Source organism: Primulina eburnea, chromosome 11 (genome assembly GCF_022965805.1).
Source record: "Primulina eburnea isolate SZY01 chromosome 11, ASM2296580v1, whole genome shotgun sequence".
Lineage (NCBI taxonomy): Eukaryota > Viridiplantae > Streptophyta > Magnoliopsida > Lamiales > Gesneriaceae > Primulina > Primulina eburnea.
In genome coordinates, this window is record NC_133111.1 from 7,364,397 (window position 1) to 7,508,575 (window position 144,179).

A 144,179-nucleotide genomic window follows, 5' to 3' on the forward strand; every position below is an offset into this window, starting at 1 on the left:
AATTCGAGTTCATTATATATATATATATATATATATATATATATATATATATATATATATATATATATATATATATATATATAAATTCAAATCCGACTCATATATAAATTAAAATGTGCGATAAATATCAACAACAAAATATAATAAAATATGATACTACGGTGCCTCGGTCTCGTTGTGGTCGTCATCATCGCCATCCTTATGTTCATCGCCATAGTCATCGTCGTCGTTGTGCCCAGTTATGTGATTACATGATATCATCAACAAAAAATATAATAATATTTTAAAGTAATATAATTTCGCATGCACCTTATATTAACAATAAAATATATATAAGTGACATGTAAGTTTTATAATACATATACACATCTAACATACTTATAAAAGTTTTATACTACAGATATGTCTAACGCACACATCTATCTATATATTTCCAAAACATATGCATATCTATATAAATATATATCGGCAAAAACTTGTGTGAGACGGTCTCACGAGTCGTATTTGTGAGACGGGTCTCTTATTTGGGTCACCCATAAAAAAATATTACCTTTTATGCTAAGGCACTGTTTGGTACATGGGATAAGGGTGGGATTGATAAATAATCTGCCTTATCCCACGTTTGGTATGTTTTTAAAAAGCCCATGATAATATCATGAGCCCTTGATAAATACATTTTTAGAAAGATAAAACATCCTTAGTAAAAGGTGTGATAGTTTTAATCTAATGATAAAATATACTACAAATTACTTAATTACCCCCATTTATAAAAATCCAAAACCCTATCTTCTCTCATTTCATTTGGTATCTCTTTGTTTAAATAATTTAAATGCATTTAAGTTAATGTTAAATGTTTTTTAAATACGTACATATATACAAATATATAGATACATATATGTACACACACAAATAGTTACTAGGCCCCTTCGATATGAAAAAGATTATAAAAAATAAAAAAAAAAGACAAAAATCAAATTTGACCGATGATCACCTTTGAAAAAGAAAAGAAATTGTTTAAATAATTTCAAAAATAAGACGAAAGAAACGAAAATTATTCTTTAGGACCATATATATATATATATATATATATATATATATATATATATATATATATATATATATATGTCGTAATTTAATAATTGAGATATGCAATTACAAGATTTTGATAACAATGAAATATAAGTTTTTGTGATAGGGTTAATTTTGTCATTACATGTCAATATATAAATTTAATCACTCTTGTTAAAATCATACCAAACATTCCACATATTATCTTATCATTATATTTATCCTTGATTTATCCTTATACTGTTTATCCCTTACTTATCATATCCTATGTACCAAACTGTACCTAAGAGTATTACTTTTTATTGTGAATATGGGTAGGATTGATTCGTCTCATAGATTATAATCCGTGAGATGGTCTCACATGAGACTCACTCATATATATTTATGAAAATATTATGAAAAAAACCTGTTTGAACGGTGGACTTAGAAAGTTGAAATCGAGAACCAGATCTGTAAAATTAAACAAATACACGAGTTATAGTAATCAAAAAGCATGAAATTTTGGGTAAAAAGGCAAGAACACATCTACACAAGAGAGAAATGACGAAAACCACTGAAACAAATGAAGGGTAAGGGACGTATATATAAGCGATTAGAGTCGGTTTTTGGATAGAATTAGCGACGATTTTTTCCGACGGAATTATTTGAAAAACCGTCGTTACGTAATTAATTAGCACTGGAATTCTCTGAACCGGTGGTTTTTCTGTATGAAATAATTAGCGATGAAATTATTTGAAAAATCGTCGTTATGTAATTAATACGACAGATTTAATATTCCATCACTAATATTGTGACAGCATATCACAAACGTGGCTAATTTGCCCATTATTTTTTTAAAACCATAGAAAAATTCAATTTAGTCACGATATTTCGAATTAAATCACTAATTTAGCTATGTTTTTTTTTAAAACCGTCTAATTTGCCCACGATTTTTTTATTAAAAGCTATTGTAAGTTTCCCTACGGTTTTAAGAAACCGTCAGCAAATTCAATTTAGCGACAAGTTTTTGAAAATTGTAGCTAACTTAGCATTTTTTTGTAGTGTCAATTTTGTGAGACTGATTTACGATCCGATCAATTAAAAAACATTAATTTTTATGATGAGAATGTTACTTTTCACTTTAAAATGGATCGGTTTAACTCGTCTCAGAAATGGATACGTGAGATCATCTCACAAAAAACCGCATTCTAAATAAAAATATACAACTCCTACTAAATCAAATTCAAATGTAATTTAAACCTACTTTTTTTAAAATATTTTCCACATGCAATTTAAAGAGATGTTTTTTTGAATTGATGTTAAAGAGTTTTAGTGTGTGTACAGTGGTGGGGATCCAGCACATGATGTTGTGTGGCATTTCTTTTAAAAAAAATTAATTTTTTTCTCACTTTTTTCCCTCTCTTCTTCTCTTTTATTTTCCCTCTATTTGTTTTCCCTCTTCCACAAACATTAGACAATTTTATATGAAATAATATAAATATTGTAATTTTTTATGTTAAATTAATAATTTTACAATTAAAATTACTATATTAAATTTTTACATGTGAAAAACATATCTTTTTTCGAATTTGATGATTATAATTAATTTTATTTTTCAATGAACAACATTTTTAAAAATATAAAACTATATTAATGCTTAAATTAAAATTTAGAAACACTACAAGAAAAACGACATACAACAACACACATAGGACAACGGTTTTTGTGAAAAATCGTTGTCGTAGAGTTTTTAACAACGGTTTAGCAAAAACCGTTGTCTTTTGGGGGTCAAAGACAACGGTTTTAAGAAACCGTTGTCGATTAGCGTTGTTTTTGGACAAACAACAAGGGCTTTGGAAAACGTTGCCAAATTTAGCGACGGATTATCGTAAAACCGTTGCTACATTTAGCGACGTTCACATTCGCGACGGTTTTGTCTAAACAGTCGTTAATTATAGCGACGGTTTTAAGTCAAACCGTCGCCTGCTAAAAATTAGCGACAGTTTAATGACATCCGTCATTATATTTAGCGACAGTTTTGAATAAACTATCGCTATATTTAGCGACGGTTTAAATCCAAACCGTCGAAATATTAAAACATGCGACAATATTTAAAAACCCATCGCTAACTTTAGCAGCGGTTTAACCTTATCCGTCGCAAAATACGGCGACGATCTTATCAAATCCGTCGGTACTTTAAAATTCGCGACTGTTTAAACAAACACCGTCGCCAACTCACTATAAATACCCATATTCCGGTCCATTTTCCTTCACAACACTTAAAATTTTTCTCTCTTTCATAATTTCATCCCTTCACACAACACTTAAAATTTTTCTCACTACTTCACAACACTTAAAATTTTTCTCTCATACACAATTTTATCACTTCACACAACACTTAAAATTTTTCTCTCTTACACTTAAAATTTTTCTCTTTTACACGATTTTAGTTTCAATTGTTAGTTTCTTTTAGATTTATTAAATTATTAAAAAAAAAAAAAAATTTCGAAACATATTAGCGACGGAATTCTTGATTAAAAACCATCGCTAAATGTAGGGACGGTTTGTATATGCTTACTGTCGCTAATTGTAGCGACGGGTTTTAATATTCTGACCCTCGCTAATTTTAGCGACGGTTCTTATATGCTGACTGTCGCTAATTTTAGCGACACTTTGAATAAAACCGTCGCTAATGGATTTAGCGACGGTTTTAAAATACCGTCGCAAATGCTACCTATCACAACGGGTAAAAATCGTTGTCGTTGAACGGACTTTCAACAACACCCTCAGTTACAACAGTTTTTAAAAAGCTACGACAACGTTTTTGGATATATCTTCATTGGAATCTATGGCTTCAAGAGAATGCTGAGGATGATCAAATTGTGTTTACATTAAATAAGAATAAATATTATAAAATCAATTTTACCATATAAAAATTAATATTATTTTGGCTTAAGATTTTAACCCACTAAAAAATTTCTAGATATCAAAGCAACACCATCAATAATTCTGTGTTGAATTGACTTCCAGTTGTTTGAAGACATGCATGAGGTACCGGATGTACTGAACAAGATACATGTATTTCATCGTATGCTCCGATGACCTACAATGATTGTAAAAATAATAAATCTAGATAATTTTTATTTCAAAAAAATATTAACAGTAGTTAATTTACCTCGACTCTCAAATTTGTTATTATTCGTTTTGCTTGAAGTTCTACCCAACTTTTCAATCTTCTTGACTTTTTCACACCATTTCTTTTCTTGAATCATTTTGCTTATATCATAAAAAGTCCTATCGATGATGTCCTGACACCACCATTGTTGTCTTGGCTCACTTCAGTCAAACAAATTTACATGACTTGCTTGGTTAGATCAAACGCATTACAAAACTAGTGTCAATCAAAATTCTAAATCAGTCGAGTTGTGTCATGTATAAGAGAACGATTAAATAGCCTAATTGTCTTGTTGGTCTGCATGAAGTGTTTTGTATTGCTCCATATTCACCCTAGATGTAAAATTCGTACAAAAATCATATTCAAATGATATCCTTATTATCGATAAGTATAAGATTCTCACTAAAAAAATTAATTTTAAATTAGATTATAACAGTAATTTTTTATTAATAGCCGAGAAGAAACAAATATTTGTGGAAGAGGGAAAAAAATGGAGGAGAAATAAAAGAGAAAAAAAGTGGGAAAAAAATTAAATTTTTTTAAAAGAAATGCCACACAACGTCATGTGCTGGATCCACACCACTGTAGGGGATCCGGATCCGTGTCTATACATACATATTTTCCTCTACTAGAAGATTTGACAATCTCCACCTTTGCCCATTTTCCGAGGTATCAGGCATTCATGTTATCATAATCGAAATCTTAATTATCCCATTTTCACATAATACTTAGAATTTTGAGTCCTCATATTACATGTCATCCCAATTAATATTTCCCCGATCTAGATTATACATGAATGTGGAAGTAGTCAACGACATTATATTACATTACAATTATTTAAATATTCTCTAGGCAGATTTTTATTCAACTATTTTATATTTTATCTGATTTAGAATCGAATTTTACCAAATGCATCACATATACTGTATTATGGAGAGAATATTAGATTAAATTCTCAATAACAAAACAACCATGCAAACAATTAATTTAAGGTAAAAACTTGTGTGAGACGTTCTCACGTGTCGTATCTTGTGAGACGTATCTCTTATTTGGTTATTCATGAAAAATATTATTTTTTATGCTAAGAGTATTACTTTTTTTATTGTGAATATCGGTAGGATTGACCCGTCTCACAGATAAAGATTCGTGATATCGTCTCAACAGATACCTACATTTAATTAATTGATTTCAATTACTATAGTATTTGAAAATTGTATACTTTATATTAACACGAATTCTATTTATAAATATATAATCATTCAATAACATTGAAACAATCATAAAAAAATTCAAACTCGCAGTGATTAAATTACATGTATAACAGTGTTCAACACCAATATATATAATATAATATCATAAATATAACAAAAAAAAAATTGAAATAAGACAACAATAATATTCGAAAATTCTTCCGATAACAATGGAAACAAAATCTGACTAACAAAAAACAGAAGATAAATGAAATATTCGAAGATTTACGGAATTTTGATATAATAAAAGAATTATCAAGAAAAGAGGAGAGCTCAGATATTGGAGATTTAGTGAACAGAAAAGGTTCAAACAAATATTAAAAGAAGGCGTAAATAGAAAAGTTGAATCTCTCTGCAACCGTTCAGGTTCCCCTTTAATCTCTCTTGCTGCGTTGCATAATCATTATTCCCCATACGCGGTTCCACGCAAAAATTTGAAACCCTTTGCGAGAAAATTTCATATATTTCACGTGTCGATCGGTTTCTGTGTGAAAAATATATCGAAATGCAAAGGAGTGGCGTAATCATATGAACACAGATAAAGGACGGGTATTTTCTTGATTTTTTGTGCAGGTGTCTTAGTGAGTTCTTCGGCGGAGAAGGCGGAGGAGAGGCTATTTAGTTTCCGGCCGAGATGACCACAGAGACCGTGGATGTGGAGGCGCAAATTGATCGGGAAGAATCTCCGGCCATCTTTGAGAAGGCCAACCGTCCAGTCACATTGAAGGTGTATACATACACACACATATATATACATACATATATATATATATATATATATATATATATATATATATATATATATATATATATATATATATATATATGAATAAATACGCATGCATGAACTTGATGAGGATCGGTTTATATTCAGTCTATAAAAGTAGTATTATACATCAAAAAAAATCTCACAAAAAAATCCATAACTGGTTTTACCTCCATTTTCTTTGGTTTTGTCACCAACGATTTTGCATATTAGGGTTTTGGATAATTTGTTCGATCCCAGTTGGATGGATACAAATGGTTTTTTGTTCTACAAATAAAATAATATTTTTATTTCGAGAAAATTTAATTTATTTTCATAATCTTTTCTGTTGATAATAAAAGAAGATACGATTATATTTATTGTGTTCCATATTATACTTTCACCGATTCTTGACTGAGCAATTTCTTCAAATTTGTTGGAAAAAAAGTAAATTAAATTATACCCCAATTGTGATAAATTTAATCCTCTCTAGGATTTTGTTGGGTTCTGTTGGAAAACTGTAGAATTCAATAATAACCTATGGAAAGCTCAAATTATTATTTAAATAGTTTTTCATTTGAGAATATTTTCAAGGTTCGTGAAATTTATTTGCATCTAACCGTGAGCAATTTGGGCGGAAAAACACATTTTTTTGTAAAATTGGACTCTTTTTTTTTTTTGCAAATAAAGACGATAATTTGTGACCTCTTTTGTGGTTGTTTTCTCCTGCTAATCGGAAAAAAGATTTAAAATTTAGTATGTAAATTTATTTTAATTTTTACAAAGACATGCATTTCGCTCTCTGGATAGCGAATTCTCCCTTTCATGATCAAACTTTGATGCAGTTTGAGGATGTGGTCTACAATATCAAAATCAACCAAGGTGGAATCCTCAAGAAAAGTACAAAAGTCGAAGACAAACAAATCTTGAAAGGAGTCTCCGGAGTTGTGCATCCGGGCGAAATGTTAGCCATGCTCGGGCCATCCGGCAGCGGTAAAACTACGTTGTTAACCGCTCTTGGTGGACGACTAGGCGGGCGTTTGTCTGGGAACATTACCTACAATGGCATGCCATTCTCAAACGCTATGAAGCGCAGTACCGGATTTGTTACACAGGACGACGCCCTCTATCCACACCTCACCGTGACCGAGACATTAGTGTACACCGCACTCCTCCGCCTGCCAAGAACATTAACTAAGCAAGAGAAGGTACATTTGTACATATATAGAATATGGATATATTTGTCAACTAATAAGTTTGAAAGGAAAAAACAAAGACCAAAGTTGTATAACTAAGCTGTAGATTATTAGTTGTCGTTACCTTCCAAACTTAGTTGTATAGATTCAAATAAAAGACTTCAACTTCAGTCTTTTATCAATTTGTTATCCAATTACACAACAGGTACAACAGGCTGAAGCTGTAATAACTCAGCTTGGATTATCAAGATGCAAGGATAGTATCATAGGGGGACCCCTGATGAGGGGAGTTTCTGGGGGTGAACGAAAAAGGGTGAGTATTGGACAAGAACTACTGATCAATCCTAGCCTTATTTTTCTTGATGAGCCAACTTCCGGGCTCGATTCGACCACTGCTCAGAGAATCGTTTCCAAGCTTTGGGAGCTAAGTAATGGAGGTCGAACCATTGTGATGACGATTCATCAGCCTTCTAGCAGGCTGTATTATATGTTTCATAAGGTTTTATTGCTGTCTGAAGGTAATCCTTTGTATTTTGGGAAGGGATCCGGAGCGTTAGACTATTTCGCCTCCGTCGGGTTCGCTCCTTCTGTTGCTATGAATCCTGCAGACTTCTTGTTAGATCTTGCCAACGGTATGCTGAATATATATATATAGATAAGATATATCTATGCATGATTTGAAGGAGGTGCTTTCATGCATGTCTTTTTTTTTTTTTTGGCAAATTCAATACTTCACCTTATACAATGACATTGCTTTTGATTTTTGCAGGAATTTCAACTGCTGATTCAAATGAAGACCAAACAGCTATCAAGCAAAAGTTGGTGTCGGCATACAAGACTAATCTATTAGACAACGTGAAGTCGGAACTTAACGTCGACTATCAACGTCAAGAATCCGCGAAGGATGATAAGCAGTTTCTCCGGTGGCCGACCACTTGGTGGGAACAATTTTTGGTTTTACTGAGACGAGGCATAAAAGAAAGGAAGCACGACACTTTCTCAGGCCTCAAGATAGGACAAGTGCTATTCATCTCCATCCTATGTGGGCTATTGTGGTGGCAATCTGATATCAGTCACTTACAGGATCAGGTCATAACAAAACTTGCATCATTAACATACAAAATTTCCCCTTTTCCAATAGGGGCATTTTCCATGTCATTCTTATTTTTGTCAAACGCGTACAGGTGGGACTTCTCTTCTTTTACGCAGGATTTTGGGGTTTCTACCCGCTCTTCCAAGCTATTTTCACCTTCCCTCAAGAACGTATGATGCTAGCTAAAGAACGAGCTTCAGGCATGTACCGCCTCTCCTCATACTTCATGGCTCTAACCTTAGGGGACTTACCAATTGAGCTAGTCCTTCCAACAGGTTTTCGTCATCATAAGTTACTGGATGGCCGGCCTGAGACCAACCCCTCAATGTTTCTTTTCGGGCCTATTCACTCTCCTCTATAGCGTTCTATGTTCTCAAGGTCTCGGGTTAGCCATAGGCGCCATCGTCATGCATCAAAAATCCGCCACCGTCCTTGGTTCAGTCATCATGCTAGCGTTCCAACTGGCAAGCGGATACTACGTTCAAAACGTGCCTAAATTCATCGCGTGGATCAAGTATATCGATTAGTCAGTATACATATAAGCTCTTGTTGGTATCACAATATAAGCCTGGGGAAACATATCCCTGTGGCTCTGGTAAGACTTGTTTAGTTGAAGACTTCCCGTTGGTGAAGCCGATTGGGCTCGACGGACAAGCCGCTGCCTTTCTGGCCCTGGCAGTGATGCTTGTGGGTTACAGGGTTATAGCATACGTTGCACTCATGAGAATTGGTGTGCCAAAGATGTAGACTAATTGAGTGTGTTGTTCTTTAGGGGTTCTCTTTTTCTGGTGGTGCAATTTTTTACTAAGTGGGGAGTTGTTGCACTTCCATTAAAATACATATATACACTATGTTGTATACCCCACCAAATTTGGTGGATATGATTGAACGTTGATTGTTTACTTTAATTTTCATTATCCTTCTTTCATTCACTAGCTAAGGTGAAGAAATTATATGATATTTTTATGGGAATTGGATGAATGATTATGGGATATTTTTATTATTTCTGAATCTATGAGATGATTATATGATGATTGGTGATTAACGGGTAATGTATTTTATTAATATTTTACCGTGATATATTGTCCGTCAGTAGATGATGTATACCAATGAATGATGTAAATGGTCTAAATTATAAGTTCTATAGCTTCTAATGACCCGTGTTTATGACTACTGATTGAAGGAAATTTGTGATATTACCAGTTATTTGGTTTCAAAATTAATTGATCTCGATTTGTTTGAGATTGGATGGTTGGAAATTATCAATAATATTGTTTATAGTTGATTAAATTTTTGTATTTGAACAATTGTGAATGTATTGGATGTTAGCTCACCCTTTTATGGGCTTTGTTTTTTAGGTATAGTTTTAATCTTAGGACAGGGAAACGTGAGCTTGTAAGAAAAGGGAGCACAAAAAATGAAACGATGGAGTAGAGTACTATGTAAATTAGAATGATATGGTAATATATATGGTTGAAATATGCATGTTGATTATTCTAGTTTAAGAAATATAAAGTATTTGCTTTGACGATAGTGTAGCATGCAATTTTATAGGATTTGTTAATATTTTGATTAAGCCAGACCCTTACACCATTGCCATCACTTATAATCCAGTAACGCACTCTCGGACAGGGGCGGAGGTAATTAAAGCCCGGGTAGCCCGATTTTTTTAAAAAAAATTTATATGTAAATTTTGGAATAATATGATATTAGCCCGGGTAGATCAATTTAAAATATTAGAAGATTCTAGAATTTAAAATTATAGCCCGGGCAGAGCCATATTTCTGGCTCCGCCCCTGCTCTCGGAGGGACTCTAGGACTAAATATATCGATATTAGATATCATTTTATCCTAGATCATGTGATACGTACAGAAGGATATTAGGATGTAGTATATTTCAAAGCGATATATAAGATAATGCATTATTAGTGCTTGTTTCTAATCAACAGATAATTTCTTCTCCAGAGAGAGAGCAAGTTCTTTCTTTGAAGAAGATAGGTTCGACATAGGGTATTGTTATTGATTCAGTCATGAATGTAGCTCCTAACATTCATAAGAAAAAATAGAAGATAATGGCAAAGGAGATTTTCAAGAGTAATTCTGGAACTCCAGATAAAACTTCTCCAACAACTTCTGGTAAACAAACTTTTAGTTACCAAAGAGATATGGATGTAAGTTTGAAGCGAGCAAGGTCCTCTTTAATGGTTTGTGCAGACGAAATGCGTCTTCCAACGACGGATGCGGAGCAGCCCTGTCAATCTCAATGAGTTGATGGGTTTGGAATGCACGTGGGCTTGGTAACCAACGTGAAATGTGTGAATTAAGGCGTCTTGTTGCCGAAAGAAATCCATATTTATTTTTTATTTGTGAACCTAAACTTATTGTCGCTCGGAGTTAGTGGTGGTCTAGTAGGTTTAAATTTGATGGTATTTTTGCAGTTGATGGCCAGAGGCGTAGGGTGGTCTTATCTTAATGTGGTGTGATCCGTCAGTTATTATTCAATTTTTTTCCGATGTTCATATAGATTGTATTGTGAAGACTGGTTCGAATCAATGGCAGTTCACAAATTTCTATGGTAATCCTATGGTTGATTTTTGTAATCAATCTTGGAAAATACTTAAATGAATACCAGGTATACACGAGCTTAAAATGTTGCCATGGTTGGTAGTAAGAGAATTTGATGAGATCATGTATGATTCAGAGTAGTTTGGCTGTTTACCAAGGGCGATGTCGCAGATGTCAACATTCGCTGATGTTCTAGACGAGTGTGGCCTTCAAGATTTAATTTCTAAAGGAGATCCATTCACTTGGTGTAATAAACGACATGGCGATGAGATCATTTTGGCACGGTTAGACCGCTTTGTGTAAAATTTTGAGGGGCATTCACGGTTCCCAATGGCGGAGGCTGAGCATTTAGTGTTTTTTGGATCTGATAATCACGTAGTATCGTTGATAATGAAACCAGCTTTGTTCCCCCTGGTGAGAAAATTTCGTAATTGTTTTCTTTTGAATATAAATGGCTTCTAGAGGAGGACTTCGATAATCATATCTTACGAAGATGAGAAACTATAAGGGGAAACACCAGTCTTCCAACTTGTCTGTCTAAGTGTGGTGGTGCTCTCAAAGCCTAGGTTAGAACTCGATTTGACAAACTGGGTCGAAAAATTAATAATCTTGAAATGAGTTTGATCGACTCACGAGTTATCTTGTGATTGAAAACAATTTGTCTCATATTAAAGAGATAGAGAAACCAATTGAAAAGTGGTTAGAGCAAGAGGATATTCATTGGAACCAAAGATCCCGAGTCAACTGGTTACATCACGGGGACCAGAACATCAGATTTTTCCATGCTTCATATCCAAAGTATGGCTGAAATTACCAAAGAATATTTTTGTAGTATGTTTTCTACTTCTAATCAAACTCATATGGATATTGAGGCAGTGCTTGATTTCACAGATAATGTGGTCAGAGATCTGATGAATGATGTGCTCTGCGCACCCTTTAATGAAGAGGATATTCATAAAGAAGTATTTTACATGCATCTTTCCAAGGCACCAGGTCTGTACGGTTTCACTGCCTTTTCTATTAAAATTTATGGAAGGTTATTGATAAGGACATAACGAATGTTTCCTTGTCGATACTTAATGATCAACAAGATTTGTTAGAATGGAATGACAGACACATCACACTTATTCCAAAAGTTAAAAATCCAGTGTCTTTGAAGGATTTTAGGCCATTAATGTGCTCGAGGGTTCTCACATCTTATCACAAAAGTGGTGGAACGAAGTATGTTCAAGGCAGTTAAAGTAGCGAGTCTGTGTCCTGTTAGTTCTCATCTATTCATCGTGGATGATAGCTTAATCTTTTTTTGGGCGATTAAGGAGACAGTTTAGGTGCTCGTTGGTGCATTCAGATATATGAGAAAACATCAGGGGCAGGTGGTTAATGTTGTTCAAATATATGGAAAAACAGGACAGATAAGCAGTAAACCAAATAACCAGTATAGTGAATCAAAACTGTAATATAATGCTTAACTAGTATTTAACCCGTGCGATGCACGGGATGATATTATTAAAATTTAGTGAAAATAAATAGATATTTAAATTGAAAAAAATAATATAATTATAAAAAATAAAAATAAAAACTATTTTTCGTTAATTTTAAAAAACATTCTTAAGTACAACGCATGTAGATTAATTTTTTTGGCTAATAATCGTTGTCATATCTCAAAATTTTAGATTGTGTTAGTCTAAAGCAATGACATGATGCTTATCGTGTTTAGTGTATTGATGTCGACCACCAACCTTAATACATATTTAATTCTTTAATTTTTGAGAAGCTATATATTATTATTTTTTAACATGTGATAAAAAAATTTAAATCACATTTAATAAAATTAATGAGAAATACTTTTTAAAAATTCAGTAATTTCGTCTAAATCCACATTCACAAACAATTTTGTGACATGGCACGTGTTTGACACATTTGAATGATAACAATAATTATTTAATCAATATCTTTATCCAAATAAGTTGTGATTTTATTTACAAAATCTTTTCATAATATACACAACAGCCTATTATTTCGAAAGAAAAATGAAACATGTGGTAATAAGTAAATTATGTATAAATCAAAAAACTATTTAATTAACATTTATTATGTGTATTCTAAAATAATTTTAATAAATTTTATAAGGTGTCTTCTAATAATTAAGATGCTTACTTTCTTTAGAATTGATTTAATCATTTCCATTACAGGAATTTCTATACCATCATGTATATGTGAACTTTGTAATATAGAAGAAAATTATCACATTAATAATACGTAATAATTAAAATTTTGTACAAATAGATGAATAATATTTTTTACTTCTCGATCATTAAAGACATATTTCAAAGTGTCTTGTCATTCTCGTTGTTTTCATGTGTAGGTAGTTCATAACAACGAACAAATCTAAATTTAAACGAACATTACATTTTGGAAGGATTCAACTCATATATGATACTGAAAAGAGGAGTAATTTCAGAATTCAATCTTGGAGTAGATAAATTTAGTAAGATAAATAGAATAAAATTGATTTATAATATAATATGCAATGTTGCATTATTTATAGTTTTAAATTCAAATAAGACATTTCAAGGGATAAAATTTATACATTGAATGCTTTTGACAGAAGTATATCATACATTAACTCTTTCAAATTATGAAAATCTCGAATTGCATGCATTGGGTGTCAAATATTTTTTATTATGAGGATAATATACATGTTTATTGAGAGTAATTTAATGTTCCTTTCAAACTATTTTGAATAGAGTCTCTTTTAATTTTTTGTCTTATTTAAATTTTTAAGAAGACAATTCAAGATATACAATATGCATATGGTTTTGGAAGAAAAATACAACGCATTAATTCTTTCAAATTAAGGTAATTTCGAAATAATATGTAATTGAGATAAAAAAAAATTTATGACTATTAAATGGTAATTAAATTAATATTCATTGGAAAACCTTCTTGTAGTGATAACTTTTCACACATATGACATAACCAATTTTATTTTTAGGAAAATTAATTAAACTAATTAAATATTGTATTTATTTTTTAGTAAGTAATTTGGGTATTAAATTACTTAAAATAGAAAAATTTATTTTTGAATGATTTTACGTCATGAGTGATACTGAACATTTGCAATAATTTGTATTTTAAATTTATTTATACATTTTTAATTAAAATGATTGATGTAATCAATGCAGAATTTTTAATATAGTTTATGTTTTCGATAGAGTTTAGTTTTAACTTGAGTAAAAAAAATAAAAAAAAACATATAATACATAAATTATATTTGAATTAATATAAAATTTAATTAAATTCAAAATTGAATTAAATGAATTGATATAATCAATGCAAACAATAATTGAAGTGATCATTTATTGCAGTAATAAATCTTTCTTTTTTTAGAAATGACATTTTGGCGGGAAATTACTATTTTTGGCAAAAACTCTGCTTTTATATATATATAGATTAAATCAAACCGAGGCCTGTAGCTTGTACAGCTTCCTTAAAACATATTCGCTCCCTCCGGTATGTGCTCCGAGGATTCAGTGGACATCTGTTTCCCATTAGACAACGGGCAAACAAGCAGAGTTGCAGCACAAAGCACTATGCTAGCAAACAAAATCAGTACCTGAACTTTATCAGTGAATTGAGCAGAAGCAGAATAAGCAGAAGCACTGTAGCAGAACGAGCAGCCGACCACTAGCAGAATAGAAGTACTGTAGCAGAAGTGCTACTGTAGCAGAACAGAAGTACTGTAGCAGAAGTATTGTAGCAGAGCAGAACTACTGTAGCAGAACAGAAGAACAGTAGCAGTAGGAGAAAATGGATTTTTTCGGTCTCTCTTTCTAGGCTAGGCACATCTACTATTTATACATGTCAATACCATCCATATGAAGGCCATAGGTTGCCTTAAAAATGCCTTAAAGATGGTAGATGAAGCACCAACAGTTATGCCATGCGAAAGGTCTCAAGGGCATGTGAAAGGTATGAACTGAAAAAAAATAACAAAAGATGGCATAGACTGCTAGGCAATTTTTGCCTTGATCGGTTCGACATTCGACGCCCCCAGGTCGCGCTCGTATGCTTGCACACAAGTCAAGCCTTTTTTTCCACTGCAAATCGGTCACATGATTTGCAGCCCCCCCTCCCCGGTGCCTGTGTGCGCTTGAGAGAGCATCTTGACCAATCATAGTTACACTTTCATAAAGTGTAACACAATATAAACTTATCTATACCACTTCATTTTTCCAAAATAGGACAAACCAACCTTTCCAAATTTCCATTCACTCACATGGAAAGCCCATAAGCCTAAAAGCCCACTTTAAATCCAAATCCCCCACATGAATGGGAATTTAAAGTTATACGAAAAGATTCCACTGATAAAGTTCGACAGTTGAGCCTTGCATAGGATAGGTAGGTGTTACCCTTTGAACCTTCCTTTGTGAAAGCATATTAATTCACTGGTTGATAGTAGACGTGATGTCTTTGAACTTTACATCCGTTTGTGTGAATTGTGATATACTTCACACAAGACTCTCCTTGATACCATTAAGTTCTCATGATTGTGTTCTTTTTGGCCATGAGCACTCATCTGGTTCTGCAAAAAGGTCTAGAATTGAACCCTGCAATTCCTTCGAAGCGGCCCTATTTCTCTCTCACATAGGTGATTCTATATTGCTTCTTATCAGAATCATTAAAAGCCGTAAGCTTATTCTCAACATTCACTGTTTCATAATAGGAATGAACTAGGGATAACCCCCACAGTGCTTCTCCAAATAATTGTGATTAGGTTGTCCCATTGAATCTAGTTCTTGGGATCTCCAGTCAGCGTAGGTTGGGTTTTCCTTCGCACCAATTTATTCTATAGGCTTGAGCCACATTCCCCTTGACGATTTCGCAACTAACACTCTGTTTAACCCTTTGGTTAGTGGATCCGCTATATTATCCTTTGACTTTACATAGTCAACAGAGATAACTCCAGTTGAGAGTAGTTGTCTAATGGTATTCTGTCTACGACGTATATGCCTAGACTTACCATTATACATTTTATTTTGTGCCCTACCAATCGCAGATTGGCTATCACAATATATGCTTATAGCCGGCACTGATTTTTCCCATCCTGGAACATCTTCTAAGAAGTGGCGCAGCCATTCGGCCTCTTCAGCACATTTATCAAGAGCTATAAACTCAGATTCCATTGTGGATCTGGCTATTACAGTTTGTTTAGAAGATTTCCACGCAATTGCTGCACCTCCTAAAGTGAATACAAATCCACTTGTAGATTTTGAGTCTTTCATATCAGATATCTAATTTGCATCGATGTATCCTTCAATAACAGCAGGATATCTGCTATAGTGCAGCCCATGATCACGAGTGTACCTTAAGTATCTTAGCAATCTGATAATTCCTTTCCAGTGTTCAACTCCTGGATTACTCGTGAATCTACTCAATTTGCTCACTGCATAAGCTATGTCTTGTTTTGTACAACTCATTAAGTACATCAGACTTCCAATGACTCGAGAGTATTTAATTGAGACATACTTTCACCTCGATTCTTTGATAGATGTTGACTGGTATCTATCGGGGTTCTAGCCAATGCAGAGTCATCATTATTGAATTTCACAAGTATTTTGTCAACATAATGTGACTGACTTAGGACTATCCCTTCTGATGTTCTATGGATTTTAATTCCAAGGATTACATCGGCTAAGCCCAAATCTTTAATGTCAAATCTTGAGTTCAATAACTTCTTGGTGGATTTGATCATCTTATCATTACTACCAATGATAAGTATGTCATTTACATAAAAACATAAAATGACATATCCATTTTCAGTGTTCTATACACATTTGTCACATTCACTGAATTTAAATCCACTTTCTATCATGGCTTTATCAAATTTTCCGTGACATTGCTTTGGTGCTTGTTTTAAGCCATACAGAGACTTCACCAATTTACAAACCTTATTTTCTTGCCCATTCGCAGAAAATCATCAGGTTGTTCTATGTAAATTTTCTCTTCTAAATCTCTTTTTAGAAAAGATGTCTTTCAATCCATTTGGTATACTTCAAGATTCCGCAAGGCGGAAATAGCAAGTATCACACGAATAGAGGTTATTCTCGATACAGGAGAATATGTATCAAAGTAATCAAGCCATTCATGTTGATGGTAACCTTTAATTACTAATCTGGCTTTATACTTATCTATGGTTCCATCTGATTTTCATTTTGCTTTTGAAAACCCATTTACAGCCTAGTGGTTGCTTCCCGGAGGAAGATTTACTAATTCCCACGTATGGTTTTGTAAAATGGATTCCATTTCGGAATTGATAGCCTCTTTCCATAGATGTCCCTCAGATGAACTCATTGCTTCCTTGAAGCTTTGAGGTTCACTTTCCATCATGAAAGTGATGAAATCCAGACCAAAGGATTTCTCAGTCCTAGCTCTCTTACTACGTCTAGGTTCTATGTCTTGATCAAGCTCTTGTTCTTCATCATTTGTTTCATATAATCTTTTGGATGAACTTGGTTCTTCCTTAGATTTGCATGGAAACATGTGTTCGAAGAACGAAGCATTTCTTGATTCTATTATCGTATTCTTGTGAATATCAGGTATTTGATATTCATGTACAAGAAAACGATACGCACTACTGTTTTGAGCATATCCAATGAAAATGCAATCCACAGTTTTTGGTCATGTATTTTCTTTCTTTTAAGTGAATACTGCTACCTTAACAAGACACTCCCACACTCGCAAGTATAGGTAAGAAGGACTTCTACCTTTCCACAACTCATATGGACTTTTATCTTGCTTCTTTTGGGGCACCTTATTTAAAAGATAATTTGCTGTTAGAACAGCTTCCCCCCACATGTTCAATGGTAAACCAGGACTTAATAACAACGCATTCATCATTTCTTTCAATGTGCGATTCTTTCTCTCTTCAATGCCATTTTGCTGAGGAGAATAAGGTGCAGTTCTTTCGTGTTTAATACCGTGTTGAGCACAAAACTTGGCAAATGGTGATTCATATTCACCTCCACGATCACTTCTTAGCACCTTAATTTCTTGCTAAGTTGGTTTTCAACTTCACTCTTATATTGGACAAATTTGTCAATAGCTTCATCCTTACTTTTGAGGAGATACACATAACAAAATTTTTTGCTATCGTCAACAAAAGTGATGAAATATTTATTTCCACCACGAGTTTGCACACTTTTTAGATCACTTATATCACTGTGAATTAGATCAAGTGGTTCACTATTTATTTCAATAGTTCGAAAAGATGATATCGTTAGTTTTGCCTCAACACAAGTTTCACATTTGTGTTGTTTATCAATACGGAATGCATGAATGCTTTTCATGTTAATTAGTCTACGAATTGTATCGTAATTAACGTGTCCAAGTCTACCATGCCATAAACAAGAAGACTCAAGCAAGTAAGCAAAAGTATGAACTTTATTCATCACAGGCTTAGCAGCCATAACATTGATTTTGAATAACTCATTACAAACATAACATTTGCCAACAAACATTCCACTTTTCGACAAAACCACCTTATCTGACTCGAATACAATGCGGAAACCATGCTTGTTAAGAAGCGACCCTGACACCAAGTTCTTGCGGATGTCAGGCACATACAACACATTATTCAAAGTCAGTTCTTTTCCAGATGTCATCTTTAGGACAACTTTTCCTTGACCCTTGATCTCGGAAGTGGCGGAATTTCCCATGAATTGCTTTTCTCCATTCATAGATTCCTCAAAAGTAGCAAACATCTCCTTATCGGAGCAAACATGGCGAGTGGCACCAGTGTCGATCCACCACTCCCTTGGGTTAGAACCCACCAGATTAATTTCTGATATTACAGCACAGAGATTCATGTTCGAAACTTCTTGAGATATGTTCTCCACCATATTCAACTCTCGGTTTCTCTTTGTCTTCTTACATTCAGATGCCTTGTGACCCATGCCATCACAGTTATAGCATTTTCCAGAGAACTTCTTCTTTGAATCACATCCTTTGGGTCTGAGGTTCAACTTCTTATTGGAGGGAGAGAAGTTTCTCTTTTTTGAGCTTTGGCCATGCTCGACAACATTTGTATTAGCGGCAACAAGAGAAAACAATCGTCTTTCCGAACTCTTGTTGTCTTCCTCGATGCAAAGTCTAACAATGAGCTCTTCAACGTTAATCTCCTTTTGCTTGTGTTTCAAATAGTTTTTGAAATCCTTCCAAGCTGGTGGTAGCTTCTCAACTATAGCAGCCTCTTGGAAAGATTCGCTCAACGTCATCCCCTCGGCGTGAATCTCGTGAAGAATCACTTGGATTTCTTGAACTTGACTGATAACAGGCTTAGAATCCACCATTTTAAAATCCAGAAAGCTGCCTACAAGAAATTTCTTGGCCCCGGATCCTCGGTTTTGTACTTTCTGTCAAAGGATTCTCATAGCTCTTTGGCTGTCTTCTTTTCGTAGTACATATTGTACAGCGAGTCTGCCAATCCATTCAGCACATAATTTCTGCATAGGAAATCAGAATTATTCCAAGCCTCCAGTGCACTGACGGATTCAACATCTCCCTCACCCTCTTTCAAGTTAGGAGCATCCTAGAATAGGAATCTAGCCAGGTTCTGTGTTGTCAAGTAAAACAACATTTTCTGCTGCCACCTCTTGAAGTCCACACCAGTGAACTTCTCAGGCTTTTCATCGTGGCTGGCTGGAACAGTAACCGCAGTAGCACGTGGGACAACTTGAGTAGACACAGTAGGGAAAACATGACCAATTTCCTTTTGCATGCTGATTTCAGTAGCCATATCATAACTTTAACCACGTAATGAGTAAAATCTGTTTAAATTTGTTGTTCAAATATATGGAAAAACAAGACAGATATGCAGTAAACCAAACAATCAGTATAATGAATCAAAACTGTAATATAATGCTTAATTAAATCAAACTGAGGCATGTAGCTTGTACAGTTTCCTTAAAAAAGATTCGCCTCCTCCGGTATGTGCTCCGAGGATTCAGCGGACGTCTGTTCCCAGGATACAACGGGCAAACCGGGAGAGTTGCAGCACAAAGCACTATGCTAGCGAACAAAATCAGTACCTGAACTTTATCAGTGAATTGAGCAGAAGCAGAATAAGCAGAAGCACCGTAGCAAAACTGTAGCAGAACCAGTAGCAGAACAGAAGTACTGTAGCAGAAGTGCTACTGCAGCACAACAGAAGTACTGTAGCAGAAGTACTATAGCAGAGCAGAACTACTGTAGCAGAACAGAAGAACAGTAGCAGTAGGAGAAAGTGGATTTTTCGGTCTCTCTTTCTAGGCTAGGCACATCCCCTATTTATACATGTCAATACCATCCATATGAAAGGCCATAGGTTGCCTTAAAAATTTCTTAAAGAGGGTAGATGAAGCACCAACAGTTGGGGAGATGAAGCACCAACAGCTATGCCATACGAAATGTCTCAAGGGCATGTGAAAGGTCTCAACTGAAAAAAAATCAAAAGATGGCATAGACTGCTAGGCAATTTTTGCCTTGATCGGTCAAACATTCGACGCGCCTAGGTCGCGCTCATACGCTTGCACACAAGTCACGCCTTTTTTCCACTGCAAATCGCGCCCATGATTTGCACCCCCCTGAGCCTGTGTGCGCGCGAGAGAGCCTCTTGATCAATCATAGTTACACTTCCATAAAGTGTAACACAATATAAACTTATCTATACCACTTCATTTTTCTAATATGGGACAAACCCACCTTTCCAAATTTTCATTCACTCACATGCAAAGCCCATAAGGCTAAAAGCCCACCTTTAATCCAACAGTTAATATTGTTAAATCGGTACCCACCTTTAGTCCTAGCACCTCCATTCAAAATACTGAAGATATCGAGGTTATATTCTCAATCTCACTTGGATTTCCTACGTTATCATGCGCAATAAAAGATTACAATTTTGTATCTTCTTATGGCTTGTTTCAAGTTATTTTATCCCTATAGCGGTCAATATCTCGTCTCATCATGTCACGACAGGCGGTACATGCTCTTTGTAAAAGTTTTTTTTATGCCTCTACTAGTCATTGTCTCTTGTTTTGTCCGACTGTTAGGACTGTGTGGAAAAGTACTCCCTTTTGGTCTAGTTTAAAATCGCATCGTGATGCATCTTCTTTTTTTTCTTTTTTTACCGTGTTTTATATATATCGAAGATCTTTAGGCAATATGATTTTAAACTGTTTGTTATAATTTGTTAGGCAATTTAGTATGAGATCTGCAAGATAAAAAAAAAAATGACTCTTCGGGATAGAAGCGTGGAATCTATGTAGATTGGGCTTATACATTGTTGAAAAATGTCCGAAAATATAGATGGGTGTGTATTCCTGTTGGTACTATGTGCGTAAACCATCGGATTGTTCGTGGATATCTCCATTACTACATCAATACAGACTGAATATTGATGCAAGATTTGATATTAACCGGAACAGATTTAGTGTTGGGGGTAGTGGTGAGAGATGATCAGAGGTCGGTCTATGGCGCAAGCTTGTTCTATTAGGCATCCAGGTTCCGTTTCAGGTGCAGAGCTGGTTGCTATCCATTATAGGATAGGCTTCTGTATGCGTCTGGGTAGGTTCAATGTGTGCATTTTCTCTTATTCCATTCACGTTTTTGGGCAGAACTTAATCATGATATATCGTAACTCTAGATTTACAAAATTGAATTTTATGCTATTTTTATTATTAAAAAAAAAATCGATTTTTGACTAAAAATTACGAGCGATATAATAATGGAATAAAGAAGAATGAAACGTATCAATTAAGCTAGAATATAGGTAAAAGTGAATTAAAAAAAAGTTCGAGTCGGATACTAATTGTGTTTACAATCGGTACAAATAGGATATTTTAAAATTTTAAAAATAATATATTTAATTAATAGAAAAACTTGTGTGAGACAGTCTCTCAGGTGGTATTTTGTGAGACGGATCTCTTATTTGAGTCATCCATAAAAAAAATGTTATTTTTATGCTCAGAGTATCACTTTTTATTGTTAATATCTGTAGAATTGACTGATATCACATATAAAAGTTCATAAAACCATATTACACAAAACCTAATCATTAATTAATTGGTTAAACTATGTGATATGAGTGACAGGACGAGTGACGCAGATCTAAAATTTTATACTCGTGGATTTAAAAGTCAAAGAAGCATGAATTACCTGTTACACGTGTTCTTTAAAAGTCAAAGAAGCATGAATCACCTGCTCCACGTGTATTAATTTGACTCATTTCATTTAAAAGTCCCCACGTGCCAAAGAAAATAACATTAATAACACACAAATGACATTATCATTGTCGTTATTAGTTACTATATTAATTAAAAAACAACCTTAAACTACTTTTTTATATTTAGAAGATAAAAAAAAACACAAACAACATTAACCCCTATGATATTCCAAGGGGATATCATGGGCAGCTCATTTCCAACAAAAAAAAATGTTGTTATTGTTAGAGAAAATAGTTTTTGGCTTCGCCAATTTGTTTTATTTTGAGTTTGTGTTTATTAAATTTCCAAGGTTTTGTTTTGGCATACTAATTTTAAGTTATTTTGGCTTAATTATTTACGTGATATTGGAAAAATCTATGTGACAAGAGGCGAGTAATCAAAAAATGCTAGTATGACATTAAAATTTTTTGATTTAGTCGATTATCTAATGTCACGACAACAATTGAACCCAAAATAGACAAAAAATAAAAGTTAGTGTATCAAAACCAAAACTTGAAACAGAACTCAAAATTACACCAGTTAATTAAACCAAAATAATAATAATAATAATTTCCCTTGCTTCTATTATTATTATCTATACAATTAATAAAAGGTAAAAATTTGTGTTAGACGGTCTCACGGATTATATTTGTGCGACGGATCTCTTATTTGGGTCATCCATGAAAAATTATTGTTTTTTATACTAAGAGTATTACTTTTTATTGTGAATATGGGTAGGATTGACCCGTCTCACAGATTATGATTCGTGAAACGGTCTCACATAAGACTCACTCTTAACAAAGGGAGATTGGTGAATACTTTAGATGAAACTTTTTTTATATATTTCGAAATGTCCCTAAAACTAACATAAAAATAAATTTTAAAAATTTTAATACAAAATGCGTGTAGCTTAGTAGATAAAACATTAGTTTCTAAAACAATAGATTGAAAGTTCAAATATCATTTAACACATTTTATTGATTTTTTTCCCCTATTTTTATATAATTCATTGTTTCAAAAACATGGTTTAATCTTTCAATATTTATCACAATTATGATATGATTATCATTTCAACATAAATTAAATTAATTATTTAAAAAATTTTAAAGCACGTAACACATGCAAATGAGCGCTAATTATCATTAAATTAAAAGATATCCTCATTTCAATATAAATTAAATAATTACAAAAAATTTACAAACATGCAACGAGTACAAAAAGACGCTAATTAAAATATTTATTGTTCCACGTAGCAGTCAAAATATCAATGTGGGGTACATTCTATAATATTATATAGATATTTAAAAAAATTGTTTTATTCGCGTAATCGGATTAACCGCACTAATTTGTGCTTTTAATCAAAGTGTGATAGGTTGGGTGATACACACTAGGGTGAAAACGAACCGAACACGTTTACGAATTTTTCGAGTCGGTTCGAATTATATTTGGTTCGAATTCGAAATTATCGAATTTGAGCCGAACTCGAACATGTTCGAATATTTTTCGAATCGAATTCGAGTTAAAATTATATTGTTTGATTGTTCACTTAGCATTATATTTAAAAAAATAAAATATTATTAAGTACATATATATATATATAATATTATTAAGTCGAATCGAATTCGAACTCGAGCTTCAGTTCGAATCGAAAATAATAAAGAATCGAGCTTCGAATATGTTTATTTGGATTCGAGCTCGAGCTCGAATACTGAAAATTTCTTAAAATTCGATTTGATTCGATTCGTTTACAGTCCTAATATACATGCAGTCTCATTATAGTGCATATGCTTATTGCAGTCAAATACCCAAAATTTGGCATATTTTCATCTCTCATGCATAGGGTTGATAAAAAACATTGAATTTTCGATATATTGAGTTTTACGTATCGAAAAATATCAAATTTATTGAAATTTTCGGTACACTATAATATCGATACCGAAATATTCGTTACGGTAACAGTATGAAGTTTAAAATTCTCAGTATATATCGAAATACCGAAATAATATATATAAATTAAATATTTTTAAATAATAAAGTTAATTTTTTTAAAATATATATATAATTTATTTTTTAGTATAAAACGGTACTGAAATATCAGTATACATCAATATTTCGATATAATCGATATGTTAATTATACATAACAAAAAATTTGATGCACCAATACGGTACTCATATAAATATTTTTAATACCGTGATTTTTTTATACGATATGCAATTTTTTTTTATCATGATACAACATCCTTTTCTCATATATTAGTTTCTTGCCATTTGGCATCCTTCCCTCGGCCACTCCCACAAAAAACTACCAGATGATTAAATGCCAAGAATATATGTGTTTTATGCTGGAATTTTGTGAGCATAATTCTAGGATACATTCTAGGTTCCGCGAATTTTATCTTATTTCGTTTATCATACACTACTAAATATATATATGTTACGATTTGAATGAATGGTCGAGTGAATCGACGATCTCGAGTGTATTGATAAATATGTAAATTTTAGATATATTTTTTAAAACAAACTCGATTTAATTCATCGTAGAACCATATTGAGTTCAGCTAAATGATTGTAAAACTCGGTTAGAAATGCTTTTTTTTTTTTGAATTCAAATAAAACGATATTCGGGTACGCAAACCTCCAAAAAATTAGGAACACCCTCGTGATGGCAAGCGGACAAAAACGGCGCCGTCTGACGTGTCTGATGTTCTAAAACCTAACACCAAATGATGAAACGTGGCTTTTGACTTGTCCGACGTGTTTATTTCCGAAGGTATCACTGTACACTGTATTTGACACTTTTTTGGGGGATTTAAATAACATTATTTATTAAAAATACAAACGAATTTATGTTTAAGAGAATCTCTTACCATATTATTATTATTAAAGTGTGAATATTATAACAATGGCAAAAACTTATGTGAGACGATCTTACGGGTCGAATTTGTGAGACGGATCTCTTATTTGGGTTATCTATGAAAAAGTATAATTTTTTATGCTAAGAGTATTACTTTTTATTGTGAATATGGGTAGAGTTGATGTAATGCCCGAGAATTAATTCCTGTAATCAGACGTTGATTAATTGATATGATTGCTGTTATAAGAACTCAAATGACGAGGTCGGGCGTCGTTGCATGGTTAGCCAAGAATTTGGACAGAACCTTCGGCGCTCGAGCGGTAGAAAAAGACCGCCCGAGCGCCAATGCACCATAATTATAGAATTTGGGCAGAATGTATGGCGCCCGAGCGGTAGAATGTTACCGCCCGAGTGCCATTGGATAACAAGCTAAGCATCCGGACAGAAAGTGCCGCGCTCGAGCGGTACTTTCTTACCGCCCGACACGAGACGTGGAATAGATGAGATGAGACACTTGCCTTCATGCATGTAACGTATATATATATATATATATATATATTTATATAAACATGCAAGTCATCCCTGAGAAAGAAAGAATCGAGGGTCTCTGAAGAAAAATGGATTTTGTGCTTCAAGTTACAATCGTTTGAAATTCGTCCGTCTGTTTTTGAATCCGATTATAGTACTGTGTTCCTATCAACGCAGGCTACAACTGGACGTAAGTTTTGTTACGTTTAGACAAGATTTGAATTTATGATATTGTCAGAATTGAATATGATTCAGATATGGTGTTTCTGCTACAGTAGATATTATAGAATTGAAGTCAGATTGAAGAACATATTGTTTCTGTATTTGTTATGATTTTCGAAAGATATTGACAGAGATTCGATATCAGATTTGTGTTATCGTTGAGATTAGGAGTTATGTCAGTATTGATTATGAGTTCTGGTATTATATCTGTGATGTTTAGTGTAGTATCCCGATGCCTAATTTGAGTTAATTATTGGATTAATTGTATTTCGGTGGGATCGGAAGGACCGAACCGGGTTCGGATCGTCCGAAGTTGGTTCGGATCGTCCGAAGTGGGTTCGGATCGTCCGCTCTGTTCGGAGTCAGACGAGTCATGTCATGTCAGAGTTCGGATCGTCCGATCAGGGTTCGGATCGTCCGAAGACAGGTGGCTGGACACGTGGAAGACATGCAATGTTCGGATCGTCCGAAGTGGATCGGATCGTCCGAAGTGTACCGGATCGGAGCGTCCGGAGTGGATCGGATCGTCCGATCGTTGTCTATAAATAGAAGCGCGAGGCTTCACTTTTCACTCGCCAATTCCGAGAGTTCCAGAGCGTTTTAGTCGTTTCTGATGGGTTTCTAGTCTTTTCCCGAGGTTCGGGCACTAGCGGGGAGCTACTGGTTTTGTAGCGGAGCTGTGCTCTAGTTGGGGGCTAGCGGCATCAGTGGGCTGACTACGGACGCAGGTATAGTTCTGGGTTCCCTTTGAGATTTGGGAGTATCTATTAGTCTAGTTAAGGCTTTTAGATGTGGTTTAGTGATATGGTATCACTTGGATTGTAGGCTTGATTCTAGGGCTGATTGCTAGGATCTACTAGTTTGAGGTACGAAAGTACTATCCGAGATAGCAGGATTGAGTATGCTTTACTATGTGTTGCATGTTTATATGTTGCATTATTATCTGTCATATGATGCATGGTTTATTATGCGGCATTTGCATAATCATGTTGAGCCTGATTATCTTTGAGATAGCCTGTTGAGAGGGTGCTCAGCCCTCGTTTGTTGTGGATGGTTGGACCCCGTTGGCCGACGGTGGTCAGGTCACCGGTATATCCACAGGTTTATTTTGGTATGGGAGCCACCTCCTGGTGCGACGGCGCAGAGTGCTACATACCTTGACGTCATTTGTCTGAGCAGTATTTCGATATACCCAGATCCTGGTATCCAGTACATTTTGCATACATGCATGTCATAGTCTTGTATACTCATGCTTTCGGTACTGAGCGTTTTATGCTCACGTCCTCGGTTTTTCTCTGTTTTGGACACCCTATTCGATGGGGCAGGTCTCAGGTTAGACGGTCCAGGAGGGAGTGGACAGGGAGCTGGCAGAGGTTGACCTGTAGTTGTTGGTATTTGTTCTTAGTATTTAGTTCGATCTGGTTGTTTAAGTATTTTGTACTTACAGATTCGATTGGGTTGTATTACTGTTTTTCCGCTGTTTACCTGATTTAGTTTTAAATGTTAATTTTGCATGCTTAAGTTCTGATTAGTAGGTGATTCTGGAACGGGTCACTACATTTATGGTATCAGAGCATGCATTAAGATTTTGGGATTTAGAACTGTTCTTTTGGGTTTAATCTCTGGTAACTTTTGTAGCTAAGAGATGTCTGGTTTTGACGACGATGCTAGTAGTCATGGAAGCGTTGGACGCTGGGGAGACCGCGACGATCGGGAACGTCGTCGAGAGCATCGAGAACGTCGTCAACACCGTCGTGATGAGCCTCGGAGTTTTAGTATGCATCGGTTCTTGCAGATGGGGCCGAAACCTCTTTCGGGCGGTGAGACTCCGGATGTTGCGGAGAACTGGCTTGAGAGGATGGAGAGCTGCTTCAAGACTTTTCAGTGCTCGGCGGAGCAGCAGATTGATACCCTTGATTTCTTGCTGGAGGGTGGTGCGCGCAAGTGGTGGAGGTCTACCTCTGCACCGATAGTTCAGCGACAGGGTCGAGTTCTTTGGGCCGATTTCCGAGCCGCTTTCATGTTGCTTTATTTTCCGCCAGCTCTTCTGCAGACCAAGGCGATTGAGTTGATCAATCTGAAGCAGGGAAGTTTGTCTGTTGATGAGTATCAGCAGAAGTTCTTTGAGTTGCTTCCATATGTTCCGCATGTCAGTGACAATGCTAGTGCCAAGTATAACCATTTTCTTCAGGGCCTCAATCAGGAGATTTATGATCGGGTTGTTGTCTGCGATGATCCGACATCGTATGAGGGCCTTGTAAATCGTTGTCGCCAGGCTGAGGGCAGTTTGTTGAGAGGTCGAGCCATGCAGTCTGCTCGTCCTACTAGTTCTTTGGGTCCCCGCGCCCAAGCATTTAAGAAAGCTGGATCTACTTCTTCTTTTTCTGGATCTGGAGGAGTTCACCATTTTGGGAAGAAGAGGGGCCCGTGTCAGCACTGCGGGAAGGATCACCCGACGGAGCGTTGTCGCAGAATTGCGGGTGCTTGTTACAAGTGCGGTCAGATGGGCCACATGAAGAGAGATTGTCCACAGACGGGCGGAGGATCAGGATCTGGTTCTCAGGCTTCAGTTCATCAGAGGCCACAGCAGGGACAGTCTACTCAGGGTTCTAACCTCCGACCGCGTACTCAAGGGCAGGTCTTTGCTCTTAATCAGGATCAGGCGGCTGAGGAGAACGAGAGAGTTATCGCAGGTGTGTTTTTATTATGTGGATTACCTGCTTACGTTCTCATTGACACTGGTGCATCGCATTCATTCATATCTGCGAGGTTTGCTAAGCGTCATGCATTACCCTTCACTTCTTTGGACGTTGTGGTATCTGTTTCCACACCGATGGGTCATTCGGTGTTAGCTAAACGTCTAGTTTTGGGTTGTCCTCTAGAGTTTGAGGGTAATATTTTAACTGTTAATTTGATGATTCTTGCGATGGAGGATTTTGATTGCATTCTGGGAATAGATGTGCTGACTGTGTTTAGAGCTACTGTGGACTGTTATCAGAAGTTTGTGCAGTTTCGTCCAGTTGAGGGCGACAGTTGGTTTTTCTATGGAGAGGGAGCGCGACCCCCGATGCCTGTGGTTTCTGCTCTGAAAGCCTGTCGTGCTTTAGAGTCGGGCGGGGAAGGCTACCTTATCTATGCTATTGATTCGTCCGCAGTTAGTGTTGGTATCAGTGACATCCCAGTGGTTTGCGATTTTCCGGATGTTTTTCCCGAGGAGATTCCTGGTTTTCCTCCCGTTCGGGAAGTGGATTTCGGCATTGATTTAGTGCCAGGCACGGCACCAATCTCTAGGGCTCCTTATCGTTTAGCTCCATCGGAGATGCAAGAATTGAAACAGCAGTTGCAGGATCTTCTTGACAAGGGGTATATTCGACCCAGTGTGTCCCCGTGGGGAGCACCAGTTCTTTTTGTCAAAAAGAAGGATGGTTCTATGCGGCTCTGCATAGATTATCGGCAGTTGAATCGTGCGACGATAAAGAATAAGTATCCGTTGCCACGGATTGATGATTTATTTGATCAACTGCAAGGTACCTCTGTGTATTCCAAGATTGATTTAAGGTCTGGTTATCATCAGCTTCGAGTTCATCAGGGAGATATATCGAAGACTGCATTCAGGACCCGGTATGGGCATTATGAGTTTCTGGTTATGCCTTTTGGGGTGACGAATGCACCAGCAGTTTTTATGGATCTGATGAATCGGGTTTTTGGGATTTCTTGGATAAGTTTGTTGTGGTGTTTATAGATGATATCTTAATCTATTCGCATGATCAGCAAGAACACGCACAACACTTAAGGATTATTTTACAGACACTTCGCGAGAATCAGCTTTATGCGAAGTTGAGTAAATGTGAGTTTTGGATTGACAGGGTTGTATTCCTTGGTCATGTCATTTCTAGCGAGGGAGTTTCAGTTGACCCGAGCAAGGTGGAAGCGGTATTGAACTGGTCGCGTCCGACGACAGTAGCCGAGATCCGCAGTTTTCTGGGATTGGCTGGGTATTATCGCCGTTTCATTGCCAACTTCTCTCAGATTGCTAAGCCACTCACTCAGCTCACTCGGAAAGATGTTTCATTTGAGTGGACATCAGAGTGCGAAGAGAGTTTCTGGGAACTTCGCAGACGTTTGACATCTGCGCCTGTTTTGGCTTTACCGTCTGGATCTGGTGGTTTCAGTGTTTACACCGATGCCTCTTTGCAGGGACTAGGGTGTGTTCTGATGCAGAATGAGCATGTGATTGCTTATGCGTCGAGACAGTTAAAGCCTCATGAGGAAAACTATCCTGTTCATGATCTGGAATTAGCAGCGATCGTTTTTGCTTTGAAAATCTGGCGCCATTATCTGTATGGTGAGCGATTTGAGATCTTCACTGATCATAAGAGTTTGAAGTATCTGTTCACTCAGGCTGAGTTGAACATGCGTCAGCGTCGTTGGATGGATCTACTCAAAGATTACGATTGTGAGATCAAGTATCATCCAGGATCTGCGAATCTCACGGCCGATGCTCTTAGCCGCAAGGTGAGGTTATCTGCTCTTCAGACTTGTGCGGTATCTGGGATTATTCAGGATTTCTGTTCGATGGGATTCAATTGTAAGCATCGGAAGGGAACAGAGAGTATCCGTATAGCTACTATTTTGTCCGAGCCAGTTTTGTATTCTCGGATTAGAGATGCTCAGATGTCTGATTCTAAGGTTCAGAAATTAGCTCGGTTGGCTGATGGAGATAATACTTCTGGATTCCACTATCAGTCCGAGGGTCTTTTGTGCTTATCTGGTCGTGTTGTTGTACCGGAAGATGACACTTTGAGGGAGGAGATTTTGTCCCAGGCTCATCGTAGCAAGTTGAGTGTTCATCCAGGGAGCAACAAGATGTATAAGGATTTGAGGACTCGATTTTGGTGGAAAGGTATGAAACGTAATGTTTATCAGTATGTCTCCAAGTGCCTAGTCTGTCAGCAGGTGAAGGCTGAGTATCGACGACCTGGAGGTTTGTTGCAGAATCTTCCTATTCCAGAGTGGAAGTGGGAGCATATCACGATGGACTTCGTGACTCACTTGCCTATGTCTGTGGGGAATAGAGATGCTATCTGGGTGGTAGTGGATCGACTTACTAAGTCTGCCCATTTTCTTCCATATAACAGAGATTTCACTTTCGATCGGATGGCACGGTTGTACATTCAGGAGATTGTACGGTTTCATGGTGTGCCCGTGAGTATCGTTAGTGACAGAGATCCTCGATTTACGTCTAGATTTTGGGGCAGCTTTCAGCAAGCTTTGGGCACTACCTTGAGTTTGAGTACTGCATATCACCCAGAGACTGACGGTCAGTCAGAGAGGACTATTCGTACTCTTGAGGATATGTTGAGATCTTGTGTGATGGATTTCGGGCCAGCTTGGCAGGATCATCTGCCACTGATAGAGTTTGCATACAACAACAGTTTTCATAGGAGTATTGGTATGTCTCCGTTTGAAGCATTGTATGGTCGACGTTGTCGTACTCCCCTGTTCTGGGAAGAAGTCGGAGAACGACAGGTCGAGGGTCCAGAATTGATTCAGCAGGCCATGGACAAAGTTCTTGTGATCAAACAGCGGATTAAGACTGCTCAGGATCGACAAGCAAGTTATGCGAACACCAAGCGCAGACCTCTTCATTTTGATGCAGGCGGGAAAGTGTTTCTCAAGGTATCACCTTTTCGGAGGATTCTGAGATTTGGACTCAAGGGTAAGCTATCTCCGAGATTCATTGGTCCTTTTGAGATCTTAGAATGTGTGGGAGATTTGGCCTACAGATTAGCTTTGCCACCGTATCTGTCTAGTGTTCACAATGTGTTTCATGTGTCCTTGCTGAGACGATACGTAGCGGATGAGTCTCATGTTTTACATCCAACAGAAGTTCAGCTGAATCCGGATTTGTCTTTTGTGGAAAGACCGGTTTCGATCTTAGACCGGAAGGATAAGGTACTGCGGAATAAGACTATTCCTCTTGTCTTAGTGCAGTGGCAGCGCCGAGGTACTCCACTGCACGAGGTACTGAAGAAGCTACTTGGGAACTAGAGAGTCGCATGCGGTCAGAGCATCCAGAATTGTTCTAGTTGTAGTATTTTCAGTTATGATTGCAATTTCAGTTGTGCTTTCAGTTGTAATTCATTCTTAAGTTGAATGTATTGTTGTTCAGAATTGTCATTCTTCAGACTCGATTTCGCGGACGAAATCCTTTTTAGAGGGGGAGAATGTAGTATCCCGATGCCTAATTTGAGTTAATTATTGGATTAATTGTATTTCGGTGGGATCGGAAGGACCGAACCGGGTTCGGATCGTCCGAAGTTGGTTCGGATCGTCCGAAGTGGGTTCGGATCGTCCGCTCTGTTCGGAGTCAGACGAGTCATGTCATGTCAGAGTTCGGATCGTCCGATCAGGGTTCGGATCGTCCGAAGACAGGTGGCTGGACACGTGGAAGACATGCAATGTTCGGATCGTCCGAAGTGGATCGGATCGTCCGAAGTGTACCGGATCGGAGCGTCCGGAGTGGATCGGATCGTCCGATCGTTGTCTATAAATAGAAGCGCGAGGCTTCACTTTTCACTCGCCAATTCCGAGAGTTCCAGAGCGTTTTAGTCGTTTCTGATGGGTTTCTAGTCTTTTCCCGAGGTTCGGGCACTAGCGGGGAGCTACTGGTTTTGTAGCGGAGCTGTGCTCTAGTTGGGGGCTAGCGGCATCAGTGGGCTGACTACGGACGCAGGTATAGTTCTGGGTTCCCTTTGAGATTTGGGAGTATCTATTAGTCTAGTTAAGGCTTTTAGATGTGGTTTAGTGATATGGTATCACTTGGATTGTAGGCTTGATTCTAGGGCTGATTGCTAGGATCTACTAGTTTGAGGTACGAAAGTACTATCCGAGATAGCAGGATTGAGTATGCTTTACTATGTGTTGCATGTTTATATGTTGCATTATTATCTGTCATATGATGCATGGTTTATTATGCGGCATTTGCATAATCATGTTGAGCCTGATTATCTTTGAGATAGCCTGTTGAGAGGGTGCTCAGCCCTCGTTTGTTGTGGATGGTTGGACCCCGTTGGCCGACGGTGGTCAGGTCACCGGTATATCCACATGTTTATTTTGGTATGGGAGCCACCTCCTGGTGCGACGGCGCAGAGTGCTACATACCTTGACGTCATTTGTCTGAGCAGTATTTCGATATACCCAGATCCTGGTATCCAGTACATTTTGCATACATGCATGTCATAGTCTTGTATACTCATGCTTTCGGTACTGAGCGTTTTATGCTCACGTCCTCGGTTTTTCTCTGTTTTGGACACCCTATTCGATGGGGCAGGTCTCAGGTTAGACGGTCCAGGAGGGAGTGGACAGGGAGCTGGCAGAGGTTGACCTGTAGTTGTTGGTATTTGTTCTTAGTATTTAGTTCGATCTGGTTGTTTAAGTATTTTGTACTTACAGATTCGATTGGGTTGTATTACTGTTTTTCCGTTGTTTACCTGATTTAGTTTTAAATGTTAATTTTGCATGCTTAAGTTCTGATTAGTAGGTGATTCTGGAACGGGTCACTACATTTAGACTGACGGGATATCGAGACTGTGTTGTTATGCCGTTTAAACATCAATTGATTTAGATTGATCATATTCAGATATGATTTCGATTAGATTGTGATATTATTGATATGACTCAGATTGTATCTTGTTCAGACATTGATCAGATTGTATACTGAATTGAGTATTGATCAGAACAGATTGTGTATTGAGTTAATTACTGATACGTTGTATTCGATATTGTCATTTCAGATTTGATATGGACAGAGTTGAATACAGGTCATCGGCTTCGTCAGACAGGGAAGACAAAGGTATAATTCATGTGATATTCGGGAAGACACAACTCAAATAAGATCCTATTTGAGTTTCCCAGCAAAAATCACATACTTGCTTTATTGTCTATATTATGCTTTGTTTACAGATTGTTATACATTGCATTTTAAGATATTTATGCTCTATTTACAGATTGTTATACATTGCATTTGAGATAGGAAAGTTTGACAGATAGTCAGACTTCTAGACGTTCGGTGTATCGTTACATAGGAGCAGACACCCTCCTATTGTAGATTATTCGATACAGATATGACCGAAGTCCAGGAATAAGACGTACGTCACCCCGATTGGGAGGGTAAGTGACAGACAGTGACGTCTTATTCACACCGAGATCCCTAGAGTTATAGTGAGTCGAGTCTAGACATGATTTGACTAGAACTGCATGTGTTTATAGATATGGTTTCATAGACTATGAAACCCATTGTTATTGCTTTCAATTATGATAGCATGTTTTTATGATTTGATTTGAGTAACATGTTTAACTGATTTGTGTTGCATGCTTATTTTAAGTTGATTTCATAGATTATGAAATCTATTGTTTTTAAGTTTATTCATGATAGAATATTTCATGATTTACTTTATGTATATATATGTTTACCATGTTTTATACTGGGATTTATTCTCACCGGAGTTATCCGGCTGTTGTCTTGTTTTGTATGTGTGCATGACAACAGGTGGGGCTGGATCGGGGGTCAAGAAGATGATGAGAGAAGACGAGTTAGCGTGGTGATTCCGAACTTATTGTAGACTTGGTTTTATTACTTGAATTTAGTAACTGAACCTTAGACCTAGTTTGTACAGTATTGTACTTTTATACTGAAATGTAGTTTTTATACAGAGATGTATATTATTTAGATTTCATTACCTTCCGCAAATGCATTTTAAAAAGAAAAATTTTTTGACCTTGTTTATCAGAATTGATAATTAAATCCCAACGATGATTAAGAAAATGATTAGCGTCTGGGTCCCCACAGTTGACCTGTCTCACAGATTAATATCCGTGAGACGGTTTCACATGAGACCCACTCATAATAATTGTTGGTGCGAATTCCTCTCTTTTTATCAATTTCATCGAATAAAGATGATTAAACTCAAGGAAAAATCTTAGCAACTTTGAAGTTGAGAAATAAAAAAAAAATTGTCAATAAGATGACTGTGCCTCGGGCTGTCGCACGTGATGTTCACGAGCTCTCAAAATACAATGATTTCTAATTTGTGATAATAATGCTACACATAACAAGTTTCATAATCATAAAATGAAGTAAAATTCATTTTTGTAAGCTCTTTTTTTAGAATAAAGAAAAAGTTCAAAATGAAGTCGAATGTTCTTCTTTTGAATTGATCTTTTAAATTTGATGTTATATTCTCTCTTAATTGTTAATTAATTTATATGAGTTGATATTTCACAAATCTATAAATATAATCAAAAGATACTTTTTTACGATAAAAATTCATGAAAATTTTGTAATTTTTGAAAAACAACATCGTCAAGTATCTAGACGTCACTTAAGGTAGGAGTGTCAAAATGCGACACGACCCGTCAACCCGACACGACCCAACACGAAAAAAATCATGTTCGGGTTGGGGTTTTTCGAGTTCGGGTTGTGTGGATTCGGGTTAGTGCCATGTTAGGCGGGTTTCGGGTTGGGTCGTGGGTTGACCTGCGAACTTTTTTTTTTGAAAATATTACCTATATTTTTATATATTGTATGTTTGAACAAAATTTATTGTATATTTATATGATAAATTTTCATCATTTAATATTTACTTTGCATATTTTTATTTTTTTAACAATTTTTTATTTAATTTAGTAAATATACTTTCAATTTTCTACGATTAAACTTTCAAATTTAAATCGAAAATTTTGTTATTATGTGTTTAAATTAAAATATTATTTTTATTTTTATTTTTTTGAATTTTTTTCATTAATTTTTTTAAAAAAATTTAAAAAAATTAATAAAATTCGGGTTAGGCAGGTTAGACGGGTTGAGTCGGGTTATACGGGTTCGTGTTCGGATTGGAGGTTTTCCGGTTGCTTTGGGTTCGGGTTGAAAAAAAATAAAAAAAAATTGCGGGTTGACCCGAAACCCGATCCAACCCACTCGATTGAAATCCCTAGCCTAGATGCCTCCCTCTCGAAGATAACTAGAGAGGCTCCAAGGCACCTCCCGATTGCTTGGGAGCTTCGACTTTTTCTTCAATTTTTTTTGTTTCCATGTTTTATCCGTTTTTTTTAAAATTTTCATTTATTAAATTTAAAATATCCTAACAATAATTATGTTCGAAGTTAACAATAATTATCGTCATACAAAATTTCTGTAAATATATCCAATTGACTTTTTCTCTATCCATGTTTCGATCTCCCAATGGCGAGTCATCTCTGGATGGCCGCGTTTCCTTCGTATATATACACTCTCTCGAGTCTCGACCTCCCGCAAAATAGCAAAATAAAAGAAGAAACAAATACGACTCGCACGAGAAAAATCTGAAGTAAAAATGGTTTTTCCACGACCTGATACAGTCTCGCAGCTGAATTTGCCACCTGGGTTTCGTTTCTTCCCCACAGACGAGGAGCTCTTGGTGCAGTACCTCTGCAGGAAAGTTTCAGGCCACCATTTCCCCTTGCAGATCATCGGAGAGATCGATTTGTACAAATTCGATCCATGGGATCTTCCCTGTAAGTACAAACTCGAATCAAATTCCTCATTTCTCAAAGCTGATTCAATATTCTGAATGGGTCTTTGGTTTTTTATTTTGGGGGGGTGAAGGCAAGGCCATGTTTGGAGAAAAGGAATGGTATTTCTTCAGCCCAAGAGACAGAAAGTACCCCAACGGTTCCAGGCCTAACAGGGTCGCCGGATCTGGATACTGGAAAGCCACCGGAACTGATAAGATCATCACCGCAGAAGGAAGAAAAGTCGGTATCAAGAAGTCCCTTGTTTTCTACAAAGGGAAAGCGCCGAAAGGATCGAAAACCGATTGGATTATGCATGAATATCGGATCTCTGAACCTTCAACAAAGCATGGCAGCTCAAAGGTAAAATGATCGAATATTGCGAAATTTCCTGTTTTCGTTTTTGTGACTTTTTCGTTGATGGGTCTTTTTTTAAAAAAAAATTGATTGATTTTAGTTGGATGATTGGGTGCTTTGCCGAATTTACGAGAAGAATTCAAGCAAACGTAGCCTCGACACTTCTGAAGTTGAGAGCCGAGAGTACAGCCACGGTTCTTCCCCGTCTTCCTCGTCTCAGTACGACGGCATTTTGGAGTCCTTGGAACAGATTGACGACCGCTTCGCCAGTTTACCGAGAATGGATTCTCTGAAGCTGAATCTTCAGAATTTGGGCTCCGGAAATTTCGATTGGGCCACATTAGCTGGGCTTAACCCCTTACCCGAACTTATGCGAGCCCAACAGCACCAGGGGAATAGAAAATTTTGAAATGACACTTATACCCCTACCTTCCAGGATGCTGGCGGATCCTGCTGTATCAAGACTCGGGTGATATTAGAGTCGTCGAAATGAATTAGACCCGTTAAACCAATCCACTCCGTCGCGGATTCGTCAAGTGATCCGTTTAAAAGCAAGGCAAAACCGGTCCATCTCATTTCCGTTGCAGGACTAAGCGGGCCAAAGAAAATTTACTTTTTGTGAATTTTTGCATTTACTTTTAAGTGATAGAATATGTATGATAAATTGTATCATAATTATAGAAGTAATTCTATAGGATGCAGAGCAATCATAGTAATTTTTTGATGGAATTATATGATTATTAAATGATTGATAAATAATCGATAAGAAAAATGATAGATAAAGATTTGTACCACGTTGTGATAAAATGTGTTATGTTTGGATTGATTTTTATGGATAAAATTAAGCGAGGAGAATTCGGTATTGTTATACCCAAAATATCTTTAGATTTTTTTTTTAAGAAAAAAGATAAATAATAAAGTACTCTTCAAGCCCTAATGTAAAAATATAATATTGTTGTTTACTGTTAATGAATTGTTAAATCCAGAAAAATCAAAATTCATTGATAAGTTTATAAAAATTTCATTTAAAGTTTATGTATATTAATAAAAACGATTAAGAATAATATTTTATTCTTAAATTCAGTTTTATACAATGAGTAGATCTCTTCTGAGACTGTCTCACGAATCTTCACAATAAAAAGTAATGTTCTTAGCATAAAAAATAATAATTTTTCGCCCGTGAGACCGTCTCACACAAGTTTTTGCCTTACACAATATTGAAGATGACATATCATAAGAAAATTTTTTGTTCCGATTTTTTAATTTAGATATATATTTTGTAAATATATTATTATTAACATCATATCAAAACATGTAATATACGACTATTGTAGCCAAAACTGAAAAGTGAATTTCCCATAAATCTGTTTATTATTATCAAGCAAAGGAAAAAAGAGCATTTTAGGAATAATATGAATTTTTAAAAAAATAAAGATTTTTAGTCCTTGTGTTTTTAATTGTCAACCTTTAGTACAACCTAACACGTGAATTTCACACAAATTATAGTGAGACAATCTCACGGATCGATTTTATGAAACATATCTCCAATCCGACTCGATTAGTGAATTTTTTATATTAAAAATATTACTTTTAGTAGAGCCCAATCTTGGAAAAATAGATATTAGAAGTTGCATGAGAAAAAGCTAATATGAAGATTTTCATAGTTAGTTCAGTTCAATGAACTTGGATTTACTTAAATTAGTTGTATCTATTCGAGCCACGGGTTCTTGTCCAGATGCAAATGTTTGCAACGCTGGAGATGCGGTTGATTGTCCAGTCCTGTGGCTGTCCTCTTCCACTTTGAAGTTTAATTTTGTCTGCTAATGTATTTTTCCTAATAAAATATTTTAATATAATAAAACTAAATCTTTTGTGATATGTGTTTACGAATTTTTATCCGTGAGATGAGTAATTATGTCTATATTTACAATAAAAAGTAATATTTTTGGCATGAAAGTAATATTTTTCTTATCGTTGACTCAAATATAATATTCATCTCACAAAATTGACTAAATAAATCGTCCCATAAATTTTTTGATTATACAATAAATAACAATTAAATTAATTAAAAAAAACCATAGAAGATATGAACATGTCATTCATTAGAAGAACATAATAATAGATAATAGTGTTCCTCTGCATGCAATATTATAATAATTAAAATATGATATTTTTATTAAAAGTGATATGATAATCTAAAAAGTAAAAAATATAGATAAATATAAAAATCTTTTTAATTAGTAAAAGATTTTGATAACTCGATAAGATATGAATAAATTAAAAGGTGTTTTTTGTTTGAATTAAAACGAACATCTTGCATAAATATACACTCAGACTCAGTCTAGATACAATATTAACGAATGAGTCTCATGTGATGTAATTTCACGGATACTAATCTGTGAGACGGGTCAACGCTACTCATATTCACAATAAAAGATAATACTTTTAGCATAAAAAAATATTTCATGGACGATCCAAATAAGAGATACGTCTCACAAATTCGACTCGTGAGACCATTTCATATAAATTTTTACCTAGACGAAACTCGAAATCAACGCTCAAATTTATCACAATAATTTCTCAAAACTCTGAATCGTGTGCCAGAAAAATGTGAATTTGATGGGTAAATTTTCATAATTCTTAATAATATATAAATAAATTAATGAGATACCAGCCATCCACAAAAATTATAATAAAGTGGTTAAAAATTGAATAAATCGGTTCTTCACAAAAAAAATATATAAAAATAAAAGGTCAGGTCCCACCGAGATTTGAACTCGGGTTACTGGATTCAGAGTCCAATGTCCTCACCACTAGACCATGGGACCATTTTCGAACAAGTTTTCAATAAATGATATATTTTAATGTAATGGTATTTCAGCTACAAATACCATTATTATTAGTTGTGTGTGCTAAGTTTGCGACTATCCGATTGTGATAAACCTTCTTTTCCCAACTCAAAAAATGATAATTAATTATTTTAGTTTTGAATATTTAAATTGTAATATTTTGTTAATATAAAAAAGAAATTAATAATAGGATTAAATCGAATTAATTACATAAAGGTTTCAGCATTATTCAAATCGTAAATTTAGTAATCAATTTGGAAAGAATTAATACCAAAAAAAAACAACAAGACAGTTTTTTGTAAAAAAAATAAGTTTGCAAATTTCTGTTTATATATAGTACCAAAATATCAAAGTGGGTATTATCTGTTGAAAAATAATATTTAAAATATGTGTATTGAATATTTGAATGTTGAATATTTGAATATTGAAAATAAGAGTTGTAAATATTGAAAATTAGTGTGTGATGATGTATGTAATGATGTATTTTATTTTTGGATTATTTGTAAAGATTTCCTATAAATAGATCTCTCATTTGTGAAGAAAATCACAATTGAGTATAGAGAAAAATATTATAAAACGCATAGTTTGGTAAATTTTGAGAGTTTGAGATTTTTATTTTTTACCATAAATTTTTACTTTTTCACAACACGTTATCAGCACGAAGCTCTAATAGTCCTCCATACTTTTCCTAGCTCCAAATAGAAGAAAAAAGTAACAAAAGTAATAATATTTATTTTACTGTTATTTATTTATTGCGTATATATTTAATATATAATATAATGTTATTATTAGAAATAATAAAATAAATTTTCCAAAAACTTGTTATAAATCCTGGGAGGATGTTAAGACGACATCACACATTTCCGGTAAGGGATACGACAAGTATAAAAGAATATAAGGTTTTTAAACAAAATAAATTATGACACATCATTATAATAATGTAATATGATATACATAATTATTTAAACATGTCTAATATTATATACATCATATTATTATCATAAAATTATACAAATACATACCTTTATTTTTTTGTACACCAACGGTCATAAACGGTAAAAAACGGCTAGTTTTTGCCCTATAAATATGATCTCATAAACACATTCAATCACTCCAACTTTCTCTTCTTTTCTAAAAATTATTCTTCATTAAAATTTTCGAAGAAAAAAGAAGATGGCTTTCTCAAGGTTATTTTTAATTATTTTAGTTATCATACTCACGAGTCTTGTATTTATCGGAGAATATCCTCCTCGTGTGTTTTCTTTATTTTTACAAATGCTTGTACTTGTTGTTTATCCATTACTTTGTATTGCAATATTCATTAACTAATAAAATGCATCGTAATTTTTTTAGTACCACCATGTCAAATTTGACAAAACTCAAATTTGTTACGCTCGACATCACGGGAAAAAATTATATGCCATGGACTCTCGATGTAGAAATGCATCTTGAGTCATTGGGTCTAACTGAGACCATAAAATAAAATGGCATATCGACGTCACAAGAAAAGGCAAAAGCCATTATATTTTTGCGTCGACATCTCGACGAGGGATTGAAATGTGAATATTTAATTGAAAAAGATTTCATGGCTTTGTGGAAATGATTGAAAGAAATATTTGAACATATAAGAGAAGTTATACTTCCGACCGCCCGTGATGAATGGAATATGTTAAGATTCCAAGATTTTAAGAAAGTCAGTGATTATAATTCAGCGATGTATCGAATAATCTCGCAGCTAAAATTTTGTGGACATGAGGTCACAGAATCGGAAATGCTTGAAAAAACATTTTCCACGTTTCATGCATCAAATATTACTCTACAGCAACAATATAGAGTACGTGGATTTGCGAGATATTCTGAACTCATCGCATGTCTTCTTGTGGCGGAAAAGAACAACGAGCTATTAATGAGAAATCATCAGTCCCGACCCACTGGATCAACAGCATTTCCAGAAGTAAATGGTGTAAGTAAAAATGAATTTAAACCTCGAAACCAAAATCAAATTCAAAGACAAGATTTTGGTCGAGGTCGTGGACGTGGAATTGTGGCAGTGGTCGTGGTCGAGGTCGTGGTTTTGAAAACAATAGAGATAGTTATTTTTATAACTCATATCAAAAGAATGTCCCAAATCATCCACTGAAAAAATATCATGAGAATACAAATGTTAATGAGAATCACTCAAAAAGATATGAAAGTTCTTGTTTCAGATGTGGTACTCCAGGACATTGGTCTCGTATTTGTCGAGCTCCTGAGTATCTTTGTAAACTTTATAAAGAATCACTAAAGAGGAAAGAAAAGGAGACCAACTTCACTGAACGCAGTGACCGTTTGAGTGATTCAACTCATTTTGATGTTGGTGATTTTATGAATGATTTCTCTGGAAATGATCAATATGTTGGTGGGATAGAAATGAACAATATTGATGCTGCAGATTTTCTCAATGATTTCTTTGAAAATGAACAATATAGTGGTAGAATATAAATGTACAATAATTTATTTTTCATGTATTCATATAATAATGTTTTATTGTATAATTATGATATGTGTTATATTTAAATATATATTGCCAGTAATTTTATTTCATTGAATATTTTTTTGAAGTTCAAAAATGGAAAATGCTATGAGCAAAGCTGAAGTTTGCATACCCGATAGTGGTACAACGCACACTACCCTCCGAGATAAAAGATATTTCTTGGAACTAAAATCAACAAAAACAACGGTGAATACAATATCAGGTCCTGTAGACTTGATTAAAGGATGTGGTAAAGCATAATTTTTGTTACCTAATGGTACAAAATTTTTGATCAATGATGCTTTATATTCACCACAATCGAAAAGAAATTTGTTGAGTTTTAATGATATATATTCCCATGGGTATGATACTCAAACAATGAATGAAGGGAATGAGAAATATATGTGTCTTATCACATATAAATCAGGAAAGAAATATGTGATTGAAAAACTACCAATGCTCCTACTGGATTGCATTATACATATATAAGTCCGATTGAATCAAACATGGTCTCCAATGTTTCTTGAACGTATTCAGGGTGATATTTGTGGACCAATTCATCCACAATGTGGACCGTTCAGATACTTTATGGTATTGATTGATGCCTCCAGCAGATGGTCACATGTATGTTTATTGTCAACTCGAAATGTTGCATTTGCAAGATTACTTGCTCAAATAATAAAATTGAGGAATCAATTTCCCGATTATACAATCAAGAAAATTAGACTTGATAATGCTGGTGAATTTACTTCTCAGACTTTCAATGATTATTTTGTCTATGAGAATCATTGTTGAGCATCATGTTGCTCATGTATATACACAGAATGGATTGGCTGAATCATGAATTAAACGTCTGCAAATGATTGCTAGACCAATGATTATGAAAACAAAGCTCCATATTTCTATATGGGGACATGCAATTTTACATGCTGCTTCATTAATTTGCATCAGACCAAGTGCATATCATAAATACTTCCCATTGCAGCTTGCATTTGGTAAAGAACAAGACATTTCTCATCTGAGAATTTTTGGATATATGGTGTATGTGCCTATTGTACCACCGCAATGAAAGAAAATGGGAACTCAAAGAAAGGTTGGAATTTATATCGGTTATGATAGTCCATCAATCATTCGATATCTTGAACCTCAGACAGGCGACACATTCACAGCACGTTTTGCTGATTGTCATTTTAATGAGGAAATCTTCCCAATGTTAGGGTGGAGAACAGAAACATACCGAAAAGGAAATTACATGGTATGTATCATCATTGTTACATCTGTATCCAAGAACACAACAATGTGAAAAAGATGTACAGCAAATTGTACACTTGCAAAGAATAGCAAATCAAATACCAGATGCATTTGCAGACACAAAAGGGGTAACTAAATCATATATACATGCTGCAAATGCCCCTGATCGAATTGAAATTCCAAAGAAACAAATTGAAGATACTCATGATGTCATTAAACGCCTGAAGCGTGCAAGGCCAGTAGGTTCCAAAGATAAAAATCCTCGAAAAAGAAAATTAATAGAGAAACACGATGATCACAAAATAGAGAATGATGTTCCTGAAGAAACACATAATGATCACAAAATAGAGAATGGTGTTCCTGAATAAACACTGATGATGAAAATGTTCTGTCAGAAGCACAAACTGACGAGAATCATGAAATCTCTATCAATTACATTAATACTGGAAAAATATGGAACCGAAAAGATATAGAAGAAATTGATGATATATTTTCTTATAATGTGGCAATCGACATCATAAATGATAATGAAGATCATGAACCAAAATCTTTTGGTGAATGTAAAAATCGGCAGGACTGGATAAAATGGAAAGAAGCCATCCAGGTTGAATTGGATTCGCTAAATAAACGTAATGTTTTTGGACCTATAGTCCTTACACCTGAAGGTGTAAAACCTGTTGGATACAAATGGGTTTTTATTCGAAAGCGAAATGAGAAAAATGAAATAGTAAGATATAAAGCTCAATTTGTTGCACAAGGTTTTTCTCAAAGGCCTGGAATTGATTATGAAGAAACGTATTCTCCCGTGATGGATGCAATTACGTTTTGGTATTTGATTAGCTTGGCGGTATCTGAAAATTTAGAAATGCATCTTATGGATTTTGTTACAGCTTACTTATATGGATCACTTGATAGTAATATATATATATATATATATATATATATATATATATATATATATATATATATATATATATATATATATATATTAAAATCCCTGAAGGATTTAAGATGCCTGAAGCACAAAGTTGAAAACCCAGAGAATGTTATTCTGTGAAATTACAAAGATCATTATATGGGTTGAAGTAATCCGGTCGAATGTGGTATAATCGACTAAGTGATCACTTGATGAAAAATGGATATGTAAATAATTCAATACGCCCTTGTGTTTTCATTAAAAAAACAACATCCGGATGCGTAATTATTGTTGTATATGTTGATGATTTAAACATCATTGGAACGAATAAGGAAATTTTAAGAATTTGTGTCATACTTGAAGGAAGAATTTGAAATGAAGGATCTTGGAAAAACCAAGTATTGTCTAGGTTTACAAATTGAACAAAAAGAATGTGGAATGTTTGTTCACCAGACAAATTATACAGAAAATATTCTTAAACGTTTTAATATGGATAAATCAAATCCTTTAAGTACTCCAATGGTTGTTAGATCATTAAACATAGAAAAGGATCCATTCCGTCCATGTGAAGATGATGAAGCTATTCTTGGTCCAGAAGTACCATATCTAAGTGTTATCGGTGCCCTTATGTATCTTACAAATTGTACAAGGCCTGATATATCTTTTTCCGTAAATTTGTTGGCAAGATTTAGCACATATCCAACAAAGAGACACTGGAACGAAATTAAACATATATTCCGTTATCTACGAGGAACGACAGACTTGGGACTTTTGTATTCAAAAGATGCTAATCCAAGTATAATTGGTTATGCCGATGCTGGATACTTATCTGATCCACACAAGGCACGTTCCCAAACTGGATATGTATTTACTCGTGGGGTCACTACAATTTCTTGGCGTTCACAGAAACAAACGCTCGTAACAACTTCATCAAATCATGCCGAGATTATTGCACTACATGAAGCAAGCCGTGAATGTGTGTGGTTAAAATCAATTACCCAACATATCCAAATCTCATGCGGATTATCATTCGAAGAGAAGCCTATGATACTATATGAAGATAATGCTGCATGTGTTGCTCAAATGAAAGAAGGATACATAAAAAGCGACAGAACTAAACATATTCCTCCTAAGTTCTTCGCATTCACTAAGGAGCTAGAGAAGAATAAATGTATTGATGTTCGTCACATTCAATCAAGTGAAAACTAATCAGATCTCTTCACAAAGACACTTCCTACGACCATATTCAGAAAGCACATATATAATATTGTGATGCGCAATCTACGAAATTTGTGAAGAATTGTTCGTGTCAACATGAGGGGGACTTTACGTGATTGCACTCTTTTTCCCTTACTATGGTTTTTATCCCAATGGGTTTTTCCTAGTAAGGTTTCTAACGAGACAGTATAAAAACACGTAATGAAGACAATCATTATGATCATCATCACAAGGGGAGTGTTGAAAAATATATTTAAAATGTGTGTATTGAATATTTGAATGCTGAATATTTGAATGTTGAAAATAAGAGTTGTAAATATTGAAAATTAGTGTGTGATGATGTAAGTAATGATGCATTTTATTTTTGGATTATTTGTAAAGATTTCCTATAAATAGATCACTCGTGAAGAAAATCACAATTGAATAGATAGAAAAATATTATAAAATATGTAGTTTGATAAATTTTGAGAATTTGAGATTTTTACTTTTTTACATAAATTTTTATTTTTTAACAGCATTATCCAAATTAATTTTGTAATTTTCCATGAATTATTATTTCAAAAGAAAAAAGGGAAAAGAAGAGTTGTTTGAGGGGTTGAGTTTCTTCAGTTCCGCTTCCAATGGGCCCTTGCTTGTAAATTGACAGCCTGATCAACAGCCTGTAAAGGGTCTTTTCTATTTAATATTGGACTATTGGTAAGTGTTTTGAGCTTTCATGGTGGTGCAAAAACCGTTCAATCTGCGTCACATTATTACAGGTCTTTAAGCTTTGTGCCGAGTAAAGGTAAATGATCTTGAAAAAGCTTTGATTTTTGTCTCTTGTATGATACCAAACTTCCATTTCTCTCGTACCATTTTCCTTTTTTTGAGCCAAAACTGCTGCCCCTTGAGTTGTAGTGGTTGGCTGTACTGTTGAGTTGCTTTGCATTTAGATCTGGGAATTTTTGAGGTTATGATTCTTGGCATTTTTCTTGGGAAGCGGTTTATTTTCTTGTCATATAATATTGGTTCATAGGGATTGGAGAAGTATAAAATCTTTGTTTATCCGAGGAAGCTGCTTAAATTGGAGGTTTGTTGCTTAAGATGTCATTAGCTATGACTTTAGTGAAGTGGGTTCCTATTTTTGTTGCTATGTTTGTGCTGGGGCTTGTGGATGTGTTCAAATCTTATGCTGAATTTACTCCCATTGATAATTACTTGCTTGCTTGTGGATCTTTGCAAAATGTGGCATTTCTTGGTAAGAACTATAGTCCTGATTCGGGTTATGCTTCGGTCTCCTTGGAGAGCCAAGAGAATTCTTTTGTTGCCAACTCGAATTCCACTGCCCCGTTTCCTATCTATCAGTCTGCTAGAATCTTTACTAGAGTAGCATCATACAAGTTTGATATCAAACAAGTAGGCCGGCATTGGGTTCGTCTTTATTTTTACCCAATCCCGGGGAATGATTTGACTTCTTCGGCAATCACTGTGGTGACTGACGATTTTGTGCTCTTGAACGACGTGACTTTTAAGAGTTACAATGGTTCTTACCTCTTTAAAGAATATGCAATCAATGTCACTACAGATAGCTTGTCGATCACTTTTGTTCCCGTGAATGGTTCTGTTGCGTTTGTTAATGCCATTGAAGTTATATCTATCCCGGACAACCTGATTCCGGAACAGGCATATGCGGTATCCCCCTCCGGTCATTCTGAAGGGCTTTCTGGACTTGCTCTCGAAACTGTTTATCGTGTAAACATGGGAGGCCCTCTGATCACAGCTCAGAATGACACCCTGGGAAGAACTTGGGAGAATGACGAGAAGTACCTTCATGTGAATAGCTCTGCGATGAATGTTTCTGTCGACCCTTCGAACATTAAATACGGTACTTCTGTTTCACCTGAAATTGCACCGAACTATGTTTATGCTACTGCTGAAACAATGGGAGATGCAGATGTAGCCAATGTGAACTTCAATATCACTTGGGTCTTTTTAGCAGATCCGAGTTTCTCATATTTCATACGAGTTCATTTCTGTGATATTGTGAGCAAATCTATGAATAGCCTCATATTCAACCTGTTTATCAATTCTGATATTGCTCTTGAGAGTCTGGACCTGTCAAATCAAGCCGGGAACTTGGACGTGCCTTATTACAGAGATTTTGTATATAAAATTCCAGCTGATTCAGATACATTGACTGTTAGTGTCGGTCCAGATACAAGTGTTGATGTGTTAAATGCTATAATGAATGGTTTAGAAATCATGAAGATTAGCAATGAGGCCAGAAGCTTGAATGGACTTCTGTCGGTTCAGACTCTCATTGTGTCACCTCCCAAAAGGCTCAAGATGAGCATTATAATTGGCTCTGTGGTTGGTTCTGTAGCTGCATTGGCAATAATAGGATCGTGTTTCTTCTACTTCGTGGCTCGTCGACCAAAGTCTTCCCACGAAGGAAATTCATGGCTCAGACTACCGTTATATGTAAACTCTTTGACTGTGTCAAAAATGTCTACAACTTCTCGAAAGAGTGGTACTGCTAGCTGCATATCATTAGCTTCTTCCGATCTAGGTCGAATCTTCATGTTTCAAGAAATAATGGATGCTACGAAGAAATTTGATGAAAACTTGCTTCTTGGTGTTGGTGGATTTGGTAGGGTGTACAAAGGAACACTGGAAGATGGAACTAGAGTTGCCATCAAACGAGGAAATCCAAGATCTGAGCAAGGCCTCGCTGAATTCCGCACTGAGATTGAAATGTTATCCAAACTTCGTCATCGCCACTTGGTGTCTCTGATTGGCTATTGTGACGAAAGGTCAGAGATGATTCTTGTGTATGAATACATGGCAAATGGGCCTCTACGAAGCCACCTGTACGGAACCGATTTTCCACCTCTTTCCTGGAAGCAGCGTATCGAAATATGTATCGGTGCAGCTAGAGGAATTCATTATCTCCATACTGGAGCAGCTCAAAGTATTATTCACCGTGATGTGAAAACAACCAATATTCTCTTGGATGAAGCTTTTGTAGCAAAGGTAGCTGATTTTGGTCTTTCCAAAACTGGACCTTCTCTCGATCAAACTCATGTCAGTACGGCCGTAAAGGGCAGCTTCGGATACCTTGATCCTGAATATTTCAGGCGGCAACAACTCACAGAAAAATCTGATGTGTACTCGTTTGGCGTCGTTCTTATGGAGGTGCTTTGTACAAGGCCAGCTTTGAATCCCGTGCTTCCCAGGGAGCAAGTTAACATCGCGGAATGGGCAATGGCTTGCCAAAAGAAGGGAATGTTGGACCAAATCATGGACAAAAACCTCGTAGGAAAGGTCAATCCCGCTTCTCTGAAGAAATTTGGGGAGACGGCAGAAAAGTGTTTGGCTGAACATGGTGTCGACAGGCCCTCGATGGGTGACGTTCTGTGGAACCTCGAATACGCACTTCAGCTCGAGGAGACTGCTTCAGCTCTCACGGAACCTGACGACAACAGTACGAACCATATCCCGGGATTCCCAATGACACCACTGGAGCCATTTGATAACAGCATGAGTATGATCGAAGGAGCGCATTTTGGAACCGACGATGACACTGAAGATGGTGCAACAACTGCAGTTTTCTCGCAACTTGTGAATCCGCGTGGAAGGTGAAAGAAACAATTTTCCATAATGTACCTTCCATACAGCATGAAGTGATTGTGTAATTCTTTTATCCTGGAAAATTTCCACACTTTTTCATGGTATAATTTAATATAAATTGATTAATGCTTAAGATTTAGAGGGCTCCAAATAGTAGCTTATCCATTCGAAGTCCTTGTAAGTTGCAAGTCGGATTACACAACAAAAATTATCAGGTAAAGAGGAAGAAATAACTCCATGAACACTAACCCGTGCATTAAAATATTTTGATATTAAATATTTTTGTGTAAAATTTTAAAACTTTGAGAGTTTTTATAACACTTTCCAATAATTATTTTATTTTGGATAAGATTGAGATATTTTTGTATATTAGTAGTTTTACTGTATTAGAGTTTTCTTTTCAAATAGTAAACATTATAAAGAATTATGAATAAAGTTAGTATATCAAACCATGACACAAAGCTTAGTTGGTATAGATAATATGGTTATTCAATATCTTCGCAAAAATTTTATAAAAAAAAATCGTAAAAAACCTTATGTAAAATCAATAGCATATGAGATCTGATGAGACAAAAAATCTTGGCAAAAATTTGTGATAGACGGTCTCACGGTTCGTATTTTGTGGTACAAATATCTTATTTGGGTCATCCATGAAAAAAGTATTACTTTTCATGCTAAGAATATTATTTTTTATTGTGAACATCGGTAGGGTTACCCATCTCACAGATAATGATTCATGAGACCGTCTCACAAGAAACATACTCAAAAATCTTTTACCAAATACGATAAATGGTGTCTGAGTTCTTATAACATAAAAATAAAATGTATTTTGTTGAAATAATATATTTTAATATGGAAAAGTAATAGTTGAATATTTGAATGTTGAAAATAAGAGTTGTAAAGTTAGAAATTTGTGTGTGATGATGTAGGTAATGATGTATTTTATTTTTGGATTATGTGTAATGAAACTCTATAAATAGATCTCTCATTTGTGAAGAAAAACACAATTGAGTAGAGAGAAAAATATTATAAAGTGTGTAGTTTGGTAAATTTTGAGAGTTTGAGATTTTACTTTTTACCATAAATTTTTACTTTTTCACAACACGTTATCAGCACGAAGCTCTAAAAGTCCTACATATTTTTCCAAGCTCCAAACAGAAGAAAAAGGTAACAAAAGTAATTATATTTATTTTACTGTTATTTGTTTATTGTGTATTTATTTAATATACAATTTAATGTTATTATTAGAAATAATAAAAATAAATTTTTCATAAACTTGTTATAAATCCTGGGAGGATGTTAAGACGACATCCCATACTCCCGGCAAGGGATACGACAAGTATAAAAGCCTATAAGGTTTTTAAACAAAATAAATTATGACAGTCGTTATAATATTATGATATGATATATATAATTATTTAAACATGTCTAATATTATATATACCATATTATTACCATAAAATTATACAAATACATACATTTATTCTTTTATTCACCAACGGTCATAAACGGTAACAAAACGGCTAGTTTTTGCCCTATAAATATGATCTCTCAAACTCATTCAATCACCCCAACTTTCTCTTCTTCTCTAAAAATTATTCTTCATCAAATTTTCGGAGAAAAAAGAAGATGGCTTTCGCAAGGTTATTTTTAATTATTTTAGTTATCATACTCACGAGTCTTGTATTTATCGGAGAATATCCTCCTCGTGTGTTTTCTTTATTTTTACGAATACTTGTACTTGTTGTTTATCCATTACTTTGTATTGCAATATTCATTAACTAATAAAATGCATCGTGATTTTTAGTACCACCATGGCAAACTTGACAAAGCTCGAATTCATCGCTCTTGACATTACTGGGAAAAATTATATGCCATGGACTCTCGATGTAGAAATGCATCTTGAGTCATTAGGTCTAAATGAGACCATAAAAGAAAATGGCATATGCACATCACAAGAAAAGGCAAGAGCCATGATATTTTTGCGTCGACATCTCGACGATGGATTAAAATGTGAATATATGACTGAAAAAGATCCCATGGCTTTATGGAAGGGATTAAAAGAAAGATTCGAACATATAAGGGAAGTTATACTTCCGATCGCTAGGGATGAATGGAATACGTTAAGATTCCAAGACTTTAAAAAAGTCAGCGATTACAACTCGGCGATGTATAGAATAATCTCGCAGTTGAAATTTTGTGGGCACGAGATTACAGAATTGGAAAAGCTTGAGAAAACATTTTCCACTTTTCACGCATCGAATATAACTCTACAACAACAATATAGAGTGCGTGGATTTTTGAGATATTCTGAACTTATCGCCTGTCTCTTTGTGGCGGAAAAGAATAACGAGCTATTAATGAGAAATCATCAGGCACGACCTACTGGTTCAACGGCATTTCCTGAAGCAAATGTCGTAAGCAAAAATGAATTTAAATCTGGCAACCAAAATCAAAGTTATAGACAAGATTTTGGTCGAGGACGAAATCGAGGTCGTGGTCGTGGACGTGGTCGGGGACGTGGAAATAGTCGTGGTCGTGGACGCGGCCGTGGTTTTGAAAATAATCGAGATAGTTACTTCAATAACTCATCTCAAAGGAACGTCCCAAATCATCCACCGAAAAGGCATCAAGAGAACATGAGTGTAAATGAAAATCACTCAAAAAGATTTGAAAGTTCTTGTTTCAGATGTGGTACTCCAGGACATTGGTCCCATATTTGTCGAGTCCCTGAGCACCTTTGCAAACTTTATAAAGAATCAATAAAGGGGAAAGAAAAGGAGACCAACTTCGCTGAAAACAGTGAACCTTTGAGTAATTCAACTCATCTTGATGCTGGTGATTTTATGAATGATTTCTCTGGAAATGATCAACATGTTGGTGGGATAGAAATGAACAATTTTGATGCTGCAGATTTTCTCAATGATTTTTCTGAAAATGAACAATATAGTGGTAGAATATAAATGTACAATAATTTGTTTTTCATGTATTCATATAATAATGTTTTATTGTACAATTATGATATGTGTTATATTTATATATGTATTGTCAGTAATTTTATTTCATTGCATATTTTTTTGAAGTTCAAATATGGAAAATGCTATGTGCAAAGCTGAAGTTTGCATACCCGATAGTGGTACAACGCACACTATTCTCCGAGATAAAAGATATTTCTTGGAACTAAAACCAACAAAAACAACGGTGAACACAATATCATGTCCTGTAGACTTGATTAAAGGATGTGGTAAAGCACAATTTTTGTTACCTAATGGTACAAAATTTTTGATCAATGATGCTTTATATTCACCACAATCGAAAAGAAATTTGTTGAGTTTTAATGATATATATTCCCATGGGTATGATACTCAAACAATGAATGAAGGGAATGAGAAATATATGTGTCTTATCACATATAAATCAGGAAAGAAATATGTGATTGAAAAACTATCAATGCTCCCTACTGGATTGCATTATACACATATAAGTCCCATTGAATCAAACATGATAGTTGATAATTCCTTGATATTAACCAATTGGCATGATCGATTGGGACATCCTGGTTCAACAATGATGCGAAGAATTATAGAAAATACACATGGTTATCCACTGAAAGACCAGAAGATCTTTCAGAATAATAAGTTTCAATGTAAAGCATGTTCTCTTGGAAAACTTATTATAAGACCATCACCAGTCAAAATCCAAACTGAATCACCAATGTTTCTTGAACGTATTCAGGGTGATATTTGTGGACCAATCCATCCACCATGTGGACCATTCAGATACTTTATGGTATTGATTGATGCCTCCAGCAGATGGTCACATATATGTTTATTGTCAACTCGAAATGTTGCATTTGCAAGATTACTTGCTCAAATAATAAAATTGAGGAATCAATTTCCCGATTATACAATCAAGAAAATTAGACTTGATAATGCTGATGATTGTTGTATGTCTATGGGAATCATTGTTGAGCATCCTGTTGCTCATGTATATACACAGAATGGATTGGCTGAATCATTGATTAAACGTCTGCAAATGATTGCTAGACCAATGATTATGAAAACAAAGCTCCCTATTTCTATATGGGGACATGCAATTTTACACGCTGCTTCATTAATTCGCATCAGACCAAGTGCATATCATAAATACTCCCCATTGCAGCTTGCATTTGGTAAAGAACCAGACATTTCTCATCTGAGAATTTTTGGATGTATGGTGTATGTGCCTATTGCACCACCACAACGAAAGAAAATGGGACCTCAAAGAAAGGTTGGAATTTATATCGGTTATGATAGTCCATCAATCATTCGATATCTTGAATCTCAGACAGGAGATGTGTTCACAGCACGTTTTGCTTATTGTCATTTTAATGAGGAAATCTTCCCAATGTTAGGGGGAGAACAAAAACATACCGAAAAAGAAATTACATGGTATGTATCATCATTGTTACATCTGGATCCAAGAACAAAACAATGTGAAAAAGATGTACAACAAATTGTACACTTGCAAAGAATAGCAAATCAAATATCAGATGCATTTGCAGACACAAAAGGGGTAACTAAATCATATATACATGCTGCAAATGCCCCTGCTCGAATTGAAATTCCAAAGAAACAAATGGAAGATACTCATGATGTCATTAAACGCCTGAAGCGTGGAAGGCCAGTCGGTTCCAAGGATAAAAATCCTCGAAAAAGAAAATTCATAGAGAAACACGATGATCACAAAATAGAGAATGATGTTCCTGAAGAAACACATGATGATCACAAAATAGATAATGATGTTCCTGAAGAAACACATGATGATGAAAATGTTCTGTCAGAACCACAAACTGACGAGAATCGTGAAATATCTATCAATTACATTAATACTGGAAAAATATGGAACCGAAAAGATATAGATGAAATTGATGATATATTTTCTTATAATGTGGCAATCGACATCATAAATGATAATGAAGATCATGAACCAAAATCTTTTGGTGAATGTAAAAATCGGCAGGACTGGATAAAATGGAAAGAAGCCATCCAGGTTGAATTGGATTCGCTAAATAAACGTAATGTTTTTGGACCTATAGTCCTTACACCTGAAGGTGTAAAACCTGTTGGATACAAATGGGTTTTTATTCGAAAGCGAAATGAGAAAAATGAAATAGTAAGATATAAAGCTCGACTTGTTGCACAGGGTTTTTCTCAAAGGCCTGGAATTGATTATGAAGAAACGTATTCTCCTGTGATGGATGCAATTACGTTTCGGTATTTGATTAGTTTGGCGGTATCTGAAAATTTAGAAATGCGTCTTATGGATGTTGTTACAGCTTACTTATATGGATCACTTGATAGTAATATATATATGAAAATCCCTGAAGGATTTAAGATGCCTGAAGCACAAAGTTCAAAACCCAGGGAATGTTATTCTGTGAAATTACAAAGATCATTATATGGGTTAAAGCAATCAGGTCGAATGCGGTATAATCGACTAAGTGATCACTTGATGAAAAAGGGATATGTAAATAATTCAATATGCCCTTGTGTTTTCATTAAGAAAACAACATCCGGATGCGTAATTATTACTGTATATGTTGATGATTTAAACATCATTGGAACGAATAAGGAAATTCAAGAAGTTTTGTCATACTTGAAGGAAGAATTTGAAATGAAGGATCTTGGAAAAACCAAGTATTGTCTAGGTTTACAAATTGAACAAAAAGAATGTTTGTTCACCAGACAAATTATACAGAAAAGATCCTTAAACGTTTTAATATGGATAAAGCAAATCCTTTAAGTACTCCAATGGTTGTTAGATCATTAAACATAGAAAAGGATCCATTCCGTCCATGTGAAGATGATGAAGATATTCTTGGTCCAGAAATACCATATCTAAGTGCCATCGGTGCCCTTATGTACCTTACAAATTGTACAAGGCCTGATATATCTTTTGCCGTGAATCTGTTGGCAAGATTTAGCTCATATCCAACAAAGAGACACTGGAACGGAATTAAACATATATTCCGTTATCTACGAGGAACGACAGACTTGGGACTTTTGTATTCAAAAGATGCTAATCCAAGTATAATTGGTTATGCCGATGCTGGATACTTATCTGATCCACACAAGGCACGTTCCCAAACTGGATATGTATTTACTCGTGGAGGCACTGCAATATCTTGGCGTTCACAGAAACAAACGCTCGTAACAACTTCATCAAATCATGCCGAGATTATTGCACTACATGAAGCAAGTCGTGAATGTGTGTGGTTAAAATCAATGACCCAACATATCCAAATTTCATGCGGATTATCATTTGATGAGAAGCCTGTGATACTATATGAAGATAATGCTGCATGTGTTGCTCAAATGAAAGAAGGATACATAAAAAGCGACAGAACTAAACATATTCCTCCTAAGTTCTTCGCATTCACCAAGGAGCTTGAGAAGAATAAATGTATTGATGTTCGTCACATTCAATCAAGTGAAAACTCATCAGATCTCTTCACAAAGGCACTACCTACGTCAATATTCAGAAAGCACATATATAATATTGGGATGCGCAATCTACCAAATTTGTGAAGAGTTGTTCGTGTCAACATAAGGGGGAGTTCACGTGACTGCACTCTTTTTCCCTTACTATGGTTTTTATCCCAATGGGTTTTTCCTAGTAAGGTTTTTAACGAGGCAGTACAAAACACGTAATGAAGACATCATCGTATCATGATCATCATCACAAGGGGGAGTGTTGAAATAATATATTTTAATATGGAAAAGTAATAGTTGAATATTTGAATGTTGAAAATAAGAGTTGTAAAGTTAGAAATTTGTGTGTGATGATGTAGGTAATGATGTATTTTATTTTTGGATTATGTGTAATGAAACTCTATAAATAGATCTCTCATTTGTGAAGAAAAACACAATTGAGTAGAGAGAAAAATATTATAAAGTGTGTAGTTTGGTAAATTTTGAGAGTTTGAGATTTTTACTTTTTACCATAAATTTTTACTTTTTCACAACATATTTGATTTTTTTTTAAGAATGCCTTTTTTAATATTTTTTAGAGGTTACATGTAAATTCTTCTGGCGGGCCAAGGCTCACAAATGGGCCCAGAAGCCCAATATTAACCGATGGAGCATCCGTTCCCGTTCTCCGGTTGCTTCATTCTCCAGGCCGCCAGAAACATGTCCGCGGTCTTATCCTCCGCTTATCTGACGCATGTTTTCCCCTTGACACGGTCCATCAACACCGCTTCTTCAACCCAAGCTACACGGAACCTCGGAGCCTCAGTTTCTGTGAGCACAAGATCATCTGCTGCGCTCGATTTTAGACATCAACAGGAACTACCCTTTGTCCCTGAGGTAGGAGAAATCCTTACATTTTTCTCACCTTTCTGCATGTGGTTCGTAGAAAATTGATTATTCTTCTGAAAGAAATTGAATGGTTTATCATGTAGGTTGAGAAAGCCGTGGAGTCATTGTACTCAGAGTTTCGGGCAGTGGATAATTTGGTGGCGCGTAATACTGCGCGTGTTCTTAAGGCTTTTCAGAATGCACGAGTTGGATCACATGTGAGAATTTGTGCTTATTTATTTGGTTGGTGCGGTTGTGTTCATTTGCTTATGCTAAGTTTACTTCAAGAGAGTTTTTGGAACTCTGTAAGAATGATTTGACTACCCTCTTTGTGATGCTCGAACAAAGGGCAGAAGTTTTGTTGGTAAATGTACTTTTCCTGCGCGAGATGTGTGCTGATTTTCTAGAGGTCTAGCTAGTGAAGGGAGTGGCCTTAGTACCTTACTTCTTGTGTCCAGCAGCTGATTACTTTTACTTGAATCGTTGATTGTGTAATGGAGTGTAAGTATGTCGTGGCTAGGTTGGTTAATTATTTCGAATTAAGAAACTTTGGATCCACACTTATTTCAGAGCTACTTTATGTCTAATGAAATTTTAGACTTGGCCGCGAGTCATGATCCACTCCAACAGGCAGGTCGAGGGTCGTGATTTGCCTACCTTTAATCTTAAGCATGGATGCTCACGGGCTGGTTCCCGGAACTTAAGGTCCCGGATGTAGTTCTGATTTTGATTATTCACTTGTTCTAGTTCCTATTCGACCAATAAAAATTCCTTGTCGTATATAAGAAAACTGAACACCATGAATTGCATCCCTAGAATGTCATATTGGCAATCACTTTATGCTCCAGTTCAAACAAGTGACTACTTCAGTAAATTGCTGGACTATCAAACAGGAGTAACCTATTACAGCACATGAATGTCATGTGGGATAGCCATAGCAAAGACATAACTGTACTTTTGTTACCTTGGCTTCTACTAAATGCAGCATTGTTGTGGATCCAAATAAATGTTATGAGTTTTCATTCATATTTGTGTCTATGCCAGCATTTTGGTGGTAGCACAGGTTATGGTCATGAAGAAGCTGGAGGACGAGAAGCTCTAGATCGAGCTTTTGCAGAAATTTTTTGTGCTGAATCTGCCATTGTTCGAGCTCAGGTTTTTTCAATTGTTCTTGCTTTATCTCTGTTTGTCTCTGACTATAATATGGTTTCTTATTTCCGTCCTTTATAACCAGTTTTTTTCAGGCACACATGCTATTACCTGTGCTTTGTTTGCTTTTCTAAGGCCAGGAGATGAGGTGATTTTATGTTTTGCAGCTCTTGTTCTTCTCAGCTCTTTGTCCATGCCATGTTGTGCGTCAAATTTAGTTATTGATACATGTTGACTGATACTTTGTCAGCTTCTGGCAGTTGCTGGTGCTCCTTATGATACATTGGAGGAAGTTATCGGAATCAGGGACTCCAACTGCTTAGGTTCTTTAAAAGATTTTGGAATTGAATACAGAGAAGTCCCAGTGAGTTATTTAACCATATACTTTTCTTTCTCGCGAATATGTTGACATTTATTTTTCCTACATGTTATAACTCTTTCTAAATTTCTAATCAGCTTGCTGAGGATGGAGGGCTTGACTGGGATGCCCTAAAAATTGCATTGAAATCTCATACAAAATGCGCACTCATACAGAGGTCATGCGGTTATTCATGGCGTCAAAGCTTGAGTATAGATGATATAGGAAGGGCAATAAATATTATTAAGGTAAACATCTCAAGAACTGAGTTCATGTCATTGGTGTCGGAGACAATGTTCAATATTGATGAGATGAACGAGGAACAGGAGACCAGAGAAATTTCATCATATTTGGGCAACTAAATCTTTGAATGCTTTTTCTTCTTTTCGGTTTTTCAGTTTCCAGTTCATCTTATTTATGTGATGCTAGTTGATCTGCGTTCAAATACTTTACATGTTTATGTGCAGTTGCAGAACCCCAATTGCTTGGTCATGGTGGATAATTGTTATGGTGAATTTGTGGAGAGCTGTGAGCCTCCTATAGTGGTATGCCACATGTTCTGTGCTTTTGAGATTCCTTCTCCTCCCAAACACTCTTGAGTCTCGACCTTTGAATTGTGAAATTTGTGTTGCGCTATTCATGGCTGGCAGGGTGCTGATCTAATTGCTGGAAGTTTTATCAAAAACCCTGGAGGAACAATTGTACCATGCGGAGGGTATGTTGCTGGAAGGGAAAAATGGGTAGCTGCAGCAGCTGCTCGTCTCTCTGCACCAGGTCTTGGAGTTGATTGTGGCTCTACTCCTGGTGATATCATGCGTCTATTTTTCCAGGGTTTATTCCTTGCACCACAAATGGTTGGGGAAGCTATTAAGGTAACATTTATCATCCTATTCGCTTTGTTTTCATCCTTTTCTTCTGTCATATCTACCCTGCAATGATATGATATACCTCTCATTAGGGAAGTTTTCTAATAGCTGAAGTCATGGCAGCTCGAGGATTCAAGGTGCAACCAAGGTGTCGGGTACAACGCCATGATGTCGTACAGGTCTATACACTATACAGTAAATTTTACCTCCCAAATGTGTACCACTATGTTTTCATAAAATGTTTTGCATATATTTTCTCTTAGGATAGCTACTTTGGATGAATGATATTTCCTTCTCAGCATTATGAATTTTATTGGGAGGGGTACGTGGTGTCATCTCCGATTCACTTGGCATAGATCCAGGGCTTGTGTGAACTTCATCTACATCTCCATCATATTGTAACCTGTTATTCTGCTAGCTGTGGCAGAAGTAACTTAAAAAATAAAATTATATGTCACTACACTGTTTTCTTTGTCAAGCCCTATTGCCTGCACTTGTAAATTGCTGCTTTGGAGAAATCTATTGGGATCATTTCGTTTAAAATTAAGTTTGATCTGTAAGCTAGTAGCTGACACTGACGGTACACATTTTCCCCGTTCTGCTTTTAGGCAGTACAACTTGGAAGCCGTAAACGCCTGCTTGCCTTCTGTGAGGCTGTGCAGAGAAGTTCTCCAGTTAGTTCATTTACCAAGCCCATAGCAGGTGCAACTCCTGGCTATGCATCTGAGGTATGCTTTAACTGAACTGATTAATACAACTGCCTCACTGCGATAAAGTGGGAAAATTATCTGTGATAGTTGATCTTTGAAGCTTTATTTCAAATCAGCCCTTGGATATTTGTTTACACTATATTAATGGCATATTGTGCGCAAGCACTAATGGCGGAAACTCCTTGTCTCACTCTCCCTGATCCCCCGTTCAATTTCCCTATGGCATTTTGGTGATCTGGGCCATATGACTGTTAGTTTAATTTGTAATCTTGGTCTCTTAGGGATACTCATTTTAATTTACCCAAGTTTCCGGTGTCTGTGTTTTTCTTGGTTTTATAGATAAATCAAATTATCATTGATTAGCACAGTGATGCTTTATCATGATATGAATTATCTGTTTCGTAATGTATACATTTTTATTTTTTAAAAGTTCATCAACGAGATGTGTTAGTATGTAAGTTAAACCCTCTCATGTTAAGTTGTTTAGTTATCATTCTTTTCAGTTTGTTCTTGCGTTATGAAGGTAATATTTGCGGATGGAACTTTTATTGATGGAAGTACAAGTGAACTTTCATGCGATGGACCACTCAGGGAGCCTTTCACTGTTTTTTGTCAGGTGGGCAACCCATTTCTCCCTTCACCTTTTATGAATGTAACAACCATGTTATCGTCAAAAGCATATGTCGGGGAGAGATCATTTTACAGGTTATCAACTTACGATGCTGTCTAAATTTCTTAAATAGGGTGGCAGCCATTGGACTCAGTGGGGACTAGTTCTAGGGGAGGTACTAAAATCCTTATAATATAATCATCTTCCAGGACAAAGTCATGGTTCTTTAATGACTTCAACGGTGCTATCGGAAAATGACCATCATGAGGGTTTTTTTTACCCCTTGCGGGGTTGCTTGGGAGCTTGGCTTCGACATGGTTTCAGGGATATAGCAGGTCTATCAAGGGAAATGAACTGATCGACTGGGAGAAAAAGCCGACGGTATACGAGGCTCGTCTTACATAGTTCTGGTTATTGATTTACCGTTTTTGGTTTTATCCCCCTGTTCTTGGTTGATGTAAGGTTCTACTGTGCTGCTGTGTATGCTTCTTTTATGAGAAAAAACAAGCAGTAATGCAGGCAGCCACAATTTTTTTTTTCTTTTTTATCTCATCAATTCAAATATCAATTTAGTCGAATCCGTAATTTGTCAAATTTCACTTTAGATCATCGATAATGTAAAATAGACTGTAAACATGCATCGTGTGTGCAAAGTAATTAGTGATATATTATGATTGTTATGCATAAATAAATTCTTCAATCGCCGCATCGGACAAGGACCGATACTTTTAGTCGATCATCTCCCAACAAGAATTCTGAGTCTTTTTTTCTAATCTCGTACTCGAAAAGTGACTGGGAAATATCATCAGTTCCGTAGGGAGAGGATATCTCTACAAGTCATGAATCAACTTAAACAAAAATTAACATGACAAACAAATATATGTAATTTGACGATTATATTGTAACTTAGGCAAAAACTTGAAGAAAATTGAAAATAAACATACGTACATTTTATGGATCAGGTAATAAAAACATAATGGGGTGATGATTAAACGTTGCATATGATATTTCTTATACTTTTGATATCGAAAAATAATTCTTATTATATTATTCATGGACAACCAAAATCTACAAATTATGAAGAATAATGGCAGACCCATATGGAAAAATTTCAAGGGTTGGAAACAGCATAATCAAATCAAACTGATTGAAAGATATTGCTCAACAGAGAAATGTCCGGTTAGGTTTTTACAAATTGAGAACTTGTGGAGGTAGAAAAGATTAAAAAAAAATTGAAACAATATTATCAATATAATTCAGGGCGGGATGAGAATCTTATCGAATGAAGACTACGTGTCAGATCCCTCTCTCAGCATTTACCGGACTAGAAAATCCTGAAAACTTGACTTGAAGAAATGGTGGATCGAGATATTTTTGAGACATGAATGAGATGAGATTCGAGCTAGTTCGAGATTTTGGAGATTTTTCCAAGCGTGATTGTTGATGTTATTCTTTTTAAATACTTTTTTTTTATTATAGATATTAAACCATACCAAATTTGTTTGGTTGATCAATTTTAAAATAATATGTGGATGTTATAAAATTAGAGATATTCTGTATTAAGTTTGGCAAGGAATGTAGATGTTGATTAAATATATTTTGATAAAATAAATTAAAATCGACATGAGATGTGTTATATATTCATTAAAAAATGATTTTTTTTTTTTTTTTTTTTTTTGTTTTTGTGAGAAAAAAAATTGTTGTTCTAGTCAACAAGTTGATTATGCAAAGTAATGTAATTGTATATAAAACAACAATTAATTTCAGTGGTTTTGCATAAAAATCTTGTCCAGTGGACCACGTCTATAAAATCCATTCAATTTTATCCATTTATCAAATCTTGAAGTTTAACTGTTCAACCTCCATAGCCACGCTCGACAGAGGACCGATTTTTGCCATGCAAGCACTCTTACAGATTTCAATCAATTTCCCGGCTTTGAACGCTCTACACAAACAAAATGGCTATCCAAACAAGAAACATAGCTACAAGTTGAGATTTTTACAGCCCGTTAGTTACTACACTGGTTCAAGAGTAAAGATTGAGTTTGTAACCAAAGACGGGTTCAAGACCGGAGCTTTGAGGAGTAGGTTGTCATATTTTGGATCGATCTGGAACAAAGATGGGATTTTGGTGAGGAGGGGGAGAAGGGTTGTCTTGGTGAATTCCAAAAAAAGGTTTGATGGGATTGGCGGCGGCGGGGGTGGAGGGGTTAATAGTGAGACTGCAAGGGTTTTGGGGAATCTTGCTTTGGCAATTTTCCTGACTTATCTTTCTATGACTGGGCAGCTGGGGTGGCTTCTGGACGCTATTGTTTCCCTCTGGGTATCTCTCTGTTTTCTTTTATATGCGATGATGATTTTTTTTGTACTGTTTTGAATTGTTAGATATATCTTTACTTTTGTCACGATTTCAGAAGTGTTCATTGTCAATCTTTGTTAGTATATATCTGGTTCTTATTAGCTTCCAGACTCCAGTGTTGCACCATTGTCCTAAAATAGTAACATAATATCATGGGATTGTAAAATTTATGAGTTTTTTATGCGTTATAAGTGGTCAACGTTAGTGTGATCGTATTGGCACAATCCTTTGATCGTGAACTCTCTTGTTATCGGGTGGGTAGGGTGGTGTGGGGTGGGTGTGTGTGTGTGTGTGGTGGGGGGCGGTTTATGTGCTCCAATGTTTGGCTTCGTGGCTGTTGTCAGTTTTGAGTTCACCTTAATATTTTGTTGGTTGTGTGCTCCAATGTTTGGCTTCGTGGCTGTTGTCAGTTTTGAGTTCACCTTAATGTTTTGTTTTTGTAAGTATCCATTTGGGAAAAAAAATGATGAGGTAATTGGCAAATGAGTGCTAATTAGCGTGCTAGCCAGCAGACACAACTCGGAAAGGCAGATTGATCCATTTGCAATCTTTAATTTTTTTTCCCATGCAAATGCGATGCGTTAATTATCCTCTGCGAATGAATGTATTAAGCAATCAACATGTTTATGTAATAGTTCCATGGCAATCTAGCTAGTGATATCAGTCAAGCAAACGGAATATATTTGATGTCACGGAGGCCTTGAATTTGGTTTCCAGGTAGCATTTCTCAACATCTAGATGCATCTTGCCATGCCCATGGATTTTTTCAACAATTTGGGTTAATTATTCTTAATCCAAGTACTTAATTTTTTCGTTTGTGCTTTGCAAAATTACTCTTTAGATGTTATGTGATTCATTATTATATTGCGACCAAACAATAATATCCTCTATGGCCAACCAAACTGCTCAAGTGTGAATATGTTAGTTTCTTAGGATATAAATTCTGATATCGAGTCAGATCGAGTCCATGAATGTGAATTTTCCTTTTCTTTTTCTTATTTTTTAATTAAAAAATAATTATAATAATATACTCTCCCTTTGAGCTCTTTATTTTGACATTACTGATTCCTTAGATTCAGCTTATTGCAGTGCTTGTACCAATTGTGGGCATCGGAGCCTTTCTTTGGTGGGCTGGACGAGATATAGTTCAAGGAAGCGTAAGATATCCTTAACTTTCATTGGGTGCTCAGCGTGTTTCACTTATTTCCTATGTTAGGAAACTTGATATGTCCATATTGTCTCATGAACCAATTGTATATGTTTGCGTGAGGAGATTTGGATCAATTGAGCTGTCTCCTGAACATTAAGAGAAAAAACAAGATCCTCGACTTGATTAGTTTCAGTTAAAGATCACGCTATCTCTTTCTCAGTCGTGGATAGCAGTTCCACTTTGTGTTCCAATGTAAGATTAACGGAGCACATGTTAAAATATTCTTACATTTTTTTCAAGGACAAGTATTATTCATTTCTATATAGGATTAAGAATTGGAACACCATTTTGGACAAGAGATCTGAACTGAACAAAGGGTGCCAGAGAGGTTGTGATTGCCAATGAACTTTCTGACCTGTTCTAAAGTTAACTTTATCTGTCAAGGAAATACATTTTTTGCTCCATTTGGATTTTTATTTTCCTGCTTGTGTATCATATTTCCTTTCCAAAATAAATAGTAAGATTACCTTGTAATTGTTTCTTTGGTGTGTCGTCAATTGAATTTATTAAAATGCACTTTTTCAATTTTGAATGTGATTAGGTTACTAATAGAAACAACAACAATACTGTCTGTCTAAACAAATGGTAACAGTCACGCATTGCATGTGCCACCAGGCTTGTAATATGTTACGTCCACTTGTGTTATAAAATTGTATCAATTTACGAAACCGTTTTACATGCAGTGCCCAAACTGTGGAAACGAATTTCAAGTTTTCAAGTAAGATATGCTTAAACTCATGATATTATCAAAAAATTAAGTATAATCTCCACCATTTAATGGCTGATTTACAATTTATCTGTTGCAGATCTACACTGAAAGATGATTTGCAGCTGTGCCCCTTTTGTACTCAGCCATTCTCAGGTAAAGCTAAGTTCTAATGTATCCTAAGATTCGGAACGAAATCAAACCATCAAAATTATCTGTCTCAAAAGTAATATTTCTATACGGTACTCTATAAATATCCTTCAAAGGTAAAATTTGTGGGGTGGGGCATAAGGTGGATCTAGCTGGATAGGTTTGAAAAGCCCCGTGCTAAGACGGCTTCTTGCTTATTTGTTTTGCAGTGGTGGACAATGAATTTGTGAAGGAAGCTGTGAAGTTCTCGAACCAATCGACACCGTTTGATCAAGCATTCGGCGACTTTTCTCCTCGTAAAGAAAAAGGTTTGGTCATCTCAACTCTATAACTGCAATTTATCAAGGATTTCATTTTCTTTGCAATGTCACTATGCTACTATAATTTGGACTTTTTACACGGTTTTGTGTTGATATATCTTAATCTTCTGTACAGGTAAGAAATCATCTGTTGCTGTTGTAGATGTGGAAGCCGAAATAAGAGACGCTGATTGAGCCAAGCTTCTGCACAGGAAGACTATTGTAAATGAAACGATCTCTTACCCATAATGGCTAGTATTTTTTTTAGTAAACAGAAAGGAGAAAGCACGATGATGCCCAAGGTTGGTAATCAATCGCCCTCGTGATTTGTTCGATAGTCTTTTCCGATGTGTTTCCTTGATCCAGCTTAGAGGTTGTGGAATGATGTTGTGCAGTTGTATCTCATGTCATATATTCTATTTCACAGTATTGGTGTAAATTATTCTGCAGTTGGACTCCATTGTTACTTTATTTTGTCACTGTACATTGTTGTCAACTCACAGAATCATGTTGGAATTTGATAATCCCCCAAGAAGTCGAACCGAAAGTTCTGCAAGGAGATAAAGGCCGTGAGGTGCAGCAAACTTAGAAGGCCTTTAATCAACATGGAAGGTATTTCAAATATTAGGTACTGGTAGATGGGAAAACAAAAATGAATTTTGTAAGATTTTGAGTGTTTGTATGGTTAGAAATTCTGTTGCAATACATATGGAATGAGTAAATCTCTCGCGAAATGGTCTCACAGATTTATATATTTGAGACGAGTCGATATAAATCTATAATTGTAATAAAAAAATAATTATTTTCTTTAGTTGAATTGTGTCGGAGATATGTGTCATAAAAAAAATTGACTTGTGAGACGGTCTTATCAAAGTTTTTGTATAAAAGATAAATTAAGCGATGCCACCCAATGTATCCAATTCAAAAGAGTAGCTCAATAAGTGAGACTAGAAGATTAATTTGTTTTACGTGAACGTTTGACCAACGTTATACATTTTATTTATGTTACAAACAATTTATCGGAAGATCCGATTATACGTGGTGTCTTAAATTTGATTTACGTAACTAGTCTGATTTGTACATTAATACATTAGTCCAATGCTTAAGCATAACAGCGTTGCATGGCAGGACATGACATGTTGGATTTGTCATCCATGTCCCTTCCCCGAATTTCATCTTCGATATCTGTTTTTTGTGTTCGAGGAATTCCCGAATTGTAAAGAAATGAGAGAACAAGCTCACTGAGCTGAGAAAAATGATTTATTCATCTTGATAACCGCCACATCAAGTTGGTTTATATACAGGTGAGTAAGCGTGCTTCTATAAGAGTAAGCGTGCCTCTACAAATCAATTATTAATAAAACGTGGTATACACTACTAACTAACACTCCCCCCTCAAGCTTGGTGTGGATGTGAATATCAAGCTTGAAGTATTATAGACAACAAACTGAAAGCATTGCATGCTGATATCAATGTGGACAGTGTGCCTCTCAAGGTTGATGTAGATCACAAATTCCTAGAAATCCAAGCAAATAAGCATGTTGAGCTCTTCCTAAACTCTTCGTGAAAATATCCCCAAGTTGCTGGTGGGTCGGAACGTATCGAGTACAGATGAACCCTTCCTTGATTTTTTCACGGACCAAGTGACAGTCAATCTCTATATGTTTTGTCCTCTCATGATACACAGGGTTAGCACCAATGTGGATAGCAGCCAGATTATCACAAAATAATGTCGTAGGACGTTGAATATGTACGCCCATGTCACGCAAAGAGCAGCAATCCAAGTAACTTCGCAAGTGGTGGTGGCCATTGCACGATATTCAGCTTCTGTTGATGATCGTGAGACCGTGTTTTGTTTCTTGGATTTCCAAGATAAGAGCGAGGTCCCTAATTTGATACAATAACCAGTAACGGAGCGCCTACTCATTGGACAAGCAGCCCAATCCGAATCACAATATGTTGTAAGAGACAGTGATGTAGAAGGTTGGAATAAAATGCCTTGTCCCGGGATCTTCTTAATGTATTTGACCACGCGAATAGCGGCATCCAAGTGAGATGCCTTCGGAGCATGCATAAACTGACTCAAGAATTGGACGGCATAACAAATGTCAGGCCGAGTTATAGTCAGATAGATTAGCCTACCAACCAAACGTTGGTATTCACCTGGATTCACCAGTAAGGCATCTGCAGGAGGATGCTTCTGATGGCGTTCCATAACAGAATCAAGCTCGTGGCTAGTGAGCTTCTTGTTTTGTTCCATAGGTGTATCGAATGGTCTAGCCCCTGCCACGCCTGTGTCAGCTATAAGTTCCAACGCATACTTCCGTTGGTTAAGGTAGATACCCTTCTTGGAACGGGCCACTTCAATCCCAAGAAAGTATTTAAGATGACCAAGATCTTTAAGCTGTAGCTTGGAATGAAGAAACATCTTCAAACTTGTGATGGCTGCTTGGCTGCTTCCCGTGATGACAATGTCGTCGACATAGACCACAAGCAAAATGATCGAGTTATCATCATGCTTAAAAAACAAAGAATGGTCATGTTGGGATTGACAGTAGCCACCTTCAATCATAACATTCGAGAATTTCGTGTTCCATTGGCGAGAGGCCTGCTTCAACCCATATAATGACTTTCTTAGCTTACAAACCTGATTTTCCTTTTGAACTTTGTAACCTTGTGGAATATCCATGTAGATGTCCTCATCCAAATCCCCTTGAAGGAATGCATTGGTGACATCTATTTGAAATAGAGGCCAGTTATAACTAACAGCCACGTTGAGAAGGCAACGAATTGTTACAATTTTTGCAGTGGGAGAAAATGTGTCATGAAAGTCAATACCCGGTTGTTGTGTGTACCCTTTGGCCACTAGGCGTGCCTTAAACCTCTCAATACCACCATCAGGTTTGAGTTTAGCTTTGTACACCCAACGGCATCCAATGGGTTTGACATGAGGTGGAAGATCCACAATATCCCATGTGTGATTCCTGTCCATAGCAACAAGCTCATCATTCATGGCATCACGCCATCTAACATCAGCAACCGCCTCATGATAAAAGTGAGGTTCTTTTACGGAATACATAGCTGCTAGAAAGTTCTGGTGTGTCTTGGAAAAATGATCATATGTTAGGTAGTTGGTCATAGGATAAAGGCAAGTGTCATGATCACGATTATGTGCAACTGAACAAGAGTAATCATTTGCCAAAATAGGAGGAACCTTGATTCTGCTGGATCTTCGTAGTGGGGCATCAGAAGGCATAGTACTGGAAGTTGATGGTTCATCTAAAGGCAGGGTAATTGCTGGTCCTTCATCAATAAGAGAAGGGTCCTCCATAGGTGATGAGTTGAAAATGGGACAAGGCTGATCATTAACAGCGAAGGGAAATATGTCTTCATGAAATACCACATCTCTGGAAATTATTCTCTTATGTGTCTGCAGATTTAGAAGCTGGTACCCCTTCTGCACACTGGAGTATCCAATGAAGACACATGGTACAGCACGCGGTGAGAACTTGTGGCTTATTGGTAGGGCTGAAGCATAACACAAGCATCCAAAAACTCTCAAGTTGGCTGAGGAAGGAGTCTTCTGAAACAGCAGTTCAAAAGGAGACTTATTCCTTAGCAATGGTGTGGGAGCCCTATTAATTAGATACACGGCAGTCAATACACAATCCCCCCAGTATTTGAGTGGTAAGGATGACTGAAATCTAAGAGCTCGTGCCACATCCAGAATATGCCTATGCTTTCTTTCCACGGTTCCATTTTGTTGTGGTGTATAAGGGCAAGAACTAGTGTGTATCACTCCCAAAGAGGAGAAGAAAAATTGGCACTCACTTTTGAAGAAATCAGCTGCATTGTCTGTTCTTACAGACTTGATCTTTCTTGAAAATTGATTATCCACCATGGCAAAAAACAATTTAAGTATTCTAAGCACATCCACTTTAGATTGCATAAGGTAAACCCACGTTCCTCTAGTAAAATCATCCACAATGGTAAGGAAATACCTTTCACCATTGTAGGTAGGGGTATGAAATGGGCCCCAAATATCCATATGAATTAACTGAAATGCAGATGAAGATTTAGACGAACTAGTTTGTGGAAATTTCAGTCTACTTTGCTTCGAAACATGACACACAAAGCAATGAGAAAGTGTATCACTTCTTTTTATAAAAGGCAACATTTGCATCCTTGATATAGACATATGTCCTAATCTCCTATGTCAAGTATCAATATTGACATGCTTACAAGATTCAGTAGCCGAACATGAATATGTGCCATCAAATTTAGGCAAAGAAGGGGGAAAACAGAACTATCCTTGTGAGTTAATTTTGATACTGCCTCTGTAGTGAAGTGATAGAGGTCATTCTTTTCTTTACCAATCCCCATTATTCTCCCAGTCCTGAGGTCCTGAAACATGCAGAAATGAGGGTAAAATGTGAAAAAGCAACCATAATTCCTTGTGAACTTGGAGACCGAGAGAAGATTGAATTGAAAGTGTGGTATGTATAGGACATGTTCTAGTTCAATGGAACTAGTTAAAGAGGCTGAGCCAACTTTATTAATACTAGCCCTATTACCATCTGGCAGTCTCACGGTGCCAAATGAATCTACCACAGACTTAGAGCCTTTTAATAGAGAACAATCACCAATCATGTGTTCATTGGCTCCTGTGTCAATGATCCATTCTGAGCTTACATTGGACGAGAGAGTACCTGCCATATTTACAGCTGGTGTGCAGTCATTTTGTACTTTGCCATTGCCCAAAAGCTTTAGGATTTCAGCATATTGATCAGGGGTAAAGAGAGATGGAGTTCCAGCTGCTGTTTTTGAGTGGTCAGCAGTAGTGATTTCTTCTACAAAATTGTCATCTCTTGACATCTTCCTGCTCTTCCAATTATCCTTGTATATATTTCTGTTTGGTTCTTTACTTGAGGATTTGTGCAGCTTGTGCCATGGAGGATAGCCAACAAGCTTATAACAATATTCCTTGGTATGACCATTCCAATTACAGTGATCACAAAACAAGATAGTCTTCTCCTTTATCACTTTACCTCCCTTGGACTGATTAGTATAGAATGCTGCTACTGGAACCTCTACAGAGGATAATGCCCTATGAGATTCTTCCTGGGACAACAAGGAAAAGGCTTGTCCAACTGTAGGCAATGGACTCATCATTAAAATTTGACTTCTTATATGCATGTAGCTGTCATTAAGCCCCATCAGAAACTGAAGAAGCCGATGTTGTTGTTCATGCTCCAAGTATTTTCTAGCAGTGTCACACTCACACGAAGGCAAAACAACAAGAGCTGAATATTCATCCCAAAGCTGCTTAAGCTTACAGTAATACGTGGAGATAGTGTTATTACCTCGAGTGAGGTGTCCAATTTCTCTGTGTAACGAGAAAACTCTCGATCCATTGATCTTATCAAATTGCTCCTTCAGGTCTGTCCACACCATCGAAGCATCTGATGCATATATTATTCCACCAAAAATGTCCTTTGATACAGTGTTCATCATCCAGGACAATACAAGCGCATTACATCTTTCCCATTGAAGCAAGTTTGGACTCCCAACTGGTGGTCGTCGACTGCTGCCATCTATCAAAGCGATCTTGTGGGGCCCTTAGCTCCTAATCGTTATTACAACACAATTTGATTAGGGTTAAGTAATCACAGCGGAAAACGAGTTTAAAATTTATTTACAATGAGCCCAAAATATCTCTTCTGATATTTAAATACTAAAGATAGTATCTAAATTCAAATCATAAAACAAGCCCACACATAATCAAAACCAATCACATACAAACAACTCATATCCTCGGGACATGCCCCAGTATATAGATACATATACATATATACTGGGAACAAGACATAAACATAAAACCTCAGCCCAAGCTGTGGCTCCCTCCAGAAGTACCATCTCCGGTCTCCTGATAACCTGGAGTACCTGCCATTGTCCACACACAAAGACAACAACAGCCCCCCTTGGGGGTGAGCAAAGCTCCGTATGGAACAACCAATCATATATACCACAGATATCTAAACAATGATATATGGTATGCAATGTATGTATGTCGTGGAGGTATCAGGTCAAATGCCCATCCACTGAGCACATGTCAGAATCAATCGAATCGCTATCAAATCAAATCAATGCTCGAGCTGGCACACCGGCCGATATGGGAATACACATATGATAGCGTCGACGAAGCGCCATCAATCCCACATCTCATATCCAATCATATGGGGCCACAATTGTCTATGCTTTACGGGTCATATAATACCGGCATAGCGATTGTGTTCACAAACCCCGGAATCCAATCAAATCATATCAGGGTATCCAAGGATCATAGCTCAACGTGCATGTCATGTATCGATGTATGCATAACATGATGTGTGTTAACAAAACATTTATTTTGTACTTCGATACTCAAATCTCAATGTCATGTATGCCACATCAAATCATCAAATAGGCACATAGACACGTATTCCAGTCCAATCCAATCATATATCATATAATACAGATACCTGTCGTATGTTACCCGGTCGCAACATATCTCAATTCTTCGTTTCCAGTTGATGTAGCTTTAGATTGCAGTATAATAATCTATCTACATCAATAACATATTCATTTCAATCAATAACATACTCCAAAATCATTAATTTGAGTTTCAAATATCATTTGAAACTTCAAAAATTCATATCAAATCATAATCATATCATAATTCAATTCCGACTTCGAATACAAGTTTCTTGTCGGTTATTCTACTACATATCAGGAATTCAACTTCAAATACATGCTATTCCAGCACTTTGATATTTAAAGCTGCTGAAATCAGAAGAAAATTACCTCAGTCAGAAGCCTTCAACGCGACGATCACAAATATATAATTTGTTTCGCGTTTAGACAGCGTTTCAAAGTCGATTTGTAAGAAAGAAAATCGAATTCTCGAACTTATCTCTCGAACTCTCGGTAAGAATGAAAGAAGAAAGAGAAGAAAATCTCATTCTTATCATCACCGATACCGCGCTCGGGCGGTAGAATTCTCGCGCCCGAGCGCGAGACACTCTGCCCCCGAACTTTGCTTGTACCGCGCTCGGGCGGTCAAAAGTTACCGCTCGGGCGCGGCATGTTCTGCCTGAACATAACATGTGACTTACCCTGGCGCTCGGGCGGTAATTTCCTACCGCTCGGGCGCCACATGTTCTGTACAAAATATTAATTTTGTACTAAATTGGCGTCCGGCCTCACCACTCGAGCTCTTACAACGTCAATTCATATTCAATATTCATTTCTCAAATCATTGTCACAATTTACATCAAATACATAATCACATGACAATTTCATTAATTATCGATAATCACATAAGATTTACGATAACACGGTACACGGTCCTTACATTTCTCCCTCTCTTAAAAGATTTCGTCCTCGAAATCTCAAACATCTCTATATACATAACATTGGCAAACATACATATGTCACCAGTTATAGTACATATCAAAACTAAAATCAGAATAAGGATCAGAATACATAGAATACAATGGAACAGATGGATCAGCATCAAATAAATGCGGATATGCATCTCGCATTTTGCTTTCCAACTCCCACGTCGATTCTTCAACACCATGTCTTGTCCATTGCACTCGAACTAGAGGAATCGATTTGTTTCTCAATATCTTTTCCTTTCGATCCATAATACGAACAGGTTGTTCGACATAGGAAAGAGAAGGATCAAGTTCAACCTCATCAGGTACAAGTACATGTGATGGATCTGGTTCATATTTTTGCTCAACATAGAAACATGAAACACATCGTGAATGGCAGATAGAGCTGGTGGCAATGCCAATCGATACGCAAGATCACCAACTCGATCCAAAATCTCGTATGGACCAACATAACGAGGAGATAACTTCCCTCGCATGCCAAATCGAACAACGCCTCTAAAGGGAGATATTTTCAAAAACACTTTATCACTTTTCTGGAATTCTAAGGGTCGTCTTCGTTTATTCGCATAACTCGTTTGACGATCCTGAGCAGCTTTCATCCGCTGCCGAATCAACTGAACCTTATCGTTCATTTCCTGTATCATTTCAGGTCCAGTCAATTGTCTCTCACCAATATCATCCCAGAATAACGGTGATCTACATCGTCTCCCATATAGAGTTTCAAACGGTGTCATACCGATACTCGTCTGAAAGCTATTATTATAAGAAAATTCAACCAATGGTAAGGCATCTTGCCATCCAATTCTGAAGTTCATCACAACAGCACGCAACATATCTTCTAAAGTTTGAATCGTACGCTCAGTTTGGTCATCAGTTTGAGGATGATATGCAATACTCATAGCCAAACACGTACCCATCGCTTCTTGAAAACTACCCCAGAATTTAGAAGCAAACCTGGGATCACGATCAGATACAATTGAGACTGGCACCCCGTGCAGTCTCACAACATTCTCAATGTATAAACGGATCATTCTCTTATAAGGATAAGTCCGCTCATACGGAATAAAATGTGCAGATTTCGAAAGCCGATCAATAATAACCCAAATAGCATCACAGCCTTTGAGCGAACGAGGTAAATAAGTCACGAAGTCCATAGCAATATGTTCCCAATTCCATTTCGGGATTTCAAGACTATGGAGCAATCCTCCAGGTTTCATTCTCTCGGCTTTCACTTGCTGACAGACAAGACATTTTGAAATAAATTCAGCAATGTCCTTCTTCATACGTCTCCACCAGAATTGAGGTCTCAGTGTCAAATACATCTTCCGACCTCCAGGGTGAATACTGTATTTGCTACAATATGCTTCTTGAAGAAGGGCAGATCTCAAATCAGAGTCGTCAGGAACTACCAGCCGACTATTGAGTCGTAAAGAACCATCAGAAGAAATCGGAAATCCAGACTGATGTCCTGCAGATATAAGTTCTTTCGACTTTTGGATCTGAGCATCGCTTCGTTGGGCCTTTCGTATTTTAGATATCAAATTCGGCTCAATTTGCAATGCTGAGACAGTGACATAATTCCAATTCGAGTGAAAAGTCCAACCAGAAGTACATATATCCTCATGTACCTTGGCGACACTGACAGAAGCTAAAACAGAATCATAAACTTTACGGCTCAGGGCATCCGCAGTAACATTTACCGATCCAGGGTGATATTGAATCTCACAATCAAAATCCTTCAGGAGATCCATCCACCTGCGTTGCCTCATATTCAGATCAGATTAAGAAAAGAGGTATTTTAGACTCTTATGGTCCGAATAGATAACAAACTTTTCTCCGTACAAATAATGGCGCCAAATCTTCAGTGCAAACACAATGACAACCAATTCGAGATCATGAACAGGATAACGTGTTTCATGAGATTTCAATTGACGAGATGCATAAGCAACCACTTTGCCATGTTGCATCAGAACACAGCCCAAACCTTTACCAGACGCATCTGTACACACCACAAATCCTTCGGTACCCGAAGGAATAGTAAGCACAGGTGCTGTGGTCAATCTCGTCTTCATTTCAAGAAAACTATCTTCACATTCATCTGACCAAATGAATCGTTGATTCTTCTGTGTCAGTTGAGTAATAGGTTTAGCTATCTTCGAAAATCCTTCAATAAAGCAACGATAATATCCCGCTAAACCTATGAAGCTACGGATCTCAGGAACATTCGTAGGTCTTGGCCAATTCAATACAGCTTCGACCTTCGCAGGATCAACAGATATGCCATGTCTCGAAATGACGTGGCCCAGAAATACCACTTTGTCCATCCAGAATTCACATTTGGACAATTTGGCATACAGATGACTAGTACGAAGAGTTTGAAGTACCAGTCTCAGATGTTCAGCATGCTCCTTTTTCGATTTCGAATACACAAGAATATCATCGATAAAAACAATAACAAATCGGTCTAGATAATCTCGGAAGACCCGATTCATTAAGTCCATAAAAATAGCAGGAGCATTCGTGAGACCAAAAGGCATAACCAAGAATTCATAATGGCCATACCTCGAACGAAAAGCAGTCTTGGGTACATCTTCGTCTCGCACACGCACTTGATGATACCCAGAACGAAGATCAATCTTCGAGTATACAGAAGTACCTTGAAGCTGATCAAACAAGTCATCAATACGAGGAAGTGGGTACTTGTTCTTCACAGTAGCCCGATTCAGTTGCCTATAGTCGATACACATTCGCATCGTACCATCTTTCTTTCGAACAAATAAAACTGGAGCTCCCCAAGGTGATACACTCGGTCGAATATATCCCTTATCGAGAAGATCCTGTAATTGTTCTTTCAATTATTTAAATTCCAGGGGTGCCATGCGATAAGGAGCTTTAGATATAGGCGCAGTCCCCGGCACAAGATCAATACCAAACTCAACTTCTCGATGAGGAGGAAAATCAGGAATCTCATCGGGAAATACATCCGGGAATTCTCTCGCAACTGGAATCTCAGATAAAGAAGACTCCTTCTTCGAAATATCAATAGCGTAGATAAGATAACCCTCATCTCCACTAGTCAACAATCGAGACATTTCCAAGGAAGATACCAATGGAATTTTGGCTTGGGAACCCTTGCCATAAAAATTCCACTTGGGTCCATCAATCGGTCGAAATCGAACCACTCCGTGACAACAATCAACGGTAGCTCGATTTGCCATCAAGATATCCATGCCAACAATACAATCAAAGTCGTGCATTGGGAGGACAATCAAATTCAGAAATATCACATTATCCTCATATATCAATACACAATTATGCACAACTTTCTCAGACAATATAATCTTCACTGCTGGCGTGGCTATCGACAAAGTATCATACAACGGGGTATACTCAATATCATGAGATGCAACAAATGCATGAGATATGAAGGAATGAGATGCTCTTGTATCAAATAGAACACGTGCAGGATAATCGCAAAGCGTGCAAATACATGCAATCACACCACCAGGAGCTTCTCTCGCCTGATCCTCAGTCATGGCGTACACTCTCACTTGAGGAGGAACTTGGGCACTCTGACCACCCGGTCCTCGATATCGTGGGACACTCGACTGCTGAAAAGATGGAACAGGAACAACAGGTCTCATCATACCAGGGCCACCTCTAAATCCTGGCTGGGGTTGAGCAGAAGTCGTACCCCTGTTCGGACATACTCGAGAGAAATGGCCTTCCTGCTCACATTGATAACAAGTACCAAACATACCTCGACACTGCTCGATAGTATGTTTGCCTCCACAATGACTACAGTAGGGAGCAATCACAGGACTCCCTCTCTGTGATCCACTAGAACTGGAAGAAGACGAAGAAACAGAGCCAGTCTTCTTGAACTTCTTATCCCTCGGTCGCAAAGTAGGCTGCTGAGCTGACACCGGTGGTGGAGGAGTATACTGTGGACCTCCCCGCCTAAGTCCAGCCTCGGCTGCCTTAGCTCGTTCAACTGCCTCTGCGTAGCTGGTAGGCAATCCAGAAACAACATATGTATATAAAACAAGATGTAAACCATTTACAAACCTGTTATATTTTGCCCTCGCATTTCCAGCCACGTGAGGTGCATACTTTAATAACGTAGAAAATTTTGAAGCATACTCTGCAACAGTCATCGTTCCCTGCTGCAGATTATTGAATTCATTCTCCTGAGCAGTATAATAAGAAGGAGGGGAATACTGCTCCAAAAACTGGGCCTTGAAGACATCCCATGTGACTTCAGTCCCGGCCTCTTTCAATCCAATCTCAGCGGCTTCCCACCAAGATTTAGCTCGGTCTTTCAACTGATAGAGAGTAAGTTTCAGTCTCCGAGCTTGGAATACTCAACAATATTAAACAAGTGCTCGATATCCTTCAGCCAAGCCTCAGCTCTTTCAGCACTCTCAGTGCCAAAGAACTTCGGTGGTTTCAGATCCTGGAATCGAGACATCACAACATCCATGGACAACCCTTCAAATTGCCCAACAATCCTCTCAGTACTGCTACTCGCAGTTTCATTTGTGTGATCCATCTACAAATCAAAAGATGAACATCACAATTTCATATCAATTTCATAATCTCATCATCTCATATCATCAATCTCATCAGATACTTACTCAAATCAAATCACATAAGAGCAAGTAATACAAATAAATCAAACACATACGCACAATTCATTTGTGCCTATTCGAGTGTACACAAGACTCAATAGAGCATTCTCAGCTATGCTCTGATACCACTCTGTGTGGGGCCCTTAGCTCCTAATCGTTATTACAACACAATTTGATTAGGGTTAAGTAATCACAGCGGAAAACGAGTTTAAAATTTCTTTACAATGAGCCCAAAATATCTCTTCTGATATTTAAATACTAAAGATAGTATCTAAATTCAAATCATAAAACACGCCCACACATAATCAAAACCAATCACATACAAACAACTCATATCCTCGGGACATGCCCCGGTATATAGATACATATACATATATACTGGGAACAAGACATAAACATAAAACCTCAGCCCAAGCTGTGGCTCCCTCCAGAAGTACCATCTCCGGTCTCCTGATAACCTGGAGTACCTGCCATTGTCCACACACAAAGACAACAACAGTCCCCCTTGGGGGTGAGCAAAGCTCCGTATGGAACAACTAATCATATATACCACATATATCTAAACAATGATATATGGTATGCAATGCATGTATGTCGTGGAGGTATCAGGTCAAATGCCCATCCACTGAGCACATGTCAGAATCAATCGAATCGCTATCAAATCAAATCAATGCTCGAGCTGGCACACCGGCCGATATGGGAATACACATATGATAGCGTCGACGAAGCGCCATCAATCCCACATCTCATATCGAATCATATGGGGCCACAATTGTCTATGCTTTACGGGTCATATAATACCGGCATAGCGATTGTGTTCACAAACCCCGGAATCCAATCAAATCATATCAGGGTATCCAATGATCATAGCTCAACGTGCATGTCATGTATCGATGTATCATAACATGATGTGTGTTAACAAAACATTTATTTTGTACATCGATACTCAAATCTCAATGTCTTGTATGCCACATCAAATCATCAAATAGGCACATAGACACGTATTCCAGTCCAATCCAATCCATCCAATCATATATCATATAATACAGATACATGTCGTATGTTACCCGGTCGCAACATACCTCAATTCTTCGTTTCCAGTTGATGTAGCTTTAGATTGCAGTATAATAATCTATCTACATCAATAACATATTCATTTCAATCAATAACATACTCCAAAATCATTAATTTGAGTTTCAAATATCATTTGAAACTTCAAAAATTCATATCAAATCATAATCATATCATAATTCAATTCCGACTTCGAATACAAGTTTCTTGTCGGTTATTCTACTACATATCGGGAATTCAACTTCAAATACATGCTATTCCAGCACTTTGATATTTAAAGCTGCTGAAATCAGAAGAAAATTACCTCAGTCAGAAGCCTTCAACGCGACGAGCACAAATATATAATTTGTTTCGCGTTTAGACAGCGTTTCAAAGTCGATTTGTAAGAAAGAAAATCGAATTCTCGAACTTATCTCTCGAACTCTCGGTAAGAATGAAAGAAGAAAGAGAAGAAAATCTCATTCTTATCATCACCGATACCGCGCTCGGGCGGTAGAATTCTCGTGCGCGAGCGCGAGACACTCTGCCCCCGAACTTTGCTTGTACCGCGCTCGGGCGGTCAAAAGTTAGCGCTCGGGCGCGGCATGTTCTGCCCGAACATAACATGTGACTTACCCTGGCGCTCGGGCGGTAATTTCCTACCGCTCGGGCGCCACATGTTCTGTACAAAATATTAATTTGTACTAAGTTGGCGTCCGACCTCACCACTCGAGCTCTTACAACGTCAATTCATATTCAATATTCATTTCTCAAATCATTGTCACAATTTACATCAAATACATAATCACATGAAAATTTCATTAATTATCGATAATCACATAAGATTTACGATAACACGGTACACGGTCCTTACAGATCTTGTTCTTTGCTCGCAAGGCAATCAGCATGGCTCTGCTCCAGATACCATAATTCTCCACCCCAATTAACTGATCACTCACCAGATTCGTTCCCGGAGTGTCGGATGGATGAATGTATAACGGATCGTTGAAATTGCAATTGTTTGCCATCGGATTAGATCAGCTGCGAATACCGGTTACAGCTGCGGAGGCGATGCGATTGAAAAAAAAAAATCGAGCTCCAGAGAGAAACCCTATAGCTCTGATACCATGTAAAGAAATGAGAGAACAAGTTCACTGAGCTGAGAAAAATGATTTATTCATCTTGATAACCGTCACATCAAGTTGGTTTATATACAGGTGAGTAAGCGTGCTTCTATAAGAGCAAGCGTGCCTCTACAAATCAATTATTAATAAAACGTGGTATATACTGCTAACTAACACGAATCTATGTAGATCAAATTCACATCTTTGTTCAAAATTTTTTAATGGGACGGATGATCTGAAATTATTATTATTAATATTATTTTCGAGATAGATTAAGAGGGGTGTATTCAACGTGAGAAATTTATTGACTTTTAATGACTTTTGTACATTTTAAAAATCTAGGGGTATTCAATCAAGACTTTTGCATACTCTATAGAAGTCTTGTGGTATTCAAAATAGACTTTCATGGAGTTTTAAAAAATCAAGTGGTATTCAACATTGACTTTTATAAACTCTATAAAAGTCTACAGGTATTCAAATTTTCCATGGACTTTTAATAACTCCATGGAATTCATTGACATACAAACATTAAAGCCTAATGTACAACTACAAATTGTAAAAAATTGTATTTGGTTCACCCCAAAGATTTGAATGGATTTTTAAAACTTCTAACTCTATCTCTCTGTCGCTTCACATCACATATCTTCATATCTTCTCTCTTTTCATCTATTTCTATTACTCTCTCAAATTTTCGAAGTGTATCTCTATATATATTTTCATCTTTCTTTTTCAAATTTTCATTTTTTGGCTGATTGTTCATTTAATAATTTTTTATTTTAATAACACGGGGAAATTTTGAATTATAGAATTGATTTTATGATTTTTAATTTATGATTTATACAAATTAATGTAATATTCAATAATAATAAAAGATGGTCAAAAAAATGTTGTTTAATTCTTAATAATTGAATAGTTTCGTAACAACAATGATTTTTTAAATTCATTTTCATATTTTTAATTAATATGTAAGCTATGATATTTTTATACAAAATTATATTCATACAATAATAAATAATATTATTTTTATATTTATATTATCAATTTAAAAATAAGATTACATGTTAATCAATTGATGTATTTTAAAAAAAATTACAAACATGCATATAAACCCACATATATATACATGTAAGGATTAAACGATTTAACTTTTAAATAAGTAAATTTATTTATTAATATAAATATTAAAAATAATTTCAAATTGAATATGTTATATATATCAATTAATTATTGGTTCAAAGAAATTAATAAAAAATCACATATTATAGTTAAGTACAAAATTTATAAAATTCTATAAAAAAATCTACAAAAGTGTATAAAAATCTTGCAAAAAAGTCTACATAAATCCACATAAATCTGTTTATAAATCTATGAGATTCCATAAAAGTCAATAAAAATTTATCAAATCCATAAAAGTCTATCATTTTAAAAAATCATTAAAAATCATCAAAACTCTGAATTGAATACACCCTCACTAATAGTATTTTTGTACCGTTTCGAAGGTTAAAAAATTTGTCGAACGAGAACTCAAAAATATCGGAGATGTCCGTTCCTGTTTGGATTTTGCGTGTCGGACACTAAACTCGGAAAATTCGTAAGTGTGTACGGAAGGGTCACGATGATTCCATCTTCGTAAATTATTAATAATAATAACAACTTCAAATTAAATATCACTCTTCCCTAATGCTCAATTAAGGCTGACTTGTGGCCGTCGAACTCTCTAATCTTCTCTTCTCTGCACGGATTTCGAGAGTATTATCAGCGTTCGCCATGAATGAGAAGGCCGGTGTTTCCAAAGAGCTCAATGCCAAGCACAGAAAGGTTTTCGTTTTTTTATTGGATTTGGATTTGGATTTTTTTTAATTTGTTTTATTATTATCTTGATCTTAATTTTGAGATGATTGTTGATTTTCGATTATTAGCGATTTATAATTTGTTCGGATGGTTGATGCTAGTGTTGATTATGCTAAATCGATAAAATTGGATTATTTAGGCTCGTGATGTGATTGTTTTGTGTTTGATTGATAGTCAGAGATTTAGTTTCTCAGATAAATTGTCATTTTTGCTTTGGTTTGTTTGGCAAAGAGAGGAGATCTGGATTTGGTTTGGATATATTGAAGATTGTACGTGCCTTTTAACTTGATATGCTGCATATTTTGTCAATAGCGGTGCTTTTTCGTAATCACTGATTGTATATGTTAAATCGCTCGTTTTGTGGAAGAATTCTGAGTTGTAAATGGTAATTTCTGATGATGGCTACTCCATCTTCTATCAAGGAGCAAAGATGCCGAGTGAAATTTTTTGGTTGTTTTGTCATGTTTATATGATTATCTGATTCATATATGTGTTATTCTGCTCTAATAAAAAAAGTTGTTTGATGTGTGAAGACACTGATTGAAATTGTAAGAAACAAAAGTTACAGGTATCATTTGACGGTGGTTCAGCAAAGTGGTGGATGTGCTTACTGCTCTTGTTTTGCTAATTCCATGCACTCGGTTTCTGATGTTTCTGATTGAGTTTCAGTCACGTGTTCTTTTTATTAAGCATTTTGATACTTTGCTTGGTTGCTCTGCTATATGTTGCCCTAATTTGATTTATAATAATCTTTTCTGTGTTTACAGGTTTTGGAAGGACTTCTTAAGTTACCAGAGAACAGGGAGTGTGCGGATTGCCAAAGCAAGTATGTATTTCTAATCATTTTATCAAGTGTATGATGCTAGATTAAGAGAAAACGAGAGAATGATCTGGCATCGTGCATGTTTTATGGCTTCTGATTTCTACAAAGTTTTTTATATTTCCAGATGTTAGCAATTGTTATCTTTTTGTTGCTTTTCTTTTTGCATGTAGAGGTCCTCGATGGGCTAGTGTGAACTTGGCCATTTTTATATGCATGCAATGCTCTGGAATCCACAGAAGCCTTGGAGTTCACATCTCAAAGGTGACATCTTGTACAATCTTTTGCTTGTTCTACTTGGGCATTCATCTTGTTTTTCTTCACCTGGAATGCTGATTCTTTAATCAGTACGGATTTCATAATGTTTGGATCTGTGCTAGACTTTTTTGTTTGTTTCTTATGGTGCCATTGCAGTATGAAGCATGCAGGTTTTTTGTTTTTGAAATTTTAAAGATATAGGTTGTGAATAACTTTCTAACATTAGAATATGGGCCTTCCAGGATTCTTTTTGTGTCTGACTGTGAAATTTTGGTAAGAGGGACTTGCTTTGGGTGAGTGAATGAAATGGTTGTCCTCTGATTGATAAAATAAGAATTTTTAACCTTTTTTACTTACTCTTATCTCAAATTCCAAAGTTGGGGGTTCATTTTCTGAACTGTTGTCTTTTGGCAATGTTTTTATTCTGTCTCATATTTCCTTATTCACAGTCCTATGTTTATACCTCCTTGGCATGATTATCTCTTCTAGACACTATCTGTTTTTTAAATAAATGGTGGATTAATAGTTAATTGGGAATTTATGTTTGATATCAAATATTTTTGTAGGTCAGATCAGCCACACTTGACACATGGCTTCCTGAACAGGTTCAATTATTCAATGTAAGAGTTTCCTGAGTGTTGACGTTCTTGGTTAATTTTAATTTGATAGTTTCCTTTAGTAATTAATATCTATTGTTATAAGTATAGTCATGGGAAACGAGAAGGCTAACAGCTACTGGGAGGCAGAGCTACCACCAAATTATGATAGAGTTGGGATTGAGAATTTCATCCGTGCTAAGTATGTGCTTTTTATATTCAAGGACTTCTGTCATGCACTACTGTGATATGCCTATGTAAAACTCAAATTTTTTCTATGCTCGAACCAAGGTATGAAGAGAAGAGATGGGTACACAAGGATGGCAGATCATCAAAGTCACCTTCTAGAAGAACAGAAGAAAAAGCATCTGTTCAGTTGCAAAAACCTGGTGATAGAAGCAGTCATGGACATCTCCGCAACTTTGCGAACTCATTTTCTGGCATGAAGAATGTTCCAGTGACAACTACGAAAGGAAATATTTCTGCCACTGGGATCAGTGTTCCTGTGCCTCCTGAAGGACCAGAACAAGTATGTTTAGTACTTTAGTTGTTTATGCATTGTGCTTGATTTCCACGTCTTCATGATTGTTTCGCCACTTCTTTAAGGCATCCAAGTGATGCAGTGGCTATTAGTATATTATTCACGCAATCATATTCTTTCCCAATTATCATGATTGGCAAGCTTGGTTTCTTACAATTCTGCTTTCAAAATGGAACTTGTGGAAAAAGATCATAAACAAAAGAAGTCGAGCTTGGGCTTAAGGCAGTCCAATGTGCCACCGGCCTCGAGCTTATGTAAAACTAATAATGGTGCTCTAGATACCATTGTTGCCATGTTTAGTTGTTGAAACAGTTGACGACAGCGTATCTCGCTGCATTGTGATGAGTCTGAGTTGGTTTCAAGGGAACTCTAGACAGTATTTCTAAAAATTAAAGCTAGTTTATGTTACACTATATACCTCTTGGATGTATGAAAATTCTGACCATGGTTTGTTATTTTCCTGATGGCATATAGGTGGCTCCAGTTCCACTGACTGAACAAGCTACTCATAGAACAGAGCCTTCTGAATCTTCAAAGCAGTCTGCCAAGGCAGTCGCTCCTCCTAAAGTTGATTATGCTACTGATCTTTTCGATATGCTTTCAATGGACAGCTCTAGCGAAACTGATGCTGGAGTATCTGGTGATGTCGATGCTTCGGCAGGGTTTCAATGTATGTGTCTAAATGAATCTCATCTTCATTTTTCTCCATGGTAGGGATATTGGTTTATTGAGATTCAAAACATTTAGTTTTTATAATTAATTTAGGTTAGTTTGATTATGTCGATGCTTTGGCAGGGTTTCAATGTATGTGTCTAAATGAATCTCATTTTCAATTTTCTCCATGGTAGGGATATTGGTTTTTTGAGATTCAAAACATTTAGTTTTGATAATTAATTTAGGTTAGTTTGATGTACATTAATGTATTTTAAAAACTAAAAGTCACCTTTGGAAATTGCAGCAGCTGATGTGTCATCATTGAAAGAGAATATTGCCCAGCAACACTCGTTGATTCTAAGACCCAATCCACTTCTGACATTGGAGATCTTTTCAAAGATTCACCTTCAATCACATCAACTTCCATGGAAACACCTGGAAAAGTTGCAAAATGTGATATTTTGTCTCTCTTTGATAAGGTATGTTTTGAGTTAAAGAGTGCCTGCTGAATATAGTCCCCTCACCCTCACACCCCATCCACCACTAAAAAATGGTAACTATTTTACCTTTTAACCAGAGTAAATAAACGAAATATTTTTTTAGGTTTCATGGTGACTGTACTTCAATTGCTGCTTGTCCCATGATTCAGAATCCAAGTCAATACCATTTTCTCATATGCAGTCTAATATGGTTTCACCATTTTCTGTTCACCAACAACACTCCTTGCTAGCTCAACAACAGTCTCTTGACTCTCTTCAAGGTCTCCTGCCAATGCACAACAAAGGCCAAATGGCACCACCTTGTCTAATCAAGGTCGGCCAAACATTGGCTACCAGTTCCCTGGAATGGTGATGTCTGCGTCTGGAAAAGTTGATTTAGAGAGATACTTGCAGGTGGAATAAGGCCTTATGTAGTTCTGTTCATTGAAGAAAATCTGAAGAATATTTGTTCTTAGTTTCTTGTATTTTGCTCCTTGGACAGATTGGGAACATGGGAGCAACTCATCCAGTTGGGAACTCTTTTGCTCTGTCATGTCTAGGTATGCATGTTTAAGTGTTTGATGTTGTTGATGTTATTTTGAACTTCTTGGCATGTGGATCTATATGCTAATGGAGAAACTCCCGACACTTTTCTTTTCTTTCATTTTGTTTGATATAATTTACTGATTATTGCGATTGGCGTTAGATATGCTTCATCATCTCATTTCTTTAATCAAGAAACAGCATCCTAAGAAAGAATTTTACTCCAACCTTTGACATTTGTCAGAGACTTGTACCAGAAATAAAAACAATAAACCTGTTCTTTTAGTATTTTGATAGATGTGAAAGACACACAAAATTCGTCTACAATCATGAGATTAGAAGATTTTTCTTTATTTTTGTTATCTACGCCACGCAGCTTCCTTAGGTGCCGAAAAATGGAATTATAATAGTTTGCAATTTGCTAAGAATTTACAAGTTTGTTGATGGTAGTCCTCATAGCAGGTGTTATTCTCTGCAATGCTGTCAAGATTCCTAACTTTTTTATTATCACAGCACATATATCACGGGACCTAACGTTTCGAATAATGGCAATACGCCCTCCGGAGCAAGCAGACAGACTACGTCTTCTATTCCCTCCTCTTCTCCACAATTGGGAAAAGATTATGATTTTTCTTCTCTGACACAAGGGTACTTCTCAAAACCTTGAACGGTCTTGTTAATTTGATTTCGTCATATTATACTACACGAGCAAACTACATGGTGATGAGAATTTCACATTCTCAGTTTCTCGTATGTCCCTAACGAGGTCCCAAATTGTATAAGCATTCATTTTTTCAATATACATATTTTAATTTTTTATACATTTATACATGTTTAAGATTTTTAGTGTAATCTGATTTTTTGCCAAGTGTTTTGCCCTGCTCGATGCACGATTTGCGCTGTGCAACATTGTACACAAATTGTGTATAGGTACGTTGGAATGTGCAACTAGATTTTGAGCACCCTGCGACACTTAATTTTCTTGTGTGTGAGTTCAAATCTTCTGCACTATTCTTTTATCATTTGTGTAACATTTCTAAGTATATATATATCAAGTTAAATAAATTATAACTTCTTTGAACTTCCAATAATCGATACAAATGACAAATCTTCATTGGTGGTACACAGATTGTTGGTCAAAATGTTACGAAAAATTTCTAATATGTTCATATTATTTGTCGTATATTTATAAAATGCTTAGGGCCTAATTATTATCATGTCCGGGAACAACGTGTATTTAATGAATGTCTATTTTTAATTAATTAATTCTAATAATTTTTAGATGTAAATCGGAAAGTAAACTTGATTAACCCATATTAATTTTTTTTAAATATATATTTTCTAAACTATGGGGTAGGGAGGACTCGAACTCGTGTCACTTACAAGAGAAAATAGGGTGAGACTATTTGGGCTAAAGCCAGGTCTCGATTATCCCATATTAATTTTAGTGTGTCTATTCGAAGCAATCAAGCACAGTCCAAACAGGAGCACTCTCAAATTGCCGCAATACGAACATAACATGACAGCCTATATTTCCTCTATTTGATGAATTGCATAATGATGCATATATATTTGGACTAACTTCCCTTTTTCTCCAAATATTTGAATACTGAATTTTTTAATATCTTAACAGATGAAATAGCCAGACTTTGTTGGCAATTTGCCTCCTTGATTTTGTTTGAAGCAAACAGTCAATATTAAAATTTACATCAGATTTCATAACCTCAAACAATCCGATTACTACAAGAATGATCAAATGAAATAAATTTAAAAATAACACACACAAAAACTCTGGTGATGCTGTCTCATTAATTAATTTTGCGATACAGATATTGGATAACGAGAATTCATGTCCCCCAACCGTGATCATGTGGTGGCGCCTTCAACTCAATTGCAACATTCGCTTTGATGGTTGTAAACTACTTTAACAAATAACTGATTGTTACTCGAGAAGTTTAAAAACAACCCATTTCTTTGTTTATTTTATTTTTAATTCTTTTTAGAAATAATAGTAATCGTCTAAGATTGTACTTGGAGGAAAAGACTGATTTGAATAGACAAATTTGATTGCAGTTACTCTATGAATCACATAATTTAACAAAGTATTTGAAATCCATGAGAACATAAATTCGACAATCAAATTGATTTGAAATAATGGATTTGTCTTGAAATCTCTTACTTCAATGAGTGGATCTCTTGTGAGACAGTTTCACGAATCTTTATATGTGAGACGTATCAACTCTACTGATATTCTCAATAAAAGAGTAATACTCTTAGCATAAAAAGTAATAATTTTTCATAGATGACTCAAATAAGATATCTATCTCACAAAATACGACCCGTGAAACCGTCTCACATGAGTTTTTGCCTATTTTAATATGCTCAAACAAAACCAAAAGTAATTGATTTCAGGATATCTTATGTTGGAATATTTATGTTTTATTGTTTTTATCAACTAATATATATTCCTATACTTTTCTATCTAACCAATACATATTTTCATCATATTTCGTGTATTTATTTTTTGAAAAAACAAAAAAAAAGAAGAAATTAAAATGGTAAAGAAAAGTATTCATTTGTGATTAATACTGCTCCAAGAAGAAGAGATCATTGTGAAACGCCAAACGGGCACAGACAATAATCCAACACCCATGGCCCAATTTTCAAATTTGCTTTTCAATTTTTATTTAAGTATTATAATATTTTTTTTTTTGAATCATTAGCAGTTGTCATGAAATGAGAATTAAAATTTAATTATAAAAAATAATTAAAAACTGTCATTTGATATATAAATTAAAAAAATAAATGAAAAAAAAAATCCAAATAAAAATAGAACCTACCACTTAGTTGATAGTACTGAGAATGAAGAGTCTACCCACCGAAAACTAAAGTAATTTACACACAAAAAATAATTAAATTTTATTAAATTTATATAATTATTAAAACATATCATTACATCAAAAATCAGTATTTTAAGTGTTTTAAATTTAATAATATAATATATAATATATATTTATTTATTTAATATTTAAATATTGAAGGTACTCGGAGACATGCATGTCAGCAGCAGCAGAGTGCAGAGTATTCAAATAGATATTCGATTCCATTTCGGTCTGAGTTTATGAAATTTGGATTCGAAGCTTTGTCTGTTTATCAAGAAAAGGATAATGTGGAATTAATATTGTGGTCTCCCTCAATTTTTTAATTTTTACTTATCATATACCATTCAATTTTTTATTTTTGTTATTGTATGATATTTTCAAAATATATTTCATTTTAAAAAAAATTAAAATTAGTACATGAAACAACACAAAACAATAGGTACGAATGAATTTGGTCATGAATAATCCCTCATTATTTCTCATAAAACAAATATTAATTCCTCCACGATTCTTTCCATTTTGAATATAAAAATATTTTATTTTCCAATTTTAATTCAGTGCATATATATAAATATACAATATATATATATATAATATATATATATATATATATAATAAAAAGTAATATTTTCTCATGGATGATCCAAATAAAATATATGTCTCACAAAATACGACCTTTGAGACTGTCTCACACAAATTTTTGTTTTTGTTTAAATAAATGGGTATGCGGCCGCGGCATTAAAAATGATATTTATTTGTTTATTTATGAATCCCAGTGGAAGCCGCCATTATTCAATCATGGATTTCTGTTCAATAATTATATATATGCTCTTGCAAAACATATTATTTAATGAAATAATATGTGGTCCATTTGTTGGGTAAATTAATGTGTCTTTTTTTAGGTAGCGGATGAGATTATTATAAAAATTATCGTTACAAATCATAAAATAGTGATCTTGTTAAAAATAAAAATCTCAAACTTACAAAATATATTAAATTACACGCTTTATAAAATTTTGTCTACTCAATTGTGTTTTTTTTCACAAATTGAGAGACCTATATATAGAATTTCTTTGAAAATAATCCAAAAATAAATACATCATTATATACATCATCACACACTAATTTTCAATATTTACAACTTTTATTTTCAATATTTAATAATTTCAACTCTTATTTTCAACGACTCTATCGTTTTTCACAAAAATTTAAAAAGTGCATTGGAAAAGTAAAATTTATTTTTTTAAAAAAAGAAGCTATTTTATTCTCATTTAATTCATTTAAAAAACTGGTTTCATGTTTTCTCAAGGTTAATTAATATGGTCTATTGGAAAAATAAAAAAAAATATTATTAGATGTAAAAACTGAACTATATATATTTGAGACAACCGAAAAACGAAAAAAAAAAACATTACGAAAGGAATATTATTGTCTTCATGTAATGGTATTTGTGATTTTTTCACGTTCTGTTTATCGAGGGTGGGTCGAGACTATTTCAAATGGTATGGAATTAAGTGTACGTTGGCGAAATTTTAAATTTTGAGTTTTAAAACCGATGTTTTAGAACTTTGAATTTACTAGTTTTACTTCTTATAAATTATAAATATGGAGCACAAATGAGATAAATAGAAAATAAAAATGCGTGGCTTTAAATGTTTGAGATGTGGAGGGGACTCAGGGGTGGCAATCGATGAGATGAAAATTTGTGTTTATTTAATAAAGGGACAATACCAGATTTGGTCCTGCATTTTTCAGTCAGTTCTTGATTTAGTCCCTTATCTTTTAGTTGTCCACAAATAATCCTTCTATTTTTAGTGTTTGACCCCTTTTATTTATTTTTATTTACTTTTATAAACTCATCATGCTTCTATAAAATAAATTAATTTTCATACATATATTTTGACTAAAATGTATATGTCTATCATATTTTACAGACTACTCTTCACATCAAATCGCACAGTCGCAAGACTCACCACTTGGTCTTGTCTCTACAAAAAAAAAATTTGTCGCTTCTTGGCTGAAACCTTTTCCAAATTTTGGCTATATTTGCTTTGGGTATTCTGGGTAGATCTTTTCTGAACATCTTCCAATGTGATCCATATTACAGAATTTTCGACGAATCTCTTTGCTCTCGGATAGCTTGTGATACAAAAGATTTTTTTTGTCTATCCCTTTGAGACAGACCCATATTCCTCATGATTTTCTGATTGAGATGTCATCTTCAGTAAGTGAAGCAACAAATGATATTTCGTTTACTGGTTGATCATTGATGAATTTCTAAACATTTATGTCTGACCTCCAAAGCTTGATGAAATGGAAAGTCTCGTGTGAAGCCTTTTCCAATTGGTTATAATGTTGTAATAAAAAAATATAGCTCCAGAACCTCATCTGTACAAATAGTTGTTATTCGTCCATGTTTCACGAGCAAATTCCTGGATTTATTTTGGTAGTGCGAATATCTCCGAAAAACTAAATGCTATGGTATAGATCGAGACAAGAGCCTCAAATTCATATAATGGTTGGACCTCCTTAGGTTGGGCATTGGATTTCGTCCACATCTTTGTATATTTTCCTGCTATGTCAACTTGACATGTGGCTGAGTTGATTAATGCTCTAGTTTTTATTTTCTCTCAGTTATGCTGCTATCCCTAAAATGGGAAAATATAAACTTAATAATACCAACCTTAAATTTTATTCTTGTGTGAGGGCCGTGATCTTGATTAATATTTAATTACCAAACAACAAGGATTAATTGGTGTAAACAGCAAAAAAGAGTTTAAAATGTTCATTTTGACCTACATAAATTTCGACATGATCTCTCTGTAAGCAGGACATCCCAAAAATTTCAAAACACAACAACAACAATATACGCCCGAAAATAACATCAAGTTCACAATCAACCAAACAAATATCCTACAGCCGCACGGGTCAGGACTAGACACAACATACCACAAATAAAAATCCAAAACAACATAAAACCATCATCATATAGCTACACATGACATTTTCCTGGAAAATGTATCAAACCAGTATAATATATAGATACCTGAGAACTCTAACACAAACCACCTAACTACTGGGTACCACTCACTGACACTCTACCAGACGTATTATATTGCCTACAATGACCTGTTATAACATCAAAAACAACCAAAACATAAAAAGAAAATAGGGGTTAGACTCCAGTACGAAAAACAGTAAAATTACGACGTATATAAAAGATATATAATAATACCAAGTAAATACAATGATATGTGATGCATGAATGGTAACAATGGAATAACGGATACCAAACGGAGTCCAAACGAATAACATCATCAAGAGTAACAGTGGCCACCCGTGCCAGGAATGCAACATCAAATCGTCGCTCGTCTATGCACGTACCATCGGGAATGCGAGTAGCTAAGTCGCTCGTCCTTAGGGGTCATCTGAGAATGTGGGTAATCCTAACCAACTCGTCCCTCCGATGATTCAGTAATCAACACAAATCGAGTCAATGCTCAATATGTTATGCCAATACAATTTTTGCATGAGCGTATCAGAATAAACATTCAAGGCACATAATAGCAAACAACATCAACGAAATATTCTTACACTTCAATATAAGCTTCATAATAATATAGGTTTGAGCGTACCTCAACTATAACTTACAATACCACAGTAATTTATTAAGAACTTTCTGATGAGCTCGTCCAACGATATATCCTACAATATAAATTCGCTATATATTTCAATATACTGCATTCCAACCGACTAAAACAATTTAAATCGTAGCGGTTAAAAATCAAATTCTCGGCAGCCTATAAACCCATTCAAAATATGATATTTCAAGCTTAATATCTCAAGAATCGAGGCTAAAATGCAGAACGGTGATCTCGCGGATGTGGCTCACTGTAAAAGTCGTCTGAAACACTATTCTCACGCCGGAAACCGAGCTAAAAATAGCTGGAAATCAGTTGAAAACAGAAGAAATATAAAAGGCTTCGATTCCTTGCTCAATAAACCCCACATCAACAAGAAATTCGAAGTTAGAAGCTCACCAAATCGGACAAAGAATGAAACGCAGCTGTTGGGGCTCGAATGTGAAGGATGGAGCTCTGATTTCTACCGATTCAGCTCAGAGACGGAACGCGTAGCTTGGGAAAACCGACTGCTAGACTACCATGCTACTACCCCGGCAGCCGGCGGCACAATGCGACTGATGCAGAAAGAGGAAGAAACACGACGTGGTGCAAGGTAGTGAGAAACATTTTTCTCTCTTTGGTTACTGAAACACAAAAATATAAAATGGGTTGGGTTAAATAATAAAGTAAAATGGGCTGAGCCCAACTTGGGTATTGGGTTCTCACATGTTGTCTGTTCGAGGTTTAAGGTTGATCCGCCCCCTCTCTTCAATCTCCGAGGTGAATGGTTCACTTGATGAATCCGATACTAATTGTAGGAATCTAGTATTTTGAATCATATTATATATTGGTAATCTGATTCGTTCATAGTTTCTCCTGCTATCTAACATTGATTAAATCTCTTTGTTTTAAATATTCTAAAATATTAAAATAAATCCTGAAAATATTTTTTCCCACGAGTTATTTTGGGTTTTTTCGAAAATATGTCAGCCTGAAGGACTAAAGTGTGATAATTTTCAAATCAATATGCATTATTTGGAGATATGAAGTGTGTGCCATGTGTTATTATTGGGATATTTTGAGTCTTGCACCTTAAAAAAAAACATTTTCAAATGTCATTTTGGCATTTTGTTACAAAAGTAGGAGATCATAAATTTGAATTTAAATATATATATAGGAGCTTTCCCCAATTAAATTGAATTCATGAAACAAAGTCAACATCGAAATTATTAAAGTTAATTAAAAAAGTCTAAAACATTCAACTTAATGCACGTGGATCAAATAGAAATCTGATCATTTATCTTATGTATGACTAAATAAAACTTAATCAGCGCCACAAATTTTGAATTAAAATGAGAAAATTCCCATCAAAATCGAAATGGGAAATTTAGTTTTTTTTTTAAAAAAAATTTTAGATTTAGTTATGATTCGAAAAATTCAAAATTAATAATCTTGATGAAATATTTATTTTGCGTCAAAATACAAATAATAATAAACCTCTCTCTTAAAAGAAAAAAAAAATAAAAAAAAAATAAAAGAAAATTAGGCTGACAGTAAAATGGCAAAATTGCCTTAAATTGGCCATTGAAAATTAAGATTTTGTCGTTGCTATTAAACATTCATTCAAAATTTGTCGAAGGGAAGTGACATACAAAAACATCCCGTCATGGTTCTGTTTTAGTGGGAGACACTGAAATCTTTTAAAATCATTGTGAAATCATGTAATTAAATAAAATAAGAGAAAATACATTGTGAAAAAAAAGACACTCAAAATTTTTTTTGACATAAAATTATAATTTAAAAAAATTTATGTGTTGCAGTTATAAAACACTTTTAATTATAAATTTTAAAAAAATCACGATATCATATTAAATTATATTCCTACCTCCGTCGTATGAAAAAATAAGTTTCATACAAAACGAGAGTATGGACGATGAATATATAAATAACAAATTTTAGTTCATTTTTTGATTCGTGATATAAAATGATATTAATCTATCATATGAAGATGGTAAATCGATAGATAAGAACAGAAAAACAATTTTCCAACTGCAATTTTTTTTAGAGTTCAAGTTAAATCGTAAATAAGACAAGAACATGCATGTCAATTTTATTAAATAGATATCAAACTCGACTTAATTCATAGAAAAATATTATTTTTAAAGACTTTAATAATGAATGGAGTTGACTCGTGTATATAAATAGATATACGAGATCGTCTCATGATCGATTGAATGATTAAAAACAAATTATAATAGTAGATTAATTTTATGATTTAAATGCATTTGTTTTTTGTTTTTTTAAATCGGTAAGTATTCAAGGTTACAAATTCATAGATAAATTAATTTCGGCTGAAATTTAAATTGGATCATATGAAGATGGTAAATTGATAGATAAGAACAGAAAAACTATTTTTCAACTGCAAATTTTTTTTAGAGTTCAAGTTAAATCGTAAATAAGACAAGAATATACATGTCAATTTTATTAAATAGATATCAAACTCGATTTAATTCATAGAAAAATATTATTTTTAAAGACTTTAATAATGAATTGAGTTGACTCGTGTATATAAATAGATATAGGAGATCGTCTCACGATCGATTGAAGGATTAAAGACAAATTATAGTAGTAGATTAATTTTATGATTTAAATGCATTTGTTTTTTTGTTTTTTTAAATGGTAAATATTCAAGGTTACAAATTCATAGATAAATTAATTTCGGCTGAAATTTAAATTGGATGACTTCCTATAAATTCAAGTTACTTTTTTCACGAGGTTGGGAGAAGAAAAAGGTGTGGAACTTAATCCCAAATCCCATTTGTTGGATTGTTTTTTCCATTTTCAAACTCAATTTCCTTGTCAGATCTCAACGATCCTCTAGCTGGCTCTGTAAACTATTTCAAATCATTACGATTTTTAAAATTTATTAGATATTTATTCGTAAAAGCTGGTTTTAAGAACTCAGTTGCGATGAATTTGCAATAATCTTGCTTAAATTCACAATCTTGAGCCACCTTGGAATTTGTTTATCGTGAAACGTTTTGTGTTAAAGGGCTTTTTTTGCGGAGTGGATAAGCTCGTTGTTTTCAGTTCGTGTTTTCAAGGATCGATTTTTTGTGCTTCATTTGTTTTTGTTTTTCCGCGTTTCAGCGTGAAATTTGTGTTCGGTTCATGGTGATGCAATCTTCAAATTTGAAGGTTGTGGCCGTAAGTTTGAAGTATTTGGGATTTTGATCTGGGTTTGGGTTTTAGGCTCCTCTTGTTTTGAGCAATGTCACCTTAGACGTAGGTCGGAACCTGCTTTAAAAAAGAAGAGTAATCGCAGAATCTGTGATTGGATTCGGTGCTCTTTTAGGGGGAAATATGTTGTCTGTATCGCCAAATTCGATGTCCCGGAGCTCTTTGGAGCAAATGTTGGATTTGCTCCAGCGGAGAGACGAGAATGAGAAGCCGAAGGACTTGCCTCCAGCACTTCCGGTCCGTCCCAAGCTCACCCCTCGGGCAAGGCTTCCTTCCTTCAAGCGGCCGCTGCCAACGGTCATCGAAGGTGGGGAAGCTGAACCACATTTGAGTCCATCAGATTGCAACGTGAAGAAGGAAGATTTGAAAGGCTTGACAAGGAATGGACTGAATAGTCCCGGGGCTAAAAAGGTTAGAGGAATAGACGCAGGAGAATCTCCCTATGTCATGGTTTCAGCTGAGGAGGAGGAACACGAGTCCCAATTGGAGGAGAAGGACATCGCCAAGCCCGTGGATTCTTCCCCTGGATCTCTCTCAGGGTTCAAAGACTTTGAGGGGAATGATAGCCTGGAAAATTTCATGAAAAAGGTAGTCAATTCGGTTGATAATTATTGGTCTCTTGTTTGAATTAATTGATCTTTATGTTAAAATTTCTAAAAATGCAGTCATGATTATTTTTAATGGGGTTCTTAGGCCAACAGTTCTTTATTTGGTATTTTGTGAACACGTGAATAATGTATGTGATGATACGAGGGTTTTGGATGCATAAAGCAGAATTAGACAAATATCATTTCATAGCCCGTTCAAGCTTCTTCATTTAAGCCACAAATACAATATGTGCAGATGAATTTGGTAGAAAACGCGATGCTTTCTGCTGTTTTTTGGTTATTATTTTATACATTTCACGTTACTATTTTGTGAAAATTTGGGATATCTTTGAGTTCTGTTAAGAACATTACTCAGTTTTCTAAGATTAGACCTTTTCTGCAAAATGTAATTTCAATTGTTGCCTACTTCTCTGGTTCATTATCTGGCTATTGATACAACTTACACCATTTAGATCTGCATGTTGAAACATTTGATTAAGTTGAGATTACATGATGTTAAGTTTATGTGAGCCTTTGATCATGTGTATTTGTAGCATCATTTCCTCATTTTCTTTCAGAAACTTCGTGTTTGGTGTTGGCTGCATGATGGACTTTGGGAATTAGGGCAAGTAATTTCAACTTCAGGGGAGAGAGCTTCTGTTGTGCTACCCAATAGAAGTGTTAGTTATTTCTTTCATGATCTATTATATAGTAACTATGTTCAAGATGGATAAGTAGTGTTTTGTCCTTTATTTTTTGTTTTTATATTTCTTTATATCAACGTACGCGAACGGTGTGAACTATAGGTTGTGACGTTTCCCATCAGAGAGCTTTTACCTGCCAATCCAGACATTCTTGAGGGCGTGAATGAGCTTTTACAACTTATTTACTTGAACGAGCCTTCAGTTCTTCATAATCTTCATCACAGATATTGTCAAGACATAATATATGTAAGCATCTGAATGACATACTCATTTCCAAGTTTCAATAGAAAAAAGTAATAATATGAGCACTCTTGAATGAATTCGTTTTTCTGTGTTATATAGAGCAAAGCAGGCCCAGTTTTACTTGCTATCAATCCATTCAAAGATGTCCAACTATATGGGAATGATGTAGCTATGGCGTACAGGCAGAAACTTTTGGACAGCCCTCATATTTATGCTATAGCTGATGCCGCATACAATAAAATGATGACAGGTGTTATAAATTTCCTGAAAGTGTTTTGTTCAAATGCTCCATAGAGTTAACATGTCACCAAGGCTTCTATTTTCTCAATTTTTCTTTCGTTTTTTGAGTTTTGCAGATGAAAAAAGCCAATCCATCATCATAAGGTTGGTTGAAGTTTTTTTATAGCCATTCGTTAGTTTCTGTAACCAGCTTCCCATTTGATACTTTATTTTGTTGCCTGATTATATACTTCTTCTCTATGTTCATTTCGTTGATTATGCCTTAGAGAAATTAATGGTTGTAAAATTTTAGTGGGGAGAGCGGAGCTGGAAAAACAGAAACAGCTAAGTTTGCCATGAAATACTTGGCTGCGCTTGATGGAGGTTGTGGTGGAATAGAATCTAAAGTCTTGCAGACAAGCTACATACTGGAGGCCTTTGGTAATGCTAAAACATCCCTGAATGACAATTCCAGCCGATTTGTGAGTTATCTCTTTTGCTGTCATTTGAGAGACATTTTTAATTAATTTTAGACATTTATTGGCATAATGTAGTTCACATTTTAGACATTTATTGGCATAATGTAGTTCACACTTGGTGCAGGGAAAGCTAATTGAAATTCACTTTAGTGCTGCTGGAAAAATATGTGGTGCTAAATTGCAGACATGTAAGTATGCTTTATTGGTCTAGTTGAACTTCGTAAAATTGGGAATATTATTTGTTGACTTCTGTTTGTGTTATGGTTCACTGACTTGATTTCAATTCCTCGTGTGCATCAAAACATCAATTCATGAACCAACGGTGTAGTCCTAGTCGATAAGGTCAGTGTCTCTATTTGAATTATAGTTGATTCTTTGAGTTGTGTATCTGTTCCATGAGCTTTCTGAATCAAAATCTCATTGGAGCAGTCAAGAGTGGTTCAGCAGGCCCAGGGAGAAAGATCATACCACATCTTCTACCAGCTTTGCGCTGGGGCTCCATCTGGCCTCCGAGGTTTGTTTTCAGCATTTTCCGCTAGATAGGGTGCCTTTTCTTCCTTCTCTTTTGCAAATCTCATGGGGTCACCGTACAACTTTTCTAGGTGCTTAAGCCTGTTTTAACTTTCTTGTAACTACTTTTTCATTTTATTTCACATGTGAAAAATGGCAAATCTGGCGAGATGAATGTCATCACATTATAAGGAATGCAGAAGTGCCTTTGTTCTTTAGCTTAGCCTAAGTCAATGTTTCCTTTTCAGGTAGGTTGAAGTTAAAAAGGGCTTCTGATTACAACTATCTCAATCAAAGTGATTGCTTGGAGATCCATGATGTTGATGATTCTCTGAAGTTTCAGATTCTTACGGTAATATCTGGTGTACGAGATCGTGATATGTATTGGATTGACTACCATTGTAGTTTAATCTCCCACACAAACGTTAACATGTAACATGAAAAGAGGATTATATCCTGAGAGAGGAAAACGTCTTACTGCTGGTTTACTTTCCTTTAATAAGAAAAATCGATTTTCACGAACTGAGTTGCTGGCTCAACAATTTTTTTTTGGAGATATTAGTTTATCACTGATTCGATGGAGTGTTCATTTATCAGGGAGCTTTAAATATGGTTGGAATTAGCAAAGAAGATCAGGAACATGCCTTTGAGGTGATTTCTGCAGTATTGTGGCTGGGAAATATATTATTTCATGTTGTTGACAATGAAAACCATATAGAGGTTGTTGCTGATGAAGGTAAGTTAAATATCGCACTTCACTTTTGTGTCTTTTGCGTCCTCATTGCTTGTTTTTGTCCTATATAGTTCCCTTTGAAAAAGATTAAGTTTTTGGAGTTGCATAAGAGGAGAAATACTTTTTACTTCAGATGATTTTCTGTTAGAAATCATAGGCCATCTAGTCTGTTGAGTCGGATGGTGTGAGATGATCTACAACAGCATCAGCCTCACAGCAGCTTGTTGATACGAGAAGTAACCGATGACATAACATTTGTTGAGTATGACCGAAATCACATCTGTTCAGAAGCAACCAAGACATATTTCTCCACCCTAAGATTTTCAATTTAGCGACTGCGCCTCCTGGAGAAATCCTCTTCTTCAGAAGTTACTTCATTTCATTTGTAGCTTATCATTTGGTGCTTCTACTAAATATGCTTTATAGTGTCTTGTAGCTTAGCACTTGGTTCTTCTTCATCACCTGATCCACACCAGTAAATTAGTTCCGCATGATCTAAATGCACACGTAATTATTTATAATTTCAATGTTTTCTGACTCAGCAGTTTTTTAGGTAAGGCTGAAAACAGGTGCCTGAAATTTTTGATATCCATGCTAATGTATCGATGCTTTGATTTAAGATTTCAGAGTCAGTTTCCTTTATCTGCTGCAGCTGTTACCAATGCCGCTAGCTTGATAGGCTGCAGTGCATGGGACCTAATGCATGCTTTGTCATCCTGTAGAATACAAGATGGAAATGAAGAAGTCATCAATACGTTGACACTACAACAGGTTCATTAAAAAAATTCGTATTTATTCTTCAAAGCTTAGCTGTTTCTTGGTCTCACAACCACGCAAAGTTACACCAATATTTCTTGCCAGGCCTCTGGCACATGCATGTGTACAATCTACTTTGTGAAAGATTGTATTTGCTTCACTTAAAACTAATCAACCAATCCATTTTCATTTCAATAGAAGCTCTTTTTTGTTTTGATTTAGGCAAGAGATACAAGAGATGCACTGGCAAAGTTCATCTACGCGAGCTTGTTCGATTGGCTTGTAGAAGAGATCAATTCAGCACTTGCAGTGAACGAACAACACTCTGGGAAATCCATAAGCATTCTAGATATTCATGGGTTTGAATCTTTCAAAGTAAAAACTGGCTAAGTTTTTGTTGGTTCTGAGATTATCATCTACCCATATTTCACTCATCTTCATTCTTCTTTTATTTTGCTCCAGAAAAATAGCTTTGAACAGTTTTGCATAAATTATGCTCATGAGAGGCTTCAGCAACATTTTACTCGGCATCTCTTCAAACTTGTGCAAGAGGTAAGCAACATATATATTACTGTGAGTGCAAAATAAGGAATTGCAAGGTTGGTTTATGTTACACCCCTTTAACATGTCCATTTGCAAGAAATCAAACCACATCACAGAGGTTATCATTGATTTTGATGATCTGCTAAAAGACTGCCTTTTTTTATCTGGTAAATCAATAGGCAGATTACCATGCTTGCAGTTTTATCCTGTTTGACTTGTCTGCACGATCAAGAATTTACGGACACCCAAGTATTTCTGTCCAGTTTCAGATTCCTACACCATTCCAGCACTTCTTTGGCGTGGCATTTTGAGCGTGAGAAAAAATTGGCAAATGATGTGATCAAACTTTTCTTGCACCATAAATTCCCCAATAAGATTAATCTTTTAAGTTCGAATAAATCAGAAGTGCACGAGTCAAGTTATAATAAAGTGTACAAGTACGAGTATCATTTCAACAGATATTGATTAGACAAATTTACCCTAAGTACAGTTATTTAGTTAATTAAAATTAAAATTATAAGTGAATTAATTAATCAACTAAATTAAAATTGAAATAGAAAAGACCAAACACAATATAAATAATATAAATTAAAATAATAAATAAACAATTGTTATGATATCAATTCACGTACCCCTTGATCTTCTTTACCTTGATCTTCTTTAGTGATTAAATTTCAATTCATAAGCTATGCTTTTTGACGGGATTCCTTAATCTATCAATTTACTATGTCGAAGTATATGAATCTAATTCACAATATGCAGTAAACAACTGTTCTTATGTTATTTAACAATTGTAATCGCATTAACGAATCGTGGAATCCTCACGACTATCAACATGTATCCAACCTCATATATTTATTTAAGTTGTAGATCCATTAGTTATGTTATCTAATTGTTGTAAAATCTCCCATCGGTCTCAATTATAATATATGAAATCACTTCGAAGTTGATCATGCTCCAAAGATGCAATAAAAACTAATCCATATGCTCAAAAACAAAATTCAATCTTAAAAATAAAAATAAAAAATGCTTGAGATAAGATCCCCTAAATCCTAACTAAAATAGAACAAGAAAAAGATAACGTTGTTGAGTTCTTGTTCTTCGCATTTCCTCTTGTCTTGCTATTGCTTTCTCCTTCCTGGTGTCTGATGGTGTCTGATGATCTCCTTTCGTGTGTTAGGGCTGTTATAACACACACACACACACCGCCCTCGCGCCCTAGACCTAAAAATTGAAATATAATTGAGCATATTTTTTCCTTATCGGGTCGACCGCTATTTCTATACCGCCCTAGCACATCATCCTCGCAAATCTAGCTTGTTTTTCTTCATTAGCGCGCTGGGGCAGGCAAAAATACCCGCCCTATTGCGGCCTACTCGATTATTTGTTTTCTTTTCTTCATTTGCTCGCTGGGGTGGTCATATCAACCGCCCTAGCATGTCTTGCTCGGAGTTTAGCTGATAATTCTCATCTTTTTGATCAAGTCCACCTACAAATCAACCGAAACATATGAGGGATGAGCAATATGCATAAATTATGAATAAAAAAGATAAAATGCAAACTCGATACCCTAAACACATACAATAATAGATTAAAATAACACAATTAAAACACGTAAAAACGGCGGTTAATGATGGCTCTGGGCATGTTTAGCATGTATATGGTGGATACCCTGACGTAGTTTTTAGCCATGTGGGGTTATTTTTCTATTTTGCCAATTTATGAGGGTGTAACAACAGTCTAAAAATTGTAGAGAATTTTTGAAATAATTTTCAAATTCTTCACATGAATTTTGGAGCTTGATTGATGATAAATATTTTTGCTTGAATTCACGCTCATGACTTTTAGGCAAACATGGATTGTTAATGTCGCAGACTTGCTTTTTAAGTGATTTTTTAATTATTTTTTTTTATTAATGTATGCGTGGATATGGAATAGCTGTGTAATTTCTTTAAATTTTCGAAAGGTCTGCCCATTGGTGCACGCTGATGTGCTATTATGTGTGCAAAATAGCACTCCTGGAACTTTCAGTATCTTATATATTTTCAGTTACTCTTTTTAGAAGATCCCTGAAAATTTTTTTACTACTCCAAATGTTATACCTATGATAATATCTTTATTCCAGGAGTACGAGGTTGATGGAGTTGACTGGACAAAAGTTGATTTTGAAGACAACCAAGACTGTTTAGATCTCATTGAGAAGGTGTTTCTTTTCTCCATGTATTAAGTGTGTTAGGAGTCTGTACTGTGTTATTTTTCTCTCTCTTTATTTTTTTTCCTTTTGGTTTTCTTCTTTCCTTTTATAGTTCCTTATCTGATGCATTCATGATTTTACACGATTAACCTAAATACGTGTTTTTTTGTGGTGGGGTCCCTGTGAACTGTGTCTAGGCCAGACTTAATGTTGGTAGAGAATTACAAACATTTTCTTACTTCCAAATTCATGTGTGCTCCCCTGCTTCAATCTTTTAGATTATATGTAATATGAACCTGTAATAGACTTATAGTCATGTTCACGCATGCAAGCAAAATAGAAGGTCGTTGGTATAGTATAGTGTAATTCTTATAGTGTGTTTTGTGTATCAGCAGGGACCTAGTGGAATAATATCTTTATTGGATGAAGAATCAAATTTCCCCAATGCCACAGCTTTGACTTTTGCTTCTAAGCTTAAGCAGCACTTGAATACTCATAATTGCTTTAAAGGAGATAGAGATGGAGCAGCATTCATTGTTCACCATTCCTCTGGAGAGGTTAGTTTTGCATATCGTCGTGCCTTTGTGGAATTTGAACTCCTGTAAGAATGTGGTTATATCTGCAGCAGTGGAAATTTAAGCATAACCGTGGAAATTCTTTTTCCAACTTTTAAAAGACTATCCTTTCTATTGGAGTGCCCTTTACTGGTGGTCCATTAGATTGCCATTGTTATAAAAATTTTCCCTAAATAAACATTGCCTTGCGGTTGGTCTATGATAAATGATAATCATCATTGTCAGGGAATGTTGTTCATTTTGAAGAGCATCAAGCATGTATTTGATTTTATGTAATACTTCTCTATCATATTGGTTGTCCAGTTTCATGTTAGTTTGCTGAACTTAGTTATGTGCGTATTACATTTCAAGTTTATTGGGACTGCTGCTGTATCTAACCCATTTGCTTCAAATTATTAGGACCTGTTCTACGACAACAAATATCAGATTCATGTATTAATATGAATTATGCAATAAAGGGATTTTAATAGCGAGCCTTATCTTCAGTTTTTTCATGTATGTTACAATAGGTTTGTTTTAGTTTTGTGTAATATAATATTTGGTTATGGCCATGAGATCATATTCCACAGAACTGGAACTATGATTTCCATATGTCAACCACCTTAGCATGTGGCTCAACCGGATGCCTAACGTGCATATATATAATTTTATGTTCGTAACTTAATTTGAACGGTTGACATTTTGTATACATTGCATTCCTGACTTTTTCTTCTTGTTCTGTGGATGCTGCCTTCTAGTGGTGACAAGGATGACCACCCAATGTGGATATTTTAATATGACAATGTTTTTGTACATGAATTGTGCTCAAACTTCATAACTGTTGTTTAATTTTGTGTTTAGGTACTTTATGACTCAGGTGGATTCTTGGAAAAGAACAGAGATAAATTGCAATTTGATATAATTCAATTACTCTCGTCATGCACCAGTCGCCTTCCTCAGATGTTTGCATCTGTAATGCTTAAAGAATCCCAGTTAGCTTGCCAACAGCCAAGTGTAGCCACAAGATTCAAGGTGTGGCTTTTTCTCCCATCCCTAATCCCATCTATTACCAGACCACTCATGCCAATAGAATAAAAAGTTGGAAACAACTGGATAACTGCATTGTTCGGCAGATGGAAAACTGCTGAATTTGTTGAGCTAATTATTCTTTTAACGTGATTTGCACATTTAGTGAACAAATGAACGTACGTCATCTGTATCTTTAGTGTACAAATGAGCGTCATGTCCACCCCTCATGTTACCCTTGGGGCATAAACTTAATTGTTAAAACTTTCCTTCATTGCACGTGTTAAGAAACTTTCTTGACTTTCTTTTATAATTGTAGGATCAGCTATTTAAATTAATGCAGCATCTTGAAAGCACAACGTCGCACTTTATTTATTGCATAAAACCAAATAGTAAGCAGCTTCTTGGTGAGTTTGAAAAGGATCTTGTGCTCAAGCAGCTCAGATGCTATGGGGTTCTAGCAGGGGCTAGGATTTCAAGATCAGGTTACCCCACACGAATAGCACATCAAGAATTTGCGAGGAGGTAAAATGTGGCTATATTTATATTTTAGTCACTCCTTATGGTTGTATTGATCTTTTAAAATCTGCTGGCCGGGCTTTTAGGTATGGGTTCCTGATTCCAGAATGTAATGTATGTCAAGATCCTTTAACCACATCAGTTGCCATTCTGCAGCAGTTTGATATCCTCCCAGAAATGTATCAATTTGGTTTCACGAAACTGTACTTCCGTGCAGGACAGGTGTGTTTGTGTTTGGTCAGTTTCTGATATTTTTTGTTTACGCTGTTCTTTTATGGCCGCAAAAATTTGGGTCTTGATAGTTTGGCTTTTGTTGTATTGTATTCCGGGATATGATGGCTTTGGATGAGTATCAATATGTAACTGGGTTAGGACTAACAGCATTATGGAAGTTTTGGTTTTCATAATCCACTAGAAGTTTAATGAATGTTAATAGTTGATGCAGTTCTTTTAGATTTTATGGTTAGTTTCAGAAGTTGTAAAAGTTAATGCCGAAGCAAAGAACAATTGAATCTGTTTTAACTTTCATCTAGCAAATTCAGTTGATTCTATTATTTTCTGGATTATGCATATGTTGCCAACATTTCCTGAAGATTTCTTATAGTATGTTAGAAGATCTCACAGATTAGTATGCATCACCAGCTGTCTACTGTGTGCAACAGATTGGTGCATTGGAAGAAGTTAGAAAACAAACTCAGCGGGGTTCTCTTGAGGTGCAGAGGTGCTTCCGCAGTCATCACGCTCCTCGGAATTTCCTTGAACTCAAGCAAGGAGTAACCAAATTGCAATCATGTAAGACTGACTTTTTCCGTAAGTTTTCATCATCAAATCAGCCAACTCTATTGAAAATTTTAGAGATAAGAATACTTTTCTTCTCTGATGATATATTTGAACTAATGCCTCAATCAGATTCTCTCTTTGTTATGATATGGCATTTCTTTCTCATGCCAATTTATCTCATTTGATAGTTGATACCATTGATAAGTAAAATGATAATTATTTTTTCAGATGTCCGTGGTGAAATATCCAGAAAGGAGTATGGTTTGCTTAAGTTGAAAAAGCAGGTAGTTTCAAAGACATTGGATGAGCAGATCGTGGCAATTTTGCAAATACAATCTGGTAAGAGTCAACTTTAAGTCCTCGTTGCGACAAGGAAGTATCATAATCCCCACATGTTCTTTTCTGCAGTTATTCGTGGATGGTTGGTTCGTAGACATTTAAGTTGCCTTCACAATGTTAATGAACGGAAAATGTGGAAGAAGGATAAAGTCAAGGTATGGTGTTCCGAAAGCAATAACTTGATTATAGTTTTGGTTCTGTTTAGAACCCTTAGAAATTGGTCATTTCTATTTTTAAATGTTTCTTCAGGAAAAATAAATATACTTAGTAGTCATGTTTGGTAGTGTCTGTTTCTCAATAAATGATAAGCATAAATAAGCCAAAAAAAGAATCTGAATTCTCACAACGCTTGACTTTTTTTGTATTATTATTTTACAATTTAAACTACATTCTCTAAATTTCGCATTTTATCAATATTTAACCCTTTTTTACCTAGTTCATTTTTTTACATTTGTTTTCTTGGTAAATAAATATTATACTTTACATTTTATAGGTTTTTACCATCCAAAATATTTTTTACTTTGATATGATTTACAAATCACTATTTTTTGTACATGTTTTGTGAAAGCATTCTAATGTTAATGAATTTATTAGTCTTATTTCATAATTTATATTTTTGTAGATCTCTTATTTAGTATTTACTAATACGAATTTTACCGTTTTTATTTAATTTAAGAGTAACATACGCAAAAACTATGCTACTTGTTAATATTATTTTCAGTTATTTCAGCAATTAAAAATTGCTTTTGACTATTCATCTCAAACAAACTTGCAATCAAAGATATATTTAATTTCAACCTTTTATTTCTTTCTCAAAATCAAAGTGTTTTCATTCAATAAGTAGAAAATGAGCCCAGGAACAAAAACATTTTACTCCTCTACAAACCTGTCTAAACTTGGCTACCCGTTTTATACCTTGTATTTGCTAATTTTTGTAATCTGATGTGTTAAAACAAGTCAATGCTTAGTGTAATTGAACTGGTGCCCATTCATCCACTCTACTGCAAATTTGTTAGATATTTTTAGATTTTTTGTGTATGTAACCTTCTATGAAGGGAAGTAGAATAAAACTGATATCTAGTTACAACAAAAAATGGAAAGCTGTTTTAGTCAAAATCAATGTGCGCATTGCTTCCCTCGCCTCCAGTCAGTTATATTTGATATGGATGAGCTTGTGTTGCAATCAAACTATGCTTAACTTTGATCTACTGAGCAGGATCTGCCGTCAGATCTGTTAGCTTCGGGTGTTGAAGAACTTAGAAGGCAGCTATTGATGGCAGAGGTGACACTTGGACAAAAGGAAAATGAAATTGAGGTTTTGAGAGTGCAAGTACAACAATTTGAGGCACGGTGGTCAGAGTATGATGGCAAGATGAAATCCATGGAGGAGATGTGGCAAACTCAGATTTCATCTTTACAAGTGAGTTATTCATAGTCTTTTGCTATGATTTCCAATAGATGGCAATGAACACTGTCGATAGGAAACATCCAGCTTAAGGATGGCCTCAATTGATGACAGTGGAGTGGGTTGCTTTTGAACTTACATATGAGCGGTTACTAATAGCTGCTTAGGGTTGTTATAGGAAGTTGATATACATGTCTGTCTAGGATGAAATTGTGCAGAATGCAGGCAAAGTCTTCTACTCACTTGGAATGATCTATGGCAGAAATTAGGCTAATGTGGGACAAATTATGGTTCCCAAAAATGGAGGACTAAAACATTTAAAATGTTAAATATAACAGATAATTAAATATCAGATTTGGTATAGTCTAGCTTTAGCTTCTGTTTGTTAGTATGCGATCGATATTGTCACAGTGGTTGTAGTGTCATAACCAGTTAACCCACGGAAAAAAGATAGTTTTAAAACTAGAGGAGTTAATAACTATCTGTATGGCTACTTACATCTTGCTTTGTTATTGCAGATGAATTTGGTAGCAGCAAAAAAGAGTCTTAATAGTGACAACACATCGGGTCAACCTATGGGAATCCAAAATCTTGGTGGTAACATCCCCATCAAATCCTACAACAATGGTGTGGAGGCCGGGGCATATCATGAGATGAATGGTGGGTTAAATGCAATTAGTCCACTTGTGGAGGAGTTTGAGCAAAGGAAAAAAAGTTTTGAAGATGAAACCTTGACAGTTGTGGAAGGCAAGTCTGGACACTCCCGTTCCGTAAATCCTGTTGAGGAAGTGCAGAAACTGAAACAGAGGTATGAGGCTTGGAAAAAAGGCTACAAGGTTAAGTTAAGTGAAGCCACAGCAAAAGCCCACGAGCTGGGTGTGGCTGAAGTGGAGAAAAATAAAAGTAAATGGTGGAGAAGGGCGTGTATCATTTTTTAGCTCCCAAGTCTGAGATGATTCTTTTAAAGACTGATATTATTCCCCATGTGGCTGATGGGGGATTATGTAAGTTAGACTAGGTCAGAGATTAGCCGAGTGTATATAGATATCTATTTTGTTGTATCGGGGAAGTTTCAACATCATGCTCCTGAGTGTAGGATTCTGTATTTAGAACTAGACTGTATGTGGTAGTTAGACACAGAAGGAAGAGAAATGTCTGTATCATTTGACTTGCTTCTCCTGTAAGAACGATATTGTTACGATATGGCTCAAGTAAAAATTGTGGCAGCTTGTGTTTTCCCTAGTTTGAGTTTTATTAAATTTCATCTGTTCATGAGATTTTAACTCATGTTTCTCTTCAGTATGTTCTCTGGCTAGGTCTTTGAGGTTTCTGAAGACAAGTTGTCACCGTCTTTTACACTCAATTTCTGAAAAAATATCATTCATGCATGAAATCAAATTTATGATCCGGGTGCAAACTTGGTGGCATAAACCCATGCATTGTTAGTTACAGGGTTATCGAGATGATCCAATAGATTCTCCAGCGGACCTTTGCCAGTGACAATAGCCTGCACGAAGAATCCAAACATGGAAAACATAGCCAGTCTAACGTTCTTGATTTCCTTTACTTTGAGCTCAGCTAATGTAACAAGATCGTCGGCTAAGCCAAGAGGGTCAAAGTATTGGCCACCACGGGTAGAGATCATTGCCCTCTCCAACTCCATCCAAGCCATTGATTCTTATCCTTCCACCAGTCCCATTAAAATAACTTGGAATCCAAGAACTGCGAGAATGCTTTCTGCGTGGACAAGATTTGGATTGCCCAAGTAGTCCAATCCACCCTCGGTGAAGATCTGGGATCCGGCCTTGAACCACACAGGCTCTGACAACTTTCAGCCACTTCTGAAGAACTTCAGGGGTGATGCATCCCAGAGCTCTGAGCATGGCCCAACGACCGTGGATCACCTGAACACGATATTTAGGTTGGGAACAAGTTGCTAACATTAACTTTACATAACGGTACTATTTATGCTTATTGAAAATGGGAGATTGGACTAATACGCTGTACCTCGAGGGCTCTGTTCTTGGCAAAGGCCTCAGGATCAGCTGATAGACCAGCAGCATCCCAGCCGTAGTCACCGGAGAATTATCCGGTCAGGTATGATGGTGTCTGAGACGAAAAGGGTCCCAAGTACTTCACACGATCTGGGCCGTACGACAAGTCATTACCCTGTCAAGAATCACAAACACATTAATATTGTGAGTGAGTAGTATCACTCCCGTGACTTCCTTTTCTATGATTGCATCTGTTCATATGATTGATGTGAATCCAGAGATTTAGTACAAACTTCAAAAGATATTTTTATAGTCTTCAACACAGTGCAACGTGTTTTTCCCCATATGTGCATGTGATATTGTAATATTCAAGGAGTACCATGGTGTATTTGCTATTCCCCATTGAGACATCTCTTAAAGGATTGGCATTCTTGGTTTGACCCAAGATTGGAGTTGCCTGATCAACGGCCGCAAATGATTTTCGAAAAATAACAAAAACCTGGTGAACTTTGGTGGGAAATTTTGCTGGACCGAGCAAGGCAAAATTTCCATTCAATACATTAAATCTAAAATTATCATTTTGTGTTGGAATGACCTTTGGTGCTCTAGTTGGAATGACCTTTGGCCTTCGGATGGTCAGTAGTGATTGTCCATATGGAACCCGAGTGCCTATATATAGGTAGCCTCAAGTCCTTCAGAAGTACTTAACACACTCTCCTGCATTCTTGTTCCTTCACAACTCTTTTTTGTTGTCTCGGCTGTTGTTCTTCTGCCCTCGTGATAAAGTTCATGTACCTTTCAGTTTGCTGTAGTGGTTCCTCGTACTAGGTTACTACTAGTTGTTCTATTGTATCCTGCGAAACAGACGTTAAAGTACATCCTCGAAGTACATTTCGGAGGAGACGAATCTGTTTTAAGGACACTGTATTTCATACACGTCTCGGTTTTGTTTATTTTAAGCTTTTCCCTACTGTTTTATTTACCGTATTGCTTGTTGTATTTCTTTATTAAAAGCTCTTACTGCAACATTCGATATATTGTGTAATAAATACTTTAATAATTAAACAAAAGACAGTATTTTGAAGAAAGTTATGAAATTAGCTTATCATGCCAATTGAATAGACGTGATAGGGCAAGTCACGCCATCCCCTTGGGCGTGACTTGAAATTTTTTTTTTAAAGCAAGTCACGTCCTTTCATTATTATTTTTTAATCTAAGTCACGTCGATTGAAAGGACATGACTTCCTTTATTTTTTTTTTTAAATGTTGTTGTATCTCGTCGACCGATGAACATGGATCAGAGCGTGGTAGCCATTGGCTGCAAAGCCATTTGATCTCTCTTTAATTGATAATTGGAAACATCCACATGCTTTTCTTATATGATATGAAGAGTAAAATATTGTGTTTCATGTTTTTCTCTTTCTCGTCTCTTTACTCGTAAATTTTCTTAATTTTTTTTATGTAATTTGTTTAATCGCTTGACTCAAATTTTGAGGTTAATTTCAATTTTTCTAAAAGTTTTTGCATATAAATTTTGATTCAATTGTCGATATAAGATATGTATACTAATATAATTATTTATGTTAAGTATTAAATTTATAGATGAAATTATTATTTATGTTAAATATTATTTATGTGTTATTTTGATTTTATTTTTTGTAATTTTAATTATTATGTGTTTTTTAATTATTATTATTGTTTGTAAAGATAATTCAAAATCATTTATTATTATAAAATTATCAATATCATTCTTATTTGTGTAGAAAATGTTAAGAAATTTAATGTTATATGTTAAATTTTTGATATTATTACTTTTTTCTATTCATTGCTTAATTATCTATCACCCTAATAATAATTTTAGATTTAATGTATTGCGTGTATATTTTTTCTCTAAATTCAATTTAATAGGCGAATTTATTTATTTATTTTTTAAAAAATTGTTATTTAATTTTTTTTAAATTAATATTCAGGTTTTTTTTTTAACTTGTTTCTAATTTTTTAACTTGGATATTTTTTTTAAAAAAAATACACTATCCGCTAATTATGAGCCACAATAATGTTATATGTTTATTTTTTTTAGTTATTGTTATTTTTATAATGCATGTATAATCATATATTGGGAGATCACTAATTTTAAGTATAATATGTTTTGTATCTATATTTTTGTTGAGTTGTTTGTCTTAAAAAAACCATGCGACTTGTGTAAAAATAATAATAAAAAATAATTTTTTAAATATTTTAATAAAAATACACTCCGTGATCATATATATTAACTACAATAATGTTAGATTAATTTAATTGTTTAAGATAGATTCGAAAATTTATTACAAAGTAAGCAAGTCACCCCTCTTAAAAAGAAATGCCTTGATTAAATTTTTTTTTTTGGAAAAAAAATGAAGTCGATCCTATTATTCTTATTATTGATTATAGGATATTGTTACATGTTTGACATGTTGATGCTACTGTTCTTTATCAGCGACAAACACATACATCTAATTTTATTACGCCAAACAACTTGGATAACACCTAAGAGTGCGTCAATCAGATAATTTAATTTGAGAATTGTGGAAAAGTGGTATACTACACTATCATGTTCGATCATTTCTACACGAAATGGGATTTATAGCATCGTCCGTTGTGGTGATTGTGCTTATGATAATCATTTGATAACTGCTTTTGTGAAAAGATGACACCGAGAAACTCATACTTTCCACCTTCAAGTTGGCGAGGCCACAATAACGATACAAGATGTTGCGTTAATTTGGAGGCTAAACTTGCAAGTTTACTGTATGGCATGCTTATTATTATGATTGGTTAGATTTTATGCGACTTCAGGCAGACTTCATATCCAATAGTTTAAATTTGACTAATCTGTACTTATAATGTACACAAACAGTAATTGATGAAAACAGTACAGACATAGAAAGTGACACAATACTCTCGATTTGTTGCGATGTTGGTTATCAGTGGTTGTATGTTACCTGATTCTGAAGGTTGTGTGGTCAAACTGTTGTAAAACTTAATAAGTTGGCACTTATACGTATCAATATGCATCGAAGGAACATACATATCAAGTCGTGATCAATAATGAATCTTAAAAACATGTCATACCGTAGCATATATTCAATGTTCATTTTTGTACTTGAGCCTCATTAGTTGACCTGTACTACCGTGCTTGCTTTATTATATAGCTACTACTGTGTTGGACGTCAGGGAGCAACCTTTGGCATCCCCACGCCCCATGAACATATATTGGCCAATAGCTTTGGTGGACTTAAAACCACCCATGATGTCAACAAGCTCTATATCATGTAAATCAATCCTTTTCTTTTCATGTTCATGTTCTTGTTCATGACATAGCACCCATCATCAATATTCATGAGTTCCTTACATATTTAATACATAACAATGGAATATGGTGCTATGTTTTCATCAATAAACATACTAACAATGTACATATATCAATAGACAATGAGATGCATTTGAAATTCATAATATTACTCATGTATTACTTCAAGAACATGCCAACTTACAGTCAAGTGTATGAATACTGGTTTGAGACGATGTTCTCGCTCCTATACTGTCAAATACATCAATAATTTAATTACTATGTCTATACTAGTGAAAGTTACACCTCTACACAAAGAACAACTAAAAGTGAAGAAAACTTACAACCTTAGGAAGTTCTTGTGATGGAGAACTTAATTCTAACTTCAAAATGATGAAAGGAATGAAGAAGAGAGCTTTTGGGAGAAAGTTTTCTAGGTTTGCTTCGTGTTTTTGCTGAGGAAGAAGATAGGAATGGTAAAAGTGCTTAGAAAAGTCAAAACTTATCCTTTTATACAGCAGGTTCGCTAGGGCGGACGCTTTTTACCGCTAGGGCGAGTAAATCTCGGTCCTACACATTTTATTTCTGCACAGGTTCGCTAGGGCGGACACTTTTGACCGCTAGGGCGAGCAAGTTAATTGCATTTTCTGCAAGATATGAATAAGGTTCGTAGTTATAGTTGGGCAAGTGTTGTACTTGCATATTTATATCATGAGTTGTGTTCCGCAACTGGATCAGGAAAACAAGAAATCGCAGGCCCTTTAAACATATTACATGCATATTTATTACAATTTTTTATTTCAATATATACTCGTTTTTGGTACAGATTTATTAAACTCAATTATTTGGTAGATTTGGGCATGGCAGAGAATGACTCCTCTATCTCCTGACTACTTAGGATACTACCTAATCGCTCGACCTGAAAATCAAAACAACGGTGATAATATTCTCCAAATTCCACCATACAGAGAAGGATAATAAAGGCAACACATGATATAAAATTGATAACCTCGTCTTTATTTTATAGTTTTACAAATTTAATGTAATGCAGATGGAAAAATTTATTCATGTGGACACATACACCTACACACTCTGTGCGAATCATTCGTGATATACTTGACAAGATGGGAGATTGTCATGTGTTTACATTATATAAACTATAAATTTCATATATGTCATATATTATCACTTCGGTACATGATTCGTTTTGTTAATTAATTATAGTTCAAATGGATTGTTTACGACTTCGAAGTTGTGGATGTTTTTTCATTGTCCTTAAAATATAGACATCCCACTTTCTAGCGAAGTGCATGCCCATTGATATGCTTCCACATTGTGGAGATGCATCACCCCTATCGAGTTCTTCGGTAATTTGGAATGTCACAAAACATTCCAATACCAGCACTTGATGGAGATCATTTACATGAATGCTCAAGACGAGTACACAAAAATTCTGTTTGGGTCAAACATCATAGACTAATGATGGATGCATGGGAAAATCGTCATAATTGATCATCGAGAGTGAATTAGTGAAATTTTAGCATGAGATATGATTATGAGATATTGTATGATTCTATAACTCGACGTTTCATATCTCCTATCGAGCCTCAACAAATCAATTACGGTTATCAGCCCAGAGATGCATATTTCAGACGTGTTGTGGTAAGTTCTTGTTAAACAATTTATTTTCAACACTTTGCATTATTTTATTACAATTTATCATTCATGTATTTGATAAGTTTTTTATTTTTATTTTATATTAGAGAGATAGGACATCTATTTAAGGAATTTGTTTAGAGGACTCTCTGTTGACGATCAACCGTGTGAAGTATTAGCCGAAGTTGTTAAAAATACTGTCCAGACCGGTGAGTTACTGTATGAAATGTCCTTCAGAAGACCAGATCATCATGCAAGGTCTTCAAACAGAAGGCGACGACCGAGAATGATGATATAGATGATGAACCATCATTTCTATATCATCATTCTCGACTCCTGACCGGCGACACAACATGAGTACACAATTTCCCACGACTCTTTCTTGGCATCGCACCTCACATGTCACTTGTTTTTTATTAGCTAACAAATTTGTTTAAATTCATATTCATGTTCTTATTCAACAATATTCGTACGACTACACAGTTTCCCGTAACTCTTGCTTGGTCTTCCACTTCACATGGTACATTTTTTAATATCAACGCAATTTCTTTATATTATCGAAGTATATGTTTATATTCACCTCCATGTTCTTATTCAACATCATATTTTAATTAACTTTCAGGAGAGGGTACTTCGCATGGAGATTCTGTATTTTGAACTCCGCATGCTTCCTACAAAACACGAGTATTCAACATTGATCTGGACGTGTCTTTCAACATTGGAGTGAATGCTAATGAAGAAGAAGATGTAGAAGAAGAAGTTGAAGCCCCACAGTTGGTGAGTAAAAGTAAACGAATCCCAAAGCCACGAGATTGTGGGACTGGACATCGTTTGGGTAGGAAAAAAATTAAAATATTTGAATGTATAAGTTATGTATATTGAATACAAGTAAATCTATTTGTTTTGAGTTTCAAATTTTTGATTTGTTTTCTCACTAATGGCATTAGATTGTGTTGATATAATAAATAAGATAGATATGATATGATAAATATATATTTGTTGATGCACAATCTACAATTAAGAAACAAAAAACAGAACGAGATGAATTTAGACAACATATAACATATAGATACCTAAAAATCTATTAGCCAAAGAAACAATGACATACAATCAAATAAAAGCAAACAAATTGTTCGATTAACATATAAGAATTAGTAAGATACATAGAAAAACATACACTTATAATTGTAACACATTGAATTTTCTAGCGTTCCTTCAAACCTGCAACTAATGAACACGTAAACACTTAAATAAAAGATTATAATTTCATGATTAAAATTAAAAGATAGAAAAATTACCTTTACATGTAACATTGTTGTGATATGCTTTCTCGCTGGATGCATTGCTTTTCTCGTGTTGAAGGCCGGTCCATCTCATTTCTGATTCTTGTAGTTTAGACTCTCCCCTTTCTCCGTGTTTGACGCTTATTCAGATTGTGGCACAATTTGAATGTTGGTTCATCCCAATATTCCTCATCGGCAATTGAGCGAAATCTTCCCTCGTACGTGTCTACGTATTCACTCATCTGAAACCAACGTTGTACAAGTTGTGTAGTTTGGCAGTACATATTGCATGTGAACACGTAATTCCAAAAATAGGCCATTTTCCGCTTGAGCATTCATTAAGATTGAGGGTCACAACCTGTACACGTTCACATCGACCTTGTCTCCCCCCGTAACAACAGATGTCGATTGGTCTCTAATCTCCGTACAAGCAACAACGTGTTCACTAGATCTCGAAACCATTTCTCATACAGTTGAAAGGTGTAATCAGGCCAAAGCTGATTGCTCTGAGTCATACGCCGACTTTGTGTGATACGATCGATGAAATACTGCCCGCAACGATTTAATGTCAGAATGAACTAACACTAATATAGGAAGTCGACGAGCACCCTTAGAGAACAGAATTAAGACACTCAGACATGTTGGTCGTCATAACTCCACGTCGGCATCCCCATTGTGAGCAAGAGTCCACTTGTGTTTATAAATTTCAGAGAGATAAACAAAATCTCTCGAATCGAGATTTTTAATTTCATCCATGATGTCATCAAATTTACGTATTTGATGTTGAACATAGATCCTTTAGGTTCACATTTTTGAAATGTGTATTGAAATTATAATAGACAAAAACGATGTACGCCACATGGATGTATAAAATCGTGTATCTCCTCAACAACATTAATGATGTCACAATGTCTATCGAAAATAACGCACACACCTATGGATCCTCGAACCACATGCTTGAATAGAAATTCCAAAAACCATTTCCAGGAGTCGTATGTTCTCATCGACGATGGCAAATGCTAAGGGTAACATTTGGTTGTTCGCATCTAAACCCATAGCTATAAGCATCTTGTGCTTATACTTCGTGTACAAATGAATACCATCAACACTAATTATTTTTCGACAATGTCGGAACCCTTTATACATGGTTGGAAGGCCCAAACACGTAGTTTAACACCTTCAATTCAGAATTTTATGTGGGTAAATGGTTTCTCTCCACAATAGTACTTGTATTGTACTTCATAAGGGCACCCATGTATCTTGGCAAAAGACGTACTGAACTCTCTCATGTACCATATATATTTTCCACTGCCTGTTTTAAATTGTACCATGCCTTACCATATGAGATTTTATAATTATATCAATCTTTGACAAGTTGGATAACATATTTAATCAAGGATCACACCGAACGATACCTGCAAGTTTTTTTGCAATCATATTTTTGTCCAAACTATGGTGGTCTAACCCCACCTGGCTAGACATATATGTATGTGGATCACCATATTTCGTGATCTTGAAATACCACAATTTTGATTTTAAAGATGCACGAAGACCCCACCTACCGTAGATATTTGAATATTTATTTTACAACGAACTTTTCACAAAGTCTTTGTACTCTCCACAAATTAATATTCACGTCGAGCAACTCTAGCCAAAAAGTCCTTAACCGCTGCTATCAAAAGCTTTTTATCTTTTAAAAACATGTTCGTACAAAGTTCTCCTCTATCTGCGTTGTAATAACTCAAATTCGATGCAGATGGAATTCCAATAGAATCAGGGAATTGTTCATCATATATTGTACTAAAAAAATTAGGTACGTCATATAAGGATAGACCGACAGGCGGGACAGATAATGGAAATGCATTGGGTCGGTGTTCAAGATTTTAAATTCCTTCAAAAGGATATGCATGCATATGATCACCAGTGTCGGTATGAGATGGACCAATATCAACAAATGTGGCATTTCCTTCTTCATGCTCATATTCATCTGTTTCACTTGCAGTTGTATCAGGTTCAGTAAATATTTCGGTGGCGTCAAGGTGAACATCTAATGACAACTCACATGATCTTTGTTCATCAGGTTCGACAAGTGTCATTACATGACCCGATCCACTAACATGTGCACTGTTGCGTGTTTTCTTGATTGCTCGCAAGCGCACGATGTCAAGTTATAGTAAAATGAAGTTTTGAGTATGAGTGTCGATCCCACGAAGAGCGTAAACTAAAATTATATCAATGCTTGTAATTAAAATAGTCTCAACTTTGTTTAGAAAAATCAGAAGAGATTTGGTTTAATTAAACGAATTAATTGAAAACAAATAATTAATCTAATAACCGAGTTGAGAAATAACAACGAGTATAAAATATCTAGAGAAATTATTTCACCAAGTTTCCACGATAATTATTCCCAGTCAAATTTATATTCATGAATTTCAATTATTTAATGACCAAGAAAACTTAATTATTTTATTTTCCCTTTCTCATGTGACGAATAAATTGTATCAATCAAACTTCGATTCAATTATTCCTAATAAAATCTAAGTTTAATTGATAAATGCAAACAATGTTCTTACCTAAGCCTCGCTAAAGTTATACGCCTTCCGAACGATATAAATATTCAACGATGTGTCTCAAATGATATATAACCATAGTCCCTCTCCCGAGTTGTAGAATTAATCAGGCAACACACAATTTATGACCAGTAAATTACAGTAGAAATAAACACAGAGAAACACAAATAAATAAAAAAAGGAATTCAATCTTATAAAATAATCACGTCAAATTATCGTATCCAAAAAGCTACATCATTCTCTAGACTGCAGAATTAGTTCATCACGAAATCCAAGCGAAAACAAGACATGTTCAACATTTTAGACATCGCAACACAATAAAATATAGAAAGCGAAAGAAGAGATGACAAATAAGAAGTGGCGTCTCCGTCCTCAGATTCGTTGTTCTTCGTCTTCGTGATCTCTCTTCGTGCTTCTTTCCGTTTTGTGCCTGTGCTCTGCGGCTCTCGTGTTCTTTTTCCTCCCAAGGCGGCTGCTTAATTGTGACCTAGGACGCACAATTTATAGTTTTCTGGACGCTCGGCGCGTGCGGTTGTGCGTGAAGAAGCGCGGCCGCGCGCGCGCCTCTGGTCTTCATGCTGTATCTGTGCGCGCGCAGTTGCGCGTGAACTTGCGCGGCCGCACACGAGCTTCTGGAATTTTGCTTCTTTCCTGCACGCACTGCTGAATGTTTATGCACTTCGTGGTACTCTGTTTTCTTGCATCCACTAGGCTTCATGTGCACTATTTTCTCCTTTCTTGAAATGACAACAAAAACAAACCAATGACGCATAATTCCGTTCGAAACTAACATGATTCAAAATGGATTCTAATATAAATTAAGTGCAAATCTTGCACTTATCAAAACCCCCAAACTTGAACTTTTACTAGTCCCGAGCAAAATAAAATAAAAGCAAATAATCAAAGAAAAAAATTAACGCTAACGACTATAGTCATGGATATGCAAAAAGTGATATTGACCTCCGACTTGCCTAATTTCATGTAATTCACGATTTCCCAAGAGTCACGTGCGTGTATGATATGTCAATGTTTATTTATCCAATAGAATGCTCAAATAGAGTTGTCATACACATTCGCCTTACAAATTCAAGAAATCCCTGCTCAGTTCGACTCACATTTAATTAAAATACAAATTCACATTCACAGATCACCTAGGACTTTATCGGTGATTAATTGGCTCAATAAATAGTCAACACAAGTATACCAAAAATGAAATCACATAATGAGATGCTTGCATGCAAATGATTAAAGTCTATACTCGTTAACCATGTTTCTCAGACATCCATAAACTTGATTTGAACAACTTTTCTCCACTAGTATATTGGATAGATGTGACAAAGTTAATAGGTTTTGAAAGCTTGTAACATTAGGCTATGGCTCTTGGCTACAATAGAAAGTATGGAAATCAAAATTTGAGAGAAATAATTGAATTTTCATCATCTTCACTTTCATTTTATTCATCATCTCTTTATTGTTTTCTTTCCAATCATATCATCCATTCCGATATTTTCTTTTTTTCACCACTTTTGATTCATTCTTTTCATTGCTTTTCTTCTTCTTCTTCTCCTTGCCAACTCATTTATACACATTTAATTTTTCTTTTTCTTTTCAAGAAGTATTGGAATCATTACAACACCAATGAACTTATTTCTCTCAAAATTTAGGTAGGATAATAAGTGTATAAGCTTCATTAGGTAGTAGTTGTGGGATGTAGAATAGATACAAGTGGAGGCTAATTGTATTTCATAGACACACACTACTTGATTTTTTTAAATAGGCTCAAAATGGGACACTAGGGATATTTCATGTTGATTTGATAGGCTCAAAGGCTCAAACGATTCCAAAGATGACCTAAATCATTCCTATGTCACATATTATCCGTATTTCGCCTCGAAAAGTGCTCAAACAAGTTCTAGATTATCTACAATCCATTAGTCATCTCATTCAAACTAACCACATGCATTTGTTGAACCCAAAAAAAATGATATATGAGGTAGATACGAAAAGAAATTTTAAGCATCTCAATCAACTCGAAGCTCAAAGGGCTGCAATTGATAGTAAACAAAGAACACATGCCCAAAGATATTGCGAAAAATTTCCTAGATCATTTCTATGTTTGTAAATGTGTCAATCAATGTCATGCAAGAATTACTAAGAATCAGATCTCCATCGTCTATTTAGCATCACATGCATGCAACTTATCTCTAAGCATCAATAATATCAATAAACACGACAGTGCAAAATCATCGTGACTCCCAAGTTATCATGAACACATATACACTTCAGGACCATAATTCCATTTTCATCATCGGCTACACATTTCACTTATCCATGACTCTTCCTGACAATTCTAATAAGCAGTAAAAAAAACTCTACTAAACTCCTACTAAATACGAAAATTCTAGCTACTGTATAGAAAATAAATGAATTAACAACTCAAACAATCAATAATCGAAGCAATTTGAAACCCCACCCCCCCCCCCCCCAAAAAAAAAAAAAAAAACTTGCAGTATGCATTGTCCTCATATATAATTTAAAAGATGGAATGTGACAACACATACCTCTAGCACGAGTGTCAGAACTCGTCGCTCAAATTTTCGTCCACAGCATCTTCATCATCCTCGTCCATGGGCTGCGTCGATGGTAGATCTGGTGGTGGGTACTGTGGTGGCCAGGCTGGTGGTGGTGGAAAGGGTTCATCCTCAGGTCCAATAGGTGAAAAACGTTGGGCGAGCACCGATGTGAAGTCCATCATGTAGGACATGAAAGTATTAGCAGTGTGTTGGTGTTCAGCCAGCTCTTGGCGCTGTGCTCGCATATCATGTTCATTGCGAAAATCCTGTCTCACAAACTGACTCGAGGGATCGATGGTGGTAGCGGCTGTTAGTGTGAGTTGGTGGTGTGGTGAGGTTGAGTGGTTGTTGTGTTATGTAGGAGATGAGTGAAGATGAAGATGGTGCCGGAGATGGTGGTGTTGGTGGAGTGATTGGAGAATGGTTTGTGGATGTGATGATGCAGTAGAGTTTGTGAGGGGAGGAGAATTTTGTGAAAAAGAGGCGTGCAGAATTTAAATAAATAGCTCTGGTACGCTGCGCGCGTGGTTGCACGTGATGTGGCACGGCCGCGCGCGCCTCTCTGTCCTCTGTAAATAATTGATTGCACGCGGTCTCGCATGATGTGGCGTGGCCGCACGCACCTCTGTCGGTGCCCACTGAAGCTGAGCACGCTGCTGCGCGTGATGTCGCGTGGTGGCGTGCATAAATCTGCCTCATCATTTTAATTTTTTTTGAAACACCTGCAAAAATAAAACAATTGAATCAATATTCGAATAATAAAAATTAAAATTAACAAGTAAAAGATTAAAATGAAATAACATGAACAAAACGAATGCATTGTGGGTTGCCTCCCACACAGCGCTTGGTTTAACGTCGTCAGCCCGACTATCACCAGTTTATTCAAGGTGGGTCGTGAGAACTTTTGGATGCCTTGATTTCCACCCTTTGACCTTCAACTTCCATGGTCAACTTTCTTCTTTCACGTCAATGATGGCTCCAACAGTAGCCAATAATGGTCGTCCTAAGATGATGTGAACGTTCTTACTGTTCTCCACGTCCAGTACCACGAAATCTACTGGAAGCCTCAATTTATCAATTTTTAGTTCAACATCTTCTACACAACCCAATGGCACCTTCACTGATTTATCCGCCAGCTGCAAGTTTACCTCTGTGGGTTTGATCCCGCTCAGTCCAAGTTTCTCGTAAAGAGAACTTGTCATTATATTCACACTTGCTCCTGAATCACATATAGCATTTTCCACCAATTTACCCCCTATTTCACATGGTATAACAAATTCCCCTGAATCTTGTAGCTTCTGGGGAATATTTATTCGTGTTCCTTCTGGAAATTCCACTTCCTCCTGATCTGCAGATTCAATATTAGTTTGTAGGTTCTTGAGATCTTCAAGACCTTTTTTTCTTTTGAAATTCAGCTTGTAATTGTAAAAATATTTGGGGGTAGGGAAGTAAAGAAATATCAATGCTTTGATTTGAATCATACCTCTCACATTTTTTACCTCAGACTCTTTTGGCTGGAGTTGGTTTTTCATCCCGGACATGTGTGGGTTTAACATCTTTCTCTTCTCGGTTTACCACTCCAATCTCCTCGTGCTATATAAAAATGGCATTCACCTCTCTCAGATTTGGGTCTGCAATCTTTTGAACTGCGCCTGACGGTTGAGACGTGAGTTGCTTCATTATCTGCCCCACTTGCGACTCAAGGATTTTCAGAGAAGCACAAATATTCGCCATGTGTGTCTCAAGGTTGTCAAGTATAGACTCAGTCCTAGCCATTCTCTTGCCAGATTCAGCAACAAATGTTCCAACCAAATCTTCAAATGCTGGCTTCCATTCCCCATTTGATGTATTGAACCCCGGTGGAGGATTCAACACATTTTTATTATTCGCATATGAAAAATTTTCATGATTTCTCAATCTTGGATGATAAGTATTAGGGGGAGGGTTATCTTGATATCCTCCATAGCCTCCAAAGTTCTTGTTGTTGATGTATTGGACTTCTTCAGGAAAATGTGATTCTTCAACAACAACCGGTACACTTTCACCATCTGATGTGCTCACCTTGTTCATAGCTGCTAATTGGGTGGTTAGTGCAGAAACTTGGGTGGTGAGCGATGTAATCGGGTCCACAGCATAAACTTCGGTTGTTCTCTTTATTCCTGACCTCTCAGACGGCTATTGGTAGCTATTAATAGTCATCTGCTCAAGCAAGTCGTAGGGTTGGGCATGAGATTTGGCAAAGATCGTGCCACCTGCCTCCTCATCCACTGTTCCTCTTGTTTGCCCATTCAGACCATTGTAGAATAATTAGATTTGCACATACCATGGTTCGGGCACTTTCTCAACAGCTCCTTGTATCTTTCCCATGCCTCATAGAGTTGCTCAAAATCAGTCTGCCTGAAAGTGATAATTTCAATCATCAACTGTGCAGACTTTGCAGGAGGAAAGTATTTTGCTAGAAATTTCGTCGCCAGCTCCTGCCATGTTGTGATACTTCCCAAGGGAAGCGATTGGAGCCATCCTCTTACTTGGTCCCTGAGAGAAAATGGAAACAAACATAATCTAATAATATCATCAGAAACATTATTAATTTTTACCATATCCGTGATCTCCAGGAATGTCCTCAAATGAACATGAGGATCAGAAGTGGCAGTCCCCACGAACTGGTTTTGTTGGACCATATTAATCAGGGCAGGTTTTAGTTAGAAATTATCGGCGTTGATAGTCCCTCTTGCAATGCCAAAATAGCGAATGTCGATCACTGGTCGGAAGTGATCTCTGATAGGTATGGCCTCCGGCAGCTTTTGTTTGACATTCTCTCTGTGTTCAGCCATTGAATTTGTAAAGAACCGTACTTCCATACTACTTAAAATTTGCGGAAAAATTTAAAATTTTCTTGAATACTAAAATAAAATCAATGCGGTCGTCACTACATCATCCATTCACCAATAAAAAATCTTGTTAAAAGAAAAGCTTGCTCAAAACATCTCGCATCAAACATAAAATCAGAGTATTTTAAACTTGCATAAAAACATTAAAATAACGTGGACGGTCCTCGGGTCTAGCCTCCCGCTTAGTCCAAGCCTGCTCCTTGGTTCCCACCTCCTGTCTCATCATAGACATCCTCACCTGCATCGATCAAGTCTAGTGAGTCTAAAGACTCAACACGTATAAACTGAGAATAGCAAGTAATACATAATAAAATCGCATGCAACTTTAAAATAGAACATACATACTTGAAGCTTGGATTTGAAATGAGCTTGAACTTGCATACATACATAGACGTGCCATAACTTAAAAGCTTTCGTAAACATGCTTGCATACTTGATCATACTTAAACATACATGACTTCATTTTGCATAGAGGCATGTTTCAAAGCAAGTGACCCATACATAATAAAAGCCTGATCAGAAAAACCACAGTACTGGGCTGACAGGGACGTATCCACTGCCACATACATGAGATCCCCGTTCATGATTTAATGCTTTCCAACCACGATCTAATCCGTTCATAATTTAACGGGGTGGAGAGGTCCTCGGCTACGTTCACCGACTTCAAAACTCATTCATAAATTGGTCACAAGACATTTAGCATACCTCAAAAATAAAATATTTTCTTGCACGTCAACATACTTACTTGGCATTGAGGGATTTGTTGGATTTCATTTGGGGTCGCTGCTGCACACTAACATGAATTTCAACACTTAACTTGCATAACTTAGACGTAGGTACTCGAGCTCGCCACCGAAGTGCATAAATAGCTTATGACATTCTAGATCACTCGGGACTTGAGCTCGTTTAATCATACTAACCAGGACATCAAACCCTGAAACAAACTCTAAGATGCCATGTGAACATTTCCCAACCATAAAAGACATGAACTCAATATTAGAACTTGAAAAGAAGAAAGAAAAAATATTTGGACAGAAGGGGTGGCCCTCGGGCGGTGGAACTATACCGCTCGGGCGCCAGGGTCCGCGCTCGGACGGTAATATATTGCCGCTCGGGCGCCAGGTCTACTGGACGCCTACACTGAACCGAAGGAGTGGCGCTTGGGCGGTAAGAAATTACCGCTCGGGCGCCGAGCTTATGAAAATGAACTTTACGACAGAAAGGGTGGCGCTCGGGCGGCAGAAAGGTACCGCTCGTGCGCCGAGTAAACTGGACTCCGCGACTTAAAAGCTTATACTCTTCGAATTCGATTACACAAATGATGAACAACGCCTCGAGACCCATCCTAGGACACTATGGCACTGAATCGACTCTACAAATGTCCAAAACATCTCCAAGGGACGACACACCCCACACAACACCATAAACTCATAACTTAAATTTTGATACAACAAAATAGTTTTACGACTCATCGATCTCTAATGTGCCTAACGACGCGAAACAAAACGTCAAAGACCATCCCAACATCATTATCAATATACCTATACGCAGCAACGATCACTCGTCGATCCCCAACGAAGCCTGCAACAACAAAATCTCGAGAACATATCAATACATAATTTTCTGAAAACGCAGTTTGAGCAAACCCACGAAAAACGTCATAACTCGCTCAATTTTCGTCCAAAAATTTCGAATTTTATATCAAATCGATGGTATCAAAAAGTTCTACATTTTTCGCGTGGAAAGTTTTCTCAGATTCTTGACTGAAAAATCGCAGTAACCCAAAATACAGTAAAAAAACGCGATTTTAGATCTAAAAACTATTGCAAAACGCATCGATAAATTTCCTGCCCAAAATACTACACATCACACATGGATTTTACGCATAAAAACAACGCAACACATACTACGACATGATCGACGCAGAAAAGAGATATTATACGTTTCTTTTGTTGATAAACGTTACCGAGACGGCGATACCGAAGTGGAGAAGGAAGCGAGGTTGATCCGGGACGACGGTGGCTCAATTATCTTGAAATAAAATTGCCGAAAACTTGTTGGAAATTAAAGGGGAAGGGGGCGGCTGCTTGTTCTCTCAAGAACCATAGGTTTCCTCTCTTAAAAATTCTGAAAATGAATGTGTAGATGTGTTGTGTGTTTTAGTGTGTGTAAAAGTGTGTAAAGGTGTGCGACTGTGTGTAACGTGTGTGTGTTTTTAATTAGGAGAAATTAGTGCTAAATTAACTAATTTAAATACTAGTCAAAAGTTAACACACACTAATTTAAAAGTCCTAAACTCTTAAATCACTAAACACATAAATAAGGTTTTAAAATGCTAAACTAAATAAATTATTTAAAATGTCCCTTCCTAGCTTTTAAAATAAAAATACCGCATTTTAATTTGCCAAGAATCGTCCCCGATCTTTTCCTCGATCCCGCCTCGAATAATCGCCTGAAAAATGAAACTCGAAAAAAAAACATTTTAACGTACACCACATAAACATAATTAATTTAAAATAATGCATTTAAATAAATCATGCACTACTAAGACTCATTTTTTAAAAATTTAATAAATACTTTAAAGATTAATTAAATGCATGGGTTATACGTGTACTGAATTTGGGCACTACAGAATTGATCACGCATCTTCTTGATTTTCTTAATTTTCTCGCAGTTCTTTCGATCTCCGGATAAAAAATAAGCAAGTCAGGATTTTGCGATCTTAGCATGCACTGTCAAGCAGAAAAAATGAAAAAAAAAATCAATATAAAATTAAAAAAAATAAAAAACTCTAAATTAAAATCTAGACTAATTGGTAACAATAATGATATAAATTCAAATTTTGACACTCCCCGGCAAAGGCGCCAAAAACTTGTTGCGTGTTTTCTTGATTGCTCGCAAGCGCACGATGTCAAGTTATAATTAAATGAAGTTATGAGTATGAGTGTCGATCTCACGAGGAGTGTAAACTAAAATTATATCAATGCTTATAATTAAAATAGTCTCAACTTTATTTAGAAAAATCAAAAGAGATTTGGTTTACTTAAATGAATAATTGAAAATAAATAATTAATCTAATCACTGAGTTGAGAAATAACAATGAGAATAAAATATATAGAGAAATGATTTCACCAAGTTTCAACGATAATTATTCCCAGTTAAATTTATATTCATGAATTTCAATTATTTAATGACCAAGAAAACTTAATTATTTTATTCTTCCTTTCTCAAGTGACGAATAAATTGTATCAATCAAACTTGGATTCAATTATTCCTAATAAAATCTAAGTTTAATTGATAAATGCAAACGATGTTCTTACCTAAGTCTCGCTAAAGTTATACGCCTTCCGAACGATATAAACATTCAACGATGTGTCTCTAATGAGCTATAATCCTAGTCCCTCTCCCGAGTTGTAGAATTAATCAGACAACACACAATTTATGGCCAGTAAATTGCAGTAGAAATAAACACAAAGAAACACAATTAAATATAAAATGGAATTCAATCATGTAAAATAACCACGTCAAATTATCGTATCCACAAAGCTACATCATTATCTAGATTGCAGAATTAGTTCAACACGAAATCCAAGCGAAAACAAGACATGTTCAACATTTTAGACATCGCAACACAATAAAATATAGAAAGCAAAAGAAGAGATGACAAATCAGAAATGGCGTCTCCGTCTCTCTCTTCGTGCTTCTTTCTGTTTTGTGCCTGTGCTCTGCGGCTCTCGTGTGCTTTTTCCTCCCAAGGCGGCTACTTAATGTTGTGACCTAGGACGCGCAATTTATAGTTTTCTGGACGCTCGGAGCGCGCGGTTGCGCGTGAAGTGGCGCGGCCGCGCGTGCACCACTAGTCTTCATGCTGTATCTGTGCGCGCGCGGTTGCGCGTGAACTCGCGAGGCCGCGCGCGAGCTTCTGGACTTTTGCTTCTTTCATGTGCGCGCTGCCGAATGTTTATGCACTTCATGGTACTCTGTTTTCTTGCATCCACTAGGCTTCGTGTGCATTATTTTCTCCTTTCCTGAAATGACAACAAAAACAAACCAAAAACGCATAATTCCGTTCGAAACTAACATGATTGAAATGGATTCTAATATAAATTAAGTGCAAATCTTGCACTTATCATGCACTCAGTGAACAATCGAAACCTGCATGATTTGTGTCAACCGAGTACCATCCTCTTGCCCCAGAATCTCATCCTCGTGTGGAAATCGACCAGCTAACATTTTCTTATACAGTGCCCATAATATACCCATCCTATCCCCCAGTCCAATCATCCGAATTAAACCGATTTTCATCTATTGGTTCGAAAAAAACAGCAGCAGAAGTGTCGGCTTCTCATTAAATCCCATCGAATCGAACACTTCAATTAACACGGATGTATGATTCAAGAACCTCATCATGTACATTATATTCGATGAAATCCATTTCAATATATAATTCAATACACCGTATTTCGTTACTAGAATCTAGCATAAATGTAAATTGTTATCATCATTGATGTCAAGATGCACTTCTACACTGTGGGGACCCGGACGCTGATCTTCTTCTTAATCATCTTTGGGATTTAATTATCAATTAAGATAAAACAGGGTCTAAAAATTTTTCTTTTTAAAATACAAGTGCGGAAGGTAATGACATCTAAATAATATACATATCTGTATAAAACTACAATTCAGTATAAAGCTACAACAGTCTTTTAACTAATCTAAGGTTCAACTACTAAGTTCTAGTAATAAAACCAAATCTACAGTAAGTCCGGAATCACCACGCTATCTAGTCCAGCCTCTTTCTCATCTTGACCCTGATCCAGCCCCACCTGTTGTCATGCACACATACAAAACAAGACAACAGCCGGATAACTCCGGTGAGAATAAATCCCAGTATAAGACATGGTAAGCATGTATATACACAAAGTAAATCATGAAACGTTCTATCATGAATAAAATTAAATATAATAGATTTCATAATCTGTGAAATCAAATCAAAATAAGCATGCAGCTCCAATCAGATAAACATGCAATTCAAATCAAATCATATAAACATGCTATCATACTGAAAGCAATAAACATGGGTTTCATAGTCTATGAAACCACATCTCTAAACACATGCAGTTCTAGTCAAATCATATCTAGACTCGACTCAACTATAACTCTAGGGATCCCGTGATGAATAAGACGTCAATGGCTGTTACCTACTCAACCGATCGTGGTAACTGTACGTCTTATTCCTAGACTTCGGCCATGGCTGTATCGTGGTGCTACAATCGGAGGGTGTCTGCTCCTATGTACGATACACCGAACGTCTAGAAGTCTGACTGAGCTGTCAAGACTTTCCTATCTTAAATGCAATGTATTACAATCTGTAAACAAGGCATAAATATCTTAAAATGCAATGTATAACAATCTGTAAACAAAGCATAATATAAACAATAAAGCTAGTATGTGATTTTTGCTGGGAAACTCAAATAGGATCTTATTTGAGTTGTGTCTTCCCGAATATCACATGAATTATACCTTTGTCGTCCCTGTCTGACGAAGACGATGACCTGTATCCAAATCTGTCCATATCAAATCTGAAATGACAATATCGAATACGCTGTATCAGTGAATAACTCAATACACAATCTGTTCTGATCAATACTCAAAGCAGTACATAATCTGATCAATGTCTGAACAAGATACAATCTAATTCATATCATCGACATCACAATATAATCGAAATCATATCTGAATCTGATCAATCTAAATCAACTGATGTTTCGACGGCATAACAATACAATCTGAATAACCCCGTCAATCTGAACATCGCATATATAATATCAGAACTCATAATCAATACCATTACAACTCATAATCTGAATAATAACACAACTCTGATATCGAATCTTACTCAAATCTATTCTGAAATTCATAACAATTTCATAATCAATCTGTTATTTAATATGACTTCAATTCTACAATGTCTACTGTGACAGAAACATCATATCTGATTCGTATTCAATTCTGACAATATCATAAATTCAAATCTTGTCTAAACGTAACAACACTTACGTCCAATTGTAGCTGTCGTTGCTAGAAACACGATACCGAAGTCGGATTCAAAATCAGATGAACGGATCGTTCACAATTTCCAAATCTTCCCTCGGTTTCCTTTTTCTTTTCCTTTCTCTTCCTTATTTCTGAAGGAAGGAATCGGTTGTATATATATATATATATATATATATATATATATATATATATACACATGTTGCATGATACAAGGGCAAGTGGCGTTGTGCTGTTTTGCACGTTTCGCGCATATGCGCGCACAAAGTCGCGCATATGCGCCAGTTGCTCAAACCAGCGTTTTTGTCTTCTCGCGCATATGCGCCATCATTTCCGCGCATATGCGCCAACCTTCTGCCTCTACCGCGCATGTGCGCCATCTCCGTCGCGCATATGCGCCGATGCCTCTGGACGTTACGCGCATGTGCGCGCAGTGGATTCGCGCATGTGCGCGCAAGCTTCTGTCCTCCTCGCGCAGGTGCGCCGCTACATATCGCGCATGTGCGCGGGGCTCCTTTCTTGGCACATTGTCAATTCATTTCACGACTCTCCCGGTCTAATCTGTTCCATCTATAATCATCTCGATTAATCAATAAATCATTCCAGATTAATCTCAGATTACGGTAATAAAATCTCGGGCATTACATTTCTCCCCCTCTTAGATCTGAGTTCGTCCTCGAACTCATAAACATTCAATTAAGATATATCAGAAAAATGTATACAGAGTTTAAATCTAACTCAGATTTCTAATTCCAGTCTGGAATAAGAATTCTCTATGTATAATATCATAATATTTCTCTAATTCTTTCTGCTAGAATCAATCTCTCATTACTGGCTATACAAAATCCGTATATACCAATCTATAGCTCATGACATATCAGTACTATTAGCTATTATCAATCTATTATCCTCAAATCAAGGATATCATTCCCATACCAACCGTCATCATCCGACGTTGGCATAATAAATATGTCAAATCTGATCTGTATTCATTCTTTTATGCCTTCTCTGCAAAAGAATTCTGTAGTATTCACTGTATAATATCTCGTTTGTAACTATCTCATTACCCATCTGATACTCTGATAGTTATAATTATACAATAATTCACACAATGACAATATGTCATATCATCTAGTGCTAACATCCAGCATTACAGTTCTCTGGATATCTTCCAATATCTGGATAATACACTCTGACTGTCTGTCAATCTGTAATTAATCTGCAAAATAACTTATGGTAGGATCTGCTATAATTGCAAACCTGATCAAAATCACAATCTGATATAGTCTACTTCTACATTCTAGTCACTCTGACTATGTTCTGACATCAATCTGTGTCATTTGGTTCTGTTTGTACATCATCTTGTACAAACTAATAGATATAGATTGAACAATCTATCAATCATAATCATATTATATCACAATCTGGAAAATATTGGGATAATCTCATTACGAAATTCATCGAAATATACTCCCCATGTCGAATCAGAAATATACTAAGTCTGTAATAACTCTTCTGATTTCTCTCTTTCTGTCTTCTCTGTTAGCGATTCAGACATATCAGTACAATTTCTGCCAACATTTCTGTACAAATTCTGTCACGACTGATCTAATCTGTCTATATCATACATGTCTGTTCGGATCTCATACATTCTCAGTCAGCAAAATGAACACTGAATCCACTACAATGCATTTCTGACATTATTTGTAATTTCAGATTCAAACTATTCGGTATAAACAAATCAGTTAATAATAAAATTTAAAAAAAATACCTACCTGGTATTCGGCTCTAATTATAAATATCAATTCTGTTATACAATTCTGAAACATTCTGATATCATAACCCAACCAGTCTAATACAAAACACCAAATCACATATCTGTTTCTCTGACCGATACTCTGCTCTGATTATCGAAATACTGTTCTGACCACTCTGATCACGTTTCGGAACTGCTGAAATTCTCGAATTCATTTCTGATACAAGCTGAACTGTATATACTCTCAACGGTTCATAAAATCTGTATCAATACTGATTCAGAATAACCATAATCTATACTAATCTAGTCAATATATAGGATTGTAAGTTCTAACAATACTATCGATTCTGACAAATCAATCAGATCTTCATGCCATTCTGATCAACTGCTATATATCATCTGCAAATATAATATGCTCCCCAAACAATACAATCTGTATAAAATACTGATTTAAAAGCAATAATTCTCAAGCAGTTCGAAACACAATCATATCAGATAATCTGTCAACTCATATAATATCAATCTCTGACAATTCTGACATTTCTGACTTTCTGATCTTTCTGATATCGGTATCTGATCAGTCACTGATCACAATATCTACTGTATCAAAATCAATCTGTATACTAATTTCAGATATCCCCTACTCTGAATACAATCTGTTTCAAACGGAACTCTTATCTGAATAATTTCTGTATACCATCATCACAATTCTCAGAATATTTAATATGATCTTTCAAATATTCTTTCAATTCATGTTGTATCATTCTGTATAGTCAATACCATTCTGTACTAAATCTACTATACAAACAATACCTGATCTCAATTCAATTTTGAAATTTATCTTTCTGATATAACACAATTCTGAAATCTTATCTAGTCAAACATCAGCCAACTTGTATAATACTGACCAATCTGTCAATACTAAACTCGATTTCAGTGGATCTACTGAATACATAAGGATGCAATCTGCTCCTTTCTGTACTAATCGAGTCATATACAATACAGATATCAAAGGAATTCTAAATCTAGAATCCTTATCTTGGTATCTCCACTGATCAGTTATCTCTGGTCTGAATCTTACCATTTCTGGAAAAATTCTACAATATGTCTGTACTTGTTCAGCATATTCATATCAATAATGCAATCAAATCAGAAAACACAAGTACATCAGAATCTAACTCGATCTCATTCTTATCTTACTGTAGTATATAATATGTCACAGAAATCTCTGATATCAACATTTTCCTCAACAAGCTAGGAAATCAATACTACAGTACAACTAGACCCAACAGATACAGCATATCTCCATGCTACTCCATCAAATATAATCATATGAAATGCATTAGTACATATCAATACATATGCATCATAATCATAAAAGAATAGTACATGTCACTATATCTGGGTCTGTTCCACAATCAGTGTCATCACATGATTCTGTTCCCTAAAATCTTCGGGAATCTCTTTGAGGACAAACTCTCGCAAAATGTCCCGACTGTTTACATACATTGCATCTACTAAGTACTCCTTGGCAGTGTTCTGTGGAATGTCTTCCTCCGCAAGTTCTGCAGTATACTCCAGTATAACCCGGACTGGAAACACTGGAGCTAGATGAACTACCCTGTTCACCTCCTAACTTCTTAAACTGTTTCTTTTCGATCTTCAATGGTTCTTTCTTTTTACCACTGTTGCTGCCAATCTCCACTCTGGAAGGCAGTTGTTGTGGATTCGATGCTGGAGGATCATACGATGCTCCCTGTTGTCCTATCAGAACCGTTTCTGCTCTTTTGGCTCTGTTCAATGTATCAGCAAAACTACTCGATTGCTTCACATTCACCAATGTACGTATCTCAGGATTCAATCCTTGAATAAACTGGCTAGATATCGCATCCTCATTCCTAGCCACAAGAGGGGCAAAACGTAATAAGGTGAAGAACTGTGCCAAATACTCATCAATACTTAAGTGCCCCTGTCTCAGATCTGAAAACTCTGCACTTTTATCTTGTCTGTATGATACGGGGAAAAATCTTTGATAGAATTCAACCTTAAAAATTTTCCACGTAATCGGTGAACTACGCTGTTCCAGGAATTTCTTGGTTACTAACCACCATCTCTTTGCACTCTCTTGTAGCTGGTTCTCAATCAGTGTAATTCTACAATCATCGGTGAACCCAAGAAATTCAAATAGCATCTCTATTTCTTCAAGCCAATTCTCACAATCTACTGGCGTCTCAGTACCATTCAGAATCGGCGGTTGAAACGACTGAAACTTCTTCAATTCTGTTTCTATCAAAATTTCTGACACACCCATCTGGCTAGTCGAAGTACTACCTCTCTCTGGAATTCTCCGAGGCGGTATATCTGATTACCAAAACATTAGTAACCCAAATACAACAAACCTGTTGAAATCTTTCTCTGATCATCTTACTGCTGATCATGAATCAGATCTGATTCATTCTCAATAATACATAATACCCATTCAAATCAGAAAGCAGGTAACCATGTATTTTAAAGCAGTAAAACATAGTCTCATGCTAGCATACATAATGTTAATCTACATTAAAATCAATCTCATGCTATCAATCACATGCAAGGTAAGAAATCTCAATCTACCCCGCTCATTCTCTTCTATCTCAATCTAAAGGATCTATCGCTCTGACTATCTCAGTCCAAAGGATCTATCGCTCTGATACCACCTGTTGTGGGGACCCGGACGCTGATCTTCTTCTTAATCATCTTTGGGATTTAATTATCAATTAAGATAAAACAGGGTCTAAAAATTTTTCTTTTTAAAATACAAGTGCGGAAGGTAATGACATCTAAATAATATACATATCTGTATAAAACTACAATTCAGTATAAAGCTACAACAGTCTTTTAACTAATCTAAGGTTCAACTACTAAGTTCTAGTAATAAAACCAAATCTACAGTAAGTCCGGAATCACCACGCTATCTAGTCCAGCCTCTTTCTCATCTTGACCCTGATCCAGCCCCACCTGTTGTCATGCACACATACAAAACAAGACAACAGCCGGATAACTCCGGTGAGAATAAATCCCAGTATAAGACATGGTAAACATGTATATACACAAAGTAAATCATGAAACGTTCTATCATGAATAAAATTAAATATAATAGATTTCATAATCTATGAAATCAAATCAAAATAAGCATGCAGCTCCAATCAGATAAACATGCAATTCAAATAAAATCATATAAACATGCTATCATACTGAAAGCAATAAACATGGGTTTCATAGTCTATGAAACCACATCTCTAAACACATGCAGTTCTAGTCAAATCATGTCTAGACTCGACTCGACTATAACTCTAGGGATCCCGTGATGAATAAGACGTCAATGGCTGTTACCTACTCAACCGATCGTGGTAACTGTACGTCTTATTCCTAGACTTCGGCCATGGCTGTATCGTGGTGCTACAATCGGAGGGTGTCTGCTCCTATGTACGATACACCGAACGTCTAGAAGTCTGACTGAGCTGTCAAGACTTTCCTATCTTAAATGCAATGTATTAAAATCTGTAAACAAGGCATAAATATCTTAAAATGCAATGTATAACAATCTGTAAACAAAGCATAATATAAACAATAAAGCTAGTATGTGATTTTTGCTGGGAAACTCAAATAGGATCTTATTTGAGTTGTATCTTCCCGAATATCACATGAATTATACCTTTGTCGTCCCTGTCTGACGAAGACGATGACCTGTATCCAAATCTGTCCATATCAAATCTGAAATGACAATATCGAATACGCTGTATCAGTGAATAACTCAATACACAATCTGTTCTGATCAATACTCAAAGCAGTACATAATCTGATCAATGTCTGAACAAGATACAATCTAATTCATATCATCGACATCACAATATAATCGAAATCATATCTGAATCTGATCAATCTAAATCAACTGATGTTTCGACGGCATAACAATACAATCTGAATAACCCCGTCAATCTGAACATCGCATATATAATATCAGAACTCATAATCAATACCATTACAACTCATAATCTGAATAATAACACAACTCTGATATCGAATCTTACTCAAATCTATTCTGAAATTCATAACAATTTCATAATCAATCTGTTATTTAATATGACTTCAATTCTACAATGTCTACTGTGACAGAAACATCATATCTGATTCGTATTCAATTCTGACAATATCATAAATTCAAATCTTGTCTAAACGTAACAACACTTACGTCCAATTGTAGCTGTCGTTGCTAGAAACACGATACCGAAGTCGGATTCAAAATCAGACGAACGGATCGTTCACAATTTCCAAATCTTCCCTCGGTTTCCTTTTTCTTTTCCTTTCTCTTCCTTATTTCTGAAGGAAGGAATCGGTTGTATGTATATATATATATATATATATATATATATATATATATATATATATATATATATATATATATATATATACACATGTTGCATGATACAAGGGCAAGTAGTGTTGTGCATGTTCTGCTCGTTTCGCGCATATGCGCCAGTTTCTCAAACCAGCGTTTTTGTCTTCTCGCGCATATGCGCCAACCTTCTGCCTCTACCGCGCATGTGCGCCATCTCCGTCGCGCATATGCGCCGATGCATCTGGACGTTACGCGCATGTGCGCGCAGTGGAGTCGCGCATGTGCGCGCAAGCTTCTGTCCTCCTCGCGCAGGTGCGCCGCTACATATCGCGCATGTGCGCGGGGCTCCTTTCTTGGCACATTGTCAATTCATTTCACGACTCTCCCGATCTAATCTGTTCCATCTATAATCATCTCGATTAATCAATAGATCATTCCAGATTAATCTCAGATTACGGTAATAAAATCTCGGGCATTACATACACAATGTGACTTGTTCATGTAAGAATATTTTGTTGACAATTTTAAGTTAAAATTTGAACTTTCAATATTTCTCAGCTGATACACTATTTTCTTCAATTCATAAAAATTAATAGATGTTGCCATCAACGTAGTGGTACTATATTTTACATTGTGATGTCCTATAATAATATTACTACATACAAATAAAGCACCGACGCATTATCCATTACTAATAAAAAAAAAAAATCAATCGGTCACACAAAATAAAAAAGATAATAATAAAATTTTTAATTACAATTAATAACAAAATATGGAAAATCATAAAATAATACGCTCTAAAATTAATTTAGATATGATTTGATTTTTATTAGGATTAATTATAATAATAAAGATGACAATGCTAAATTTGTTTGACTATACTACTACTATCAATAATAATAAAGATGATAATAATATTTTTTTTATTTAAAAAGTTAATAATAATAAAAATAGTTATGATAATAAATTTCATACTAAGGCGTGACTTACTTAAAAAAAAAAAAATTTAAGCAAGCTACGCCCAATAAATTAACATTACTTGCTTAAAAAAAAATTATGCAAGTCAGACAATCTCATTGGACGTAACTTGAATGCTTTTTTTAAAAAAAAAAAATTATGTAAGTCACACCCACTTTTTTTTTTTTACTTTATCTATTAAATTATTAAAATATTTACTGTGAACAGTTAAAATGCCCCAATTTTTATTTCAATCTGATAAATTTTAATTTTAGCTTCAATTATTTTGTTTATTTTATTAAAAATTTTACACGTAAATTATATTATGAAGTGATGTTTTTTTAATCATAATAAAAAGAATTTAATTAATAGTTTTGTTTTAAATGCATATTGTTTAAGAATCCTCCACCTTGATCATTAGAATAAAGGATGGATAAATAAAAAATTAAATTATTTAAGAATTTTTTTGAAAAAGTTAGAGTTTCAAAAAATCTTTTTAAATTAAGATAATACAAATAAATTTTTATTTTAATTTTAAGTTAAATTTTCAACTAGATCAAAGTTTTTGACCAAGGTCCAACATCAAGAATCTAACCGAGGTACCGTGAAAAATATAACAATCAAGAAATTTTGCTATGTGAATTTCTCTGCAAAATGCTTTTCTTCGAATTCCATGTTGAATTAACATATTTCCCTTGTGAAGCATTTTCACTGATTTTATGTTCAAGAGATTGAATTTTGTAGTAGATTTTGTGAAAATGTCCGTATATTTCAGATTTTTCCTGTAATCAAAATATTTCTATTATTGTATTTGATGAAATTTTAATCTTTGATCATAACACATAACTTCAACTTCTATTAAAATGGTAGATATCCACATTATCTAATAGTTTTGTGATTTGAAGAGAATTACATCAAGTGTAGAATAATTAATATATGGATTAAATACCATGATGATACATATATATACTAGATATAAATTATAATAAAAATTGCATGAAATCATGAAATCAGTTATAATACTGTCACAAGACAACATATAATAATAGATAAACCGATCAAATCTACGTCAAATTCAACGAAATGCACAATGTAGCGTGGTTTTTAAGTTATCCCTCATATATACATTGAGTAGGTCGAATCTTTCTCTGTGAGACGGGTCAATCCTACCTATATTCACAATAAAAAGTAATATTCTTGTTATAAAAAGTAATATTTTTTCATGAATGACTCAAATAAGAGATCCGTCTCATAAAATACGATATGTGAGATCGTTTCACACAAGTTTTTGTCATATACATTAGTTTCATGTCGTACATACGTATTCGATAATCAAACGATGTAAACTACATGGGATGGCCCGGAGCAATACATATATGATATATTCATGTAAAAAATTGAGTTTTATCTGTACAATAAGGGTCCGTTCTCTGTTGAATTTTCTAGGCTTCCTGCTACCGCAGTCTTCCTACGAAAACAAGTCCAACCACTAAAAAAAAGAAAAAAACAAAAAAAAAAATCATAAACGAAGAAAAAGAACTAATGCAACTACTTCTAATACTATTCAGCAGAACCAGAACTCCCAAGATGGTGTTTCCTCCTTGCGTGCCAAATAAAATCACCAGAAAAATCCACAACCAGGCAGCAGAACAAGACAAGTGGACACCTTAACTCAGTTGTGCCAAGTCAAAAACGTCGGGCAGGCGAAAAATGTTGGCTGCACCTAACTTCTTTCGCTCCTCAGAGATTCATTGCCGTCGTATTCTTCATCATTGTCATCCTCGCAACCATATGGTGATGGAGGTGCATTTATGCTTCTGGATTGGCAGTGAGTGTTGGCAAGCATACTAACTTGGCCAAAATGGGATATTTCAATCACAACAGTATCATCATCCACTGGAAGTGGTTGTTTCCAAGGTTCACCATCAATCCTCATGAATGTGTGGTCGGCTGTGCCCTTGTGAAACTCGAAACGAATCCTGTTTGCCTATGATACGCATGAAGAGATTGATATTTAGCCAAAATATGTGTTGCAACTATTTATGCATCAGACTCAGAGCATATTTTATTCTACAAAAATTAGATTGATTCAAATTTACCTGAGCAAGGCGTGTTCCATGACCATTTGGAGCTAGCAAGACAAGTCCATGCCATGCATCTCGAAAACCAACCACTTCAATAAACCCATCATCAACATATGGTGGAGTTAAGTCCCTCTGTTAAAAATATGAACCATAAGCCTATATGTTATTGGGAACGAGGTTTACATCAAACTATATCTGGATTCAAGTTATGTTGTAACACGAAATGGATGATTAAAAATGTGCTGACCGAATGAAGCTTCTTCTTACTAGGTCTTCCCCAAGGGTTAAGACCCCCTGAAAAACTTGGCAAGTTAAGGCAGACAATGGACCTGATGCTGTGTACAAATAACAAACTTAGTGAAATTAGCTGAAAGTTTAACAGCATTGCTGGATACAAGGCATTAGAAAGGATATTAAAGTGCTACCTCTGAGGTATGTGAAGATCTATCCATTCACCTGGATTTTTCATTATCTTGACCTTTGTTAACTGCGCTATGTTTCTGTGAACAGAAGAAAATTATCACACTAGTTATTATCATGAGTTTGTAAAAAAATGGCAGGCCAACTGAAGGTAGCATTTTGGTTCGCATGGAATCAAGGCAAATGAATTTTGACATTGTAAATATAAACAACTATGTTATCCTTGAATAGAACACAAGGACAGAAAAAAAATCAAAGAAGAAGTCGGAAGATTGGTGATGGAACCTCGAAGATGGATGCAAGAGAGATGCACAAAACCATCCTTGTGTACAACCAAGCTTTGCATAAGTACTCTGGGTAAATGAAGAAAAACAAATATAAAACAGAATTACCCAAAAATCAATTATAGGATGAACAAATTTCAGTGGAATACCACATATAAAGAATCATGAGTTGCAACCAACAGGTTGGGTAAATCAAACTGATGTGATCCATAAAATACCCATCCGAGTTACTACTCTAGTCTGACTTCACCATTCTAAAAACAGGTTTCCTGTTTTCTATTGGTGTATAAGAATTCCTGTTCACTGCTTAACCTGTCGTTATGTTATGCAAATGCTGCAACATTTTAAGAATATGGAATCTCATGTTCATTCTTTCTTAAAGCATGACAATTAATTTGGTAAAAAAAATCTCCAAAAGAGAGGACAGCATGAAAGCGGGGTTGTCAAGCTTATGTCAAGGAGGAGACACCCTAACAAGAGTTAACATGAGATTTGAAACCATTAAAACAGAACCTCCGCACTTTCAATTAACATGCCTAATTCTGCAGCCAGTTTTATAAATGCTGTGTTTCTCCATGTTCATACATGCAAGCATTAACTTCCTCCAAATTATTTGCCAACCGTATTGCATAAACAATCACGCCAAAATTGTGAGCAATTTCATTTTTATCATACCAAGAAAAGAAGTTCACCTGATTAACTAATTGATCATCTAACATGGCCAGTGATGAAGAGAAATGCACCTGATTAACTAATTGATTTTTAAATTTCTCAGGGTGTAGCTTTCTCTCGGTGTGAAATGCATAAGAAACTTGAGCATCCATCCCTGCCAGTAAAAATTTAAATGAAGATCCCAAATTAACGGCACGAATTCAGGTCCTCTGGATATGCATACATCAGCAAGAAAACAGAATCTCAACTATGCCAAATGATTACAGTTTTTAGGCAACATTGCCCCTAACCTAAGGTTAACAAAAAAATGTTTGCATAGTCAGATTTGAAAGAGTTCCACAACATTCTTGAGACTTACCAAAGAGATGGACATAATCACAAAATTAAGACTTGAACGGAGAAACTAAAAGGAACAAAAACTTACCCATGCTAAAATAATTCCAAAATCCACCACGAAATGTAAGGAATCCCTCCTGAAATTTAAATGTGAATATAATTAGAGCACTTCGGATCCCAGGCTAACCCCTTTATAAATTTATAAAATGATTGCGCATAACTTATAATCAAGCAAGATTGATTGTAAACGACATATCAGTTCTTTTCAGGTTCCTGTTACTTTATATACTGTTGGCAAGGAGATACATAGCAGAAGGCTTTACATCTCACGTTTTGCATTGCAAAACTTGTATATTGATGTTATGCATTTCAGGTTGTCCTTGGTACAATATATTGTTCGCAACCTTAGAGATTGTAAGATGAAAGGGGAGATATTTATGCAAAATCAAAGAAATAATAAAAGTAAGTTGAAGCAGAAGAATAATAGCAGCGAAGTCAAGTACCTCATTTAATTCATCTTTTGGGGAGACACGGTGAAAGGCATGCATTGAGTGGGGTAGCTCAAGAGGTGCAATGGGATCACATGAACCTTCTTGGGGAGCTCTCATCCGCATGAGAATATGCCAGCTGAATTTGAATAGAATAGCTCATAAATTCTAGTCTAATATATGTCTATTTAACAAAGAAATGGAACTCTGGTCCTTGAAAGTTTATATAGAATGTCAATGTGATGGCAAAGGAATACTTTAATTTTTCTTGAGCCAATCAATTAGAAGCATAGATTGCTCCATACTAAAAAATACATCCCACATTGCCACGCATCACTCGGCAGCACATCATATGGTCATCTTAAAGAAGTCACTGAAAATTCACAATGGATCGAGCACCGAAGAAGCTTGATGGTCATCAAAGTCCAATCTTTATATGAGATTCATTAAAACCATAAGCTGAAACTCACTAACGATTAAAATATATATGTCATAAGTTTTTGGGAATCATCCACTCAGTACACAGATCTGCTCTCAGCACACTGCTCTACTAAGTACAAAACATTTCGAAGTACACACAACTAAGTTGCCAAAGTTCCAAAAAAGCTATTAAGCCGTACATCAAAAGAATAATTCCAATGGCTGGAAATTTTAGGTTTCAATCCACAATGTGTTCTTGAACAGAAGAACCACAATAAGATTCCCCCATTTCCGGAGTAGCACTTCAAAGCTTATCTGTCAGGAATTACTTAAAAAGAAACGATAAAAGTTCATGCTTTACATGCACAATCTTATGCATTCTGACTCCACACAATTTATATCTCGAGATTGGACACTTACTAGCAGAGGATGCAGAATGATCATCGATCACAGACATTAACAATTACAAAAATAAAACAATACAACCATAAATTAACTTTACACCTGAAACGTGACCAAGTTCCTCGACATAGAACAAGGAAACTATATACACGTTGAATAGTAAAATAACTGGAAATAGAATCAGAATTTACCTGTCGATTTTCATCTCTTTTGCGTCCTTTACTTGATCCAAGAATAACTTAACAGATTGATAGTTTGTGCCAGGATTTTTCTTCCCCTAAAAAATAGCAAATAAGTTTTAGCACGACCATATTATGCATGTAACAAGCATGTGGATATAATATTTTTCTGATTGTCAAAGTAAAAAATTCTTTTCATACAAAACATCAAAGCTGTGTTATGGGTGGAGAGGAAGCAGAGGCAGCAATAATTTTCTGCCACAATTAACTAATATAGAGGAGAATTCAGAGGGAGTTTCTGAGAGGTAAAGGAGTTGCCTGTTGGGGAGGCTCACCAAGAAGTACGAGAATATATCAAAAGGTAAAATGCAAGAAAAAGGACAAGTATACAAAATATGAGAACGGTAAAATGCCTTTTCCCGTTCATGTGCACTATTGGCAGCTATTAGATGCAAAAATATCAATATATGATTTAAATGAAAAAAACTACAAGAAAAAGCGACTGGATTGTAAGAGGTAATTGGTTCCTTTATACAATATGCTGAAGCTATACAAAAGATACCAGTGCTGTGAGTTTAGTTGATGAACTTGAGCATTCCACACAAGTTATTTATATAATTTTGTACGTTAAAGAGCTAAGCAATGAATAATGGACATAATAAGACATTTAACTCACCCAACCAAATGAAAATGGAAGATTGTTCCCAGTTCCTAGCGGCATTGTGGCAATTGGTGGTGGTTGTGCTAGCTTAATATCACAAACTACTCCGAGGAGCCACCCAGCTGTACCATCCCCACCAGCAACCTACAAAGTTAATTATGTATAAACCAATAAATGGCATGTAACATGACCAGATCACATAATTTTGAATGTAATATCGTTCTGTATGAACTATTTATTCAATGATAGGAACTTTGACCAAAACTATATCTAAAGAAAAGGAGTTTTACTGAGGTTACAGGTAACAGTGACTTACTATGATTCTTAATCTCGTCAGAATATCGGCGGACAAAGTATCACCATTTTGCTTATGCTTCTCTAAATTGAAGTAGAGCTGGCGCAACACTTCATCGGGTTTCTTTTCTCCCAAATCAAACACCTGAAAATCAGAATCCGGACCTCAATTCTTAAGTAAAGATATTTCTCTCCATTTCTTTTGGCAGTTCTTCCATGGATTTGAGCAGCAAACCACAGACACATGCAAATGAAATAAACTAACCTGATTTCTGTTGAGAAGAGAACAGTATGTACGTAGAAGTTCACTGCCTAGCTGCCCACCACTTTTTGTGTTAATGAATACGATCACAGGACATGAAGGAACACGACATCCATTTTCCGTTTCTGATTCTGGTAGAAGTATGTAATCCGGAATGTAGTGCTCATACAATATATCTACATCTTCAGGATTTCCAACAGCACATTCTTGACTGAAATAAAACTCAAATAAAAATTCAGGTCTACTACAGAATAATGAATTCCATAACATTAAAACTATGGAAGCAAACAAGATCTTTCGTCCTTCTCTTTTCCAAACTACAGAAGATTGGACGAATAATTTGCTCAACACCATGGCCTAGTTGAACCATTTTATCATGATTTGAATGCAATTCTCGCATGCAATCCTGAAAAAATAACACTCACTTTTTAATAAAAAAATTGTGGACCGATTGTTTCGCCTTCATTTGTGCTACCATGGACCTGCTACAAATCTCAGCAGAATTGAAACAAAACCTGCCCACAAAACCCATATTATTTTTCTTTCTGATCACCGATACAAAAAATAAAAATAAAAATCGAAATGATATAACAAAAAAGAAACGATCTAAGAAATTAAAAACCAAATGACCAAAATGCTTCCTTACCCGACAAACGATTCAGCTGGGAATCCACCGCCGCAATCAAAATTCAAACGTAAATAATAATTTCCAAAAGATAAACAGTTTCAAGGTCAAGCGATCAAGGTAGTTACATACGCACTTTCAAAACCAGATATTCAAATCTGACGCGTTTCACGATTTGCTTATGCTGATTAACAACCCTCGGATACAGTGATTTATGTAGGATTGTTAGAAAACGCGTGATTGACAGAGATTGAATGAACAGATTTTGTATGGACATGATCGAATTGAATCGTGAGGATTTTGGAAATTAATTGCTCTGATTTGATTGTCAAATGAAGAAAGAATTGGACGTGATAGTTAGCGCCTACTTCCTATGTTTTGATCACCCGAGTCCGAGCCAACTTTTGGAAACTCACCGAATTTTTTTTAAAATTAGATCAGTTTATATATATGAAACGGCTACTTGGGTGATTCGAGTGTGCCAAGCAGACATACCCTTCCTTAAATCCCAAATATACATATTACAGATGGATCGACCAACTTTAGGTATCCAACGATCCTGCTTTATTTGAAACTAGCTGGAAAATTAGATCATTTTCTGCAGGCATAATAGCTTTTTCCTTTAGAAATAACATGTCATACCATATTTTCATTTCCCGAAAGAAATAAATATCTGTGTTATGCTAGCAAGTAGAAGTTAAAAAAAATGGATGAGATTGGGTCCCCTCAGATCTAAACAATCTTGTTTTTTTGAACATAAAGAAATAAAGAAGTCATTGCAATTGTCGGAAGAGTAGGTCTCATGTGAGACCGTCTCACGGGTCTCAATCTGTGAGACGGGTCAACCCTACTCATATTCACCATAAAAAGTAGTACTCTTAGCATAAAAAACAATACTATTTCATGGATTACCCATATAAAGATCCGTCTCACAAAATTTAACCCGTGAGACCGTCTCACACAAGTTTTTGCCTTGTCGGAAATACTAGGCCTACTAAAGGCACAAAAATAGAGGGAAAAATTAAAGTTATCATAAAAATAGTATTTATTATCATGAGTTTGATTTTTCTTATCAACGATTTTTAAGAGAGACGATTGAATAAAATTTGCACAATGTGATTTACGTGGTTTGCAAACTATTACGTTAATATCGAACATTTATCAAATACACACCAAATAGTATTGCTATGAGTTCCGTAGTCATAAAAAAAACATACACACAAGTGTATATATATAGAAATAATATTTGACCTCGAAACTGTAATATAAAATAATATATAATTCAATAATGTAATATAAAAAAATATATAATTTCTGAATTAATCTTCAATTAAATGATATTTTAGAAATTAT

The 144,179-nt window shown here is 35.6% G+C and overlaps 6 protein-coding genes, 1 non-coding gene and 3 pseudogenes across 17 annotated transcripts; 7 read left to right on the plus strand and 3 right to left on the minus strand.

Moving 5' to 3' along the window:
* Window positions 1–5,852: 5,852 nt before the first annotated feature.
* LOC140804821 (ABC transporter G family member 9) lies at window positions 5,853–9,490 on the plus strand. Its single transcript, XM_073160969.1, is given in 7 exon segments — window positions 5,853–6,199; window positions 7,063–7,425; window positions 7,619–8,045; window positions 8,183–8,502; window positions 8,598–8,780; window positions 8,782–9,023; window positions 9,025–9,490. Coding segments are annotated over 7 exon segments (1,857 nt in total). The 5' UTR covers window positions 5,853–6,106; the 3' UTR covers window positions 9,254–9,490.
* A 26,669-nt stretch (window positions 9,491–36,159) lies between these two features.
* LOC140804567 (NAC domain-containing protein JA2L-like) lies at window positions 36,160–37,680 on the plus strand. The gene is made up of 3 exons (XM_073160617.1): window positions 36,160–36,471; window positions 36,563–36,831; window positions 36,926–37,680. The coding sequence occupies exons 1-3, from the start codon at window positions 36,291–36,293 to the stop codon at window positions 37,232–37,234; spliced, it is 759 nt and encodes a 252-aa protein (XP_073016718.1). The 5' UTR covers window positions 36,160–36,290; the 3' UTR covers window positions 37,235–37,680.
* A 1,901-nt stretch (window positions 37,681–39,581) lies between these two features.
* On the minus strand, window positions 39,582–39,653 carry TRNAQ-CUG (transfer RNA glutamine (anticodon CUG)). The gene has a single exon. It is a non-coding gene; the product is annotated as a tRNA-Gln (tRNA).
* A 6,500-nt stretch (window positions 39,654–46,153) lies between these two features.
* On the plus strand, window positions 46,154–49,319 carry LOC140804340 (receptor-like protein kinase THESEUS 1). Its single transcript, XM_073160294.1, has one exon. The coding sequence runs from the start codon at window positions 46,655–46,657 to the stop codon at window positions 49,190–49,192; it is 2,538 nt and encodes an 845-aa protein (XP_073016395.1). The 5' UTR covers window positions 46,154–46,654; the 3' UTR covers window positions 49,193–49,319.
* Window positions 49,320–56,284: 6,965 nt separating this feature from the next.
* Window positions 56,285–60,505, plus strand: LOC140804793 (uncharacterized). Of its 9 annotated transcripts, none has more exons than XR_012112202.1 (12): window positions 56,285–56,529; window positions 56,625–56,738; window positions 57,565–57,675; window positions 57,755–57,817; window positions 57,920–58,033; window positions 58,126–58,275; window positions 58,495–58,572; window positions 58,678–58,899; window positions 59,002–59,072; window positions 59,502–59,621; window positions 60,127–60,219; window positions 60,347–60,505. XR_012112202.1 is itself a non-coding variant. In XM_073160925.1 (12 exons), exons 1-12 carry the CDS (start codon window positions 56,299–56,301, stop codon window positions 60,404–60,406), a joined length of 1,443 nt encoding a protein of 480 aa, XP_073017026.1. In that variant the 5' UTR covers window positions 56,285–56,298; the 3' UTR covers window positions 60,407–60,505. The 9 variants fall into 9 exon arrangements, 7 of the variants coding, with proteins under 7 accessions (XP_073017026.1, XP_073017028.1, XP_073017030.1 ...); XR_012112203.1 differs by having other exon boundaries at window positions 59,017–59,072; XM_073160925.1 differs by having other exon boundaries at window positions 58,986–59,072.
* A 1,523-nt stretch (window positions 60,506–62,028) lies between these two features.
* Window positions 62,029–65,687, plus strand: LOC140804711 (uncharacterized). Of its 2 annotated transcripts, XR_012112190.1 has the most exons (7): window positions 62,029–62,536; window positions 63,652–63,729; window positions 64,466–64,500; window positions 64,589–64,644; window positions 64,848–64,946; window positions 65,074–65,239; window positions 65,441–65,687. XR_012112190.1 is itself a non-coding variant. In XM_073160804.1 (6 exons), exons 1-6 carry the CDS (start codon window positions 62,111–62,113, stop codon window positions 65,130–65,132), a joined length of 753 nt encoding a protein of 250 aa, XP_073016905.1. In that variant the 5' UTR covers window positions 62,029–62,110; the 3' UTR covers window positions 65,133–65,687. The 2 variants fall into 2 exon arrangements, 1 of the variants encoding a protein (XP_073016905.1); XM_073160804.1 differs by having other exon boundaries at window positions 65,074–65,687.
* A 15,053-nt stretch (window positions 65,688–80,740) lies between these two features.
* On the plus strand, window positions 80,741–85,909 carry LOC140805345 (ADP-ribosylation factor GTPase-activating protein AGD5-like; annotated as a pseudogene).
* Window positions 85,910–94,192: 8,283 nt separating this feature from the next.
* Window positions 94,193–107,501, plus strand: LOC140804777 (myosin-2-like). 2 transcript variants are annotated; one of them, XM_073160902.1, is made up of 24 exons: window positions 94,193–95,256; window positions 95,834–95,935; window positions 96,062–96,205; window positions 96,302–96,452; window positions 96,559–96,586; window positions 96,735–96,903; window positions 97,025–97,088; window positions 97,229–97,242; window positions 97,330–97,414; window positions 97,659–97,762; window positions 98,008–98,146; window positions 98,796–98,914; window positions 99,122–99,274; window positions 99,362–99,451; window positions 101,568–101,645; window positions 102,029–102,193; window positions 103,052–103,222; window positions 103,536–103,741; window positions 103,822–103,957; window positions 104,398–104,527; window positions 104,744–104,854; window positions 104,924–105,009; window positions 106,071–106,274; window positions 106,778–107,501. In XM_073160902.1, the coding sequence occupies exons 1-24, from the start codon at window positions 94,792–94,794 to the stop codon at window positions 107,195–107,197; spliced, it is 3,534 nt and encodes a 1,177-aa protein (XP_073017003.1). In that variant the 5' UTR covers window positions 94,193–94,791; the 3' UTR covers window positions 107,198–107,501. The 2 variants fall into 2 exon arrangements, with proteins under 2 accessions (XP_073017003.1, XP_073017004.1); XM_073160903.1 differs by having other exon boundaries at window positions 102,032–102,193.
* A 34-nt stretch (window positions 107,502–107,535) lies between these two features.
* Window positions 107,536–108,725, minus strand: LOC140804778 (chlorophyll a-b binding protein 3, chloroplastic-like; annotated as a pseudogene).
* A 28,284-nt stretch (window positions 108,726–137,009) lies between these two features.
* On the minus strand, window positions 137,010–143,227 carry LOC140805736 (diacylglycerol kinase 1-like; annotated as a pseudogene).
* Between the last annotated feature and the right edge of the window lie 952 nt (window positions 143,228–144,179).

Excerpts from the sequence above, each read along its gene's own strand:
- LOC140804340 (XM_073160294.1), top strand. The coding sequence starts at position 46,655 with ATGTCATTAGCTATGACTTTAGTGAAGTGGGTTCCTATTTTTGTTGCT.
- LOC140804567 (XM_073160617.1), top strand. The coding sequence starts at position 36,291 with ATGGTTTTTCCACGACCTGATACAGTCTCGCAGCTGAATTTGCCACCT. Across the intron at positions 36,472-36,562 it reads CGATCCATGGGATCTTCCCT|GCAAGGCCATGTTTGGAGAA; the intron begins GTAAGTACAAAC and ends GGGGGGGTGAAG. Across the intron at positions 36,832-36,925 it reads CAAAGCATGGCAGCTCAAAG|TTGGATGATTGGGTGCTTTG; the intron begins GTAAAATGATCG and ends GATTGATTTTAG.
- LOC140804793 (XM_073160925.1), top strand. The coding sequence starts at position 56,299 with ATGGAGCATCCGTTCCCGTTCTCCGGTTGCTTCATTCTCCAGGCCGCC. Across the intron at positions 56,530-56,624 it reads AACTACCCTTTGTCCCTGAG|GTTGAGAAAGCCGTGGAGTC; the intron begins GTAGGAGAAATC and ends TTTATCATGTAG. Across the intron at positions 58,034-58,125 it reads TTGAATACAGAGAAGTCCCA|CTTGCTGAGGATGGAGGGCT; the intron begins GTGAGTTATTTA and ends ATTTCTAATCAG.
- LOC140804711 (XM_073160804.1), top strand. The coding sequence starts at position 62,111 with ATGCAAGCACTCTTACAGATTTCAATCAATTTCCCGGCTTTGAACGCT. Across the intron at positions 64,645-64,847 it reads TTGTACTCAGCCATTCTCAG|TGGTGGACAATGAATTTGTG; the intron begins GTAAAGCTAAGT and ends TTTGTTTTGCAG. Across the intron at positions 64,947-65,073 it reads TTCTCCTCGTAAAGAAAAAG|GTAAGAAATCATCTGTTGCT; the intron begins GTTTGGTCATCT and ends TCTTCTGTACAG.
- LOC140804777 (XM_073160902.1), top strand. The coding sequence starts at position 94,792 with ATGTTGTCTGTATCGCCAAATTCGATGTCCCGGAGCTCTTTGGAGCAA. Across the intron at positions 96,206-96,301 it reads ATTGTCAAGACATAATATAT|AGCAAAGCAGGCCCAGTTTT; the intron begins GTAAGCATCTGA and ends TGTGTTATATAG. Across the intron at positions 104,528-104,743 it reads AGTAACCAAATTGCAATCAT|ATGTCCGTGGTGAAATATCC; the intron begins GTAAGACTGACT and ends TTATTTTTTCAG.